Below are 117,415 nucleotides of genomic sequence, written 5' to 3'. Positions count from 1 at the left end.
GAACAATAAACCATCATTTTACTGACTTTACGGATGGACCCCAAAAATCTCTCCCCTTTATTCCCCCTTATAGATGGTCCTGTCTCCACATGACTGTTCTTCTATGTTCATGTCTGTGTTCAAACACCTTCAGCTACAGTGGGGGTCCGTGGTCTCTGGAACCTTTATTTTGGGGGTCTTGGGCTGAAAAGGTTGAGAACCACTGCTCGAGTGAACCAGGAGTTCTGCTGCCTACACAGGGCAGGACTGTTTGAATTACTTTGATTCAAGAGTTTGTTCTTCAATATCAAATAAAGCACTGGTACGTATACTGAAGCTTCGCTTACATCTCACGTCTTCCAGCTGAAAACAGTCAGACTGCAAAAAATCTAAGTTTACATCTGGTTTCCATTGTGCTCGACACATTGATGTGACACTGAGACACTTTCCTAAAGATCTGCTCCTAGAGGGGATTACATTACATCTCCCAAAAATACTGGCTTCCACTTTCTATTCCTTCAATTGTAGAGAAGCTCACTGACAAGCAAACAGCCATGTCACATTTGTTTTATTTTATCTCTGAGTGGAGATGTTACACCAAGGCCGTCATTGGTGTGTGTGTGGCCTCCATTATTATTCACCTAAACGCATCATGAAGTTTGTTTCACACACATACTGTAAACAGATGATCGTAGATCGTCTTTTACACAAAGTGCAATACACAAACCAACTGAAATAGTGACGTATGTGTGAAAGCGTCACTATTTAAAGCTTATGATGGTCTGCACATAATGGACAGCATACTAGACAGAGCAAACAAAACACACAATCGTGGTTATTACAGCAATACTGAAGCTGCTACATTTCAACGTTAAAGGCATGAACATTTTATACTAAACTAATCAATCTATTGTAACACTTATAAATGTCATTCCTGAAAAGAATAATCCAGAAAAGTCTTGAAGGTGGCAGTCGAACGTTTCCTCTTCCGTCTAAAATATATACGTATATATATATATTCTAAGTAAATCTTCACCTTCTTCAGCTTTTTTCCTGTTGGAAACCTGGCTGCTCATTGGCTGCTGGTCATTCAGAGCCAATCAGAGTGTGTGAGCAGGATTATCAAACTCTGAGTAATTGGTTTTTTATCTTACAAGAAGCCAAAAGTGTTTTTTCTGCTTGTGAATGACCACCAGAAGCAGAAGAAACACCAACAAACCTATGGAAATGATTTCATACTAAATAATCCAATTTAATGTAGCTCGTGTATTATTGAACGGCTTCATCTATGAGAAAGTATCAGGAAATTACCAACTTTTCTTTAACAGGCGTAATGTCCACCCAGTTTAAAACAGCTTCCATAACATGATAAATGATAGCAAAATAAAAGAACCGAGTCCCACAAACCAAGCTAAAGCTAATCATGGACATCAAAGACGCAGATCATTGACAAAAGTAAATTAACTAACGCTAACGCCAGCTTTGTTTCAGGTAGACTTCACAGCTGTTTAGGCTATTAGCAGAGTTTGCTACGTCACGGTACAAAAAATAAGCACCCCATATGTGATGGGCTTTCATAAGAACTCAAATCAAAAAATACTTGAAAGTTTATAGAAAATTTGGTCAAGAAAAAAACTTGGTGTCTGTGCACGTTTATCTGTAGCTGTGTTTTCATTATCCTTGGAAATGCACAAAATCTAAACAGCTCAATAAAAACTGGTAATGGAAACAAAAATACTCAAATATTGCTAAAATGTTTTTACTCTTCCTTGAGGAGGTTTTTCAGACGTTTTGATATTGAAATGTATCACAAAAGCGCAATTTAAACAATTTTTCGCTATCACACATTGTGACGTGCCTGGTCACATGACCACTTCTCTCTAAGAAAAATGAGTGCAGTACGTGTAGACAGAAGAGGAGACCTAGACATTTCTTTTGCATTTTACTGAAAACTTATTAGTGCCACACTAGACGTGAAACGACAAAGGAATCCAGAGTGTTCTATGGAGGCTTGGAACATCTGTCTTCCTGCAGAGAAGTCTCACTGGATGAGATTATACAGGAGTTATGAGGCTACAAAACAACCTTCAATGGAAACACATTCAAAGCGCAATTATACTTTGTCCAGACTTTAGAAATATTGCATTTATTTTGCAAAAATCTGTAATGGAAACACAACTACTGTTGGTTAAAGACAAACTGTGGACAGCATTGATGAAACAAAACAGACGTGACATTTTCAATAAGTACAGTATTTACAGGGGTTACAATGATCCCCTGAAGTTAAAATAAGTTACAGATAAATATGAAACGTGTACAGATGTTGTGGTTATATATGGAGGTACTGAGTTATCATACGTCTTAGTTTGCACATGATTTCCTTCGGAGCTTCCCTTTGGTTTCTTGTGATACACACGTGCTTTCCTGGTAATTCTCCCACTCCAATAGTCTATAGCAGTAATCACATGATTTGTTATGAGGTGTATGTAATGGTATTATGGAAGATGTAATGTCCTTCTATAAATGCTGTTAACTCCTATTTTCCCTGAAATAAAATGTATTTATCATTCAAACGTGTCTCCAAAGGTTACTCTTTCTTCCTGGTCTGTGTTAAAACATTATGTGTTGCATCGGTAGAAGGAAGTGATGTCAGGTGCTGCCATGTTGCTACTCTTTAAATGTCTTGGATGCTTGATTTTAACACGTAGGTACATTTGGCTGCTCCAACACAAAACTATCAGACTGTGAGAAATGCTTTTACAGATGAAACAGCACACAGTTCCAGCAAGTTCTTTTTCTCTTCTTTTTGAATATGTTATGGTTTCATTTATTCAGACCAGTGTTTTGCAGGAAATTTACCTTGATCTCCTGACATGTTTCGACTGTCAACTGCCAGTCTTCTTCAGAGGATTCTTCTGATTGCCTTGATGTTTCCTTGACTTCCAGCAAGACATAAACAAAGCATGATGTGGTGAAACTAGTGAGTTGTATACCAATGTGCCCATTATACTAAGTGGAGTTATTTAATTCCCATAAATAAACATTTTAGTTATTAGTTCTAAACAGTTTTAAACATCATATATTGATCTTAGGCCCACATTTTACTTCATTCTTACAGTGGTTTCTCATGTGTGCCTTCAAAGACACTGTGACTTTCTAACACATTTCTGGAGTTTTCACAGAGTAATGACAGTAGATAAGAGATAAGATAATCCTTTATTGATCTCACAATGGAGAAATTCACTTGTTACATTTGGCATTCAGTAAGATCACTCAGGGTGTGCAGAATAGACAAGAAATGTGCAGACAGTTAAATAGTAAAAAGAGGTATCTTATGTACAATGAGGAATGAAGTAAAAACCACTTCCATGTCTGTGACTCCACATTACAGTGGAGATATAAACATTTTTTAACACCTATTACATCTTTTTTTTAAAGCAAATGATGGGCTCTCATGTTAGTGGAGGAAGATGAAAAAGGTGTTATTCTAAAGTGAATTTTACATCAGCTCAGGCTTAAACTCAAAATGTCTTTCCTTTTTAATACTTTAAAGACTTTTTCAGTTTTATACAAACAAACATATCAAGACTCAGGGCTTGTTCAAACTTATTTTACAGAGATTTACACCACAATGCCAACCAGTGGCACATGAACCCCACCACTTCTGCAAAAAAAAAATTAAACACATACAAAAACAAAAAAGAAAAAAACACAATTACAATACAATACAGTAGGCTGTACACCCCACCTCCTCAACAATTGAATTATGCATTGAGCATCCCACTCAAGTAAAAGGCAAACCTTCAATATATGCAATGAAGGGCAACCAAATCCTATGATATTTATTTATTGACCCACCTAAGCTGTACCTTAGATGTTCGATTTGCAAACACATCACCTCTCGTACCCACTGAACAAAGGAAGGACTTTGTTAAAATGAGTCTGAGGGCCAAGAGTGATGACAGGACAACGACACTGGCCTGGTACGAGGTCAATCCATGTCCATTTGGGACAACACCAAACACTGCGGTAATCTGGTTGGGATCAATCGTTCTGCCACACACATGAAAAAGCATCAAATATAAAACCCCAAAACCTACCCAATGCCACACAGGACCAAAACATATGGCTCATGGTGGCAGGTGACTGTTTGCATCATCAGAGGTACCATATAAGCTTGGCCTTAGTGAAATGAATGGTGAAAAACCTTAAACTGTATCAAACAGTGTCGTATGCAGATGGTTGTTGAATGTTTGAGCCCGATACTTAACTCCCAGGTATCATCAGATATTTACATGTTTAGATCTTGTTCCCAAGAGTTCTTCACCTCAGCTAAAGAAGTAGGATCTATGTGATGCAACGCATTGTATATTCTGGAAATAGATTGTTGCTGCAAACAAGACAAGACAAGCATGTGGTTTGTTTGTTAACTCACAATTTCTGTCCCAAGAGATAATGCTCTACTCTGTCACTGAGTTAATGAGTAAAAGACCGCTCTGTAATACAAATGTTTAAGACTAAGACTGCAAAGATTAGTCAATAAACCACCATTAATCTATAACTATTTCATGATGGGCCGTCCTCTATGTCACTGAGCTAATTAGCACACTTGAATGTCACCTGTAGCTTCACTAATTCACTCATCCACTCACCTGTGTGCAAGTCAGCAGCTGTTAACATTTAAAGGCAGATTTCAAACGACTGTAGAAAAGCTCAGTTACTAAGACGAAAAGGAAGGAACAGGAGACTTGAACACATGAGCTCAGAAAGAAGATGGTAAAGGCTCATGATAAGGGGGAAGGCTATACTGCCATTCTCACAGTACACTGTATGTTGCATCATTGCCAAGTACAAGGAGACAAATTCTGTAAGAAACAAACATGGGCGTGGTCTTAAGCGCAAGATTTCAAGAACTCTAAAGAGGAAAATAGTCAGAAATGTCAGCAAGAATCCTTGGAAATCTGCTCAGAAGATTGTTGCCTGTCTGGCCTCTTCTGGATTTGATGTTTCAAGGAACACAGTTGTGAGGGTTCTCCATCGTGGTGGGCTTCAAAGAGCAGCACATCAAAGCCAGACCGAAGCTTCCCTGTAAACATTATAATGGTAAAGATGAGTTTTGAAAGTTTCTGCTTTGGTCAGATGAGACTTAACGGGAACTGTTTGGGTACATGGATGTTGCTTATATTTGGCGAAGAAAGGGAGATGCCTACAACCCTAACAACACAGTTCCCACAGGTGGTGGGAGCATCATGCTGTGGGGCTGTTTTGCAGCTTCAGGTACAGGGAGCCTTGTTCGGGCACATGGAAACATGAAAAAGGAAACTTATGTTGAAATCTTGAGGAATAATATGCAGAAATCTGTGCATAGTTTAGCATTAGGTCATTGCTGAGTCTTCCAACAAGACAATGACCCAAAGCACACATCAAAAGGATACCAAAACCATGATCCTGGAGACTGGAGTGGCCCGCACAGAGCCCAGACATCAATCCTATTGAGAATCTGTGACGAGTGCTCAAAGTGAATGTCCATTGTCAGAAACCACGCAATTTGGAAAATCTGGAACGATTTGCAATAGAAGAATGAGCCAAAATTCCCCAGGAGACCTGTACCAACCGAGTAAAGAACTACTCTAAGATTGTCAGTTGTGGCTCAGAAAGTGTACACTATTGACTGATAATGTTGGATGTCTCATATTTGCCCTTTTTTGTTTTAACTCATTTTATTAATAAAATATCCTGATCAAACTTTTTGTTTTTGTTATTCTGGATACAAATACACGACAAACAGTTGTTGTTAATGGCCATTTCCATGGAGAAATCAAGAGTTTTATCTTGTTTATCTTGTTTCTAATCATTTTGGCCTCAACTGTATATCAATTGAGACATAATTTTCGTTAAAATGCACGTTTATTTTAGCAATACACTGCCTTTGATATAAAACAACAGACTCCAGTAATTTAAAGTGAGGAGATATTATTAATTCATTTGAGGGGTGGAAGTAATGAATGTCAAATACTCACGTTACTGTAACTGAGTAGATTTTGGGGTACTTGTACTTTTATGAGTATTTTTATTTTATTTTTAATACTCTACATAAATAATTTTTCAACAAGGAACATCAGAACTATGGACAGTTTATGGCGCTTCTGTTTTGTAGTGTTTTCAAAGATTTCAAGCTTTAAAATCTATGTATAAAATGTTAAATTATCATACTTTTTTCTCTTTTTTTTACATAGAAATTCCATATCCTTGTCTTTTAAAATGAGTCACGTTACGTCCGCTCCGATCCTCAGCGGCGCTCGATGAGGCGTCTATGACGTAAGCGTCTGTGTTACTTCGTTGGTTACGGAGAGAAACAAGTGGACGTGTTGCCATTAGTTCCCATGTGACCGGATGTCACAAACTGCTCAGTTACGCTTTTATAATCCATGATGCTTCTTTTTAAACCATAGCCGGTTGTGAGTTGAAAAGTCTTAAAACTATTTTGTGTTCGGACGGACGGGCGTGAAGTTCCGTTTACTGTTGACGTACGGGCGGAAACGTGACCCAAAATGTAGGAACGTATGAATGGAAACACAAGTGTCCCAGTGTGAGGAACTAACGCCGTCCTGTGTGTGTTCATCAAACTCATACAGGTATGATATGGATTTGTGTGAATATTCTGCTGCAATGCTAAACTTTTAATGATCAGACCATCTGTCCACGCGGGTTGATAGTGGTTGCTAGGAAACAGGCTGCTGTGCACCGCGCGCTTTCTCTGGCACTTCCGCCTTTCGTAGCTTTACATTAAAATGCTGCTACGTCTCAATCAATGAGCAACAACAAGTACGTAATAACATTAACAGAAGAGAAATATAACCACAATGCACCGCGTGGGACCATCGTTTGCTTTTAAACCAGCATCCGTTCATCTCTGTCCACTTTGTGAGAGACTCTGCTCATATATGTTAAAATAGAAGGCAGCCTAACCAGGGGTTCTCAACCTTGGGGGCAGGGCTTCATTTGGGGTCGCGAGTCACTTCAAGAGACTAAGAATATTTTTTAAACAATTTGAGCCTATTTTTGTTTATTTTTACTTTTTTCCTGCAACTACACCAAACCTTGCTATATTTCAACCTATTTTTGTCACTTTTTCTTGCCATATATTTGTTTATTTTAATGCATTACTCCCATTTCTGCCACTACATCAAAATCCAATGCCTTTTCTGCACATTTTTCCACCTAATGTCACATATGTTAACCCATTATTGTCACTTTCAATCTCTTTTCACCATATTTCATGCTTATTTTTGCCAATTTAACCACATTCACAAGTTATCACGCCCATTATTTGCTAGTTTAAACTAACTGATCCTACTTAAATTACATTACCCCAACCCTCTCTCCCCGATTTGTGCCACTTTTAAGCCAATATTGACACTTTCTGTCCGTTTTTGCTCATTAATTTCTGTAGTTTTTAAAATCCCATTTCACCACCTTTTCTACCATTTTTAGTCACTTTGAACCCATTTTATTCCTGATTAAGACGAGTATTTCCATCTTTAATTTGACTATATACTACGGCCCAAATAATAGTAAACATCCTGGATAACAGTGGATATTATTCAGATCAATAAATAAATGTGGTTATCACAGATTCATAGAACAATGAACCATCATTTTACTGACTTCATGGATGGACCCCAAAATGTTTTCCCCTTTATTCCCCCTTATAGATGGTCCTGTCTCCACATGACTGTTCTTCAACATTCATGTCTGTTGAGAACCACTGGACTAAACTAAATCTGGTTTTGACAGCTACTCCTATATGAAGACTTCTTTCCAAATGAGTTTTGTCCTGTTGCTGAACTCAAGCTTTGCCATTTTGTCTGTTCTAGGGGAGGGCAATATGGGAAAAAAAAATATATCACTATTTTTTTTGTAAAATCACAATCATGTTTTTATCACATTTTTTTTATACATTTAGATTATACAGTTATTTACTAGTAAAACAAACTAATGTACCTATTTGTAATCGTAGCTCTAAACTGAAAAAAGGACAAAATATCATTTAAATGGTACCTGTAGTAATAAAAAAAGAAAGAAAATAATATAAAATTTTGCTGCCTTGTTTTTCAGATGTTTTCTCATTGGCTGATTGTGCGAATGTCAAGGTTATGATGACTCATTGTCTGACGAAGAAAGAGCTCGATGAACAGTTCGAGCAGTTCTTGAAAGAGGTCAGTTATGTAACTCTTTTAAATTCTCTTTTCCATTTCAAAGCTCATTCTAAGTAATTGTCAGAAAACTCACTGAACTAAACTATTATCTAATTTTTCTTTGGCTAAAATCATTGTTGTGAGGAAGTGTCGAGTACTTTAATGAATGATGAAAATAGATTTCATTGTTCCAAGATTTTTTCAACACTTAATTCTCAACATAATACGATTTGGTAAATCTTATGATTCTGAATTTGTGAGTACGTTCCTATGTCATTGACAACATAAAGTGATTGATGAGTAATCTTAGGATTCTAAAGGAACATTTATATTTATCTAATGCTGGGACTGGTTTGATCTCAAAGTGGGCCACAGACTTTTAGCAGAGAAAACAAGTAATTTCAACCATAGTGTGCTCTAGTTTGCCCTTCCACATACAAATGATGCAGAAAATATGTAGAGCACTGACAATATCCAACTATAAGATCTTCACTTTAGGTTTTCTAATCCGTGTACCGTTTGTCCTTTGGTTATTCTGTTTTAAAACCAAATCAAATTAACAAATACACAGTGGTTATTTTGTTTTTCTGACTTAAAACCAAAACAGAAATACAGAAAAATCAAAAACCAGAGAAGCAGTGATTTCTGTTTTAAAATTAAATCTTCTGTTTGTGTGATATTTGGATATTTACGGTGAAACTATGACACCACACATGGGGGACCCACAGACGGGACAAAAAAAGGAGCAATAAGTCATTACTGATGAACTGGTGAATTGAAACGTTATTAATACCCTAATAAATCAAAACAAATAAATGGATGTTACAAAAAGCATGCATATGATATGTGATTAAAGAAACCAGAGGTGGTGTAATGAATCTACTCGTGCTCCTCGTTTCTTGTGATCAACTCGTATGTGTGTATTGACGGCTGCCGTTAGAGGCGGTATTTTAACTTTCAAAATAAATATTTTTACTGCCCTCAAAAAAGCAGTGTAATTGTTTTAACATATTGTTCCTCACGCCAGCCTCACAGTCGATAGTGAGTCACCAGTTTATCTGGATACTATTTAGACCATAACACCATAAAACAAAACATAAACGTGAGCAGCTTTTTATGAGCTAAAACATCCAAAGGCTGAATAAAAACAGGCGTAGGACCAGAAAACTGCTGAAATAAATCCTAAACAGTCCTAATGTTTGAGGCGACCTGGGGCCTCATTTATAAATGCTGTGTACGTGCAAACGAATATATATATATATATTTCAAAGTTTAGGATTTATATATATAAAAAAAAAAAAAACCTGGCGAGATAATGTGGCACCTCCACGGCAGCTCTGATCCTGTCGTACGCACAAAATCATGAGAAACTGGAAACTCCGCCCCCAACAGGTGAAGGATGAAATAAAGACAGTTCTGTGAAATTTATAGAAATTGTGTGAAATAATCGAAGACATTAAACATTTCACAACATATTATTTGAAGGATGCATTTGCAAAAACGGAGGGGAGAGTGACGTGCGCGCGCCTACAAATACAGTTTTATATTATTATTATTATTATTATTAATAATAATAATAATAATAATAATAATAATAATAATAATATAATAATTGTAATCAAAATCACATGATCATTGCGCAAAACTGCTGATCAATTGGCTGCAATACCTGTAGCTGTTATAAACAGGAACACACTCTAATGCGTAAAGACGCACAATGGCTTATTTGGCACTGCTGGAGGGCGAGGTGCACGCAAGACTCTGGAAGGAGGGGGTCTGCAGAGACCAGCAAGAGGCAGGAACCCCACCCACCATGACGACGAGGTGCTGTGGGAGAGAGGAAGGGGCTGCAGTGGGAGGAAGACGAGCTGCTGCGGAGTTTAATTCCATGTTTTTGGCGCATATATATATATATATATAACCTCCGTTACACAGAAGGGATCCCCAATTCCCACTGATCCTCCAGCTTTCTGTCTGTGAGGGTAAGCTCCACCCCTTTCCTTCACCTGTTGAACAGATGTTCTTCCTAAGGAGAGTGATCAACATTTTCTCCTCCGCTTTTATGTGTGATCGTTTATTTTTCACCTGTCACAGTCAGACCTGCCTTTCTGTCATGTTCACTGTGTCACCACATTACGCTCTCCTGCGTGTGTCCACGTGCGTGTGTTTTATTTGCTCGTTTTCCGCTTCGGTCCACCGTGAAATTCGTATTTGTGAATATTCATTTAGGGCGTTCACCTGACCTTTTATGGTCACCAAATGGGCGGAGCAAGGTGTTTCTTCACGTGCACCAACTTTCGAGTTGATTGTGATTTATAAACGCAAACAGGCGTGGGACGCACATGCGCACTTCCTGGTTTTCAGAGTACGCCAGCTGAAGTGCGCTTACCTAGGCACACGTTTATAAAGGTGCCCCTGGGGCCTCATTTATAGACGCTGCGTACGCACAAAAGAAAGCGTACGCCACGGAAACAAAACTGTCTGTGTTACGAGCATGTTCACTCGGGCTACAGTATGTACGGTATATACATACATTGATATTACACATAGCATATATATGTGAAGGCGGGATTTATCAATACATTTGTTCATATGACTGGTGTCTGCTCATTTGATTATACAGATTATTTACTTACACACATTCTAAATTTTAGTCATGAAAAAATTGAGAACCTATTCTACACATGGGTGTTAATTAACCCCTGGAAACTCATTTGTTAATGGTCCAAAAACCTTCATTCTTTAAGCATGTTGCTGATTGCACATGATTTTCTGCCAGTCTGTTTCAGATGAGTCCTTGGATTTTGGTGGCTCACAGCCAGACCCCAAAACCCACCAGAAAACGACCCCCAAAACAGTGCCATGGTGGGAGAATGATGAAGCCAGCAGCTCAACAAATGGAGGTACTGGTATGGATGGGATGGATTGAAGTCTCTAACTCAGAATGTAAGGTTTGGAAAAGTGTTGCTCCCCCTTAATGCAGAGGATGTGAGTTGAAGTCCAACTGATGGCACCGCTGTGTCGCTGTAGTCCTGTAGTAGACTGTAGTAGTCATATAGTAGACTGTAGTAGTCATATAGTAGACTGTAGTAGTCATATAGTTGACTGTAGTAGTCAAATAGTAGACTGTAGACTGTAATAGACTGTAGTCCTGTAGTAGACTATAGACTGTAGTAGTCCTGAAAAAGACTGGTAGACTGTAGTTGACTGTAGTAGACAGATAGAGGACAGATGGAGGACTGTAGTAGACTGTAGTCCTGTAGTAGACTGTAGTAGTCATATAATAGACTGTAGTAGACTGTAGTAGACAGATAGAGGACAGATGGAGGACTGTAGTAGACTGTAGTCCTGTAGTAGACTGTAGTAGTCATATAGTAGACTGTAGACTGTAGTAGACAGATAGAGGACAGATGGAGGACTGTAGTAGACTGTAGTCCTGTAGTAGACCAGGGGTGGAGCTATAGGGAGGCTGGGAGGGCGCACACCCCCGGCACGGGCCTTAGAGGGGCTTGGATAGCAGGTAGGACTTAAGGGAGCCAGGCCACTACCACTGCTCAGGGGAGCTGGAGAAGGCGGGCCATCCATGACTTGTATCCAGAGGAGCCCAAAGTATAGGCAGTCACCTATACAGGTGACTGCCTATAGGACTGTAGTGCTGTAGTAGACTGTAGTAGACTGTAGTACACTGTAGTAGACTGTAGTACACTGTATTAGACTGTAGTAGACCATAGTCTTGTAGTAGACAGTAGTAGACTGTAGTCCTGTAGTAGATTGTAGACTATGCCGCCCATTGATTGGATTCAAGACTCCAGGTTCTTCACTGATGTTTATTAACACCGTAGAACTAAGTTCAAACAAACAAAACCACAGATATTAGCTACTTTACAGAGTTAGCATTTCGTAGCATCATGGCTAACACACATGAAAACACTGAGCAGAAACTGACCACTTTAGCCTGCTCCTCAATCAACGGCAGAATCATCCCCAGCAGCAATCTTCACAGTAGAAATCACCTTTTAACGATGAACTTCTTATTTAACTGCATTCACAAACCTATAAACATTAACTTCCAGCAGCATGGAGTCAGTCATGGCGCTGCAGCTACTCCTCAGTCTCTGTGTCTAGCTTATAGAGTTAGCAGGTGCTAGTTCCTGTTTAGCATTTCAAAATAAAACAACAAAAAAATATAGCTGCATTTACAGTAGTCCTGTAGTAGACTGTAGTCTAGTAGTAGACTGTAGTAGATTGTAGACTGTAGTCCTGTAGTAGACTGTAGTCCTGTAGTAGATTGTAGTCTGTAGTCCTGTAGTAGACTGTAGTCCTGTTGTAGATTGTAGTCCTGTTGTAGATTGTAGTCTGTAGTCCTGTAGTAGACTGTAGTCCTGTAGTAGACTGTAGTCCTGTAGTAGACTGTAGTCCTGTTGTAGATTGTAGTCTGTAGTCCTGTAGTAGATTGTAGTCCTGTAGTAGACTGTAGTCCTGTAGTAGACTGTAGTCCTGTAGTAGATTGTAGTCCTGTAGTACAGGGGTTCTCAACTGGTCTCTTCCTGGGACCCACATTTTTCAATGGTCATTAACTTTTTTTTAGAATTCAACCAACCAATATAGTTTTTCAAAAAAGTTAAAAACACATCTATAATCTTTTTTAAAACATCTATATATTTTCCTATGCAACATGCATTTTACAGCATGCCTGTCAAAAGAAAAGTTTCTCTCAAAATAAAATAAAAGTCCAACACGAGATACATTAAGTATTTATTTATTTTTGATTAGTTGTCCGCGACCCACCCACGACAGGTCCGCGACCCACCAGTTGAGAATCACTGCTGTAGTAGACTGTAGTCCTGTAGTAGACGTAGTACACTCCAGTAGACTAGTAGACCGTAGTCCTGTCGTAGACTGTAGTAGACCGTAGTAGACTAGTAGACTGTAGTAGACTAGTAGACCATAGTAGACCGTAGTCCTGTAGTAGATTGTAGTAGACTGTAGTAGACTAGTAGACTAGTAGACCGTAGTAGACTAGTAGACCGTAGTCCTGTAGTAGACTGTAGTAGACCGTAGTCCTGTAGTAGACTGTAGTAGACCGTAGTCCTGTAGTAGACTGTAGTAGACTGTAGTAGACTGTAGTAGACTAGTAGACTGTAGTCCTGTAGTAGACTGTAGTAGACTAGTAGATCGTAGTAGACTAGTAGACCGTAGTAGACTAGTAGACTGTAGTAGATTGTAGTCTGTAGTCTGTAGTCATGTAGTAGACTGTAGTCATGTAGTAGACTGTAGTCCTGTAGTAGGCTGTAGTCCTGTAGTAGACTGTAGTCTGTAGTCGACTGTAGTCCTGTAGTAGATTGTAGTCCTGTAGTAGACTGTAGTCCTGTTGTAGACTGTAGTCCTGTGGTAGACTGTAGTCCTGTAGTAGACTGTAGTAGTCTGTAGTGCTGTAGTAGACTGTAGTCCTGTAGTAGATTGTAGTCCTTTAGTAGACTGTAGTCCTGTAGCAGATTGTAGTCTGTAGTCCTGTAGTAGAGTGTAGTCTGTAGTCCTGTAGTAGATTGTAGTCCTGTAGTAGAGTGTAGTCTGTAGTCCTGTAGTAGATTGTTGTCCTGAAGTACAGGGGTTCTCAACTGGTCTCTTCCTGGGACCCACATTTTCCAATGGTCATTAAATTGTAATTTTTTTTTAAGAATTCAACCAACCAATGTAGTTTTTCAAAAATAGCTGTTAAAAACACGTCTATAATCTTTTTAAAACATCTATATATTTTCCTATGCAACATGCATTTTACAGCATGCCTGTCAAAAGAAAAGTTTCTCTCAAAATAAAATAAAAGTCCAACACGAGATACATTAAAGGGGACCTATCATGGTTTTAAATCCTTCCTTTTTACATATAAATCATACAGTTATGGTCTATATAAAGCGGAACTGCAATGCTTGGGTCTGAATTCCTCATTATTATAGCTCCACCCCTTTTCTACCCCTTTTCTGATGCGCTTCTGAGAGCAACTCGTTTTGGTGCGGTCTCTTTAAATGCAAATGAGACACTTCATACCCCGCCCCCTCTCGGTTCCACTCCACTCTGCTCGGCCATTTTTGTAGTTTGATAGAAGAGATACGGCTATGTAGCGGCGCATAAACTTTTTATTCAGAGGTTATTTACAAAATGTCAACAACAGAAGACTTCTCCATCCAGCCTTACATGTTCGAGCCAGAGTCGGAACCGGCGGAGCGAGATGAAAATGAAGATGATGAACCTGCAGAACCCTAACAAGTGAGCTAACACAAGCACCGAGCTAACGCTAGCGCCAAGCTAACATCACGAAATGCATTTTAATACAGTCTTTTCAAAGACAAAAACGGCAAAATGAAATGACTAATGAAAACTTTAGACTTAAATTAAATCACGTAGGCCATATCATCAAGGATCTAAAACGAGCACACAGCGCTAACATATGTAGTCTGAAGACGGTGCTACTGCTAATGCTAACAAAACAATGACAGGGACGTCTTATCATCACACTTTTTAGCATTATTTACAGCTTACCGAAGTGCTCTGTTCGTCGTCTCCAAAGATAGAAGGAATTGAACCCTCAATCAGACAAAGTCTTTCGGCAAATCCTTCTTTATATTGGTGGAGGTTGATGAAGCAGTCATCCTTGAAGTGCTTCGCGCACACAAAAATGACCTTACCCACAGATGTGGGTACATTTCCGTGAAAAATAAAACTCAACCAGGCACTTCGAAAAGGTTCTGATGCTGGGAGACGGTGTAATGAAGCGTGTGGGTTACTACATCCAACAACCGAACATTTTGACTTATCGTCTCGTATCTTCGGCATCCTTGAGCTTTGACTACAAAATAAAAGTGAGAAATAAAAATGGCGGATTGCTCAAAGTGTTGGACCTGGAGTTGATGTACTAATTTGGCAGTTTCGCTGCAAATACTGTGATGTAATAGTTCAAAAAACGTAATAGACAATAGAAAAATCAAAACAGATTGAAAAATATGAGCAAAACAGAATATAAAGATATCAACGGAGCACCTGAAGAGACTAATTAGATTTTTTCTGTACTTCTAAGCACTCTAAATATACAACAAAATGCATTTAAGGGCTAAAAAAGTGGATTTAGCATGATATGTCCCCTTTAAGTATTTATTTATTTTTGATTAGTTGTCCGCGACTCACCCACGACAGGTCCGCGACCCACTTTTCTGACCCACCAGTTGAGAATCACTGCTGTAGTAGACTGTAGTCCTGTAGTAGACGTAGTACACTCTAGTAGACTGTAGTCCTGTCGTAGACTGTAGTAGACTAGTAGACCGTAGTCCTGTAGTAGATTGTAGTAGACTGTAGTAGACTAGTAGACCGCAGTCCTGTAGTAGACTGTAGTAGACTAGTAGACCGTAGTCCTGTAGTAGACTGTAGTAGACTGTAGTAGACTGTAGTAGACTGTAATAGACTAGTAGACCGTAGTAGACTGTAGTCGACTGTAGCAGACTGTAGCAGACTGTAGCAAACTGTAGTAGACTGTAGTAGACTAGTAGACTAGTAGACCGTAGTCCTGTAGTAGACTGTAGTAGACTAGTAGACCGTAGTAGACTAGTAGACTAGTAGACTAGTAGACTGTAGTAGACTGTAGTAGACTGTAGTAGACTAGTAGACTAGTAGACTGTAGTAGACTGTAGTAGACTGTAATGGACTAGTAGACCGTAGTAGACTAGTAGACTGTAGTAGACTGTAGTAGACTGTAGTAGACTGTAGCAGACTGTAGCAGACTGTAGTAGACTGTAGTAGACTGTAGTAGACCGTAGTAGACTAGTAGACTGTAGTAGACTGTCGCAGACTGTAGTAGATTGTCGGCCTTTCTTGCTGGGGGTTTACTCGGCCTTGTGCCCAAATGTCAGCAGAGACGAGTATTCAGGAACTCCTAATCCTGTTCAGCAAACATGGGTAACTGTGTGACCCCCAAAGTAAACATACTGTACCAAAGAATACAGAAGAAAACACAAAACAACAGCAAAAATAAACAAACCGAGGACAGAAATGGACAAAAATCATTCCAACAACACAAAATGACAACAAAAACTCACAAAAGCCTTTGATCTTTTCTGTCTCACTGTAACGTTCAGGTTAGTCACTATTTATTCTGAGATGAATGTTGGATCAGTCAATCACATATCTTTGTGATGAAAACTGCCCATTACAACAGGATAAACAACAATGTATCACTGCCTTAGCATCTCTCTTTAATTCACATTTATCCTGCGCTCTTCTTACTATACTCTCCTTTTTTTTTGCTCACAATACATTTTTCATCTCTTTCATAGATTTTTTCCTCCATTGTTGTAAGTTTTTATTATCTAATGTTTGACATTGTATGATTTTGATGAATACAACCATTGTTCTCTAATGCAGTTTTTTTCAAACTTTTTTCAGCCAAAGTACATTTTTTCATTGAAGAAAATCCCAAGACACACCACTAACCAAAAATGTAGAAGAAAAAGAAACATTGTAGCCTGTATTAACAATATACATTATTCTTATCCAAGTGTCTTTAAGAGGAATCATATAAACATCAACAAAATCTGTAAGGATTTTTCACTTTTTTTGTGGTTGTGTTTCACACACAGTCAAACTCGAGCTCCTCATCTATTCCTCCTCAGAGTGAGTAGATCAGTCCTGAAGTGCAGCACAATGCACATGTAGTGCTTTACGGGCTCTATTCTCCCATGCGTGTATGTTAAAAAAGCTGTTTTTGGCTGCTCACTATTCTCCCCCTGTGCTTAAGTCAGTCACTGCGCGCCTTCATCCCAGTTACACTCTGGGTGGAGCGACCCTGAAATGTGGGTGTTCCCATTCAAAGCTGGCTTTATGCATTTTCTCCCATCTGCTTAAGTTCTTTTCCTCTTACGTTCTTCTAACCCTGGAATAAGTGCAGCGCCCTGAGAACGTGAAACATTATATTGCACGAGAAGTTTGGACTTAGTTACAATTTAAGCCACACAGACTTATAATATTGCAGAAGAGACTCACAGAAAGAATCTATCCAAAGTGACACTATTAATGATTCTGATGTGCAGATTGTTTTCGATTCTTGGGCGTGACTCTTTCCCATGACTTGAACTGGAGCTCTAATACCAGTAACATTGCTAAGAAAGCAAGACAGCGTCTCTTCTTTTTACACAAGCTTCGTGACTTCACGCAAAATGCTAAGATTTTTTTAAACTTCTACTATTGTGTAATTGAGAGTGTCTTAACTAATTGTATTACTGCGTGGTTTGATAATCTCACTCTGAAAGAAAAAAATGCTTTGAACAAAGTGGTTGGCTCAGCCACTAGCAACATTTAATTATATTTTACTAAAGCCATCAGTGGAGCTGATCAGCTGTGTGTACCGAAGGTGAATGACGACATGACCCAGTCCGCCTCCTTTGCTTCAGACCACCTTCATTGACACACTACGAGCTTTTGGTTGATTTATGCGCGGTGGGCGTGTCAGGAACCTGGACCAGAGAATACGCGCAGGAGAGAAGCGCGTAACTGCAGGCGCGTAAAAAAGCTCTTAAGTCCAGAGCGGAGAATAGGGCCCATAGTGAGCAAATATCACATGGTATTATACATTGTGTATTTTTACGAGATTTACATGAATATCACAAGTTGCGGTTGTTTTATTTACACACATTTGAAAAAACGATTTTCCAGTCTTGAGAAGTCATGGAATAATTTAACTGTTTTGTAAATATATCATATTTTAATTTAATGTTTAAAATATTTTAAACCCCAAAGATGTACAGCAATTCATGTGAATTCCCTCTCCAGGTAAGTTAGTTACCTCTGTTTCACTAGTACACTGGAAAGGCCCGCTCAATTTTGTACTCATGGTCATGAATAGATCTTAGCGGTTCAGAACAACTAAGTCATGGAAATTTGGTAAAGTATTTTGCAAAAGTTTTGGAATGGTTTTGAAAAAGAAAGTGTCTGGAGGTACGTTAAACGTAGCCTAGTCCCCCAGCTAAGGCGCTGCACTCACCGCTCACGTGGGTTCATTTGAACATATTTAACACGGCTAGTTCCACCTTTCAAAATACATATCCAACAAAAATAAAAATGTTAGGGTTAGGGATAGAGCTAGGGTTAAGGTTAGGAATAGAGTTACAGTTACAGTTAGGGCTAAAATAAAAGGGGTAGCAAAAAATAAATATGAGCTAAAATACAAATGACGGAACTTTAAGTCACATGGTGCACCTATCACGTGACCAAAACTGGCCAATGAAGGGTGCTGCAAATCCATTGAGTGACAGTCTATGGCAGGGGTCTGCAACCTTTACTCTCAAAGGAGCCATTTTGCCTCATCTCGCCTGGATTAAAATCCTTCCGGAGCCGAAAAATTATCTGCTCAATGAAGATAATACAGTGTATAAAATTCTATACAGTTAAAATAGTATCGAATAATTTTACGAGTTAATGATTTGAAGGGAATAACTTGAATTTGATAACATGATCATATGTGACATGCTAATTTCTTGCAACATATCAATGTTTATTAATGTTGGCAATTAAATAAATCTTTTGCCACACAAATAAAATCTTTATTTTCTTCCAGAATAGTCTGTTTGTTTAGTTATCTTACCAGGGATTTAAAACTTAAGGTTCACCGCAGCTGCAAGGAATGTTGAAGGTTTGTAGATGTTGTAGGAGGTGAGAAGGTGGCTGAGTTATTGCACAATGTGATTTATTTTTAGATTAACTAATTTATTATAATTTTATTTGTAGTTATTTTTACTCATCAATCAATACCCTCTGTAAGAAATTATTTATTTATTTTTTTAAAGCTACAGGGAGCCATTGCAAAAGAGTCAAAGAGCCACATGAGGCTCCAGAGCCGCAGGTTGCAGACCCCTGGTCTATGGATAGGTTTAACGTACCTGTAGCCACGGCCTTTGAAAAATCATTGTGAGGTCAGAAGGTGCTGTGAAGCTGACTGTGAGCTTTGGGAGGGGGAGGGGCTCACTGCAGCACGATAGCATGTTTGCAAACATGAAATAATTAGTTTAAAAAATCTATATTTTTAGACCAACAAGGTGAAATTATTTCATTTCCCATGGCACACCTGATGATGTCTCACGCAGCACAGTGGTTGAAAACCCTGCTTTAAGGAGGGGCAGATCAGTGGTTTGGTGGACATTCCACGTCCCCAACTACAGGTTACACCTGCTCCAAATCATACCAGTATAATCAAATAAAGCAGATATGTTAGATATGTAGATTTGATGGATTTATCTGTTCTATTGTGTTTGAGGCGAGGCTTTCATTCCTTCCCTCAGCTCTGCATGTATTGTTCTGGTGATCTAAATCTGCTTTCTCTGTTTCTGTTTCTTTCCTACAGAACTGGCCAAAAAAAGGTTCCTTAAAGCCAAAAAGTCTCAACGTGAGAGTGAACAAGGTCAGAGCAAGTTCATGAGAAAGAAAAAACACATATTTTATATGATTCATTGACGTGATTAGGAAAGTGTGAAAAGACAGTGAGCCGTGGATCACAGCGCCTGATTTTTCAGAGTAATCTTTTCTTCCTGCATGGGCTATTGTGGGCGTGTCCCTAACAATCAGGCATGGTCGTAGCCCAGTGCAATCAGGACGGCATGGTGCACCATGTGCTTCAATAAGGGATAAACAAACATCGTTTTTTACTTTTTTTTTTTTTTCACTTGTCTGCACATGCTGTCAGAGGTCAACACAACCAGAAGTGCAATCATTATGAGACAGCAATGCATGTTTTGTTATTGCAATGAAATAGATTAATTTATTTTATTGCTTAATTGTGACCATCACCAGCATTCCCTAAGGAAGGGTAAGAAACATTTTATTATAGGGAGGATATAAAAATGGAGAGCAGTGTTACGCCTAGGTGGAGGGGGAGGGGGAAGGTAACAGGGAGCAGGGAGGAGAGATTCAAGGAAGGAAATATAAAGGGTGGGGAAGAATAGATTATTTTACAGTGAGAGTGAGATGTGAAGTTGTAGTAGAACATATTGTGCTTATTACTGTATGTTTGGTAAATCAAGCCAGTCTGGTGATTAGTGTGAAGCTTAGCTATAATGGTGGCGGCTGTGGACAGAGGGAAGGAGTGAGTGGTAGTACCTATAGCGAGAGTTACGTATGTAACTACGGTTCTATGAATCCTGGATGACCGCCAGAGGCAGTGCTTAAAGCACTGGATGTTCCATCTCGCGCATGCGCAGGTCGAGTAACTATATCAACAAAGTCACCTGTGACCCCTGGATGACCCGGAGAGTCTATATCTACCGGTGTCATCAGGTGATCTGTTCCTGTCAAAATCTTCTCGCGAGGACACAAGGATCCTGAGTGACAGGATGCTCTGGCGGTCATCCAGGATTCATAGAACCGTAGTTACATACGTAACTCTCATTCTATTTCATCCTTACTGACCGCCAGAGGCGGTGCTTAAAGCACTGGATGACTTATACCAGAAAGGTCACGAAAGAATCCTCACCTACTCAAGGCCTGAAGCTGTGGACAGCACGGCCATTGCCATAGGCTGGACACCAGCAACGTTCACCTTGTAGAAACTTCCAAAGGTGCATGATGAGGACCAGGTAGCTGCAACACAGATGTCCGGCAGGGGAACGCCCCTCAAGGTGGCCCATGACGCGGCCATGCCTCTAGTAGAATGGCACTTTATGCCCTGAGGCACCGGGATGTTCAGTGCACTTTAGGCATACTGAATGACCTCTACTACCTAGTGAGAGAGTCTCTGTTTAGAAAGTGCGGTTCCCTTTCTACAGCCTCCATGGCAGACGAAAAGGCAGTCTGTCGTTCGTAGGCTAGCTGTCGCCTCCATGTAAGCCTTAAGCGCTCGCAAGGGGCACAAAAGTGTCGATGGCTCGCCATTCCCCCAGAGGAGCCCGGAGGACTGAAGGCAGCCAACTCGATAGGCTGGTTCACATGATGAGGGGACAGCCGCTTGGGCAAAAACGAAGGATTTGGCCTGAGACTCACCCCAGAGCCATCAGCCTTCCAGCGGAGACATGCCTGGCTCACTGACGGCGCATGCAGCTCCCCCACACGTTTCGCCGTTGCCACAGCAAGAAGAAAGGCCGTCTTGAGAGACAGCCACTTCAAATCAGTGTGTCCCAGCGGCTCAAAGGGCGGCTGGGAAAGGGACTGAAGGACAACTTGCAAGTCCCATGATGGCGACCCATAGACCCGACGTGGTCTGAGTCTCTGAGTCCCTTTCAAAAACCGCTTGACCATATAATGTGATCCCACCGTCTGGCCATCCACCTTTGTATGATTGGCCGAGATAGCAGCCACATACACCCTGAGGGTGGAAGTAGTCCTGTTTTTGTCAAAAACTGACTGCAGGAAACGCAGTATTGCCACCACTGAACATGCTCCCGGCACCTCGTTGTGAGTGTGCCACCACTCCACAAATAGCCTCCACCTGTTAGCGTAAAGCGCCCTGGTGGATGGTGCTCGACAGTTCAAAATTGTGTGGGCAACCGCCCTATCGCAGGACGCCAAAAGTTGATCCACGACAATAGGGGCCACAAGAACAGCCTCAGACGACCCGGATTCGGGTGCCATATGCGGCCGTTGACCTGAGACAGGAGGTCTTTCCTCTCCGGAAGACGCCACGGTGTCCCCCGCAGGAGTTTGAGCAACAGCGGGAACCATGGTCTTCCTGGCCAGCATGGGGCAACCAGAAGCAGGCGGAGACCACCCTGCTGGGCCCTGTGAAGCGTTGCTGGTATGAGGGGGAGTGGAGGAAATGCATAAAGTAGGCCGTCTGGTCAGGTATGCGCCAGGGCGTCCCGCCCTAGGGGGCTGGTCTCTTCTCTCAGAGAGAACCAGAGAGGGCAGTGAGTCGTCACCTCTGAGACAAAGAGGTCCACTGCTGCTGTGCCAAACGTGGCCCATATCACAGCCACCACCACTGGATGAAGTCTCCACTCCCCGGATGGAGGTTTCTCACGGGAGAGGAGATCCGCGGCAGTGTTCCCGAGACCAGGAACATGCATTGCCCGGAGGCTCAGGAGGTTGGGGTAAGCCCACATGAGAAGCCGGTGTGCCACCCGCAGACACGTCAGAGATCTGGTGCCGCCCTGGTGGTTGATGTGGTACACAGCTGAGGTATTGTCTGACCGGACGAGAACATGCTGATCTTTCAGAACAGTGAGAAAGTGCCTGAGTGCCAGGAATACAGCCTGAAGTTCCAACACATTTATGTGCTGCCGCTTCTACTGGGCACTCCACAGGCCCCTGACAGTCCTGGACTGCCACACAGCACCCCAACCCATAAGGGGTTGGGGTGCTTGACAACCTCCCGGCAGGAGGCTACCCTCCCCATGGGTACACCCGACATTAAGTATTCCCTCCTCCAGGGTCGGAGGGTAAGGAGACACTAGGCAGACACCCTGACCACCTTGTGCCGGTGGCGGCTGGGGTCTAAATGCAGGCTGTTCATCCAAACCTGAAACGGGCGCAGTGCTAGACGCCCCAGTGGTACGACCATGGATGCCAAGGCCAACATCCCCATGAGTCGCAGGACCAGGCCATACTGCAGGAGGGCGCCATGCTGGAAACGCCGTAGAAGGCCTAGGATGGTGGAGACTCGCTCTGGAGAGAGTGAGGCCCGCATTACTGATGAATCCAGCACAAGCCCCAAGTACCTCACCACGTGGCTGGGTACGAGGTTGCTCTTGGCATAATTCACCTTGAGGCCTAGATTGCCTATGTGACTGAAAAGAGCAGCAGTGTCCCTCAACACCTGCTCCCGAGTCGGGGAAATGACGTGCCAGTCGTCCAGATCGGGGAGTATTGAAACTCCGCTGGCCTGTAACGGTGACAGAGCAGCTGCCACACACCGAGTAAATATTCGAGGGGCCAGGGATAGCCCAAACGGCAGAACCCTGAACTGATAAACCTTGTCCATGAACATGAAACGAAGGAACGGTCTGTGATGACGGGCAATGGGAACATGAAAGTAAGCGTCTTTCAGATCCACCGTCACCAGCCAGTGTCCTGCTGAGACAGTCCGAAGGACATCTGCTACACGCAGCATATGGAAGATGAGAGAACTTTGAGAAACCGGTTCAACCCCCTCAAGTCCAGGATCGGGCGAATTCTGCCCTCTTTTTTGGGCACAAGAAAATAAGTGGAGTAAAACCCGCTGAGGCAAGCCTCCGGTTCCACTAGCTCGATGGCACCCTTCCCCAGAAGGGTGACTACCTCGTGACGTAGCACAAGGGATTTTACGGGATCTCTGACCACAGTGCATTTGATCCCGCTGAATGTAGGGGGCCGGCGTCGGAACTGTAATGTGCAACCTCTGGATAGCGTGGACACCACCCAAGGGTCTGTGGTCTGCTCTTCCCAGCAGAGGAGCTGCTCTTGGGAAAAGAGTCCAACGACCGGCCCCTGAGGTTCAGGTTCCGCCCCCCTTGCCCCTTGGGGCTCTGGGGGCGTGGCGACTTGGTGCAGAACCCCTTGGCCCCTGAGCAGATGGACGTGTGGCTGCACGGTGTTGCCGATTTCCTGGCACTGTGATGTGCAGGCCCCTGGGCTGCCCAGACGGACGAGCAGTCGGCCGTAGGTATGGGCGATCTGCACCCATACCTGCCAAATGTCCCTGCCTAGGAGGGCCAAATGTCCCTGCCTAGGAGGGGCAGGGGGAGCCTGGCGCAAACTGGCAAACTGCTGCCTTGCTTGGCCAACCTGCACGCTACGCTCCAAGGCCTGCAATGCCGCTGGGCCAAAGGTCCAGTGTTCTGCGACATGGCTCAGATAGAGGGGACTGTGCGGGGCAGACCTGGCGCCGAGCCAGCGTTATCGTTGACATTAGCCTGCCTAGCACCCTGGTCATAAACGCGACTGTCTGCAATGAGGCATCGCTGAGGGACTGAGCTGCAGGCTCCCCCCCGGAATCCTGCAAGGTACTCGACAAAGCCAGTACCAGGTGTGACAGAGAATTACCTAACCGTCCTATTCGGGCAGCAATGTTATAACTGCGAGTCAGAAGATCGTCAGTCAATCTGCACTGAGGCCGGGGGCAGCGTGCATCCGGTCTCACAGCCTCATCTGGGGAAACTATCAGGGCTGCAATGGCAGGCTCTACTGGAGCTAGCTGTTCCAAGCCATAGCTGCCAGCATCATGCATGGCTGTCAGAGCCCTGCCATCGCTTGTTTGATGGGAGAGAACCCTCGAGTCAGGCCAGCATCTGTGGAGCTCCGCCATGTACGGGTCAGAGGGAGGCACCACAAAGGCCGAGGTGTTGGGGGGCCTGCCTGAAAAAAGCATTTGCCGTTCGGGTAGGGACCGGGGCTTCATCCAACCCAAGGCGTGCCAAGGCCGCGCGCATTGCCAGCTGCACAGTGCCACGGCTGGACTCTGAACCTAGAGAAGAGGTCCTACTAGAACCCTCTGAAAATGCATGAGAAGCCTGTGAGGCAAGCTCCCCATGCCCATCCCCGTCAGCGTCACCAAACAGGGTACATGATGCTGCCGTGGACAGCGCATCCTCCTCCTGAAGGTGGGATGGACCTGCAACAGGGTTAGCCGCGAAGGCTGACGCACCGGGCTCTGCCTGTAGGTTTAGCAAGATGGCCTTAATCTGAGCAAACTCGGTGGTGAGAGCATCCACCTTATTAGCCAGAGCATCAGTCTTCCGAGGAGGATCGGCAGACGCTGTGCCGGCACGCTTAGCAACGCCGGTGGCTCTACCTGAAGAGGGCAGGTCTATTGTGCCCTCAGCCAACCTGGAGAGTCGCAGTGCACGAGGCATAAAACTGCAGTTCATGCACCCCCTCTCTTAGGTGGTCAATGCCCAGGCAAGCAGGACACTGATCGTGACCGTCATCTGCCTGAAGGGAGGCCATGCAGGAGATACAAAAATGGCAGTCCATTCTTCTCCAATTCTTCCCAATATTAATTAATATTTTATTAATAATATTATATAAATAATAATTAAACAAATTATTATTATATGAATAACAACTATTATGAATAATAGTTATTATGATAATTATATTAATTATATACAATAATAATTAAATTAATAATAGTTATATTGATAACCGCCGAGCCGCAGCGGCTTCAATGAAGGAACTTCACTCAGGCCAGCGCGCGCACCGGCCTGGAGTGATCTAACTGTGCTCCCAGTGAATCTAACTGGAGCAACACCACAAACGCAGCGTGCACACTGCGCGGCAATGACACACTCAAACACCGGCCGCCGCTTAGCAGCAACATGCTGGGAGGTCCGCTAACGATGCTAACAGAGCAGCATACAACACAGCAGATTAACCGTAGCCATTTAATCACTGAAAAGAGACAGCGGCGTAGCCGCGGAGCTACCGAGTCTGAACCAGCACACAATCACAAGGCGAAACACCGCCGATGACATCAAAGTGTACAGTACTCACCACCTCAGGCAGCCCCTGGTAAACTGGTCACTAAGTCCCAGCCCCACTTAAGGAAAAACAGCGAGTCGCAGCTTCTAGCGGACGAGAACACTTGAGGCGCCAACCTTACGGTTCCGAAGCTACAAGCGACAAGCTGTGAATAGCAACAACCGACCTGCTATCGTTATCCGCAATCGCGAGAAGATAGAAGGAACAGATCACCTGATGACACCGGTAGATATAGACTCTCCGGGTCATCCAGGGGTCACAGGTGACTTTGTTGATATAATTACTCGACCTGCGCATGCGCGAGATGGAACATCCAGTGCTTTAAGCACTGCCTCTGGCGGTCAGTAAGGATGAAATAGAACAGGTATTTGGGATCAACGTGTCTAAAATTAAGGCAGGTTTTGGTGCAGATCACAGAATAGGACCTAGTCAGTTTATTCAGAAAGTTTCTTTCTTCCTCCTCACAAAGTAAAGCTTCAGCTGATTGGATTGACTGTAGCGGTTTATTCCAGTTTAAAGCAGCGGTGTCAAACTCATTTTAGTTCAGGGGCCAGTTTAATCTGAAGTGGGCCACAGCTTTTATGCAGGAAAAGGGCAATTTCAACATAAATGTGCCTTAGTTTGTACTTCCACATACTGTATAAGTTACATATGATATAGACTATATCCCAGTATTAGGTGACCTTAAACTTATATTCACTTACATTTTCTTGATATTGTGAACAATTGATATTTCATTTAGTAGAATTATAAGTACTTATTTTTAGGATTAGTCTGGTTTTATTCTAAGTAGGTTTGAAGGTAAAGTTTCAGAAGGTTGATGTTTCACCTACAATATGAATTCACTCAGCTCATTATTCTATAACCTATGAAACGGGTAATTAAGAGAACTTGTTTAAATTGTACCTAACGTTTTAAAATAAGTCTACAGACATTTTACAAGATAACCAAAGGAATAATGCATGTGGTTTAAATCTGCCCTCTCCTCCCTCCTGCTGTGTGAAGCTGCTGATAACCCTGTACCCAAAGCTAGCCGTGAGGCTTCAGATCACAGCTCAGGGTCAGACCCAGACCCAGAAGGTTCCTGTGTAGTGAACAGACAGAAAGACTCCTCGATCAGTCTGAGCACAGACAATCAGGGAAACCAGCGCTGTGGCTCAGCAAGAAGGAGAAGTGATGAAACTACTGGTTCTTCATCAGCCAACACAGACAGTGAAGATGGTAATATAGCTAGCTTAGCGCCTTAGCATTCCTGTAGTCCTCCTGATCCCTGTCTTTATGAGCCTGGCTTCACCTTTGGGTTAAAAGTTTAGAATCTAAGCATTCCAGTCATGTGGAGACAGGGCCATCTATAGGGGGGAATAAAAGGGAGATATTAATCCATAAAGTCAGTAAAATGATGGTCCATTGTTTTATGAATCTGTGATAACCACATTTATTTATTGGTCTGAATAATATCCACTGTTATCCAGGAAGTTTAGTATTATTTGTTCCATAATGTATAGTCATCTTAAATATGTAAATACTTGTTTTAATCAGAAATAAAATGGGTTTAAAGTGACCAAAAGTTGTGGAAAATGTTGTGAAATGGTATTTTGAAAACCACAGAAATTGGTTAAAAGATAAAATGACCAAAAACGTACAGAAAAAGTGGTAAAAGGGGTTATAAGTGTCGATATTGCAACAATTAGTTGGAACATCTAGTTTAAATTGGTAAATAATGGGCACAACAAATGAATGTGGTTAAATTGACAAAAATAAGCTTGAAATATGGTAAATTAGGTTAAAATTGACAATAATGGGTCAACATATGTGACATTAGGTGGAAAAGTGGTGGAAAGGGTTTATACATGCCAAAAATGTCTTGAAAATGGAAAACAATTTGCAGAGAAGTCATTGAAATGTGAAGGAGAAGTAGCAGAAATTGGAGTAATTTAGCAAAAATGCATTAAAAGGAGCAAAAATATGGCAAGAAAAAGTGATGAAAATAGGATAAAATTTGGCAAGTTTGTTGTCGTCGCAGAAAAGGAGCAAAAATAGACTGAAATTGTTCCGAAAATATTCTTGTTTTTTGAAGGCATCTGGCGACCCCACCTAGTGTCTTGCGACCCCAAGGTTGAGCACCCCTGAGTTAATTCACCATCTTCAGAAGGATCAAATGTAGACTATCGTAGAAACTAGCTGTGTATAGTAGTGATACTTTTACATTTTAGTTTGTCCTTTATTATGTTTACATAGTTTTAATTCACAGTTTTAGATGTTGGGACACCATAAAAGTATGTTGATGCAATATAAACCTGTAGATGAGCATTTCCATATAGTGTAGTAGATGTATGATTTATAATCTGATTTAATCCATTGTGTATACTGCAGGTAATCTCATTCTCCGCTCAGTGTGATGGTTGTTGGTTCAATGCCGCCACCTTCTTTTTGTAACTCCTTTTTTTATCGTGCCAGAAGTGTCAGGGTCCATGACGTTTAGAAAGTCTCTGGGGACGTCTCAACCCATTCAAGAGGAGGATGAGGGTCCAGGACTGGCTTGTTTGAAGGATGATGGACCAGAATCAGGCTTCCTCTTCAAACACACTCTGGATACTGAAGGTGAGTCCAGGATATCGCCTGTAATAAAACAAATGGAGTGTTACAAATGGAGTGTTACCTGTTCTATTCTATATTCTAGTTTTTCTGTAGAAAGCCACAGTTTTTAGTAGGGGTGAGTATTGGCAAGGATGTTGCAATACGATACGTATCACGATACTTGGGTCACGATACAATATTATCATGATTTATCACGATGTATTGCGATATTCTACACAGTTAACATTAAAAATTAAACGTAGAGATGAAAAATCAGATGTATGTGTTCATCAGTAGATATTGATCATTCAGAGGACAAATTGAGTCAAAACTGTTTGCTTCAAAACATCCTATTTATTATTTGTTATTAGTGTTTTTGCACATTTTCACTGAAAAAAAGAAAATGCAGTGTTACACGCTGTCATAAAATAAAGTGCAACAAGTTTCTTTTCATTTAAACTATTGTGTAGAAGTCTCAAAGTAACCATGACAACATAATGACGGCATTGTAACAACTGTAAGAGAGAACATTAGGGATAAATCACCCTGAGTTACTGACAATGCACAAAAATAAGAAATAATAATTTATCCTATTGTATCAGTTTAAACACTGATCTGAACAGATTATGTGAAAATAAAATGCCTGTGCAAACATAAATATTGCAGGTATTACATGCTGCCATAAAATCACGTGAATCAAATAACCATTGCAACACATTGAAGGCATTGTAACCACCACTGAAATATTGCACAAATATACACAAATATTGATTAAATATATGTGGATGAAATACAGGCAAAGTTTAAAAAGTTAAGGATCGTCCCGGTAGCTGTAAGGTGAAATGTGTGATCACATTTGTTTTCAAAAAGAAAAACACTAAAAAATGCAGCATGTGAACAATGCTGGCTTTAAAGGTTCAGGGCTTTGTTACCAAAAGCACTACTTGTTTAGAAAAATAACTAAGGTACTCCAATATGATAAAGTGCACAAATAATCTAGCCAATAAGTTGAGAAAATGTCAATGTCAGCAGAATAAATATGAACCTTCAAATCAAAATATTGCTCTTTTTCATTCAGCTGCTGAGGCACAGCAGTCTGTCCACATTACTGGAGAAAAGAGCAGCTCTCTAATTACTCTTATTATGGTCCTGTTATTATTCCCAGTTGGAAAGTGTTGTACACATGCTTCTGTATGCACTGTAGAGTCACTCACAGTCAAAGCAAACAGCTGCAGACTCAGTCCACAATGTTAGAGGGGATATATGCACAGATTGTGGGACCTTTAGAAACTTTTATTTTTTTTACCACTGATTTTTGGCTCATCTACAAAGGAAGTGTGTTGTTTTTTAATCCTTGGTGTTTTGTTTTAATGATAGAGTCGCTATCAGGACTAGCTCTGACTTTGACCAATGTGGGTTCAGACACTCGGGAGGAAGAGGAAGAGAAAGCAAAGTTCTTTGCTAAGCTTGAGGCGGAAGCTTCATCAACGATAGATTATTCCAAGCTGAATCGAGAGCTGGATTCAACAAGTTCTACTAACGTCAGGTAAAGATGCAGCTTCATCGCATTAAAGGTGCAGTCTGCAGTTCTTATAAAAGTGACTGTTTATCATATTTGCTAAAGCTGTCACTATATAAGGACAGCCTTACATGAAACCAGTAGTTTGTGTGGAAAAAAACAGGCTCATTGAGCCCCGCCCCCTGCTGCTCCTGCAGCCTTTGGCAGATTGCCAGAATGCACCGCAACCGAGCAAAAAGAACCAATTAGCACCAGGAATGTGTTTAATGGACTGTCTGACAGCTGTTGCTCACAGTCCCCGCCCCTTTCCCGGAACTGGAGCACTGTCTTTTTTACAGTATATGGTCTGGAGGAGTAGAAGATGGAATTAGCAACTTTTCTGCTAAAAAGTTAATTACTGCTGCTTGATTTACATTATGTTTGATGTGTAATTGTTACACTAGAACTCTGTGGTGCATGTGTTATTCATGTGTGCGCAGCAGCCTCTGTCTAGGTTGCTGTAAGTGTGACACTGTGTTGTTGCTGCTGCTGCTGAGGTGTGTGCGCATTGAGAGAGAGAAGCACTGCAGTAATATGCTTTTAACAGAGCATGTTATATTACTGTGATGTTACTGTTGGGCTAACGTTAGCTTGTTAGCTCCTCTGAGGGAGGGACTTTGGAAAGTTTGGAGGCAGGGCAAGAGAGCATGGGAGGGGAAGAGGGGGATCTGAGAGTTGCGGACTGCACCTTTAACCAATAACGATGGGTAGGAAAGTTGTTGATATTAATTCCATCGTTTATCTTTGACACTGACGTATTCATTTTTGCATTATTTTGGTCTGTTATAAAGTACTGACATTTTATAGACCTTTTTAGTGACTGATTAAAAAAATAATAATAATTTTAAATGTTGTACTGATGATGAATTTTGTCTCCAGGGAAGTAGAGGAAGCGGTGGATAATAACGATGCATCCCAAACTAAGGCCAGAGTCTCAGAGAGCAGCAGAGAATCTCCAGGTAAAATGTCTGAATATTGAGATCCTCTTTCCTTCGTCTTCCTTTGTGTCGTCCTAACACTTCAGTGTCTCTGCAGGCTCTCCACACTACAGCGAGGATTTTGATGATGAGGAAGTCAAATTTCCTACAGAGGTTTGTCGTCACATAATCCTTTTTCCTGCTTCTTCAATCTTTTTTTCCATCCAGTCATCTTATTAATTATAGAGGTATTTACAGAAAAAAATCATGTTCTGAAAATGTCATAATCCACCACCCTCCCTTCCCTTATCCCCTACATATCAACAGGAAGAATCAATAATAAAACAAAAAACAAACAAATAAAATAGAGACAGAGATAATATGCATATACATTAAATAAAAAAAATAGTTCAGTTTACCTCATTCTTATGCATAATTCCTCATCAAAAGCTCCCTCAGTTTTCTTTAAGTTTTACAATATTTTCTCTGGTGCATTATAAGACGACAGTTCATTCAATCACATATTATAGCATGGAGATGCAACTCTTTTCCATTTTAGGACAATACACTTAAGTGCAGCTATTAAAGCCATTTTAACACATCTGAAATTATATCTAAAACCTAAAGGTAACATAGATGATTTAAACGGAACACAGAATCAATTACTTTCCCAATCATGTTCTTAAAGGTCCTTTATCATGCTATATTAAGATCTTCCAAAATCAACTACAGCCACATATGGGTAATATTTTACATTTTGCAAAATAAAATACTAATTTCTTAAGAAATATGACTTATTTTCTTTCCACCCGAAAGTTGAGACACACGGTTTCTCAGAGCGCCGCTTCTCCCCGTGTGAGTGCCTCCCATTTCATGACGTAGCCCTAGATCCCCGACAGCATGGGCAACAGACACGCCCACAAAACTTTGTAAACAGTTCCAGAGAATGTATTTCAGATATAAAGACAAAGAAGTGAGTATGGCTAGCATTTCACTAGAGGTTTATTTTACTTATGGCTGTGTCCTCTCCATTAGTGGGTTTTATTGTGGGAATCGTTCTGGTTTGAAGATATAATTAACTGTACAATTCACTTTGGAACTGGCCAAGGTTCATCAAGCAGTCTTCTGTAAAGTGACGGTCACAGACTAACGGATGCTGGATGGTGTGTTGCGTGCTCCCAGAGATAAATTCCAACCACTTCTGGCGAGTAAACTCTTTTTTAGGAAGTTTGAACACATTCCGAGGACTTTCGCAGTCGAACGCGCGTTTTCGGTTACCAGACATTATCTTTTAGTACAAAAACAAAGACCCTGTGCAGAACAATGACCATCCAAACAGATGTTCTTCGGCTGCTTGCATGCTTCAAGCACCAGAGAGAATGGGCGTGTATGTTCACTTCCTGGAGGGGACGGTTCAGAATTCTAGTGACGTCACTAGAATTTGAACCGCTCGTTTCTCAGAAGAGGCAGAGAAGCAGCTCAGAGAGCAGGATTATGGAGGATTTCTCAGAGATGCAAGAAGGAATCCCAATAATACTTTGGGGGTGTTTTTGATAAGGAATTAACATTGTAACAAGGTTAAAAGCTCAAAAAAAGTTGATTTGCATGTAATAGGACCTTGAACAGTTTTTCAAAATTAATTTACTGTAAATGGGAACATGACCAATACATATGAATAAGAGACCCAATCTCATCTAGGACATAGAGCCGAGAATTCAGGATTCATTTTGTTTAGACGCTGTGTTATGTAAGATATTCAATGAATTAAATTAAATGGTTGCAGCCTAATGAAAATGATAATTAAAAGCTATCAACCTGTTCAGGAGTAAGTATATGTTTTTAATGTATTAAAAAAATAGAATCTGCAATGCTTGTGTTTGAGTTTAAAGTGTCGTTAGCCTGTGTTATCATCAACCTGTGAAGCAATGCTCATGTTTTTTCAAAGCTGTGTCATGTTTGAAAGGTGAAATAATAGTAGCTGCCATCCTTCTGCTGCAATAAATGACTACTTCTTTGGTTTTTCAGATGGCTCCAATATCTCCAAATCTTCCCAAAGGTAAGACGGTCACATATTAGAAAGAGCCATGAACGTCTTTGCTCACTGGAGACGTTTATTCACTACAAATATTTTGCAGTTCCTCTGTATGATTCTTTCGACAACACGGTGGGAGAAGGAAAGAGATCAGACACTCCACTGGACAAAGGTCAGGGAAAACAAAAACCAGTACCAGGCAGTATAACAGTATATTATTGTTATTATTAAAAGATAAAGAGTACTGATGTGTCCTACTCAAGTAAATGTACTGTTACTTGATTGAAATGTAGACAAGTACAAGCACAAGTAAGTCACACATAAAATACTCAAGTACAAGTCAAAACATTGCTAATTGCAATGCTTTAATTGCTAACTAACTAGCGCTTAGAAAAATCTTAGAATTCCTGAAATTTTAAGATTTTTTCTTCGAATTTTTCCTTGATAGGATAAAAGTAATTCACAAAGCATCTCAGGTCCTAAGGTGTAAAACTGTTAGGAGGACGTTTAAGAAGCCTAATAGTGTCTTAAACTTAGTTTAAAAATAGTTTATTTATGTTTAACAGTGACTTAAAAAGATGCTACCAGCTCATATTTATTTTCATTATTATTATTATTATTATTATTATTATTATTATTATTATTATTATTATTATTATTATTATTATTATTATTATTATTATCCCCCATCACAAAATGTGGGAGGGAGATATAGGTTTGAGCTCCGTCCATCTGTACGTGTGTCCGTCCGAGTTAAAGGGAACAGCTTTTCTCAGAAACTGTTTAAAATAGAATAACCAAATTTGGTGTGAGGCTTCAGGGTATCAATACCTTGATGGAGTTCAAAAATGAGAAGTGCGCAATTATTTTTTCTGGAGTTATTGCCCTTGTTTCGTTTTTCTTTACTCTGTTCGAGGTATCTTCAAAGGGGACAGCTTCTCTTAGAAATCGTTTAAGATAGTTAGTAATTTTATATTGTGATGCGAAAATATTTTCTTGTGTAAACATCTAAATTCTTAGATTTAGGACATTTAGGAAAAGGTTGTCAGTTATAATGAGAACCAATCTGGTGGGGGATGTTTTCTTCTTCTTATTATTATAGGGTTTCTGGTTTGTTTTTTTGCACCATCCACAGAGTCACATTCCTTGTATTGTTTTAAACTCTAACTGGCAATGAAACTATTCTGATTGTGACTTTTCTCACACAGCGTAACTTAATATCAGCCTTGTATTGCTGCATGATTTGTTCGCTCCCTTGTTTGTGTGCTGTAATCTACGCCCTCACTTTGATATGCCTCGTCCCTTGTGCCGTGATCAGGACCCAGTTTCCCACTTAATACTCTTGTATTTCACTTTTTAAAAGAGCTCCAGCAATCACAGGAATCACTGACAGCTGTGTCTGCTCCACCATTAATATGAAATACATAAAGCGGTAAAATTACCAACGTGTACAGTTAACAGCAATAAGTAAATCAGTATTATGATCAGCATGTGAATGAGGTTCAATCATTTTAAGCTGTGTACAAATGATTTACTGTTGCTGAAATAAATTCATTTCATGATTACACATTTCCTAATGCAGTCCATGTATGATCAGTTGATTTTATTACTAGGAGCACATTTCCTTTTGTTTTTTTCCTTTCTCTAACAACCAATCACAGCTCTTATCAGACTGCATCATACATAACAATGGGGTCAACCACACCTCCTCACTAAGATAAACATTTCTGTCAACTTCTTGCTCAGAGTTGCTCTCAGAAAGTTACTGAATCTCTTTTAAGCTAAGATTCCTTGCTAGGAATGTTTAGGCTACATTAGGAGCTCTCTGAGGGACTCTGAGACGCTTTGTGAATACGATGTAGAAACTTAAAAACAAAGAGATCAAATCTTGCACAATTAGAACTTCATTTATTTCCCACAAAGGCATCTGTATAAAATAAAAGGATTGTCAAAATTTACAATTATTTAAAAAAAATAATAACTCCAATTAATTAAATTAAAAATTTAAAAAAATGATCTGGCTCTAAGTAAAGCTACATTTCTTAACTTTAAAACTGAGAAGATAACCTCCATTCAATGCTGTTTTAATCATTAAAACATTACGTTTAATCAAAATGTTATTAAATGAAAGTAAAATTAATAATTTAGAACAAATACCCATAATAGTAACTCAGTTACAGTAACGTGAGTACTTAATCCCTTACTTTTCATCTCTGCATGAGGACAAGTCGTATGAATGTCATGTGTCTGTATCTGACAGAGAAATGTTAGAATCTTAAAGCCGTCCTCTGTTGTGAGCCTCACTGCTCTTATTTCTGTGTGAAGCCCAGTCCTACGTGCAAAGTGGAGCATCAGAGATGGACGCTCTTCAGGAGGCCTACAGACAGCTTCATGTCGTGGAGTGCTCTGCTGACTCCTATTTGTCTTTGGATGAAGGAGGAGGAGGAGGAGGAGGGCGATCCAGCAGACCTGGGACGCTCTCTTCTTCTCAGCAGGCAGCACACACCCACAAACCTTCTTCCACAAATGATTCAGGTCAGAGAAAGTCAGATAATGCAGATATGTAGGATTGTATGTCGGAGGAATTCACTGCTGCTCCATGCACATGTGTTTTTAGAGCTTCCTACTGCAGAGGAGCTGATGAGGCCCATCAGAGCAGACGACGACAGAATGAGAGGCTTCACTCTGCAGCCTGTTTGGTGAGAATTATTAATGCACTTTAAAGGTGTAGCACAGGGGTTCTCAATCTTGAAGTCAGGACCCCATTTGGGGTCATGAGACACTGTGAGGGGTCGCCAGATGCCTTCAAGTAACTAAGAATATATATATATATTTATTTATTTTTTTTACAATTTTAGCCCATTTTTGCCCTTTTTCTGCACCAAACTTTCCATATTTCAACCTAATTTCATCACCTTTTCTTGCCACATTTTGCTTCTTTTAATGCATTTTTGCTACATTTCTCCCATTTCTGCTTCTTCTCCATCAAATTCCAATGCCTTTTCTGAACTTTTTTTCTTCTTTCAAGATATTTTCAGCATTTATAAACCCTTTCTCCCACTTTTCTCACCTAATGTCACACATGTTGACCCATTATTGTCACTTTTAACCTCTTATCACCATATTTCATGCTTATTTTTGCCAATTTAACCACATTCACGATTTGTCATGCACATTATTTTCCAACTAATTGTTCCTACTTTTTAAGTTACATTACCTCAACCCTCTCCCACATTTCTGCAACATTTAAGCCAATATTGACACTTTGAACCCTTTTTTTTATACCACTTACAGTGTCTGTTTTAACTCTAATTTACAGCTTTTAACCAATTTCTGTGGTTTTTAAAAAAACATTTCACCATCTTTTCCACAGCTTTTGCTCACTTTTAACCCATTATATTTCTTAAAACAAGGACTAAACTTCCTGGATAACAATGGATATTAATCAGATTAATAAATAAATAAATTAATAAATGGTTTTCACAGATTCATAGAACAATGGACCATCATTTTACTGACTTTATGGATGGACCCCAAAAATCTCTCCCCTTTATTCCCCCTTATAGATGGTCCTGTCTCCACATGACTGTTCTTCAATGTTCATGTCTGTGTTCAACCACCTTCAGTTACAGTGGGGGTCAGTGGTCTCTGGAACCTTTTTTTGGGGGTCGTGGGCTGAAAAGGTTGAGAACCACTGACATAGCATGTTTTTTGCTCTCTGACAATAAAAAGCATCAATCTGCTTTTTCAGGCTGTGAGGAAACATTTCAGAACAAAAATAAAGTTTTAGTATTTGCAGATTCAATAGACTTTTCTGTGGTCTATTGAAATGAAAACGACTCTCGGGGCGTTGCAGACATTTGCCCTCATTTATCAACCATTCGTACGCACAACCATATTCACACAGGCTTCGGTATTTATCAGTTTTTCTGACGTGAGCGTACGCTACGATTAGATCTCTCTACGCAAATCTGAGTGAGATGATTTGTGGAAATCTGAAGTCTGAAAATTTTTAGGAAATCCCATGCACTTCAGTCTCAAAAAATTCAGAGTTTTTTTTACCAATTGTTCCTTATTAATTCAATTGACACACTGTGAATATTTTTGAGATATGGATATTTTAGTGAGGGGGGCGTGTCTCGATTTTCGTGCTTTTTTTTTTTTTTATTTTATTTTCATTTTCTATTATCTCAGGAACTACATGACATAGGAAACTGAAATATGGTAGAGTAATACAGCTCCACCTACATCCTATCTGGTGGACATGTCAGCTCATCAGAATTGGAAAGATGTTTGTTGGCGTTTGGGTCTGGAACATGTTTGGGCCTTCAGTAAACTACTTAATATATGCCTCAGCTTCCTGTAATTTAATCAGCATAGAGCTATGTTCATAGACTGTTCACATCACTAATATTTAGTCACATATAAGCATTGGTTCTTAGGTAAAAACTTTTTTCATTGGCCCATAACTGCATGTGGGAATGTCTTTAATCTTTCTTGGGATATAAAACTATTTTTCTTCATGTGACTTTGATTTTTATTTTGGATCCCGACTTTGGGTTATTTCACCACTCGTTGATATTGATAATCCTTTACAGAAGCTTAGCTCTGTGTTTTATAATCATTTATTAATATGTTTTCCACAAGTAGGTGGAGCTGTATTACTTTACCAAATTTCAGTTTCCTATGTCAGTGGTTCTCAAACGTTTTTAGCTCTAGTCCCTCTTTCTCTTATCTCTGCATCCAAGTACCCCCTTTGTCCAATTACAATATTTTGCTTAGAAAACAATTTTAAAACAATTATATAGAATAATGATGGAATGAACGAGTAATAACACACATTTTAAATAATCTCATTTTGTAAATACGTTGAAATAAACAGTATTTAGTGCAGTGGTTCACAAACTTTTCCCATTTTGATATCAACAAGTGGCGAGCCCAAAGATTTTTTTTTTCTAGAATTGGTTTTTGATCATGTTTAAGCTCAGAATTTATTTTATTTTTTTTACTGCATTTTAGTTGAACTAGATTTATATTTCACAAAGTGAAATTATTATATACAGTTGTTTAAGATTGTGTGTTGTTATGTTTAGTAATTTTTTTTTAAAGAATACTAATTAAAAAAATTCCAAAATCTATTTTAACTCCTCAGAAATTTCAGGCGACCCCATTTAAACTCCAGGTGACCCCACATTGGGTCCCGACCCCAAGGTTGAAAAAAACTGATTTAATGGCTCCTGAATAGATTTATTTCTATAATTTTTTACATTTCACACCTGGGGTGGCATCAAAACTGAAACTTTATTTGTTAATTTTCCACTTTCTCTCTCTCAAGTACCCCCTGTAGTGCCCTTGTGTATCCCTAGGGGTACACGTACCCCCATTTAAGAAACACTGTCCTATGTGATGTAGTTCCTGAGATATAAAGCTGACTTTGACTCTGACTATTGGAACGTGAAAATGGAAGAAAAATAAGAATGAGCGAAAATTTAACCTATTGAATAATCACGGAACAATTGGTAAAAATTTCAGAATTCTTTTGAGAGCGAAGTGTACGGTCATTTGTGAAATACATGGAATGACCCAATAGTAACATGTGATTGTAATGCTTGGTTTTAACTCATAGAGGGCAGTCACTGTTACATTTGTCCAACAAAATAAAACAAAATTTAATACTTAAAATGTGAAGAGTTGGACTAGAACCAATTAACAACACTTCATACATTTGTTTTCAGCAGAAAAAAGTGTTTTGTTACTTTTTAATAGTAGCTGATTTCTAATTTCCTACACTATTTAAGCTTCTAAAGTATTTTCTTTCTGTTTTTCTGATCACAGTCCTCTGACAGAAAAGAAACTCCACTCCCCAGAAAGAATAAACCAAGCGGATGATTTAGAATTCCAGTCAAAGTTGCCTGAAAAATTTGGACCCACTCTTGTGAAAAGTGGAGCTTGTGGAACGACAGGTCCTGCATCTACCTTCTCAACTGCTCCTCCAGATTGGGACCTGACGTGGAGCATCAGGGAAGAGGTGGAGAGGCTGATGAAGGAACAGAACAAAACCCCGTCTTATAACAGCAAAGCAAAGAAACAACAGGTAAGGAAAGACTTAAATGAAAACTGCTAATCAACGCTTTGGCTACTGATGGATGTATTTACCAGGGTTGGGGTCAATTATAATTGTAATCACGTAATTGATAATTGATTACAATTTTGACATCTGTTGCTGTTGCAATCATAATTGAATCATAAATGGTTGTAATTATAATTATAATAATGATAATAAGAATAATAGATGGATTTCATGTAGCGCTTTTCATAAACACTCAAAACGCTTTACATTGATGTGCATTATTCTTTCACTCCACACACAGTGGTGGTAAGCTACTATTGTAGCCACAGCTGCCCTGCGGCAGACTGGCAGAAGTGAGGCTGCCATAGCGAACCATCGGTTCCTTTGACCACCACCAACACTCACGCACACACCCCATTCATACAAGGTAATGTGCCTTGCCCGAAGACCTCCAACCCTTTGATTATTGAACGGCCCACTCTACCACTGAGCCTCAATCGCCACTAATTGCAATAATGCTGGTCACCATATTCATAATTGAATTGTAATTGAACATGAATATGGATAATGGAAGATGGAATTGTATTTAAAAAATGTAATTGATTTCCTCCTGGTGTTAACTAACAGTGGACTTCCCCTGCAGGCCCTCCATGGTTCATCCCCCTCCTCCTCAGTGAAAAAACCCAGCGTGTGTTCAGTGAGAGGGAGGGGAGTGGACATCAGACAGACACAGACAGCAGCTTCTACTACACCAGGGACGAACAGAGGCAAAAACAGGTCCACCTTCCCTCCTCCTGGTCCCCCACCACAGCCACAGTCTAAATCTAAAGTCGTCAAGAGCCGAGATAAGGCCAGATCTCCAGGTGCTCACTTCAACACTACCAACAGAACAGAATAGAGGAGATCTAACTCAGAGCCTTTATCACAGGGGCGGGGCCACAAACATGTGACTGTATCTGTATCTGAAGGTTACATGATCAACATTCATGTCAGCATTAGAATAATAATGACTAATCTGAGCATTAATCTGAGCATTGGTTTTTTTGTGGCAAATTTGTGTTTTTGTTGTTTTGTGTATTTTTGATGTTGTTTTGTGTATTTTTTGTATGTCTGGAGTCATTGGCCCTCATTTATCAAACGTTCATACTTTCAGATCTGTGTGTTCGACCATATTCACACAAGCGTCAATATTTATCAATTGTGACGTGATCGTACGCTACGATCAGATTTGACTCGTGTACGATAATCTGTGGATTTGTGGTGCAGCAGCAAAATCTGACTGAGACTGAAAATAACGTATTAAACAAACGTCAGCTGTCATTTAAGCTTAAACAGACACACAACAGATCGCAACAGATTATTAAAACAATTAAAGTTCATTTAAAAAAAAAAAAGCTCACAATATTACTGATGCCACTTTTTTGGTTTTCCTTCCACGGAAAACCATATAACCCCGCTAGTGAACTTCTCTATTGTCTGTGCACAAGCGTGTCGGCCCACCCAGTGCTCACACATGCTTTGTCCTAGAGAATGAGGTCCTCATAAATTATGCTTTTTTATTTTTACAATTTTCAATTTATTGTTATTGTTATTTTTAATGTTTTTATTTCTGTCTATTTAGTGGTGGAGCTCATTTGCATTGTTTTGGTTTTATTGTTTTTATGATGTCATGTTGTTTAAATGTGCTATATAAATAAAGTGGATTAGATTGAATGCATGTAAATAGTCTCTTAAACTTTTACAAATGGGCTGCAGTATTTAATCAGTAATGTGATGAATTATTGGTGAAATTGGCTGAAGGCATAATAAACAATCAACAACATTTAGTAATTTTTAAGGGTTTTGTTAATTTCTTTTAATGTGATATTTTTGCATAAAGCGTGCGGACAACTGATGCTGATATAAACGTCATATCCATGCGTCTCTGGGATCTCTGCTGTGGAGTTGTTCTCAGTGCACACGGGGGGGCAGACTTCACCTGCTCAGTAGCTGATCCTGATCCACAGAGCATTTAAATGAGCTCCTTTAAGTCCAGTTTTCACACAATCAGAAAGTACATTTTTGTTTTGCTTCACCTCTGATATGAGAATGTTGATTTTCAGTGGGCGGGGCCTCTAAAACAGGAGGGAATAACATGTTAATGACGATCAAATTCAGCCGCTGCATTTATCAACACCTGATCAATTGTACACTGAGATTGGCCATAAATCACATGTTGGTTCATGGTTGATTCAAATGTACACCTGTTTTTACGCAAGGTTGATAAATGAGGGCCGCTGTATGTATTTTTTCTGTTATTATGTGTGTTTTCTTTATCGTTTTGTGTACTTTTGTTGGGGGCAGTACAAATTAAACTAAGGGCCACATGTGGTCCACGGGCCTTCATTTGCCGATATCTGATCTAACTATAGCAGACGTTTCCTGGACTTTTCTGATCATATTGTATAACAGTTTCTGTGTGTGTTCAATGATGTGATTACAGACTCCCCTGTGAGGGTGAGCAGTGAGTTGATATCATCGGTGCAGTCCTTGGTGGATGTTCTTTCACAGCAGACACACACGAGCAGAAGTCCCCATGAAGGATGTCCTCCAATCAGCTCCCAGGAACCTTGTCCACATGTCAGTACCATGAGAACACGTTCTAGATACAAGTGTTACATCAGCTGGAGCTAAACTTCCCTCACACAGGTTCAGTTATCATACCTGACATTAATATGGAGCATTTGTACACAAACTAATTGTATTCCTGCATTTCTATTTACACCAGTGGTCCTCAAACTCTTTGGGTCATTCCCCACTTTGATCGAAAAACTTTCCCCCAAATAATCCTGACAACAATATTTCAGAACAAGTAATATCATGTTTTATAATGAATCAAAAATCTAAACCTAAATGTAACCAATTGAAAAACAAATGTGAAGGTGCAGTAGTCAAAAATACAGGAAATGAAGAATCATTGTTTGCATTTTGTGACAAAAAGTTTAAGAAAACAAAAAAGGAAATTCACTGCACGTATGAAGTAAACCAACAGGGAACAAGTTACATCATGTTTCATAATGCCACTAACATATTTCATGAATAAATTAAAACTCCAAAATTAAATTAAACTAATCACAGGCATGAAAACCAAATTTAAAAGTGTTAGTTAATGACTAATGGTTAATAAGTCAAAAATACAGGAAATAAAGGAACATTTTTTTGTACTTTAGTTTCACGCTACATTTTTTGCAGTGTAATAATTTAATGCTCTTTTAATTTCTACTACATTTTTAGGTTCTCATTATTACTTTTTTTGTGTGTCGGCGTTTTGTTTAGTGTTATTGACCCTAGAAAGGCATTTGGTGTGAAATTGAAAAGTTTCTATTGTCATACTTCTATTCCCCACCAGGGGGCGTGTCACACACTTTGAGAAGCACTGATCTACACCCATTTAATTTTTGCTTAAAGCTGCAGTATGTAGAATTGTGAGACTTGTATGGAATCAACTATGCTCCCCCTCCTCTTTTCTGTTTTGTATTCGCCAGTATCCTTGTGAACGTGCACAACTGTGGAGCCCTATTTTCTCAATAGAGACGAGTGACTAATGTAGGGACTTTATCTTGTATTCTTTGAGTTTTCACTCTGTAGTTACAGCGGCCGTGAGCTCCTCCACCTTCCCAAGGCGCTCACATGTGTCTGCAGTGATCCCAGCAGCAGGTCAGAGCGGACCCACACATATGTTTCTCCTAGGTTTACACACGGTTTATCCCGTCTGTTATCACTCTCTCTCTCTGATACCAGTAAGTGGGACGGACAACGCACGGTAACAGACGTCTGCTTTGACTCCGCGCCAACCACCGTGGAGTAGGGGTGTGCATTGCCATGAAAGTGACGATACAACGCGAGTCACGATTTGCATGTCACAATGCGATATATCCTGATACTAAACAATACAATATACATCACAAAATATTGCATATCAATAATTACAAAGTTCACTTTTACAAGTACAAATGGTAGGAAATACAATATATAAATAAAAAAAAATTGAACTTGCGAGAACAAGTAAATGGTAACTGTAATTAAAGTACCAATATCAAAAACAAGTGGTGTGTTTATCAAACTGTCAAATTCCATTTTTCAAAAAAATGCAACTTTTGCTTGTACAACCAATTCTGATTCTGGAAAGTTCTTAAGTTCTTTAAATAAAAAAAAAGTAACTACATACATCTATTAAAGTGCTCAGTAAGTTTTATGAAAATAAAGTGCAATCAACTTCCAAACTAAAATGCATGAGGAGTGAGGTAGTTTAACAAGGTCTGATGTGGTTCACTGACACACAGTGACCGGGAGTTTACGTGCTATGTATATGTTAGCACAATAAAATGCTTTTTACGTAAAAAAAAATGTGATTTAAAAAATCAATTTGGACAATCCTTTAGATTGATGCAATAATCGTCTGGTGAAATATCACGATATATCGCCTAATCAATTTTTTTCTTGCACCCTACTGTGGAGTGCGTTCCATCCAAGTATGTTTGTGCTTTTATTCTGTTGCTTTTCCACGTCTGCCTTCCTTGTTCCGCTTGCTTTGTCGTGTAACCATTGTGCCTAACGCCGCGATGGAGAGACTTCTGCAGCTGGATCGTCCACCATTGTACCTTTACTACCGATAGGACATGGAACGCGCATTGACTTTAGTCGGGCAGCCAATAGTAACGCCTAAAACAGCTCATGGAACACACTCTGTAGGAAGACCTCTAATTTGCTGAAAAAGGACGTCACATTGGACCTGGATTTAAATACAGAGCCAAGTGAAGGAGCAGAGGTCCATTGTCCTCTCAGAACACTTTGTATTACAATATGATCAAAGATTAGGATGGATTTTTGACCATGATCTTACATACTGCAGCTTTAACACTTTAAAGAGTTACTAAACCCTGATTTCTGCTGACCTGCCACTTGGAAGGAGATTCAAAAAATGCCTTGATTATGGGCGTTACTGCTGTAGCAGTAAGACACGCCCACTCAGGCTGCCGTTCAACAGTGAGTTCACAGCTGAAATGTGTCACTACTATCACATGCACGCACAATCACGATGTGAAGCTCATACAGAGCCTTACAGACGCCACTCGGGGGCAAACAGCCCTACCTTCCCACCACCTCACGTACATAGCAATAAGACGTAGCGTACATCTGAGCACACACAGAAACAGATGGGAATACACACAGCTTAATGAATACTCTGATTAAACCAGAATCTGCTCTTTATAGAAGCACAGAGTCACAAACATCACCGCTGCAGCAGGCTGCTTTGTACAGAGCATTAGACTTCCTTGTTGAGGCTGTCAATCAATACTTACTGAGGACTATGATTGGAGGAAACCCTCCTCCCTCCTCTCAGCTTTTATAGGGCCAACATGTTGCTCGATGGTCACGATAATCCAAATAATCTGTCTCAGCAATTAGCAACATTCAATTGTAATAGCTGGCGTTTAACCCTCAGAGTAACTGTGACATTTTACAACTGAAGACATGAAGAGTGGGACTAGGATCAATCAACAGCACTACTTAATACCCAAATATAGATGTATTTAACAGAAAACAGTGGGTTTGGGGTTTAGTTACTCTTTAAGGGTTTGGAGTTTTAGGCAGTGGTAGACTAAGCAGACCTGTAACTGGAGGGTCACTGGTTTGAGTATCGCTGTGGGCCCTTAAGCACTTAACCCTTTATTATTATTATTATTATTATTATTATTATTTTATTCAAATAAATCTGTTAAAGATGTAGTTGACTAAAATATACAGGATAAAAGTTAAAAGTTTATGCATTTGTTTTAAATCTTCAATTATCACTGATCAATCTGAAATGGGATCATATTAAGGCTGGTGCACCTTCCACATAATGAAATAACAAAGCCTAATTTTGATTGGATACCTTCTAAAATTATTATTATTATTATTATTATTGTTATTATTATTATTTTTATTTTTTGTAGTCTGGTTATTGTCACTTAAAATAATATAGTTGGCAAAAACTATGACGAAAATCTTAAGTCAACAAATGAAACGCTGCCCTGGACTGGTTTCCAGTCAGTCTTACGCTAACATAAGAGTAAACCTGACAGGTGTTCTCAGTACTATTTTGATTATGTTGTTTTTCCTGTGAAACCAAATGTGAAGGTAACTCTTGTGTTGAACCTCAGATTAATAATGAGGCAGAGGAGCTGAGGGTTCAACTGGATCAAAAGGAAAAGGAGTTGCAGGACATGAAGGAGGCCATAGAGGAGCTCAGCTCACTCAGGAAAGAGAAGTTTGTGCTGCAAAGCAAGGTGATCAACACATTCCACCATCACACAAACATCCATCATTGATATAGATTTTAAATGATTCGACCACAGTTTGATACTTTCCAGCTGAAGAATGTAGAAGAAGCCATGAATCAGAGGCTGAAGGGTGCTGCAGACCCTGCTGCACAGGAGAAGATCCATCAACTTCAGAAAGACCTCCAGGAGCAGGAGACGCTCATCAAAGGTTACCAGCAGGTAACGCCTCCTCCTATTAGACATACTGTATGTAGAGGGAAAGTTTGGGAACAGAAATAAAGAAAAGCAAATAGATCTATAAAAAACAACCTTCAAAACAGTGACAAATGTATAGGATATAAAAAAGAATCATAGCAATCATTGTAATCCTGTTCAGTTTTCTTCTTAAAGTCTTATTATTATTTACTAATTGTTTTACTATTATTTACTAATATTACTTACTTTTTATTATTTACTTTTATTATTACTAGTACAGTGCCCGTCAGAAGTATGTATTCATATAGTGGGAGGAGCTTAAGTAGAGTTGTCATTTAAGGCCAAATGAGTATGTGTTTGAAGGTTGGATGTACAAAGAGGTGTACATACTCTGTGGGTGTGCGATTTCCCTGCTTTAATTCTATGGGACATGTGCATGACAAATTGATGAATAAAGTTTATAATAAATGTACTGGAGCACCCCCTACCCTTAGACCCTCCTTCGGCAAGGAAAAAAACCCAGTGGGAAAATGAATTACACACAAACATGTTATGCACATCCAACATACTACAATAGAGGAAACTGGTGGGTTTTACACCAAAGGTGCCCCTCTCATCTATCCAGCCTTGGGACTGACACAAAGCAACATACTGAGTGAGTCCCTTTGTGGCTGGAGCAGCAGATTCTTCTCATATTCTGGTTGTGGCGCCAATGGAGCGTGCAATGTAACAGCCTCATGCGCTTCCCCACGTGCTTTTGTTTTGCTTATCCTTAATTACATAAGGGGCACATTAGGTTTATAATATTTCCCTGTACGTTGTAGTAGTAGTAGTAATAGTAGTACAGGGCTCTCAAGTTTTCAGCTCAGTTCAGAGTGAGACTTTGGCTCCAGCGGCGGTTTAGGTAGAATCTGATAAAAGACAAATTAGTACAAATGTGTGTGCGTGCATGCGTGCATCCATTCTAAATTAATGCACACCAGTCACTCCAACACGTACTCTGCGCCTGCAAAGACATCTGCAATCTAACCAAAGTCTGACACTACATCTACATTTTCCATAGACTTAGAATGGGTACATGGGCACAATGCACAAGTCACACCCACAATCCACATGTGCTGTATGTTTGATGTGCCTTAACACGAAGCAGGTGTGGTGTGAGTGAAGCTACAGTGGTCAGGCTCGCTTCACTATCTAGCACCTTCTGCATGACATGTAAACACTGTGATGACCACCCCCCATACTCAACACTCACACAAGCTTACGGACCTGCACTGCCTATTTTTTATTATTTACTTTTTCTTTTTTTTTTGACTAATTAATTAATTATTCGTTAGACAGAAAGCTTTGCAGCCAATCAAAAGGACTAGGATGAGCCACATCATTCTCTGCAGAAACATAAACAGTGAGTAATACAAAGAATTGAGTCACTTCTGATGATGATTTGCTGTTTTCCAGGAGAGTGAGAAGCTGTATCTGCAGACTAAGGCTCAGCAGGTCCAAAGTAAAGCCAATGAAGAAGCCTTTTTCCATGAAAACCAGAGGCTGCTCAATGAGCTGTCCTCCACAAAGTGAGTGCTCCGCTACATCATCCATTATTCTTCGTTCATGGGTTTTTATTTGTCACACTCTGTTGTAACACCAGGGAGCAGCTGAAGAAGTCTTTCAGTGCAGTAGGAAAAGTTTGCACGATGGATCACCCTAAGCGGATCACGGACCTGTTAGCTCAACTCACTACTCATCAGGTTAGAATCATTAAAATACGTTTGTAGTTAAACTTTGTCTGAGCTTGGTTTCTGTTGGCAGAGGAAGGAGGATGAACTGTGTGAGGAAACTCACATCCTGAAGAGGGAAAAGCAGGCTCTGGAAGTCGAGCTGCAGCTCATGAAGAAGGACAGAGATTTGTCCAGAGCTCAGGCGACTTCCTCCTCAGGTACACACATGGCTTTAGAAGAGCTAACGGGGCTTTTTCATTAGGCTTTAGCACAACATGATCATAAAGTCAATCAATCAAATTGATGGATGTGGTCATTCCATGTCATTTCAACCAATTTTGAGGACATCCCATGGACTTGGGTCTCAACAGATTCTTGTGAAAAACTAATAAACAACAAATGATTATAAGACAGAGCTAAGCTACAATGACCTCATGTAAGGTCAGCGAGTGGTGAAATAACCCAAAGTTGGGGTCTAAAATAAAAATGAATAAAAATAAAGTTTTATATCCCAAGAAAGATGAATCTTTATACTATGATTTAACAGAGATCAGATTTTTTTTCTTACATTCCCACATACAGTTATGGGCCAATGAAAGTAGTGGGAAAAAAAGCATGTTTTCAGAATTCAAGAGACTGTCACCCAAAAACCAAAGCATAAATGTGAACAGTCTATGTTCATAGCTCTCTGTGAGGGTTTCAGATCAAAGCTGATAGAATTACAAACTATTTCTGGGCCTTTTATGTGTCAGTATACCCATAGATTATGACAGCAACATATTTTTAGTATTACAGTTGTATTTACGCCATAAATATAATTATTATCAATTACGTGATTACAATTATATTTGACCCCAACCCTGATATCCAGTAAAGGTTTGGTCAGAAAGACGTGGCTTTAATTGTCTTATTTTAAGTTGTCCATCTCTCAGTTATTCTTCAAAATCTACTTCTGTGCTCGATGAACAGATGACGTCAGATTTAGATGATATGAATCAGATACATGAAAACATTATATGAACTGGTTTCAGTGCTGATGCAGCAGGAGAAACCTTTGATGATAACCAACCAACCAGGTGTGTCAGGTGATGAGCTGCATGAGCTGCAGCAGAAGCACCGAGCAGAAGTGGAAGTGTTGGAGAAGAAGCTTCAAATGTTTGCTCCAAACAGAGATGCTGACAGACTGAAGGCGGCCACCGCTGAGATCCAGCAGCTCAAAGAGCAGGTGACACATTGATGACCCACAATGATTACATTTAGGGCAACTTCTATCACAGCGGGGGGCACAAAAATGTGTTTGTCTGATCCCAGGGTTATATTAATAATGACTAATCTGAGCATTAACACAAGCTTAAAACACACATTTTGTCTCTTTTTAAATTCATTTTGTAGATTTTCTCGTCAATATGGCAAATTTTTCTTGTCTTTGAAGTTCTTTTGTATATGTTGTTTTTTTTGTAGTCATTTTATGTGTTTTATGAATTTTTTTTGCATTGTTTTTTCTGTTACTTTTTCTATTTTTCTTGACATTTTGTATATTTTGCTGTCGTTTTCTGTGTTTCTGGGCTTTTGTGTATTATATTGTTCTTCAAATAACTTCCAACTTCATGAATTACATTTTTAATTTAGGGACAGCACAAAATTAGACCGAGAGCCGCATGTGGCCCCCAGGCCACAGGTTGCCTACTGTATGTCTGATTTATGGATTACACAGTAGCTTTAATCTTTAGTCTCCAATGTCCACTTCAGGTGGAGAAGCTGAAACATGAAGTGAGCAGAAGGAGGAACATGGGAGACCAAGCTGTGGGAACAAAGAAGATGCAGGACCTACAGCGACGGGTTTGCCTCCCAGCATCAAAGGCAACACTCACAAGTGTTAGGAATGTTTGTTAAGAGTGTGTCTGTGCTCAACAGGTGAAGGAGTTGGAACACATCCTAAAGAGCAGGAACCCCAACTCTCTCCCAGCTCTGATTTACGCTGCAGCCTCAGCTTCAGACGCTGCTCCCAGCAGTGGGATCACTGAGCTGCTGGAGAGCAGGGTTCAGCGTCTGGAGGCTGAGCTGGAGAGTCACGATGAGGAGGCCAAACGCAGCCTGTCGGCCATGGAGCAGCAGTTCCACAGGATCAAGGTACACGTACTGATAGAAGCATTGTGGTTATACTGGGCTGCACCTGACCAAACGGGGGCCAGGGTCCCAACTCATCCCTAATGTATCATCGGTACAAAATGATCATATAACAACATTGATTTAACTTGACAACCTTTTTTAATAATAAATATTATAATGTTTGTAAGAATAGATACAGTTATGTGGCTCTGTGAAAAAATATCAACCATTTAAAGATAAATAGATAAATATTGAATAGAAATAATTAGAACTCCAAACTGAAATAACAAAAACAAATAGAACTAAACATGCACGTGTGCCTTTTACTGAGTTTTCATTGGTTGGACTGAGCATCCAATCAGAAGCCTGAGTCAGTCCACTTTTACCAATTTATTGGATTTTTTTGTTCCTGTAACTAGTTACTAGTGCTTATTTTCTCTACACTGGTAAGTTAGTACACACTAGTTCATTAGTGCTGCTGCAAATGGCTTCACTAGTAGATATGTTGCTTGTTGGGTCCACTTAGTTTACTAGTAAGGGCCAAAAAAGGCTTAAACTAGTGAGCATGCTTAATAATTCACTAATTTAAGCCTTGTTTTGCTAGTGCTTTTCTACAGAAGCCCTAAAGGGCCATGATTTCATACATTTTCTTTCCTCCGTTTTCCCGTGATAACAACTTAATTTTCTCAAGATCTCGAGATAACGACACTTTGTTTTCCAGTGATAATGAGATAATTATCTTTAGATCTCGAGATAACGAAACAATAGTGTAGTATGATAATGATGAATCATTGCAGGAATCATCATTCAGTGTAACAATGTCATATAGATCACTGCATCAGGACTTCAGTAAAGTTAGAAAGACCCAAATAATGTCTCATTCTAAGCGTTATGAGATAGCCAATGAGCTACAAGCTGCAACGAGCTGATCTTCAATACAATTATTGATCATTTCAGCAGAAAATTTCTTATTGTTTACTATGAGCAGCTGACGCTGAGACGTTGCACGGGGACCGCCAACAAAGTGCAACCATCGACACAATAAATACTGAATATTCAATGTCTGTGATCATACATAGCAGCGTAACCAAATGTACTGATGTTGATGGTCTTTATTTGCTCATACTACAACTCTTATTTAGCTAAAATTCCCTGGTGTAAATGTGAACTAAACCATTTAATTTAGTCCCTGAACAGCAGCTGTGTCCACTACAAGAGAGTTGGAGATGAAGCTGTGGAGGCAAACCACACTGGAACTACGTGAAGCCTCCATCAGCATTAGCATTAGCATTAGTGGAGCAAACACATATCTCCTGACTGTGGCATGGCAAAACCTGCTGTTGCTTATAGTCTGTATATACAGGTGTACAGCGGAGGTGGGGCGCACACACACACACACGCACGTTTCTGTGTCCACCATCACCCTGAAACGGACAGAAGTCTCCAGTATGAAACCGAAAGTAAACGGGAGCGCATTGCTCCGCTCTAGGACATACAAACACACACACACACTAACAGCAGACGCTGCCCCCACTTTCAGAGCCAGTAGACTGGGGTAGAAGTCCACTGCTCAGCTGCTTCACTCCAACTGATCCACATTTTTGCTGTCTGCTCATAGGTTTTCACCTTTGTGCACAAATGTGAGTGAAATACTATAGAGTCGTGTCACGTAGAGCAAACAACTCTTCGGTGTAAAACAATGCAATGGAAGCATCTACAGAAAGTTTGATTACGACAGGGACGTCATTGATTGGATCTGCAAATTAAAACATTACAGCCAATCACATTAATTGCACAAAATGCAAAATATCAACCAATACGATAAAGATGATCAGATCGGTGTCTATAGTTAACATGTCAGAGTTGTTTCAACTCACGAGTGAACTAGTTTGTGTTTTTAACATCCTTGATATCAAGGATACATCTGTTAATAATTACTCACTGATCTTTCCATTCATTCCTGACTCAGGATGTTGATAAACACGCTCTGCAAGCTCTCCTCTGATTGGTCATTGCAGCAGTCACATTACAGCTGTCTTTTACTCATACATCCATTGTGCATGTGCAAAAATGTTAAAGATGAAGCTCTATAAAACAGCGTGTGTTCAGCGTGTAAGGAGGGGCGGTCCTGGGGTTATAGCTGCTTAGTCTCAGTATTCAGACAACTGTCTGATTAAAACATGGTGTGAAAGTATTTCACGCTGAATAGTTTCTGTCATTGTGTATCAGCTCTGTTATGAGCAGCAGATCTCACAGCTGGAGCAGCAGCTGGAGGAAACAGCATCAGGATCAGAGCCGTGGAAGTCTAAGGTCCAGGAGCTGGAGGAGGAGCTGCAGGCTGTGAAGCAGAGTCATCAGGAGAAGGAGATGCACCTTCAGCAGCAGCTCAAACTAAAGGTCAGGAAGAAAGGAGGAACTCTTCAACATCTGTTGAGTCATTCCATTTTCAGGACATCCCACGCACACTTCGGTCTCAGAAAAGTCTGAAATTTGTACCAATTGTTCACTGGGCACAGTGTACATTTTCAGTTTAATTGGATGAATGAGATATGGCCAATTTAGTGAGGGGGGTATGTGTTGATTTTCGTGCGTATTTATTTTTCTTTGATTTTCAGCGTCACTATATATTTCAGAACTACGTCACATAGGGGACTATAATTTGGTATAATAGTACAGCTCTACCTACTCTCTCAGAATATAGAGATATATAGATCTGCTATACATCCTATCTGGTGGACATGACAGCCCCTCATAATTGGGAAAAAGGGAAAAGTTAGTGTGGGTCTGGAACATGTTTGAGTCTTCAGTAAACAACTTTACATATGCCTCAGCTCCCTGTAATTTAATCAGCTATGATATATGTTAGGGCTGGGCAAAAAAAATGATTTAATCGATTTAGATTAAATTGTAGATAAAAAAAACTATTTTTATTTTGCAAATTTGAGTTTTTTTTTTTTTCATTTATTAATTTTTAATTACTTTTTATTTTGAGTTTGTTCTATGCATTTTAACTATTGAGGACAATCACAGCAATAAAGTAGCACTTTAGACAATATGTATGATGTTTGCATTGAAAAAAAAAATTTTTTTTGTAGGCAAAATCGCCCAGCCCTAAGCTATGTACATAGACTGTTGACATCACTAATGATTAGTCACATATATGCATTGGTTCTTGGGTGACAGTCTCTTGAAATCTGAAAAAATGCTATTTTCATTGGACCATAACTGCATGTGGGAATATAACAAAAAAAATCTGATAAATTTATAGTTAAAGTTGACTCTTTGAATATAAAACATTTTTTCTTCATGCAACTTCTTCATTTTTATTTTGGACCACAACTGCGGGTTATTTCACCACTCGCTGATATTGAAAAACCGTTACATGAGGTCATTGTAGTTTAGCTCTGTCTTATAATCATCTGTTGTTTATTAGTTTTTCATGACTGTATTACTGTACCAAATTTCATTTTCCTATGTGATGTAGTTTATTAGAAGCTGAAAATGGAAGAAAAATAAGGAGGAGAGTAAATCGACACATACCCCTCTCACTAAATTGTCCATATCTCAAAAAGTATTCATCCAATCAAAGTAATATATTACAGTGTGCCCATTGAATAATCACGGAACAATTGGTCAAAAATTCAGATTTTTTTGTAGACCGAAGTGCGTGGGTTATTTGTGAAATGACAGAATGACTCAGTAGGAACTCATTGAAGCTGAGAATGTTCTGCTTCCCCTGCAGCAGAATTCTGGTCCAGGTCGATACCAGCGTCAGGCTGAGGAAGCCGTTCATGTTCAGAAGGAACGCCTGAACCAGGAGCTGCTCAGTAAGACCAGGAGCATTCAGGAGCTGAGCCGCACTGTGGAGCGCCTGCAGAGAGAGAGGAGGGACACGCCCCAGGACCCGGGCCGGACCACGGCTCTGCCCCCCGTCACCGTGGAGGGGGAGACGTTCCCATCTGCTCAGTGGGAAAAGGCGTACCACCCTACCATCTTTACAGGTCTGCATGTTTGATCTGTCTTTAACTGTAACTGTAAGTGTGTAGATGTACAATAGATAGATGTGGAACATGTACTGAGGAGGGAGGGTCTGGGTCTCTGAACTCCACAGAATGTTAACAATGATTCGGCCTCAGGAGGTCAAAGGTTTTCCTTCTCCTACTTTTCAAACAGTAAAAATGTAAAGATCAGCATTTTAAATCTTAGCATGTTTCAGCAACGTGTCCCAAAACGTGTTTCTGAATCCACTTACAGATTTTCTGGGTTTGATCCCAGAATAACTTGCTTTTAACATCCTGGGGGGTATTTCATCATCAAAGTGCACTTAAATAATCAGGTTTACAGGAGGATACCTGGCTTAGCCACACCCTTTCTATAACCACGCCCTCTCTCTAACCACGCTGTCTTTTTTCATTTCATCAAACTCTGCTCAGCTTCAAGAGCGGTCACTGCCTAGACTAGTGGTTCCCAAATGTCAGGATGCTCCCCGTCATAACATTATCGTATCGATCCAAATAATGTTCAAATCAATAAATAAATCATGTTTTTTTTAACAACAAAAACATTTAATTGCGCTAACATATACATAGCACGTAAACGCCCAGTCACTAGGTGATCTTGACCTTGTTAAACTGCCTCACTTCTCGATGCATTTTAATTTGAGTTGATTTAAGTTGATTTTCATAAAACATACTGGACACTTTCATAGATGTATGTGGTTATTTTTTTAAGAATTTAAGAACTTAACAGAATCAGAATCTGTTGTAGAAGCAAAAGTTAAACTTTTATGAAAAAAATATATCATATCATGACATGCAAATTGTATCATATCGTCAGATTCATGGCAGTAAATTACCTTGCTGAACCTTGAGATTGAAAAACTGAAAAAAATGTGTTTTCCATTTATTAACAAAGAGCTTTATTACTGTATCTGTGATCGTCTTTCAGTCTTAAAAGAGGGCGGAGCAGAAAAAGTTTGGGAACCACTGGTCTAGGAAAAGTGCACGTCTTCAGAAGACCCATGAGGAAGATCACAGAGTTCATGATCTGAGACGTGAGAACACATGAGCTGCAGCTTTTACTCTGAGTGAACAGCCAATAGAAACCAATGCTGACACCAACAGGACGTGATATGTGATAAATGAGCGTTTACGCGAAATTGAATCCAACTTGGAGAAGTTGAATGCTCTGCTTGCTCGTTAAAAAGGCCTCCTCATTGGATTACTGCTGGGAGAACCGGGACTCAAGGAATTGAGCTAGCCTGAATTGAAAACAAATCTCTTATTTTCTTTGGCTCCCAAAGACAGCCTCGTCTCCCCAAGGCTATCTCATCTATCACCAGAATGTATGCAGAAAGACGCTCCGTCTCCCCCTCCTCCTCTCCCCCACCACCACCTGGAACTTTGTTTTTGAACAGGATCTATTCAAGATTGTCACACGTCATCTGACTGTATTTAGAATGGAGCAAAGGGATTATATTTCAACGCCTTCGTTGGCCGTCTGTCCGCCCTCCCTCCCCCCAAACCTATAGGGAAGGTGGGTGAAGCGCCCCCCAGCGGCTGACAATCCTTTCCTCTTGTCCGCCCTGGACCCCGCTCCTGTCCTCCCATCTTATATGTGATTGTGTTTTAATGTCTCTTGGACGGGATGAAACTGCTCTGTAACATGTGCAATGACAAATGAAGTTGATTCTGATCTGATTCTAGCCGCTAAAGGGAAGATGGAAAAAAGAAAGGATCAGATGAAGTTTCTGTGGTTTGAAAATTTTAAAAGTATTCAATATTTACAGTTGATGTTAATCAGTAAGTGTGTGATAGACTCACAGTATGTTTTTACACCTTAATGGAAACAATAAACCCATTATTAGTTCTGTGAGTGTTTGGATCAATAGCTTGTAAAAACTCAGACTAATCATTAAATTCATGAGCACGGATGGAGCGCGACACGTTCTGCTGGTATTTGTACTAAATTCACTCTGAGAAATCACAGATTGTAAATGTCTGATCATAAATCAGTTTCTGAACCATTACTGAATACAGCATCTTTATAAATCAGCATTGCTTGTTTTTGACAGGAAGTCACATTTCTGAGGTTGTGCAGGAGAACGAGGCTCTGAAGCTGCAGCAGCTGCAGACGGAGCAGGAGACACAGGCTCTGAGGGCTGAGGCTGAGGAAGCAAAGAAGGAGCTGCACAGGTATTTAAACCTTCAGCCCAAAGCTCTCCTCAGCTCCATTCTCATTAGCTTCATCATTTCTCAGGCTGGAAAAGCGTTTTGCAGAGCAGCTTTCGTCACTGAAGGCAGACCACGTCAGGACGTTGGACGGTCTACGTGCTGCTCATGCCCTGGAACACTCGTCATCAAAGGTGGCAGAACTGAGCTGTAAAGTCAGCTCACAGGAGGTAAACATGTCTCAGATCAGACTGGCTGAGTCCAGGATGTTCTAACTCTGCTTGTTTGGTTCTGTAGGTGGTGATCAAACATCTGCAAGAACAGCTGAGAGACCTCCAGGGCTCTGAAGACGCCCTGGTTGTATCCAGGAACAGAGAGGAGGCTCTGCAGAAGCAGGTGATTACAGGATCAAAGGACAAATCATTCCTATTATCTGTCATTTTTTTTACTATGTGGAGAAATCAGACAATGTCTAAAATCAATGTGTTTTTTCTGCACATTAATCTATATGTACATCCTAAATGTAAATAATAACATGCAGTTGAACTTAGTCCTGAACTACCATGCTGGGTTTTCTGTTCTACGTCACTGCTTCACTTTTTAGCAGGCTAAATCACCATGGTAACCAAACAGCTAAGCTGGTCCAATCAGTTCTCTTAGAATCAGACCTGCCCACTTTTTTTTTTTTTTTTTTTTTTTTTTCTTTTTTTTTTTGCATAATTGTGACCATCACCAGCTCTCCCTAGGGAAGGGTAAGAAATACTTTATTAAAGGGAGGATGTAAAAATAGAGAGGGCAGTGTTACACCAAGGTGAGGGGTTGGAGAGGGGTGGGGAAGTTAACAGGGAAGAGGGATACAAGATAGGAAATGGAATGGGTGGGGAATAGTCGATAGATTTCAAGTGATGCGATGTGAAATTGTGGTTGTGTATATTGTGCTTATTGTTGAGTTATCAAGCCAGTTTGGTGACCAGTGTGCGGCTTAGGAATAATGGTGGTGGCTGTGAACAGAGGAAGAGGTGAGTGGAAATTCCATAAAACAGGTATTTGGGAACAACGTGTCTGTGGTTGAGCCCAGTATGAGTGTTATCCCACAGCCCAAGGCCAGTGCATCCATGACAAATGTATTTCCAAGAACCGCCACTGCAAAACCCACGAGCCGCCCCCGGGCCCCGGAAGCAGCCAGGCCAGCAGCAAGAGCGGGCAATCTGGGGGCCCCCGGCGACCACCACACGGCCAAGCAGCCCCCCGAACGCCCCCAAGATCCCAAACCGAGAGGCAACCATCGCCCCCCCCCATACACACCCGAGAAAGCCCCAAGGAGCCAAGGACCCAGCGCACCACGCCACCAATCCAACCCCCAACCCCCAGACCCCCCACCCCATCCCCCCCCACACCCCCGCGCCCAACCCCCCGAGGGGAGGGCCCAGAGAGCTCCCCGCCCGAGACCCCAGCGGAGGAGCCGAAGCCCACGCCCAGCAGACGACCAGAGCCACGCCGAACGGGCAGCCGGCGGGCACCCGCCGCCGGGCCCAGAGCCAGCAGGGACCCGACCCCAGGCCAGAGGGACCCGGAATGGACGCAGCACCAGGAGCAGCCCGCCCAGGGAGGACGACCACACCCCAAGCCGCATAAGGCACCAGGGGGCCGCCGGGAGTCTCCCCGTCGGCCCCCAGGCACCCCAACCTAGCCCCCCATGGCGCCCCAAATCACCTATTGTTGATGTCGCCCGCGCCACGGGCTTTAGTTTTTTTATTTATTTTTTTTTTTTTTAAAAGCCAGGGCCCCCTCCAAGGGCCAAGCCAGACCGCCTTGCCGGGATGTGGCTCCCTGTGCATCCCCAGCACCCTGCCCACTTTTTGAAGATCCTGATTGTTGCAGATCTGACAGTTGTGTTTAAGAGAGAAAGATTATTTATGGGTGGATTGAATATGTTCACTTTCCAATAACATCCTATGGGACAGGAGTTCTCAACCCTGGGGTCAGGACCCCATTTGGGGTCTTGAGACACTTGGAGGGGTTTGTGTTCCTGTGCTGTGAACTGTCTCACAGTCTAAACATCCTGCTCTACTCTGTGCTTAGCTAACCCGACTGCTTCAGGACCTGAAGAAAGCCAAAGACGCACAGAGCCCACAGGGGAAGCAGTTGAACATTTTGGAGGAGAAAATCCTCAACATGGAGCTGAGACACCAGCACAGAGAGACAGAGCTGCAGCAGGTAGCGTTAAAGCATTGATTTACACCAGACATCGCTAATCTGAGCAATATCACAGGAAACAACAAGAGCACTCAGAGAACCTTTCTACGTTGTCCGTCAGCTCAAATGTTAATAAAATCCATTCAGAACATGGTGAGATATCCTGTGAACAAACATTAACAGACATTAGCTCCTCCTTGGTGGAGGTAACAAAGGGTTTTGGTGTTTTCATCATTGTTATTGTTTTGTGTGTTTCTACCTTCGCTAAGGAGCTCACATTTACACCATTAGCAGGATTACATCACAGATTCTTACTAAACTTGACCCAAAGATAGAACTGACACAATGGAAGATTCATTTAAACTTTGGAGGGGCCCTGGTTCAATATAGCGTCATTTCATGTCATTTCAACTCATTTCCAGGACATCCCACACACTTGGGGCTAAAGAATTCAGACATTTTTACCAATTGTTCCTTAAAGGTATTGTAGAGGATGTTATTTTTGCTTCAAATTCCACGTGGATCTTCAAGATTATTGGTCCTCCTAACTGTCAATCATTCTGGTGATATGTTTACGTAAGGCCGTCGTACGTGCTCGTCACTAGCTAGTTTTCACTTACCAGTGGTGAGTCTGACATAGTGGGAAAAGTAATGAGCGATACCGACACTGGGCTCGTGCACGCTCTCTTGCACACGTTTAATAGGCGTTCCCTCTTGGCAACACGCAGAGTGTAGCGCATGTGCATTTTGTCTTTTCTAAACTATGGGAAAATCCTCCACTATACCTTTAATAATTCAATAGGCATAATGTCGTTTTCTAGTCTGATCAGATGAATACTAAAGATATGGACACTTGAGGTATGTGTCCAAAGTAAAAAGAGTATTTTTTATATTTACCTGTTAGTTCTTTGTAAATGTAAGTAGTTACTAGGAAAAATAATTTTACGTTTCTTTTTTTGAAAAACTTTCAAACATGAAAAAGATTTCAGATTTTTTAGCGTGTTTCAAGGGCCAGCTGTATAAAGTAGAACATCATAGAGACTTTAGTTACTTTATTTATTGAAACTCAAACCACAATTGGTAAACATACTGTACATTGAAATTCAAATTATTATCAAAACAAAACTGAGCAGTTAGTTAACAATTAGTGTTTGAAATACAATGAACACTGTAACACACAGTTGCTAATGGGAGGATGTTTTCACTGATATACCTGCCTATCAGAGCGGAGTGACTCCATCATCTCCATGTCCTTCTCTGATGTCACCTGACCTGCTACTAGCTGCGCTAGCAGCCCTAATAGCGTTATTTGTTTTGGCCACTACTGTAGCTTAGTAGCAGCGTGTGCCACTGAGAAATGTTTCATTACATTAGAATAATTTACATATGAAGAGGTTTTTCTTCTTTTACAGTAAAGGGTTTGATTGATTTTTCTGTCATTTTGTGTTTTGTTTGTCATTCTGTGTATTTTTTGTTGCATTTTTCTATATTTCTGTTACTTTTGCATATTTTAAAGTCATCTTTTGAGTTTTTGAAGTAAATTTGTGTATTTTTGTAGTTGTTCTGTGTGTTTTTGGAGTCACTTTTTGCATTTTTGTTGCAATTTTATGTGTTTTTGTTGTCATTTTGTACATTTTTATGATTTATTTTATTTGATTATAGCATCTTAAACACTGTAGGTTAATAATATTTTGTTATCTTCTAATAATCTACAGTCTACATTATTGTGGCCCCTAGTGGTGAAATAACTGATGCATCCTTACATTTATTTATTTATGTCTAATAATTACGGTCTGGAATGATGTCATCAGGATCATTTGATCAAAACTGAATCAATAAACCTGATCAGATTCAGTAAACTATTGATCCCTGAGGGGACATTGTTTGACGTTAATGCTGCTTTCATACATCTTAATATGACATATAAATAATTTGAATAGAGCAGTCAGAATAATCCATATCAGTACAGCTTATGTCTACCTTTTAATTGTATTTTTGTTTAATTAAAGTTTGAGTTTTCTCACAGGAGTTAAAAACTAAGATTTTCTGAAAAAGTTGTTAAAAAAGCAGAATTAAAAAAAAAAATGATGTGGAAAACACCTGAATTTGGAAATGTCTTCCAAGCCTTTTAAGTGTGATGATCATGGAACCATGATTTGGGTCATCGATCCAGAAAACTGGAAAAGAGCAGATTTGTTACTTTTGTTTTTCTGTCATTTGTGCTTTTTTGGTGCGTTTATTTTTGAGGGCCACACTAAAATAGATCAAGGCTCCCCATTTCATGTTAACCCTGACATGTACAGACACCACGTGTATGGACTGTTACTATCATGTCTATGTCTGAACCCTTACCTCTGGTCTCCGTGCAGGTGGTTCAGAGCATGTGGCAGGAGTCGGGAGCCAATCAGCAGCTTGTGTTGGAGCACTGGAAGCGTGTTGCTCAGGACAAGAGTCGTGAGGTGGAGGCGTTTCGTCTGGAGCTGGACTCCATCCTGGACATCATCAGACACCTCCAGAGACAAGGCGTGGTCCTTCCTGCATCCAGCTGACTGCGACACCCCCACACACACACACACCCTCCCCCTGCTAAAGCACTTATAAAAACTTCTATTTTTCCCCATTTTTATTCTAATCTCCAGAAGACTGATACGTTTCTATTAAAGTCAATGTGTCAATTTCCACTACATGCGTATGTGGTCCGTCACTGCTGTGTAGCGACTCCATCAGTCTGGACTCCTCAGCAACAGATACACAGACCTTCTATTTCTGCCGGACACATACATTCAGCAAAGATAAGCTTGTGTTGGACAGGAAGTAGTGCACGACCACAGAATAAAACATCTGCTTTATGTTTTAAATAAAATACTCTGTGTTCAAGGTGGATTGTATTTTCATCCATTTTCCGACCTGCTTGCTCCTTTTCAGGGTGGTGGGGGTCTGTTGATGCCCAACTCCAGCTTTCTTCAGGCACTAGGCGGAACTACACCCTGGACAGGGTGGCAGTGGATCGTATTTCACATATAAATCGTGACCTTGTCTATTGTTGAATCACAATAATCTCCATGAAAGCACAAGATGTACAGGACAGGACCAAGTGGATTTTCTTTCTGCTCCCAGGCGTGTCTCACAGGATGCAGGGATACGACACCCTTTCATAGAAAACTACACTCATCCCCCTCACTTTTTACAGAGGGATTCATTGTTGAAAATGTATTGGTCCAGTTTGATTGATTGAATAATGATCAAGCCAATCACAGCCAGCCATTGGACAAAGCTGCCGATCCGAGAAGGTAAACAAAGAGTTAACAGCGATGAGTAATGTGTAAGTAAAGTGACAAAAAATGGTCCAAAAGTGACAGAAAGGTGGCAAGAAAAGAGTGAAAAGTGACTAAAATGGCCAAAAGCAGTCAAGAGTGTCAACAAAATTGTCAACAAAGAGGCAAAAGGTAGATTTTTTTTTTTTTTTTATTCGTTTATTTGATATGGACATAACAACTGCATTAGACAAACCAGATACATCGTTTTCAGTGTTATAGCAAAACTGCTAATTTGCAACACCTGTCCATAGGAGGCAACACATTTCACAATACACAATGCAATACAATACACATTACACTATTTAAAAGGTAAACAATACACATCAGGATACATTTCATAAAGCGTTACAAATAAATAAAATAAGCAAAATGTGTCAAACAATAGTGAAAAAAGTGGAACAAAAAGTGTTATTTATTGGGCCAAAGGTAGCTTATTTGGATGAAAATGACAAAAAAAATGGTTCAAGAATAGACAAAAATTTGATAAAAATTAGGAAACATTGATATTTATTGGCAAAAGGAAGCTAAAATCTGAAAAAACAAGTGTCAATTCTTTTGAAAACGGGGAAAAAGTTGCAAAATAGCCAAAGAAAAATGAAGGCATAAAGCCACATGTTGATGATCACTGACTTAATAACAGCTTTATTATGTCTTAGTAAATTCATTGGTAGTGGACGGTTCCCCTACCTTTAGAAAACACTCACTTTAGAAATATCTGCTAATCTGTAAGGACACAGCGGTGATGAAGCGGAATCCAGAGAACAAAGAGTGGGAAAAACATCGACTCGTGAAATATCATGGTTTGGTTTTTTTGTGTCACGATATTAAACGTCAATATTTCTCCCCAATCTTTTTTTTTTTTTTTTAAAAACAACTAATACATTTTTTAATGTATTTATTTGTTATATATACCATAGTGTCATGGTCCGGTGTGGGTGTGGACCCAAATGCAGAGAGAGAAGGAGGCAGGATGGATGCATAGCGTTCCTGGAACCAGTCCATCTTTATTTACCAAAACTTAAATCCAAAAGACAGGAGGTACAGGCAGCAAGGACCAGACACAGCAGGACACGATCCCACAGTCATACTGTGTCCAAGCACTCAGCGTAATAGTGGAGGAGGCCTGATTGAGAATGGGCCACACCTGGGTGGAAACATGAGGGAGCTAATCAGTCTAGTTTCATTCTTCAAAGGGGGGGTGCAAAACAAAGAATGGGAACCTTTGCCTTTCGGTCAAAGGTTAATATTTCTACAATCTAGTTGAAATCAATGACAGCAACTGACTTGTGTTTTATGGAAATATGACTTGTGTTTTCTCAAAGTTGATGATTCATCACTTGTTTCTGGATGAGGAAATTAATATTGCAATTATCATTACTATCCAATCGCAAAGCTTGTAGAATCGCAAAAAATATCAATATGCAAACTCCACACAGTGGTGTGGGCTTGAACGCAGAATCTTCTTGCTGTGAGGCAGACATGCTAACCACTAATCCACTGTGCACCCATGAGGTAATGTGAAGAAGTGAAATACCCAACAGTCAACGAGACATGGACAGGTTTTGAAAAAAAATAAAAAATTGAAATCGATACTTAGCGCGAGCATATCGATGATCGATTGTTCGAAAAAATATCGCCGTATGGAGACATCGTCACACTCCTACTGATTAGATACTGTAACTAGAGGATGGACACGGACAGATACTTAGAACTGGTGGTCATGTTCGGTCACACAGTGTCGTCTGCACGCAGCGTTCTTCTTTTCCTGCTGCAGCTGCTGTAGACTGCAGCTTTAACTGAAGCAGTGAGAACAGGATCCCAGTGGAGGGAGAACAGAGCAGAGGACAAATATAAAGGAATACACCATTCAAACATTCATTTTTTCCACCCAATAACATGGATTATCCTCATCTTTGATACATGGAGTATGTAAATAAATCGTATGGGTCTCTTGCGTGCACTGTGCCTCTGTTTGTGATTCACTTTCGCTTTGTTTCCCGTGCGCTGATCTGATGTTAACATTATCAGTTGTTTATTAATAAAATCAGTACTCACCACTAAAACAAATATAAATATGTAATTTTTTGAAAAAAAAAAAAAAGGAGGTTTTCACTGTTGGGTCAGACTTGGACTAGAAAATGTGTCCTGATCTACACTCCAACTGTGACACGGTTATTTATTTCACCAGAATCAGAATTCCTTTCTTTATCCCATGCAGGGGAAAATTACAAGCATTACAGCCGCTCAAGAAATATTACAAATAAAAAGAATAAACGTTAAACAAAAAAGTACATAATTACGTAAAAGACTGTTAAAAAATAAGGATTAGATACACACACATTACAGTAGTAAAATAATAAAATAAGATAAGTAATAATAATAATACAAACATGATACAGATATTTACAAAAATCAAGCTGTAAAGTTACAATGATGAGTGCTGGTGCTGAAGGGGCTTCTGTGACTGACCAGCACATCATGGAGTGGGTGGGACTCACCTTGGACAGGCTCCTCCTCTCTATCACCACTGTCAGAGAGTCCAATTTATCCCACACAACGTCACTGGACCTGTGGATGAGTCTGTAGGTGTCTGCAACCCTCAGTCTGCTCACCCAGCAAACAACAGCATAGAGAATCGCACTCGCAACCACTGACTCATAAAACATCCTCAGCATTTTCCTGCAGATGTTGAAGGACCTCAGTCGTCTCAGAAAACAGAGGCGGCTTTGGTCCTTCCTGTAGAGGGAGTCAGTGTTCCTCCCCCAGTCCAGTTTATTGTCAATCACCACCATCAGGTATTTGTTCTCCTCCGTAATGTCCACACTGACCTCCTGGATGGAGACAGGGCTGATTGGCCTCTTGGTTCTCCTCAGGTCCACAATCAGCTCCTTGGTCTTTGTCACATTGAGTTGTAGATGGTTCCGCTCACTCCATGTGACAAAGCTGTCCACAGCAGCCCTGTACTCCACCTCGTCCCGCTCCCTGATACATCCAACCACTGCAGAGTCATCAGAGAACTTCTGGAGATGACAGGTGTCAGTGGAGTAGCTGAAGTCTATGGTGTAGGTGGTGAAGAGGAAGGGAGAGAGTACGGTCCCTTGAGGGGCCTCGGTGTTGCTGACCACTTTGTCAGACACACAGTATCGCAGGTGTACATACTGTGGTCTGCCAGTTAAGTAGTCCACAACCCAGGACACAATGGAGGAGTCAACCTGCATCTCTGTCAGCTTCTCACCCAGTAGAGCCAGATGGATGATGTTAAAACCACTAAAAAAGTCAAAGAATGTGACTCTCACAGCGATCGTAGGCTTGTCCAGGTGAGAGTAGACACGGTTTGTGTGACTGTTTACTGCAAGATCTGTGCACATGCCTCTGCGTACATCTGTGAAACCAAGCAGTAGTTTAGTCCACCAAGCCATCTTCTTCTTCTTCCTTTTTATTTACGCCTCTCCAAGCCGTCGAGAATGTGCACCAGCGTTATTTGTACCCGTAACAGCAGTACAAAATGTATCACACAATCTGTTCAAGGCAATAGGTAGAAATGTGTGTGCAGGGCCGGCCTTCCCAAAAGGCAACACAGGCGGCTCCCTAGGGTGCCATCTGCTGAAGGGGTGCCAAATTGCACCCCCTATTTTTTGTAAATTAATTTAAAAAGGTATTATAAACGTGAAACACACCTTTTACAATCGCTGTAATTTTTTCTCTTAATTGAACACTGAATGACCTAAAGCCGGCCCCTGTTGTTGAGATGTTCCAGTTAAGCATTTATTACTTGAAAACCTTTGTTCTTGAAATGTTTTTTTTTTTGTATTATTCTGTTTTTATGTTCCAGATAAGTATTTATTACTTGAAAACTATGGGTATTTTTGCCTAGGGCACCAAAAAGGTTAAGGTCTGTGTGTGTGGACTCATTCTCTTTGGTTTGGAGCGATTCATCAATTATTAGCATTAAAATACTTCAAGTGAATGTTTATTTTTTACAAATCCTGTCCTGCGCTCCTTTAACTGTACAGCTCTAAACAAACTGTGTGCTAACTTCTGACTGACAGTGAAATCCTCTTAACAGATTAACAGCTTGACAACAACATGAACATTAGATGTTCTCTATGTTCCACTGAACAACCTGCTGCTCAGTTCTCTGCAGAGCCATGGTTAGAACATGTCCAACAGAAACTGCAGGGATGAGGATGATGATGAGGATGATGACAGTGAATGGAATGGAGGATCTAATGGTTCCATATTTACCACCTTATTCAGTGCTTTAATCACAGGTAGGCTTGTGATGTGGCTTCAGATATGGCTTACCTTCACCATTGTTACTGTTGTGTCAATTCACTGCATTTTTAAGGTTAGAGCAGCTCAGGGTCTACAGACACCATAGCCCTCTGTCTACTTTTGTGTGACCCCTTAAAGTAATGTTACCCTCTATCAAAAATTAGAATCAAGTGAAGGTGTTTGTGATTAACAGAATAAATACATTTTTAGTTAGTCGCTAATAAAATAAAGGAAAAAATGAAGATGTAATTCTAATTTTGGCTGCAAAAAAATCATTCACAAGAACAGATATTTGAAGACTAAGCCATAGCTTCCACATTTTATAAATTAGCTAAAATATTTCTGATTATTAAAGCAATGTTGTGACTTCTGAATTATTTTGATTTTCGTCTTTGTTCATATTCCGTTTAGTCTTTGTCAATGTGACCTGTGTATTTTTGATTAAACATATTTTATGTTTTCATATTGTGGTTGTCATTGTTGTGGCTGTGGAGACTTTATTTTTTAATAACATGTATTTATTTATTTTTTTAAATTGAACTTTGTTTCAGTACAAACAATATTGACAAAATCCGTTATCACATTACAACAAAATACAGACCAGGTTGAGCAATTAAAAAAAAGAAACAAAAGGGGAATTTTAACCATAAATAACAACAGAGGACAGGAAAACAAACAACTGTCAATCATAAATAATTCATAACCTATGAGTGCTATCTTACAATATGTCAAAATAAAGCTACATAGTAAAGCGTATATGAATTTCGGGCTTTTATGTCTTTGACAAGATTCAGAGTTTTAACTCATTTTTCAACAGCTTACTGTACAGGTTTCGTTTTAAAGTACTTACACTTGTGAATACAGAATTTTCACAGCAAAATCAAAGTTTTAATGACAACTTCCAAGTTTTCATCACGAACAAAAATACCAAACTTAATCAGTGAAAATGACTGTGCAGACCACAAAAATAAATAATACAGCCTTTATTATATGATATATATGGTGGAAACCGTTATGTTTGTATTGTTCGCAGTGTTTTGTTCAGGCAGTACGCTGGGCAACCTGCTTTAATCATAACGGGGTCCGTCGTAGGCTGATGACGCATTTTGTTGAGAATGTCGTCACATTATGCGTCAAATATTGTAGTTTTAAACCGTGTTATAGCAGTCAAATTGGTCAATATTTACATTCTAGATTATATAGGAGCCACAAAAGTGAAGAGTAAAATTCCAGGTGAACACTTGTGATATTGTGGTTAACACGGGCTCCTATTAGTGATGTGTTAGCCTAGCTGTGAGTTAGCACTGTTGCTCAACCGGTCTGAAGTCATGTTGGAGGAAGAAAGCTGAGCTGTGGAATCATGTCACCGCCCTGACTCTTCTCTGTTTTCTCTGCGTTTTCCTGACGTCTGTCGCCTGGTTGAGAGGCTGTTCGCGGACCGTGGGTTTCCTCCGACGTGCTGACAACATGCTGAACGTTCCGACCCAGTCCTTCCCCGCACCGAGCTCCCAGCAGCGGGTCGCTCCGTCCGGGCAGTCCGGTCGGAACAAGGTAAGGTTACAGCGGCTGATACAAGCCTACAGACATCCATCCATTCAACACTAGGGTGACCATATTTTTATTTCCAAAGTAACTAGTTCTCTCAAAGTACTTGACGTTTCCTTGAATCTCCCTTGTGACAACAAAATACAATATAGTTGTTATTTTCCATATGGTTTAAAAATAAATTTCCCTCTTTATCACAAAGACTTTTTAAAACAATAACAATCTGAAATTAGTGGTGACTCACGTCAATCACCTTCATTATACATTACAATTATAACAAGGTGTCAAACTCACACCCCGGGGGCCAAATCCGGCCCTTCAAAGCATCTAATCCGGCCCGAAGTAGAAAATGATAGAGAAAACATGACTCATTGTGTAAATTACTAAATAATTCAGTTGTAAATTGTTGTTGACAGAAATATAAATTTTTCCAAAAATCCTGCAATTTTTCCTCAAATTATTCCACAAAATCTCCCCAAGTGTAATAAAAATTGTTCAAAAAATAAATGACTCAAAGGACATTTAAGTACATGTCACTTATTGCTGAGATATTGTTGATTCCTTCCATACTTTGTCTAATTTATAACTGGAAGTGCAAACATGGCCACATTAATGTTGAAATTGTTGGTTTTCCTGCCTAAAACCTGCAGCCCATTTGTGATCCAACTGGTCCTTATTTGGCCCCTGAACAAAAAAAAAAAATGAGTTTGTATTATCAACAACATTGTATTGTATTGTATTGGTTTATTTGAAATTGGACAGTGCAATTTCATATAACCTATGAACAAACATGGTTAAAAAAAGCCAGAATTAGCCAGGAGGCTATTTTTCATCTGTAGTCCCCTGGCCAAGATGTAAAAAGGCATTAAAATACAAGCATGACAATACATGTACAAGTCAATAACAACAATGACAGTACCTGTTACAATATTAAAACACACAAAAAGCACGTGTTCAAAAGGCTACGTTATCTAATACAATACAATGCAGTGCAACATGCTCGACTTTTAATGTTGGCAGACGTACATGTTAATAAGACAAATTTTCAATTTTTTTATAAAGGCCTTGTAAGTGGTTAGCTGTTTAACCTCCTCAGGTATTGAGGAGGTTAAACATGTCCTTCAAAAATGTCATACAAACCCTATTAAAATCTCTCAATCATTGAAACATCTCCTGGAAATTAAAACTATTACAAATAAATCAAGGCTTACAGAACATTACATATATAAAGCTTGCGTCACATGGTCCCATGTTGACTGTGTTGTCTGTGGAGATGGGAGGTGATGAGGTCTAGACCATATGATTAGAAACTGTGGAGGACAGCTCATGGTTTACATGTCCAGGGAGGTGTATCCACCATCCATGAACTCTCCATAGAATAAATAAAGGAAGAGTTAGATATTGTCATTACACTGGACATCTTCATCAAAAGGAAAACTGAAAGTGATGGAGAGAAATATGCAGATGTGATGTGATGTTTTTCATTTAAATCCACCGGTATTTGGTCTCTTTTAATACTCTGGGAACGTTTCTGTTAAAACAAAGCAGCATCTTTACTGATTCTATTACATGTGAGTACAATAAATAACATCATATTAATTGCGTTAAAGAGCAACTTTTGAGCTTTGAGAAACTGAGAGAATTTCTCCAATAGAACAAATATTGGCAGAGTTGCAGTCATTTAAATTAACGTGATCCCGAGATGCGTTCAGGGTCCCTGTTATTTTCATGTATTTGTAAAACCTGGACGGACGTGAAGAGAGGACATGCCTGGGTCAAACCAGATGTATGGTCTTCCTATTCAACAAAGCAGGGTCAGGCTCTGTTTGAAAGCATATCAACAGGCTTTTGTCCTGCTTGTGAATGCATCAACTCAGAGGAGAAATATTGCCAAATGTGCAACATCTGCGGTGTCCATGCTTTACTTTCAGGACATCCCATGCACTTCGGTCTAAAACATTTCTGAAATGTTTTTTTCCAATTCTTCCATGATTATTAAATAAGCACACCGTATATTTTTAGTTTGATCAGATAAATACTTTTTGAGATATGGACAATTTGATCAGGGGGGTATGTGTTTATTTTAGCACGTTTCTTATTTTTCGTCCATTTCCAGCTCCTAATATCTCAGGAACTACATCACATAGGAAACTATTCAACAACAAATGATTATAAGACGTCACATAGAGGCAAGCTACAATGATGACCTCATGTAAAGGATTTTCAATGTCAACATATGGTGAAATAACCCAAAGTTGGGGTAGAAAATAAAAATGTAGAAATTAGATGAAGAAAAATAGTTTTATATCCCAAAAAAGAGTAACCTTTATATTATGAATCAAAACAGATTTGTTCTTACATTCTCACATGTAGTTATGGGCCAATTCAATTAGTAAAAAAAAAAAGTATATATATATATTTTTATTTTTTTTATTTTTATTACAAGTGACTATTACCCATAAACCAATGCATACATGTGACTAATCATTAGTGATGTGAACAGTCTATGTACATACAGTAGATCAAAGCTGATTAAATTACAGGGAACTGAGACATATGTAAAGTAGTTTACTGAAGACCCAGACATGTTCCAGCCACAACCCCCGATATTTCTTTTCAAATTTGAGGGCCTGTCATGTCCACCATATAAGAAGTATAGCAGATCTTTTTATATATTCTGAGAGAGTAGGTGGAGCTGTATTATTATACCACATTTCAGTTTCCTATGTGATGTAGTTCCTGAGATATTGGAAGCTGAAAATGGAAGAAAATCGACACATACCCCCCTCACTAAATTGGAGAGGAATATCTCAAAAAGTATTAATCTGATGAAACTAAAAATGTACAATTGAATAACCACAGAACAATTGGTAAAAAAAAAATTTCCTCATTTTTTGAGACCAAAGTGCATGGTTTATTTGTGAAATGACATGGAATGACCCTAATATAAAAGGTTGTTGAAAGGCAGTAAGACATAGCTTTGAGCTGTAATTGGCTAGTGTCCAAATGTCCCGAAAGATCAGAAATCATGTCTGCAAGTGTGTTTTTTGTGAGGATGATATTTACATAAGCCACAATCTCTACAGCCTTTATTTAGCACCAGTTTTTTCACAAATTCACCCTCTCACTAATGGTTTTAAAGCTGGTTCATGTTCCTCAGTAATATGGTAACTGGCTTTCACTGCACAGCATGATTCTTCTACATATGTTTGACACCCCTGGTCCAAGCAGGTTTTGTGTGTTTTTTTTATTTTATTTTTTTTGCCATTCTTGTTTCATGGTGGTTTCATTAGAACTGACTCAACTACATTACAACACACTTGCATAACTGAAGTTCTTTGTAAAAGTGCTTTGAGTACCACAGTCTTTCCTACATAAGGTAAGGATTATTATTGCAACAACATATCATCAGTTGGGAAACACAAATATGTCTAATACATGCTCACGTTTCCTAATAGTGGGTGAGGCAAAACAAATGTATTTGTATAGCATTTCATACACAAGGCAACTCAATGTGCTTTACATTAGTAAAAGTATGAAACAGTTTAAAATCAATAAAAACATTAAATCAACACAAAAATGATTAAAAATCTCCCTCTGTCATACACAGCAGAGAAAAAGATTGAAACATGTTCACATTAGATGCTGACTTCAGCTCTGCTGCAGTTTGTTCCACTTCTTTGCAGCATAACAACTAACATAACAACTAAACGCAGCATCACCATGTTTACTGTGAGCTCCACCATCTGACCTGTGTCCATAGATCTGAGAGACCTGCTGGGTTCATACCTGACTAACAACTCTCTGATGTATTCTGGATCAAACCTATTCACAGATTTATACACCTATTCTGAGGCTGACTGGAATAGGTGATAGCCAAACTGGACTAATGACCTCTTTGTTCTGGACCAGCTGTAGATGTTTGATGAAGACCATTATAATAGTCAAAAAGCATGGAGCAGTTAAAGAGTCCTTAAACCTTTCACTCTGCTCTGAAGATGTTCTTTAGGTTGTAGAAGCTGGTTTTGTGATAGATTTGTTCTGACTGGAGATTACATGTCCATATGTCCTTGGGCAAGACATTGAACCCTAAGTTGCTCCCAATGGTTGACTGGCACCTTCAATGACAGCTCTGTCCTATTGGTGTGTGAGAATGGGTGAATGCGCTGAAATTGTAAAGAGCTGTCCAAGTCCATTTACAATAATTTCAGAAAAGTGTTGCTGCTTCACTTTGAACAAGCCATCCTTGAATTTACGCAGACTCATTTTATACAGTTCTGGATGAATTTGGAGTTTTGTTTTTCTCCATTTATGCTCAGCTCTTCCACAATTAGATTTCAACATCAGCACTATCTCAGTCTTCCGCCAAGGTTTTTTATGTGTGTTTGGTTGTCATTTATGTACATTTTCTTCAGACATAGAAGTAGGGAGCAGATGTTGCAGTTTCTAAGAGCTACCGTAAGTCTTTCAAATCAACAGCAGAGATACTGTATCAACACCTTTGGAGATAGTCAAATCCAAAGTGTGACCTTGAGTGTGTGTTGGACCAGTCACATGTTGTATAAGACCAAAAGTGTCCATTAAAGCAGTGGTTCTCAAACCTTTTTTGCTCTAGTCCCCCTTTCTCTTATTTCTGAATCCAAGTCCCCCCTTTGTCCGACTACAACATTTTGCTCAGAAAACTATTTCAAAACAACTATAGATCATAATGATGGAAGGAACAAGTGATTACATACATTTGAAAGAATCTTGTTTTCTAAATAAGTGGAAAGAAACAGTATTTAGTGCAGTGGTTCTCAACCTTTTTTGGATCATTTTGATATCAAGAATTTCTAGCGACCCCAAAGGCACTTTTTTCTAGAATCAGTTTTTGATCATGTTATGCTTGAGCTCTGTTTTTTTTTTTTAACTGCATTTTAGTTGAACTAGATTTATATATAAATATATAAGTGAAAATATAAAAATAGAGTTGTTTAAGATTGTGTGTTGTTTTCATTTAAAAACAATAATTAAATAATGATTTAAAACTTCAAAAATCTATTCTAATTTTTCAGAAATTTCAGGCGACCCCACAACATGTTGAAAAACACTGATTTAGTGGCTCCTGAATAGATTTATTTCTATGCTTTTTATCATTTCTGGTCATCTCATTCCCTCATTTGAGAAACACTGCAGTAAAGTTTTTTAGCAGTATTGTCTAGTTTATTATCTATATGAATATTAAATCAGCTTCATTCTAAACCTCAACTATAACTGGAAGCTGACGACTAACTGGTTTATTTTCTCCTGTGTCTGGTGAAGGTGGCGTTAAAGCCTGGCCACAGTCTCATGGACTGGATCCGCTACTCTAAGAGTGGCAAAGATCTGACTGGGCTCAAAGGGCGTCTGATAGAAGTTACTCAGGAGGAACTGGAGAAGCACAACACACGAGGGGATTGCTGGACCTGCATACGAGGTGAGCATCAAGAGTAGGCAGCTCCGTGGGGATGAGACCTGACACCAGCAGTGTGTTCGAGGGGTGTCCCAATCCGATATCCGATATTGGTCTGATATCAGCCTGAAAACGAATATCGGATTCAAATTTCTGATTATTTTTTTTTTTTCCCCAATTGATTTTTTATTGATCTTTTTCAATTGTAGAATACTGTAGATATTATGTTGAAGGTTAAAATGTATGTAACCAATTGGTTAATAATAAATGGGTCAGTTTTTCTAATACCTACTGTTGCTGACTATTGTTCTCTGTTTGAGTGACATCACTTGATCAAGTCTTTTCTATCATTAAACACTACAAAATAAATAATAATTTTTTATTAAAGAAAAAAAAATGTATGTATGATTCTTACTGATATTGGATCAATATCGATATCGGCTGATATCAGCAGAACCAGAGCATGAGCTTGACTCAAACTCACAGTCAGTCTACAAACTGACTGAGTTTGAAAAGTTTTCCCAAGACTGCTCGCACTCCCCAGCCTGAATCAACCACCTTTTTTTACCTAAATGTAAATAATTTACATTAATTAGCACTGCAGCCATACACTTTTAGGCTGTGGATGAGTAAAGTTTATTTTAAACCATCATTAGGAATTGGTTAAGTTAGTTATTGATAATTTAATACTCAGATGAGTCTGTTCCTGTCCACTCACGCTGTTCACTGTCTACGTTATTTTCTTCCACAGAACGTTTTAATGAGCTTTAAGTCCAGTTTTCACACAGTCAGGAAGCACATCTTTGTTTTGCTCCACCTCAGATGCGACGATAACAATTTTCATCTCTTAAAAGTTTCTTTTCTTGCCAGTGTTTGTTTGACCTTAGTGGGTGGGACTTCCAAACAGGAACATATTTAAAGTGCGCAACATGTTAATGATGATCAATTTCAGCCGCTGTATTCATCAACACCCGATCATTTGTACGCTGGGTTTGGTCAGATATGAATGTTTCATAAATCAAACGTGAGTCATGTCGTACGATCACATGTAAACTCAAATCTGAACCTTTTTTCACACAAGGTTGATAAATAAGGGTCATAATCCCTTTCCAAACAGTGAAACGCGGCGAGTTTCATGACGTGAATAAAACCCTCGATCCACAATACGTAGTGCCGAGCCGCAACTACTTTGATAAGATAGAAACTGTATAGGCCTCTCACATAGAAAGTTGAAAAAGACCTACATAAATTAAAGTCTATGGTAACTATATGGACTTGCTGCCTCACCATCCCTTTACTAACCCATGAGTTCACTCAGTACTGTCCAGCGTCTGCTCACACACTTCATATTTCCTGATGAGTGTACGGGTGAAGCCATAGCAGACGGATTAAAGGATGAGATCTTGTGAACAATTGTAGTTCAGTTCAATTCAACTCAGCTTTATTTGTATAGCGCAATTTACAACAAAGTCATCTCAATGCGCTTATCAAAATATAAAATTTATAATAAGAAAGAAAAAACCCAACAAGATCCACATGAACAAGCATTTAGCGACAGTGGGAAGAAACAACTCCCTTTTAACAGGAAGAAATCTTCGTTAGAACCAGATTCAGAGGTGGCAGCCATCTGCGTCGACTGGTTGGGGTTAATGGACAGAAGGACCAACAGAACATGATAGAGAGATAGAACATCAGAGTGTCTCCGGCTAGTTGAGCCGTGAACCACAGATCAGGAACTGCCATCATCAGCTTCACGACACCTGAAACAGAGCAGAGAGAGAAGAGCGAGGAGAAGACACTGACTGCAAAAAAACATGATGCAGTATTATCAAGTCAGCCTGTCTTTGCCCTGGGCATCACTCCCAGTGGCTGAGTCAGCATTTATTATAAAAGTGACGAATCTCTGTCCGTTTATTGGTAATCTAAAAGCGACTCCAAGGTCTGTAAATGTGACAGTTCACAGACGAGCCCATGTTCGCTCTAGTGGTTAGATTATGTTATGATTCAGTCCTGTTTACGCAGACTGTAAATCATAACCAGCTACATCAGAAAACATTGAAAACATTTTCATTATTTTGCATTATAGAAAAAAGCCTTTTGTTTTTATTTCAAATATCAGCGATGATATTTGGGTTAGTGTGTACTTATTTATTTAGCACCATAGAAAGCTGAGTTGTAATTCTGAGTTTTATGATCTGCACAATAAATGTTCTTAAAATGACAAAAGACCTTTTGTTTTTTACTTATTTAAATTAATGTAGCTTTGCTAAGGGCCTATATCACCCATTCAAAAACACTTTGCATTATAATTCTTACTCTTCAAGTTTATATCGTAAACTCATCCGTTACTTCCATTCAAACTGTGATATGAGTTTTAGGTCATATTGCCCAGCCCTAGGTCCTTAAGCCATAGGTTGAGTGTGATCAGAAAAAGAAAATCCATAACATTAAAGTTTATCAAAGGCATTATTGCCATGAGGATCATGAGAGGTCCTTAATGTATGAGATCTTCTTTAAAATGTCTTTAAGTCCAAATTGTTTGGCACCCCTCTACCAACGGAGCTGTGACAGGAGTGGAGGATACTTGATGTCAACGTGATGATGCTTGATTCCACTCTTGCTTAAAGGGGACTTATCATGCTAAATCCACTTTTTTAGCTCTTAAATGCATTTTGTTGTATATTTAGAGTGTTTAGAAGTACAGAAACGTTCAAATTAGTCTCTTCAGGTGCTCCGTTGATATCTCTATATTCTGTTTTGGTCATATCTTTCAATCTGTTTTGATTTTTCTATTCTCTGTTACGTTTTTTGAACAATGACGTCACAGTATTTGCAGCGGAACTGCCAAATTAGGACAGGATTGATTGATTGATTGATTGATAATGAGGAATTCAGACCCAAGCATTGCAGTTCCGCTTTATATAGACCACAACTGTATGATTTATATGTTAAATGGGAGGATTTAAAAGCATGTTATGTCTCCTTTAAGTGCCTTAAAAATCAGAAAGGCGTGTTCAACGTAGGACGACTCATTTTTAAATCAAACTGCTCTGATTGAACTACTATAGATTAAGCGTGTGCCAAAATATTGATACGACGATATATTGCACGGTTTTGTCTAGTGATACGTTATTGATTCCTTGGCACCAAAATTTGATATTTATTTATTTAAAACATTTTTTTTGTGTTTCCCTTATTACACATGTTAGGTATAAGGCCCAATTAAATCCACATTAACTGAATCGCTGACGGAATGAAATGGACAGAATCCACATTAAATGCGTCACCGTGAGGAAATGTTTCTGGGGAACGCTCATTAGGTGCACCGCCCTCCCTCTGCCATCTTGGCTGCATTAAACACCGTCTAAACCACCACAAACCCTGTCTAAACTGCCAAACATTTACGCAAATCATCACTGATTCCTAAATACAGAGCTGACCAGTGCCTGCTTAACTTTACTGTGCCTGTAAAACTCCGTCCGTTTCTCGTCAAGTGCTGAGGCTCTCTGAGCAGCTTGAAATGTTTATTTTTCATATGCAGAAATTTTCCAGTTTTCATAAAACAAGTTCATTCTGCACTGATGTGTCCTTGTTTACAGTGAAGTTGATTATACTAGCACTAAAATGACTATTTTCTGCATTCATTTTTTTTTTTAGTTTTTTAAAGTTTATTTGCACAATTACCAATATTTTGGTCAATTTTTTATCAGTCTTCCCTTAAAGACTTAAACATAACACAAGGACATGTGACTAGTTGTGGTCAGTGTGTGTTAAAGGGGACATATCATGCTAAATCTACTTTTTTAGCCCTTAAATGCATTTTGCTGTATATTTAGAGTGTTTAGAAGTACAGAAAAAATCAAATTAGTCTCTTCAGGTGCTCCGTTGATATCTTTATATTCTGTTTTGGTCATATTTTTCAATCTGTTTTGATTTTTCTATTCTCTATTACATTTTTTGAACAATGACGTCACAGTATTTGCGGAGGAACTGCCAAATTAAGACATCGACTCCAGGTCCAACACTTCGAGCAATCCGCCATTTTTATTCCTCGCTTTTATTTTGTAGTCCAAGCTCAAGGATGTTGAAGTTACGAGAGGATAAGTCAAATTTTTGGTTGTTGGATGTAGTAACCCACACGCTTCATTACACCGTCTCCCAGCATCAGAACCTTTTCAAAGTGCCTGGTTGAGTTTTATTTTTCACAGAAATGTACCCACATCTGTGGGTAAGGTCATTTTTGTGTGTGTGAAGCACTTCAATGATGACTGCTTCTTCAACCTCCGCCAGTATAAAGAAGGATTTGCCGAAAGACTTTGTCTGATTGAGGGTTCAATTCCTTCTATCTTTGGAGACGACGAACAGAGCACTTCGGTAAACTGTAAATAACGCTAAAAAGTGTGATGATAAGACGTCCCTGTCATTGTTTTGTTTGCATTAGCAGTTGCACCGTCTTCAGACTTCATATGTTAGCGCTGTGTGCTCGTTTTAGATCCTTGATGATACGGCCTACGTGATTTATTTTAAGTTTAAAGTTTTCATTAGTCATTTCATTTTGCCGTTTTTGTCTTTGAAAAGACTGTATTAAAATGCATTTCATGACGTTAGCTTGGCGCTAGCGTTTGCTCGGTGCTTGTGTTAGCTCACTTGTTAGGGTTCTGCAGGTTCATCAGCTTCATTTTCATCTTGCTCCGCCGGGTCCGACTCTGGCTCAAACATGTAAGGCTGGATGGACAAGTCTTCTGTTGTTGACATTTTGTAAATAACCTCCGAATAAAAAGTTTATGCGCCGCTACATAGCCGTATCTCTTCTATCAAACTACAAAAATGGCCGAGCAGGGTGGAGTTGAACCGAGAGGGGCGGGGTATGAAGTGTCTCATTTGTATTTAAAGAGGCCTCACCAAAACGAGTTGCTCTCAGAAGCGCATCAGAAAATGGTAGAAAAGGGGTGGAGCTATAATAATGAGGAATTCAGACCCAAGCATTGCAGTTCCACTTTATATAGACCACAACTGTATGATTTATATGTAAAAAGGAAGGATTTAAAACCATGATATGTCTCCTTTAAGAGGAGTCACTGTACAGTATACACATGGCTGTTATTCTTGTGAAATTGATTGACAATGTTTTGTAATTCCTGTGAAATGGTTTCAGTGCAGTAGATAAATTCTGAATTTCTTCAGTGACAGATATTGTATCGCCACATCGTGATAATATCGTTACCGTGGGCAAAAAAAAATCGCAATATATCCTATTGGGAGGTACCTGGCAATACCCAGCCCTACTATAGATGGTTGCCAACTTGCCCTTTGCCAACTAATTTGGATTTAACATATGGCTCTGTATCTCCAGGTATGGTCTACAATGTGACGGCATACATGGAGTACCACCCTGGTGGGGAGGAGGAGCTAATGAAGGCAGCAGGGGCTGATGGCACTGAGCTCTTTGACCAGGTTGGGTTTGAACACTTTTTATTCACTCTGAGCCGATATGAAGTGCTTTACCAAATATAATCATTCCAACGAAAGAGAAATGGTACATGTTGATGTTTCCAAGGACAAGGACATTCAATTGTACAGGTCGACTGATGTGGGATTTTCAAAGGCCGATGCAGATACCGATTAAAAAAAATAAATACATTTAGCCGATGGCCAATATCTAAAGCCGATTTTGGAAGCCGATATTTGAGGCCGATATACTTTTTTTTTTAAAGCACATTGATTATTAGAGACAACTGAAACACTAATATTACATAAATGTATATATTAGAAATTAAATTAAACTCGTACAGTGCCCATCGGAAGTATGTATTCATATAGTGGGGGCTTAAGTAGAGTAGTCCATTATGGCCAAATCTGGTGGGTGGGTGGGTGGGTGGGTGTGTGATGAACAATCAACAGCATTTCTACACCAACCATGTTAGATGTTTGTGGACTATTAAAGGAATAGATTCAGTACTAATCTCTAAACCGATTGAAGGTTTTCTTTAATCAGTCTCTGATCATTGGTGTTGATCTGAAGACAGAGGCTATATTTTTGGGGTTAAGGGAACCTCTCGGAGTCGGTGTTTCTGTAGTTTCCTTTAATATCCATTTGACACTGACTTTGCACTCCTTTCCTTTTCTAGTCATCATAAAACCTCATGTTGCAAAGGCAGATGAGCGTTCCTCTGTACCTCAGAAAGGAAGAATTAGAAAAAAACACCCCAAAATAAGAGAACGTTTTTTTAAAATATTTTTTTATATTACTAATGAAAAACTAGAACCAAGCTACAATAGCCTCATGTAAAGGATTTTTTATATCTGTGAGTGGTGAAATAACCCAAAGTTGGGGTCCAAAATGAAACCGTCGACGCATAAAGAAAAATAGTTTTATACCCCAAAAAAGTGTAACCTTTATACTGTAAATTAAAACAGAGATCAGATTTTTTTTTTACACTCCCACATGCAATTATGGACCAATGAATATAGTAAAAAAGAAAAAAAAGATTTTTTTTTTCGGATTTCAAGAGCACCTAAGAACCGATGCATATATGTGACTAATCATTAGTGATGTGAACAGTCTATGTTCATAGCTCTATGCTGATTAAATTACAGGGAGGTGAGGCATATGCTAAGTTGTTTACTGAAGACCCAAACATGATCCCTAAACCCACACTAACTTTTTTCCAATTTTGAGGAGCTGTCATGTCCACCAGATAGAATGTATAGCAGATATTTTTATATATTTTGAGAGAGCAGATTATTATACCATATTACAGTTTCCTATATGATGTAGTTACTGAGATATTGGAAACTGAAAATAGAAGAAAAATAAGGACATGCAAAAATCGACTCATACACACCTCGCTAAATTGGCCAAATCTCAAAAAATAGTCATCCCATCAAACAAAAAATGTACAGTATGACTATTGAATAATCACGGAACAATTAGTAAAAATTCAGAATCTTTTGAGACCGAAGTACTTTGGATGTCGTGAATGTTTTTTTAAAGTGACATGGGATGACCCCTATGAAATATTATAGTTCTTGGTTTGTTGTGATTGTTTGATTTTACTGTATTTTACTGTACCATACCCAGGAAGAATAGTCATTACTGCGGTAACAACTAATAGGGATCTGATGTAAATGGATAAATATGTAAACTTCAAAATAAATTTAGTGAAAAGTTCAAGGCAGCGGTGAAACAAATAATAAGATCAGTTTGGTCACATCTGTGCCAGGCGTGCGTGGTGTAAATCTCATTAAAAAAGACTTGGATGTAAAAATGTTTCTGCCAATAACTTCCAGTGAGTCACCATTGAGTTCCTTATGGGAACAAATACATATATGAATAAATAAATGGGGGAGCATTAAGGAATACAATAACCAAAGACTTTGACTTCCTGTTTGGTTTGATCCTCCTATTATCCTCAAATATTGCTCAATGTGACACCAGGGATATTTGCCTCCAGAAAATGATTTTTGTTGACCAAGTTTGTGTGTCAGGCACTTTGTTTATTTGTTGAACACATAAATAAGCTCTTGATAATGAAACCTTGACCTGTTCTCTAGCGCCACCATCAGGACAAACTTTTAAAATAGAATTCAAATTCAAAGAATTCAAATAAGAATTAATTTTTCTTTCATCCATTTTTCTTGCATCCAAATCTTCTCACATTTACTGACAACATTAATGGCCAGAGAGAGAGAGAGAGAGAGAGAGTGCTTTGGCTTAACAATCTACAGAGATAGTTTAAATGCAACTTCCAAAGTGAGGTATTTACAGAAGTTAAGTGAAAAGTTATTATTTTAAGAATGCAATAAAATTGTCTTTTATTTTCCCCTGGCTTCGCTCTGTTTGAGCAACACATGTATGCGACATGACACATGGCTAAAATGGTGTAAAATGGGTAACTCGGGTTACCTGTAAAGGTTACAGTGACACAAGATGGCGACGCGTGCAGGGAAAATAAACGTTTTGAAACGCTATCACCAAATAAAGAACAGTAAAAAAGTATGTTTCCTCAATTTCCTACCTTGAGTCTCTCCTCCCTGTTCCCTTCCCCTTTGCCTAGGTGTAACACTGCCCTCTCTTTTTATATCCTTCCTATAGTAAAGTGTTACTTTCCCTTCCTTAGGGAGGGCTGGTGATGGTAAACATTTTTTTTCTTTGGCTGATCTTTAAAAAAATGACATATGTCGGTCGACCTCTATTCAGTTGCTTTCTTTCATCACCTCACACAGATGATGAGATTCATCAATCAATAAAGCTGATACATATAAAGCAAATTTTGGTTTACTTTTAAGTCATAGACTTTTGGTCAAAATGTGGTTTTAGTCAACTGATGAAATTAGGGTCATTATGTCATTTCACAAATGGCCCACGCACTCAGGTCAAAGAAAATTCTGAGGTTTTTACCAATTGTGCCATGATTATTCTATTGGCACACTGTACATTTTTAGTTAGAGATATAGGCAACATAGTGAGGGGGTATGTGTTGATTTTCGCGCATCCTTATTTTTCTTCCATTTTCAGCTTCCAATGCCTCAGGACCACATAGGAAACTGAAATTTGCTATAGTAATACAGCTCCACCTATGCTCTCAGAATATACTAAAATATCTGCTATACATTCTATCTGTTGGACATACCAGCCCCTGAAAATTGGATAAAAGTTTGTTGGGGTTTCATTAAACTACTTAGCATATGCCTCAGCTCCCTGTAATTTGATCTTCTTTGAGCTATGTACATAGACTGTTCACATCACTAATGATTAGTCACATATATGCTTTGGTTCTTAGGTGACGGTCTCTTGAAATCCATAAAGAACAATTGTTCTTTATGGAAGTTTTTCTTTTTTATTTTGGACCCCAACTTTGGGTTATTTCACCCCTCACAGATATTGGAAAAACCTTTACATGAGGTCATCTGTTTTCTCATCTTTTCCTGGCTTTAAGGATTGTTGTTATCTCTGATGTCCTCACGTTGACTCGTTTCGTAAAGCTCTGACTGTGTGTTTTTCTCTAAATGAAATGATCCATTCATAGCAAGCTGATTACATACAGTTACTTAACCTAAGCTCATACAATCAGTGTCAGTATTAATACTAAATATTGTTTGTAGGACCTCCAAAAACCGCATGGGGCTAGTAGAACTCCTGTTAAAGGATTTTGTAGCACACATTAAGGACATGTTGCTGTCTGATGCTGCTGGTTTGTGTTGTTGTTTACTTGTTTGTGAGCAGGTCCATCGCTGGGTGAACTATGAGTCCATGTTGAAAGAGTGTCTGGTGGGCAGAATGGCCACAAAGATTACCACAGCTATGAAAGGTACACAATCAGAGGATGTAGTTGTGTTTCATACATTGTGCTTCTTTTAGTTCTTGAAAATCTTTTAACTGTTCAAGTGAAATCATGTCCATGTAAACCAAACCTTTTTCTAACACCTTTATAGTAATAGTTCTCTAAAAGCGTTTCATTGAAAATTTCAACTCTCAACATGAGAAATATGAGCTCCTTGGACCTTTTAACTCTGGACAGTGACCATGTGTTTTTGTCTTTTCCTTGGAGTTCTTATGTTGTTAGGTTACACTAACGTTTCATTACAGTTTTTTTACAAAATTAAAGCGATAGTTCTAAAATTTCAGCAAAGTATAATTGCACTTTGAACGTGTTTCCATTTAAGGTTGTTTTGAAGCCTCGTAACACCCAAAAAATCTCATCCCGTGAGACTTTGCTTCTGGCTAATAAGGCAGTAATATTTTTTATGTCTCGGTCTCCTCTTCTGTCCACACATTTTATGTATCATGTTATCTCGGAGAGAAGTGGTCATGTGACCAGGTACGTCACGTCTTGTGTCGTGTAATTGTAGAAAAAGTGTTTCCATAGCGCTTTTGTAGTACATTTTAATATGGAAACATCTGAAAAACCTCAATAAAGTATAAAAGAAAATTCGCGATATTTTAGTGTTTTTACCAAATTCCATGACCAGTTTTTATTGAGCTATTTAGATTTTGTGCATTTCCAAGAGTAATGGAACATCAGCTACTGTTAAAATGTTGGATAAAAACACTTTTGCGATCACTGTGTAAAACTGAATCAAATACATGTTGTATGTTGTATATTTGTCCTAAATTATTTATTTTTCGTCGTCTTCTGAATTCTTTGTTACTGCAATATATGATATGGATTTTAAGTTATAATAATTAGACATTGTAATATTTTCAAACCTCAGCCATCATCTCTCCATCACCTGCTGGCCTAGCCACTCCTGCTTCACTTGCTCCTCCCCAAGACAAAGACTCAAGGCCAAGGTACACACACTCATTGACTTCCACCTTAGTGTACCTTACTTTAAAAAGCATTCACATGATGTTTATTATCGTTTCTTTCTTGGTGTTCTAGATATGATTGGTTCCAAACTGAAGGCAGCGTTCATTTGGTCATTTATGCCAAAAGAAAGGTAATCTCCTCCCTGCACATGTTTTCACATCAAATACTCTGGAAAACATCCCACAAATAATGTCACCTTTGTACCAAACTGTCTGACTTTTGTTCCCCTAATTCAGTTAAATAATGTTATTTATATGGCAAGGACAACATAGTCATCATTGACACTTGTGAGGATTAAAGACATGTTTTTAATTAAAAAAAAAAAGTAAATATGAGTTGGTATCAGTGACTCAGATTCAACAATAATAAATTTGAAGAGCTATTTGGTGAATTTTGGTCTGAAGACACTAAAGCTATGGATGAATTAATCTAAAGTGAACTTAACAGTGAGAAAGATTCATGGTTGAGGATCCAATTAAAGCTGCAGTATGTAGAATCATGACACTCATAGCGAAACAACATCCCGGTTTTGAAACCTATCGTCGGGATGTAAACCCAGAAGAGAGGTTTCCGCGCAATTCATGGCGCAGCTCGGTGAAAACAAAGAAACAAGCGCACGTGCACACACACACACACACACACACACACACGCTTCTGTGATCTATCAAAACTTGTCTGATGCTTTAAAACAGCGAGTTGCGCAACGCTACAGGACTTTACTGTTGACCTTCGCAATCGTAGATTGATAACAATGTATCAATATTCTGAAGGTTTGTTTTCACTGAGTTGTCACCAACATCACCCGGTAGTGACGTCACGCCGACCATCCCCATCCTCATGAACGCTCTAACTGTGGAGCTTTTAACAATTTTTTTCTCAATAAAGGCTAGTGACAAATGTCGGGACTTAATCTTGTGTTATTGGAGAGTTTTCTGATGTTTTAGAGACTTTAACAGGAATGCGCGTATCACTCCCAAGTTGCTGCCCTGAACAGTGGCTGTGAGCTCACACACACGCACGCACGCACGCACGCGCACACACACACACACACACACACACACACACACACACACACACACACACACACACACACACACACACACACACACACACACACACACACACACACACACAGCTCACAGGCGTCTGCAGTGATCCCAGCTGTCGGTCAGACCCACACTACTCCGCATCCAGACTGTAAATAAATTGTGTCTGTTCTGTCCATCTTGGATATGGTTCTTAGGTTTACACGCAATTTATCTTGTCTGTTTTCGCTCTCCCTCTGAAACCAGTATGTGGTGCGGAGTCGGACGCTGCGCAGCCACGGAGGTCCACGTGGACTCAAAGCGGACCTCCGTGAGTCCGTTCTACACAAGTATGTTTGTGCCTTTAGACTGTTGCTTCTCCACATCAGTCTTCCTTTTTCCTCTTGCTTTGTGGTGTAACTTGTGCCTAACTTCGCGGTTGGGACTTTTCCTGCAGAAATGTCCGCCATTGTACTTTACTACAGGAAACGTGAACGCACATCAACTTTTGTCAAGTAGCCGATAGTAACACAACAAAACAGTTCATGGAACTCTCTGTTTGTAAAATTATCCGTGATTGGCTGAAAAGTTGTCATGCTCCTGGATTTCTAAAGCTCAGATACAGAGCCAGGAGAAGCTGCAAAAGCTCCGTTTCCACAAAAAAAATCTACATACTGCAGCTTTAACGGTAAGGGTAGCTAAACCTAGTGTAGCTGAATGAGAAAAAGGTACAGGATTACCTGAGCCATGCCTGACTAGATGCGTTCTACAGTAAATTGGTCTTAAGTTTAATCTCAAAGGGAAATCATGGCATATATGATCAAAAAACATATTAAATTCTAAAAACATATCTTAATTTGTATGTATTTTTTAAAATGTTTTTTTAATTGTAATCATCCGTTATTTACGTTGCAATGCTGCCTAGGTAGGTCTCAGTTGGTGTTTTTAGATGAGTTCTGATCATTTTACCAAGTGAAAAGTATGGTTCTTTAAACAGAACCTTGTGTAACTTCATGATTAAACCTGAGAAATACTGTAGTGTTAGTAGAGTTTGGAAGAGATGTAAAAACCCTTGATTATTATGTGAATAAAAACAAGGTGAATCCGTGGTGATAAACGCTGATTATCTTGGACAGATTCCAAGCTCAGGCTGCACCACTGCTGACCTTCAGGCTGGTGTTTTACGACTAGAAGTCCTGCTGGGGAAAATGTCCTACCTTTTACACTTATGTGAGTCGACTTACCTTTTCATGGAATTCATCTGATGTCTGTGTCTCCAAAGAATGGAAGAAAACTAAAGACATGTTGTGTTTTTAAATGGATTTTGTTTGTTTTTCCAGGTCTTGCTGGTGAAATTGATGGAAATGTATCAGGTGAGACCACATGCTGAAGAATGACATCAGTGATGGTCAACTTCTTGTTCTTATAATAACATTATTATTCTCCACAGTCCATTCTGCTCACACTGTGGGAAAGATACAGGTCAGCATACGTAAGCAAAGTAAAGGAAGCTGGGCCCGCCTTGGTCAGCCACTCGAGTCCCACAACACATTTGTACGTAAAAAAGACAGAGGTTGGTTATTTTGTCTTCACATTGTTCCAAGTCCAGTCTACACAGCAATCCTTGAGATGTTTGTGAAATCCTCTGTGGTTTGTGTCTGCAGCTCTGTTTTACAGAGAATGTGTGTTGGTGTCAAAGACTGAAGTGAACTATAACACCAACGTGTTCAGATTCAAATTCCCACGAGGGAGTGTGATGCATGTGCCTGTCGGACAACACGTCTACCTCAAAGCCAACATCCAAGGTGTGTGAGGGGGCAGAAGGGAAACATGTTCCTGCTACACTTACTAGAGTTATTCTTTCCATTTATTTACAATGTGCAATTCAGTTTTAACACACACACACTCTCTCCAGACCCTAACACTAATGGTACGTTCACACCAAACGCGTTTCGGACGTCAAAATCGTGCTTCACACGCGTAGTTGGACGCTTGTGCTCATTGACTATGTCACCAAGACGCACATCCAGCGTGTCGAGGGGAGGGGCTTCTCTATTGCCGGTGGTGTTCGTACAATAGATGATATTGTGGCGATCAGTTACGTTCATAATTCACCCAGTGACTGTGAAGTGGTGGGGAACATTGTGTTGAGAGAAGTGTGGGTCAACGGAGAATAAAGTTTGGAGTTCCGCGCTGAACACACCGCCTCCGACTCCTGTTCATCGGCTCTACATTATCCAGAGAGTGGCTTGGCTTTATTTGCACCTCGGCGTCGTTTCTGGAATCACCAAAGCTGCGCTCAGACAAGAGTCGCTTTCAGCATCTTCTACCAGGAAACCAACTACAGGAGCTCTACTCCAGCAGAAGAGCACCTGTCCATCTACCTCCGCCTCCGGTTAGGGGTTTTTTCTCTTCCTCTCATTGTTCTGATAGGTCACGTTTGGGGAACGCTCCTGATTGGTCGACGCACCGCGATGTGCCCCAAAAGTTCAACAATCCCATCTCGCGCAAAAAGCTTCAAAACGCGCCGCAGAGGAGGCGCGGGACGCACATCGGGACCTCCGATGCTCCATAGAAGCGCGTCCACCATATATTGTGAATGTAAACCTGCCGCTTTCAATGCATTCGACACGTTTGGTGTGAACGCGCCTTAAATCATCTCACTTTAATACTTGTATGGATGGATAAAAGCTGAACATGTCACACATTGTGTGAAATGTTAGCATAAATAATAATAGCGCAATCAAAAAACATGCACTTCCCTTTTTTTTGAGGCAGTGTGCTGGATCAAAAGGTCCAAAGATGCTAAGAAAAAAGGTCCGCACAACTGCGTGGTTAGCTCCCAATTTCAGTTACTGAAATTGGGAGCTAACCACGCAGTTGTACGGACCTTTTTTCTTAGCATAAATAATACTGTCACTATTCATCAGTCCCAACAATTTTTTTAAATTATATTTCACGTGTTCACAGACAAAGCTGGTCCCATTAGACGAATGTAACTATTGATATTATTACACATAAATATCCTGAATGATTAAATCATCAACTTGATCTGGTTTAATTATAGGAAATCAGAGATGTTTATCAGCCTTAACTTTATGTAACTCATTATCAAATATGAAATAAACAAGATTCATCAGCAGTAAAAACACTATTGGAGTTATTTGTGCTTTTCATGTGCTTTTTTTTTTTTTAAATAATTTTATTATATAAATGAATTACATACAATAACACTAATAGTAATCCACATGCACTAATATATTCCATAAAATATCAGCTCATGAGCTCTTTGAGTCAGCAGATATTGTAGCCTTTTTAATGTGTCTAGTGTTGATGTATTCACATTTATTTGTGTTTGTAAGGAACCTGTTTACACTAAGTTGTGATTTTTTTTAATTGATAGTTTTTATTTATCGTGATTTTTATTGTTATTGTGATAATACCAGAAATTATCAAGATAATTTTTTTAGTCAATATCGCCCTACCCTACTACGGATGCACCGAAATGAAAGTTCTTGGGCGAAAATGAGAAAACCGAAACACCGAAAGAGATCGGTATGCAAATTTTTAGTCCCATTGCATTAATGGCTATAAATGTGTAGTAACCTCACAAAAATGAAAACATTGCAACTGTATAAATTAATATTAATGCTTCAAAGAATAAATCAATTGAAATTATGAAAATATTTAAAACTGACATTCAAACTGTGCAATATAAAATCAAATTAAAAATAAATAAAATGTTTAACTTGTCCTCACTTATATAACAGACTGAGCTGCTGAAACAGTCATAATAAATATGTTGTTGTTAAGTCAGAGAGTGTGCGTCTGTGTGTTTAGATTGTGGCGTGCATCATTTCTTGTGCGTACTGGTTTAATAATGATCTTTACTAAGTACTGTTGTGATTAGGGGTAGGAACCTCTGGTTACCTCACGATACGATACACGATACAAAGCTCACGATAACGATTATCTCACGATATGACGATACAGCGATTATCAATATATTGGTCAGAAATCAATCTACAATAATCTATGACATAACAAGGAAAAAAAAAGATTGAGTGAAAAAATGGAATTTATATTTTCTATCTCTGAAATACAATAAATTGAGAACGTGTCCTATGAACAGTGACACTATTTTAGTGCAACATTTCTGTAAATAAGTGTCAACATACCAATGTAAATGAATAAGTATCTCCAATAGTGCTTTCTGTAAACAATAAATAGTCTTTCTTACCAGTGACACCATTATAGTGCAATACTTCCAGTAAACAATATATTGGTTCCTTCAACAAACAGTGGCAACATTTCTGTGAAGACGTACCTGCACATTTTAGTGAAAAAGCAGAAAAGGTTCAATTGTTAAGGCACAAAATACATTTTCAGTTGCACTTTTAAAAAGAAAAACAACTATTATGCAGTTTTGCATTGTTTACTATAGAACCAGAATTTAAATTAATAGGCTTCTTCTGTATTTGTATTATTCCTTTATTTATTTTATTCAAGATTTATTTTTAGTTAAATTGCATTGTTTTTAATAGTTCATCAAGGGATTCTTTTGACAATGAAAAATAAAAGGAAAATAGTACAGTATCGTGAATCGAATCGTATCAGGAGTTGAGTGAATCGTTCCATCCCTACCTAGTTGTGATGTAGTAAAGAGAATCTCAGTGAAACGTTCACTGACAGACTCTGAAACCAGATTCTATACTGATGCACAGCTGTTCGTCAGACTGCTGTGTGGTCCGTGTTGACGGAGGGCTACACGTACCTACAGTGTCTAAGTGACACAGAAACAAAAACACACTTATGTACCCCGGCAACTCTGCTCACATGTGTTAAAATACAGACACTCTGTGAGTCTGAGGACAAGTGTGTGTGTGTGTGTGTGCGTGTGTTTCCAGACACTGAAGTTGTGAGAGCGTACACTGCTGTGGATCAGCACCTGATCTCAGCCTCTGGAAACTCCTCCCAGGAATCAGATCTCTACCTGATGATCAAAATCTACCCTGATGGGATATTCACCCCTTATCTGCACAGTCTACAGATAGGTAGGTTCTGTGTGTGTGTGTGTGTGTTTTCTCTGTTATCAGACATGTCGTTATAATCATTGGATAAAGAACTGATGATATTTTTACTGCAGCACCCTTAAAAGGACACTTTAGTCTGGAGTTACTTTGTTAGAAGCAGGAAAAAAGGTGAAATGTGGAGGTTTGAGCAACTTTGAACAGATCATCTTTGAACAGAGATCAATTTATAAAGTCAGGGATCTGTTTTATTGAGTTTTCAGTATGTGCATCTGAACACTTTGAATTAATGAATGAAATGTATTTTGAACATGTATGAAAATGTAAAAGGAAAAAGTAAAAAATCTTAAGAAGTATCAACAAATAATACACAAGTTTGAAAAGGGAGTTGGGCGAAGTATTCACTTTTTTATCCCTACCTCTTTTTAACTCTTCAGTTTATTGCTAATATTATATATACCCAAAGTTTACATCCATATGAATATATATTGCACCTTTATTACATACGTGTCCTTATTAACATGATATTGTATATATAAACACAATACTTAATAAATATATATAGTACATATGTACACCACCTTATGAATATACATATATCTACATTATATAAGGGTCAGTGATGTATCTGGATTTTGTCGCACAACATTTCATAAAATGAGCATCATCAGGCAAGATTTGCATGAATCTACCTGAGATCATAAATTAATTACAAGCAGTAGAGGTTTTCACAACAGCACCACAGCAAGATTGTGTGTGTGCGTGTGCATGTGCGTGTGCGCGTTTTGCAGATCAACACAAGCTGTAAACACTGTTATCTGTATGGGTCTCTAGTCCATGTATTGGTATCTGTCCATATTAAATAAACATTAATAAAGTTTGATTTGCTGCCGTTTTACAATTAAAACATTTAAATATTCTGTTGGGCCTGAACATTGGATTAATCAGGAACATTGATTGCTTTATTTTATTATTCCACTACTATAGACGCACAGCACCTTCCAAACCCAAGCGTTGTTCTAGACAATGAGTAATGAGCATCCTCCTCTCATGGAAAACATCATGTTGAAATAAAAGCTTTGCACTGTGTAAAAACCCTTGTTTTCTTCCCAAAGGTGATCACATGTCTGTCAGTGGTCCAGATGGAACCTTCAGTCTCCGCCGCCTCCTTGATGGCACTAATCTCTACCTATTGGCAGCAGGGACGGGATTCACTCCAATGGTTCGGCTCATCCGATTGGTCCTAGAGGACACTGAAACCGTCAGGTTCAAACTGTCACATGATTCACTCTTACCGTTCCTCACTGTGTCAGATTGTGCATTCTCCATCATTTATCTGCTTGTATTTTATGACATTATTTCCCAATTCAGTTTAAAACCTTCATTTTCCCCTCTCCTCTCCTCCTGTTGTTCTCCCACTTTTCATCTAAATACGGGGCGCCGCTCCTGTGGCGTCCCACAGTTCTCCCGCTCCTGTCCTCCCATGTTATAAGTGATTGTCTTTTGATGTTTTCTTGGACGGGATGAACCTGAAACATGTGCAATGACAAATAAAGTGGATTCTGATTCTGACATTATTTGGCTTTTGTTTGGCCATATAATAGAATAGAATAGAATGTTTTTATTGTCATTGCACATAGTACAACGAGATTGCACATGCCCCTCCCAACAACACTGAAGTACAAACAGACATAGTTATCATAAAAACAACATAAGGTATGGTAAAAGTCTAATTTAGACACAAAAATGAGCATAGATGTGAAAAACACCATACTGAGGAGCGAAGAGCCACGAAATAATGAATAATGTTTGTAAGGTTCAAAGCCACTCTGTTCTTTCAGCTGTTTTTTAAAGACATGAGACCAAAACAGATGAAATTGTGATTTTAAAGACATTTGATTCCAACTTTTTCCACAAACAATAAATGTTTAAAGTAAAAAATATTTGGATTGTTCCCAGTTTTCCTCCGCTGGCTTTTAATTAAGCAAACACGCACGCACACACACACACACACACACACACACACACACATACACGCACGCACACACGCACGCACGCACGCACACACGGCTCATGAGAAGAGGTGAGGTTGCATTTACCTGATTTTCTGTCTCTTTAGGGAAGCAAAGCTGCTGTTCTTTAATCGTCGAGAGGAGGACATCCTCCTGCATCATGAGCTCCATCAACTAGCTGCTAATAATCCAAGGTACCTTTGTGTGTGTGTGTGTGTGTGTGTGTGTGTGTGTGTGTGTGTGTGTGTGTGTGTGTGTGTGTGTGTGTGTGTGTGTGTGTGTGTGTGTGTGTGTGTGTGTGTGTGTGTGTGTGTGTGTGTGTGTGTGTGTGTGTGTGTGTGTGTGTGTGTGTGTCCTTATTTATAACCACGGCGCGCACACACAAAACAGGGCCTGAAAGATGTGCACAACACTTTATATGCAAACTTTATGTGGTGTCCAAGCAGAAAAACACATATTTTAGAAGTCTAAAAACAATAGGTGATAATTCCAGTTGGAAGGTTTGTAGATGAGCTGATGATAGAGAAACATCTGAAGTAGATTTGGAGTGAACAACAAGAGACAACTAGTCACTACAGTGGACATTTTAGGACATCCTCAGGTCTCAGAGTAAGGTATCACTAAAACCTCTGTCATTTATCAGACCAAATGGACTCATGACTCAGCAAAACCTCTAGCTGTGTGCTATTGTCCCCCTGCACTGAAGTCAGTCACTGCACGCCTCCATCTCAGTTACACACTCTGGGTGAAGCGGCCCTGAAATGTGGGCGTTCCCATTCAAATCTGGCTTTGCGTGTATACTCCCGTCTGCTTTAGTTCTTTTTCTCTTACGTTCTTCTGAATCTGGAATAGGTGCAACGCCTCGATAAGGTGAGACATTATATTGCACTAGAAATATGGACTTAGTTACAAGAGACTCTCAGAAAGAATCATTGTCACACTGTCATGGGGTGGTGGGGGGAGTAACACAAGTATGCCAAAAGATTAATCATCAGCATTTCTAATATGTTCATATTTCACAGTTCTAGATGGGACAAAATGTGTTACATTTCATTATATTTTATCCACGCCATCCACTTCTTTTCCTGGAACAGATGTCTGCCCTCTGTTGAGCTGGTCCAACTCCTTTCATACTATGTCCAACGTAAAGCCACAGTTTGAGCCAAGCTGTCATATACAGAGGTTGGTGAAATGCACATGAGATGATGAATACCAGGAACTTCAGCTTCAGTTCAGACTCGCTCACATCAGCTCAATAAGGCATTAAATCATTTATATTTAAAAGCGTATTATGTAGGAAGCCAATGGTTCTGTTTCACTGCAAACATCTCTGTCTCCTCTGGATTAAAACAGGAAGCTCTGCAGGATTATTTCCTCAAACCTCCAGGGCGTCACACTCAGTCATGCTTTAGATCAGGTACCGTATTGATAACAGATGATGATACGCTGATCATTTCTGAATGCAGGAATGGAAAAAGTTAATAAAATCAGGCTTTCCACACAAACAAACGTTAATCTGGCGTTAATAGGAGGGGCCGGCGCGGTCTGGGGGGTGCCGTGGGGGGGGGTCTCCGGCTGTGCTGCTCCGGGACCCGCAGTGCCACTTGCCCGTCTGCGCCATCTACCCTCTCGCGTGGCCCGCCATGCGGATGGGCCCGGCTCACACCGGACAGGCCTCCTACATGTTCACTTCACCCCACTCCCAGCTGGTCTGGCTCACTCACAAAATGCACCATGCACCACACACCCATACCCAACCCTTGGGGGGCTGGATGGTGGGGCTGGGGGTGGAGGGGGCCGCCACCTGTGTTACTACGTAGTGGCGTGGGGGCGGCCCTCCCACCTCTAGTTGCCCTACTAATCCCTCCAATTTTAATCGCATCTCAACATGCCACCCCCCGGAGGGTGTATCATCATTTACACCCTCCGGCCTATTACACCACATACACATAAATCCACAGAGGCTGGATGGGGAGCACCGCTCCCCTCCATCCCCCTTCTTTTAATTACACCCCATACATTCACCAAACACACACATTCACACAGGGGATCGGGAAGTGCCTCTCCATTGGGGAATGGAGAGGCACCATAACAGGGTGGTGGGTTGGTACACATATTTGGGCCTCTCCGGTGGGGGCCTGGCCCCTCTGTTGGTGGCTGGGCCACCGCATAGAGTAAAAGTACATCAGGATGGTGCGGTCGGGCGTGGCAGTGGGTCTCGGGGGGGCTTTGCCGGGGTCTCTCCTTGCGGGGTCTTTCCGGGCGGTGTTGGCCTGGTGGGGCGCGGGGGTGCCTCTCCCCCTTGGGTGTGGCTTGGTGCTTGTTTCGTCTCCTGGTGGCCTTGGGGGCGGGCCCCGCGGTGTGCGGGCCCGGGGCGGCCTGCCTCGCCGGTTTGGGGGGTGGGTGTGCTGGGGGGGTGCTGGTGTCCTCACCGGGGTTGGGGCAGGGTTGTTTGGCGCCTCGGGATGATGCTGGGGGTTGGGGGCTGGGATTGGTGGCGTGGTGCGCTGGGTCCTTGGCTCCTTGGGGCCTTCTCGGGTGTGTATGGGGGGGCAATGGCTGCCTCTCGGCTTGGGATCTTGGGGGCGTTCGGGGGGCTGCTTGGCCGTGGGGTGGTCGCCGGGGGCCCCTAGATTTCCCGCTCTTTCTGCTGGCCCGACTGCTTCTTCGGGCCCGGGGGCGGCTCATGGGTTTTGCAGTAGCGGTTCTTGGAATCACATTTGTCATGGACGCACTGGCCTCGGGCACAAAAAAAAAAAAAAAAAAAAAAAAAAGGAAAAAGAGAGATTTTAACTGTGACTCAGACAGAAAATTTTGTCCGATCCTCAACTGCAATAATTTAATCAATAATCTGATCAAATCAACCTGTTACATTGTTTATCAACGAAGGCCTTTCAAATTAAAAGTGTTTCTAGACAGCCCCAAAATAATGACATCATGGCCCAGTCCGCCTCCTTGGCTTCAGCCCGCCTTCATTCACACACACACACGCTTTTTTGTTGATTTACACGTGGCGGCTCTAGCTGTTCCGGGGGTTGAGGCCGGTATTGGCCGCTTGGTAGGTCTGTCCTGCTATCTGCGGGCTGGCGGGCGGGTGGGTTCTGCGCCTTTGGCTGGGGGCTGCTGCTCCGCATTGGTTGTGTGCCATTGGGGTCCCTCTCTCCTGTGGTGGCGGCCGCCGGTCGCTCTTGCGCCGGCAGGGGCATTGCCCCGTGGCTTGCGCTGTCCGGTGGGGGGCAGGACCTGGGCAGCTGTCTTTGTGCCGTCTGGGGCTGCGCGGTCTTGCTGGGTTGTGGCCTGTTCGTGGGCTGGGGGGTGGGGGGGTGCCCCCCGCGGAGGTCTGGCCCGGGGGCTCGCCCTTGCGGGTTCCCTGTCCTGCGGTGGTGCCCTTTGGGTCCGGCGGGTCTGGCCGGCTGGCTGGGCCGGTCATGGCGGGGGTCTTCCGGGGCGGGTGGTACGGGCCTCTCCCTGCCATACCTGCAGGTGCGGCCCCGGGTGGCCCCGGCTTGGGCGGCGCCCTTTGAGCCGGGCTCTGCAGTGTGGCTGGGCCCTTTGGTGGGGGGGGGCTGTTTGGGGGGCATCGCGTGGGCGGCATCAAGGAAAGGGGATCTGGCGCGCTCTGGGGTGCTTGGTCGGTGCGCCTGGGGGCCGGCGGGGCAGCTTGCAGCATCCCCTTGGTGCCCTCGGCGACTATGGGCGTGGTTGTCATCCCAGGGGGCGCTGCTCTCGGTGCTGCTTCCGTTCCGGGTCCTTCTGGCCTGGGGTCCGGACCCTGCTGGCTCTGGGCCCACCGGCGGGCGCCCGCCGGCTGCCCGTTCCGCGCGGCTCTGGCCGTCTGCTGGGCGGGGGCCTTGGCTCCTCTGCTGGGGTCTCGGGCGGGGGGCTCTCTGGGCCCTTCCCTCGGGGGGTTGGGTGCTTGGGTGTGGGTGGGTGGGGGGGCTGGATGCTGGCGGGGGGCCTTGGGGTTGGGGGTTGGGGTCGGTGGGGGGATGCGCTGGTTGCTCGGCTGCTTGGGGCTTCCTCGGATTTGTGTGTGGGGGGCGGTGGCTGCCTCTCGGCCTGGGATCTTGGGGGCATTTGGGGGGTTTGCTCGGCCGCGGGGGGTTGCCTGGGGCTCCCTGGCCCCCGCTCTTTCTGCTGGCCTGGCTGCATCTGCGGGCCCAGGGCAGTTCCTGGGTTTGCAGTAGCTGTTTTTTTTTGCACATATACTGGTATACGATGCACTGGCACGCCTTGGGATGTGGGATAAAACTCATACTGGGCTTAACCTTAGACACGTTAATCCCAAATACCTGCTTTACTACCATTCACTCATTCCCCCTGTTCACAGCCACCACAATTATAGCTAAGCTTCACACTTGTCACTATACTGGCTGGATTACACAACATAATAAGCACAATATATTCTACAACCTCACATCTCACCCTCACTGCAAAACAATCTATTCTTCCCCACCTTTTCTAATTCCGACCTTGAGTCTCTCCTCCCTGCTCCCCTTCCCCTCCCCTTCCCCCTCCCACTCCACTTAGGTGTAACACTGCTCTCCCTTTTTATATCCTCCCTATAATAAAAGATTTCTTACCCTTCCTTAGGGAGGGCTGGTGATGGTCACAATTAAGCAATAAAATAAATCAATGTATTTTATTGCAATAACAAAATATGCATTGCTGTCTCATAATGATTGCACTTCCTGTGGTGTTGACCATTGACAGCATGTGCAGACAAGTAAAAAAAAAAAAAGATTTACACGTGGTGGGCGTGTCAGGAACCTGGATCGGAGAAAATTCACGCAAGAGAGAAGCACGTATCTGCAGGTGCATAAAAAAGTGCTTAAGTCCAGACCGGAGAATAGGGCCTGTTGTGACTAGTGATGAGGATAGTACACTAAAATGCTGTTAAAGTGTCTTTCTGTTCTTTCATTAAATCAATGTTGCTTTGCTGTGTTTCAGGTTCCAGGTGGAGCACGTCCTGTCAGAGCCCTGTGGAAGCTGGAGTGGAAGGAGAGGCCGGGTGGACGAGTCCATGCTGAAGGACTTCATCACACCAGAAGATTCCAAACGCTACGTTTGTGTGTGTGGACCCAAAGCCTTCACTGAGCTTACAATGGGGTACGTCAATCCTCCTCAAACAACAGGGGCTTTATAGAAGCTAGGAGATGGGATTACTGTGGAAGACCTTTACCTCTAGTGCAGCCCATCTCAAATAGTGGGGCACGCCCCCTGGGGGGGCCTTGCCCGAGGTGGAGCGTGTGACCCTGTGCTTTTTTTTTGCTGTACTAGAGTGGTGCTCTCGTGTGTGAGTGTACACTCTATTAGAGACTATAGAGCAGGGGTTCACAAACTTTTCAGTTCGCGACACCGAACATATATTCTATATATTTATACATTGATCCCGGCACTCTGCTGGGTACCTGTGGGCCGCATTGGACGGGGTGACGGCCAGAGCAAGATTGCCGCACCCACCAACACAAAGTGGGGTTTTGTTCTCGTGCGACTGACGGCAAACCGAGCTGCAGCCCCAGGGATGCCGCCGCATCCCCCACGAGCCAGTCACTTGACGGAGGAGGCCGAGGGGCGCAGAGCAGCCCCGTGGCCGGGGCAGAAGCCATCTGCGGGAGGAAAGGGTGAGACCCGGACCCCACTGGAGGAAGCCGGGTGTCAATTAAAGACATACACCCCAATCACGCTGATAACCGCTTGAGTTTTTTAGCGAAAACGTGCCAAATATTGCCAACAATCATCCCGCTTTGTGAATGCTGCTTCAGTAAACCAGTGAGCACTGTTAGCATCATATGATTTAAGGTAGCGTACCAGAATGCTCAGTGTAAAAAACCCACACCATAGTAGAGGAGCTGATACTGACTGCAGCATTAAACATGGTCTCTGTCATACTGGAGGAAGCAATAAGATGAAGCAACTGACAGCAACACAGACTATTTATTTATTGCCTATGTCAGCATCTGACCAATCACAAACATGTAGAAACCCTGTAGACCAGCCTACGTTTGCCTGGAGAAACAATTATTGTTACCAAAGAAAAATAATTAAAATCATGATCCAGGCCTAAAGTAACAGACATTAGGACAACCTCTTCAACCCCAACGGACCCGCCAGCGGGGGCAGCGCCTGCTTCCGTGACTCTCACGGGTCTAAGTGTTGTAATGAATTAGTGAAATCACACGTTCTATACCTCTTTCTAATCCTAAGAAACTCAGCTAAAACTGTAGCTAACCCACATCCAGAAAAAAGACCACAGCACACACACACCAGGCCATTATGTTCAAAAGACAAAGTTGACAACTCTGCAAACTCAGCATTTTTCCACTGCTGTGAGTCACAAAATAAAAACAGAGCTCTACAACAAGAGCCTACTTGAAACTACAGGCCGAGGTGAATCTGCTGATATACAGGTTGGGTATGTTACGTATCAAAACACCGCCACAAACTCAGAAAATACACGTCGTAAAAAGTCTGCAAGGTGTAGTAAGACAGATACCACCATTACACATATCTGAGCACTTCTCAGCTGAGAAATCCATCCAATGAGCGCTTAGTGCTCGTGCGTAAAATGGCTGGTCCCTCCTTTACCCAGCTCTGATTGGCCAGGGCTAAAGCCCACCCCCAAAGTGTTTGATATCAGCAATTTCTACAGGTTCTGAGCTTTCCAACGCTTTGTCAAGCATTCTGACTGGTCAAAGCATTGCTAATTAAGAGCCATGGGTAACGCCACCAAAGAGTGGAACCAAAACATGGCATTACACATGGCACCGCAGAAACCGGAATAAAAATGGATGTGTGTTTATTTCAAGCCACATTGCACCATCTAGTGGTCAAACATGAGACTAACAATGGTTGGTGTCAATTTGACTCTCATATTACAGTTATATACTTGTTTCTAAACTTGTGGAAAACTTTGGCACAGTTGTGGCACAGTGGGCTTCCACCTGAACTTCTTTGTACAAAAACGCATGTATTTTTGGCCTAATGTTAATTATTATCACCAAACTTGCTGTAGTTGATGTCCGTATATTAGTTCAATTAATTCTGCTTTTACAGCCTTTGATAATGATAATTGGCTTCATATTTGATGTACATTTTTAGGTTTATTTGGGCGGACTACAGATTTCTGTATTTGAAACATGATTTATTGTCACTCAGTATCATATATTTTCAAAATTTCACATCATCTGTAACCACTAAGGGTCCTACTTAATCTTAGAAAAATTAGCCATGTAGGTCATGTGGCCGTTGAGAAAAACATTATTTGTTGTGGGTATGTGATTTTCGGCGAAAAGTCGCTCGGGCTCAAGAGGTTAAGCTCCTCCTCCTTCTTCATCCTTCAGGTTGCTGAAGCAGCTGGGCTACGGTGAGGAGGAGCTCCACGCCTTTCAGGGATGATGATGATGATTCCTCAGCGTAACAATGAACACGAAGGAGGAGGAAGAGGAGCGATGCAAAGGAGCAGCTGATGGATGCTGAGTCAGCACAAGGTGCAGCCACAGTCAAACATGCAAACCTGAGGACTTTCAGTGTTTAAAAACAATAGAATAAATTCTTCCACACTGTTAAGCTGCTTTTGTTCCTGATACTGGTGTGAACTCATGCAAGTGAAACATAATGGAAACACTGGAGCGCCTCCAAAGGTAGAAATCTGTGCAAAAACAAGATGGCAGTTTAAATGTTGAGTTTTTAATGTGATTTAGCTCCAATGTGTCTATTGTTTGAACTCCTTGTTAAATGCCGTTAAAACAGGGAAATTATCTGCCAGTCGTTTGAATGCAATGTAATTTAAAGTTTAGATTAATAGGAATTCTACATTTTAAAAAGCCTAATTAATATTTCCAACAAAGCTCTGAGCTTTTAAGACGGTTCTGTTTTATAGATGGAAGCAGATTTATGAATATGCAGAGATTTGTCTCATCAACGTTCATTGAAGCCACTGAGAAATACTGTCCAATATCAATATTCCATTGTGTGACTGTGAAACAATGTATTTATTGTTGCGTTGTGACTGATGAACATATTGAATACGTGGTTCTCTCATATTTAATCTTTTTTCATAGTGTGTTTTTAGTTCAATAAGATTCAAATGTTTCCAGTGAGTGACTTTTGCAATGTGTAGCTCACTGCATCAACCATGTGAATCAAACAATAAATCTATACTATCATTTCTGTGTCTGTGTGGAGTAATTTGGTCATTTCCAAATGTTTATTTTAATTTTATTTCGACTTGACGGCACATTCATGTTCACCCAGAAGTGAAACCTATTCAGCGTTTGACCTCAGTGTGAGGAGGCGCTAGCGCACCATTTATATCTATTTCATTGCACAGCTCCTCACAGAGACGAGCTAGAGTCATGTGTGCAGCCAGAGCCAATCGCTGCGCACACAGCCAAGCAGACACAGACTGTAAACACACGAGTGAGAGAAGAAGATAGTTTAGACCGGAGAGGGGGAGGGGTGGCTGAGCAGCCACGCTCACACTGATTAACTAGAAAAGCTCTCAAGTCTCACTGATTGGGTCTGATGTGTGTGGGTCGCGGAGTCGCGAGTCACACACCAAACGACAACAAAAATATCAAAATTACTCAAAATACAAAAAATGGAATATTTATACAAAAAATATACAAAATGACAACAGAAATGCATAAAACTACACTAAAAAAGATACAAAAATACACAAAATGACTCCAGAATCACACTCCAATGGCAACAAAAAACAATATTTTTTCAAAAAAGGCACAAAAAGACAACTGATACAAAAATACACATAATGATGTAAATCAAAAAAACTAAATATTTATACAAAAAGTACACAAAATGACAACAGAAATGCACAAAAATGCTCCAAAAACCTAGTGGTTAAGGACACTGGGCTTGTAATCGGAGGGTTGGCGGTTCAAGCCTCACCTGAGCATCACTGTGGGATGTTGAGCAAGTCCCTTAACCCCAAACTGCTCCCCGGGCGCCACAAAAATGGCTGCCCACTGCTCCTCGGGGATGGGTTCAAAGCAGAGGACAAATTCCATGTATGTAACAACATTACATGGCCAATTAAAGGTGAAAGCCCAGATTTAATCTTTTTAATCTTTAAATACACCAAATGACAACAAAAATATGAAAATAACTCAAAATACACAAAACTAAATATTTAGACAAAAAATACACAAAATGACAACGGAAATGCACAAAGCTACACAAAAAAATATACTAAAATACACAAAATGATTCCAGAATCACACTACTTTACTTTGCACCCACAAATAAACCCCTTTATAACACTACAGAGTACAGAGTATGTACACCTCTTTGTACATCCAACCTTCAAACATATTCTCATTTGGCCATAATTGACAACTGTACTTATGCTTCCACATGAATGCATACTTCCAACGGGCACTGTAGTAGTAATAATAAATAATAATGATGGAACTTTCAATAGTTGCTCTTTGCTGTGTTTAGTTTGTGTGTACAATAGGTTTAATGAACGTGTGTGACATATTTAGTCTTTCTGGTGGGCTGCGTCTTCTATAAATGCACAGTAAAAAAGTAGAGTGTGAGGGAGACGGGACCGTGACTCACAGACGAGCAGTGATCAGCACTACGGTGACCAGCAGTGAGCAGCAGGAGTGGAGTCAATTACATTTTTCAGTTAATATTATGTTTTCATGGGTTTTCAATTACCCATTTTCAATTACGATTACAGTGACCAGCATTTTTTCCAGTTACAATTTAATTACAATAATTATTTTCCCCCTAAAAGTCAATTACAATTACGTTCTCAATTACTAAAGTTCAATGACCATTTTGGTATGAACCCAGCAGGTCTCTCAGATGTATGGACACAGGTCAGATAGTGGAGCCCAGAGCTCTCAACAAACATGGTGATGCTGCTTTCAGTTGTTATGCTGCAAAGAAGTGGAACAAACTGCAGCATCACATGGGAATATTTTTAAATCCAAGTTAAAGGCACTTTCTCTCTACTGCGTATGACAGAGGGAGATTTTTAAGCCCGAGCGCCACGAGCTGGCGAGGGGCCTCTTGCTCTCATTGTGGCCACACTACGAGGGAAGGGGCGGAGCCTATGTGAGTGCCCGTCAGTGTCTTTCTTTCTTACTTTTTTGTTTCCCGTTGTCAGAAATAACTCATCTACTTTTCACCCACTGAACCATTGAGTCTTAAAAATTCAAACAAAATTCAATTACGTGCTTCTCTAATTTCTGCCTATTTCACCCCCAAGTTCGCCAAAAATGCGTTACGAGATAAGAATTGCCAAAGAAATTAATTCATTGTAGAATCATGAAAATTTACACATGACAAAACAAGTAAAAAATATTATTCATACCATGTCAAAAAAAATACACAAGAAGTCCAGAATCTTGAATTGAAAATTGAAAATAGCAAAATTGCTATTTTTGCTCACGTTGTATTTTAACGCATTTCTCCTAGGGCGTTTTATTGATGGGGTTCAAAATCGCTGGAAATCATCTAGAGAAGTGGAACACCAAAAATTATGAAGATGATGAATAATTTTTACAGTGTTTTTACAGGGCGGAGCCGTGAATTTTGGGAAAAAATGACAAAGTTTATATCTCTTTTTTTTTCTCTCTCTTTTTTTCTCAAAGTTTATGTCTCAATAGTACATTTCTGTCCAAACAAATCAATAACAATGCATTGATAGTATAAAATTCACTGTTTTATTATGTCTTTGTATGAACTTGAGGCTGTGCATCGAAGGCGGCACTGCAAAGGCACCGCAGATTGCCATAGGCGGTGCAATTTAGTGAAAGCAGCGCGGCAAAGGCGGCGGGCGAAGGCGAGGGTCTTTCATCACCACTTGTGACTATATATATTTAATGTTATTGTTGATTTAAAGGCAGTATTATGAAAAAATCACTTTATAATGGTTTTGCTACAATGATAAACACCCCTTTACCCTCATTCAGAGGGTTAGTGTTGAAAAAGTTGTTTCCTCCCTACCCTTGTTATTACACATTTTGTAAAAAATCATCTCCAAACAGCTCCTTTACGTTCAGTGTACAGATAATCCAGTATATTGATAATCTTAAGCACGCTCACAATCAGTTTCAATTTTAGTAGCTGTTATACCGCCTTTATAGGATGATCTGACGTGTCTGTGACCCAATGCGACGCAGCAGGAGGACAAAACAATGGACTATTGTCTTATGTCTGTGGTCAGTAGAGGTGAGGAGGAGAAGGAAGACTGTTAATGATTTACTGCTGCTGCTGTGATAAACACACACGCTGAAGCATTGTGTGTTTACGCCCACTCATGCATATGTATGAAGGCCCAAACAACGGCCTGTTTTTAGGAGCGCTCCAAAAGTGAATTTTCAGAGGCCAAAACTCCAGAAAACAGGTGAGTTTGTGAAAATAAACCTTGAATACTAAGTTGTTGGGGTTCTTAGAACAAATAAAGATGGGTGAAAAATAACATAATACTGGACCTTTAAAGTTTTTACTGCAGATTTGAACATTCCTATTGATTTTTAAGCTGTTGAATGTTTCCTCTTGCTATTTTTTAACCATGTTAAACTCGTTGAATTACCTTGTGTATGAAATTTACTATACAAATACATTTATCATGCCTTGCTTTACAACTGCTCACTTTAACCAACAACTTCTACCATTGGACAGATTAGTTTACAGACGCTCTCTATACTTCTATATTTATATTATATTTACATGCAGATGTTGCACTTGTATTTAATCCTTATTCTTGTGTGTCTTGAGTGAATTAGTTAATGAGTTAATCAGTGAACATTGATTAAAAAAAACAACTGAAATCAAACCATAGTGATATTTGAGGCCAAAATACTTCTTTTTTAAAGCACATTGATTATGAAAGAGAGAGAGTGTGTGTGTGTGTGTGTGTGTGCGTGTGTGTGTGTGTGTGTGTGTGTGTGTGTGTGTGTGTGTGTGTGTGTGTGTGTGTGTGTGTGTTTGTACCAGCAGGTGGCGCCATAGTTCTATATCTGTGACCCATAAACGTTGGGGTTCCCTTTCCTCCTGATCAGTGGAACAATGCTCACTGATTTATAATAATAATAATAATAATAATAATAATAATAATACATTATTTTTATAGTGCTTTTTTGGGAACTCAAAGTTGCTTTACAGAACTAAGGGATTATTCTTTCATTCCACACTTTGTGGTGGTAAGCTATTATTGTAGCCACAGCTGCCCTGGGGAAGACTTTCTAAAAGAGTTTGCATGTTCTCCTCTTGGTTAATTGGGTTTTCTCCAAAAATCCTAAAACTAGTTTTCAGGGTTTGATGGACTTTCTGTATGAGTGTGTGAAAAGCTTTATAAATAGATAAATAATTATATACATATAATATACAGAAACTAATAAAGTGTCAGCACTGGAGGAAGAAAAGAGCTTCTTGCTTGTGTTTGGATGAAGCAGAAATGTTAAACAATGTTTATTAATGTTCATTATGTGGACTAGTTCTAGATGTCCTCACTTTAGGTGAAATATACATTAATCTAAAGAATAGAAGTTAATGAAAGACTGTATTTATGGTTTTTTAATACATGTTTGCATAAAGATGCAGATTGGCTTTAAGTGTCATAACCAGGGTTAGGGTCAATTATAATTGTAATCGTACTTGCAGTGGTAATTGAAATGTAATTGAGTTCAGATAATTTACTTTGTAATGTGGAAATTCTATAAAAACTGTCATTTACAATTTAACTAAATGCAAACATGTTACAGTTCTATGTCTTACACATACTTAAACAATTATTAAAATATGTTTCTTATAAATTTTACTCGTTAGTTCTCATTAAAAATAAATAATTAAATAAAATCAAGGTTTATTTCCAATATTGTCATTGATTAGGAAGCCTAATAATGAAACCAAGAGATCAAAAACAAATTACATGATGGATAATATTGTTAGTGTATTTTACAACTGATGTAAGCCATTTAAGAGATGCTAACACAATTACGTTCTCAGAGTAATTCAGAACGTAATTGTAATTGACTTTCAGGGGGAAAATAATAATTTAATTTAATTTAATTTTGATTGTAATTTGATAAAATGTCAGTCAACGCAATCGTAATTGAAAAATGTAATTGACCCCAACCCTGGTCATAATATACAAAATGCTACGTTAGCTTCATTGATGTTTGGATGAGTTCATATCTTGGTTGGTTTAGTGGAGCTATTGGTACAGTGACCTTATCACAGATTACTGCCTAAAGTCATAAACATACTAAATTAAGTTTATTGTGTGTGTAGTTTATTTTCTACAGGCCAGAGACAAGATTGTTAAGGTGGAAAAAGAGGAAGGTTACCTCGTTTTGGCTGTATGACACCCTCTGCGTTGGGAAGTGATGAAAACCAGACTGAAGAGTTGGTGAATTAATAAAAATGATTTTATTCTAAACTAAATAAAAGAATACAAAGTGGAAACAAAAATGGTGACCCCCTGGCCAGGCGATCCAAAGACAGAGTGACGAGACACAATATTAAAGCCACGTATATCTCCCCTTAGTTCCCCCCTCCCTCCTCCCCCCCGAGAGATAGGGATAAAGACAGGGAGAAAGAGGGAGGGCAGGAGATGGAAAGAAAGACAGTTTTACTCTTTGAGTCAAAACAGTTCGCTCCTCGTTATCTGGTTGCTATGGAAACGGAGGTGTGTGCGAACTATGTGTTTGTGTGTATGAATGAATGTGTATGGGGTGTGCTATGTGAGTGTGTGTGTCTGTCCTTGTGGTTGTTTTGAAACTTCGGACAGGCTGTCCTGACCCAGAGTGAAGACAAGTTAAAGTTGAAGACATGAGAAATCACACAATGAAAAGTTACACCCCTAGGCTTAAGGATTAAAATATAAGTAATTATATTATTAAGCATAACTAATTATTCTGCCCCAACAAGATCCATTCCAAACAAAACATATTAACAATCTATTGTTACATAAACTAACAAGAACTGAACTGAAACCACAAAGTAAGAAATGGAACCAACACATGGTTAACAGAAAACAGAACTCACTCAACTGAAGTCCTTTCACATATAAAGGTTTTTGGACCGGAGGTGTAGCTCAGTGCCATTAAAACTCCCCCAATCTGTCAATTTCTGTAAATATAATATACAGAAAATAATAAAGTTTCAGCAAAAGAGGAACGGAGGAGCTTCTTGCTTGTGATTGGTTGAAAGGTTTACATGGCAGAAACAATGGCTGCTAATTAATTGGAATAGTTCTTAAAAGTGTAAGAAAAAATCATTTCTGCAATATATTGCAATATTTCACCGCGCGATTATTGTATCAATCCAAAAAATGTTGGAATCGATTTTTTAATCATGTTTATTTTTACGAAAAAAATACCTTTAATTGCGCTAACGTCACTCCTCAATGCTTTTTTGCTTGGAAGTTGATTGTGCAAAACAGTTTGATGAACATACCACTTGTTTTAGATTTTTGTATTTGAATTACTCTTAGTTACCATTTACTTGTTCTCACAAGTGTAAAAAAATGAAAACAATTGTAATCCATACCATTTTTTTTTACAGAACTAACCTGTATTTGCAGTGTTTTAATGCATGTTTCCATAAAGAAGCAAATTAACTTTAATGCTTCGTTCACAGAGAATGCGTCTTCTGCCATACGGAACGTTCCGCAGGGTCTGCAGGATCAAAAAATGTCCCCATTTGCTTCATACGCACTAAAGTTTCACTGCCTGCTGAAGCGAGGAGCTGCGCTCCTTTTTCTCCTCTCATAAACATAAACCACCAGTGAAAAAGCCAGTGTAGTATAGTTGCACGATACCCACGATAACCCGCGGTGCCAACGGTTCCTACTATACTAGAATTTCTACACGACGGTACTACCGTGTATTACGATTCTACTGGTGCCAGTTTCTGCTACATAGCGGTTGCCTCTACTCTCCTCCCGGCTTCTCACTGCACGCTACTTACTTGAAAACATACCAACATGGCAACCGAATTCCACAGCTGCTGAATGATTGGCTGTTTGCCTGTTAATGGTGACGTACAGGGAAATAATAGGCTGTTTCCTCACGCTGGGTCCGCCCATCTGTTTGCTGATTGGCTGTTTGTGTGTTTCTGCCAGCATGAAAGAACTGAAGACAATTACGCTTCAGAAACTCGCTTCAAAACAAACAACAAGCTAAAGTTCTGTCTCGCCTGGACACGTGCACGGCGTACAGTCACAAACACGAGACAACACATGGCAGAAGCACTGGGCCCGAGCGGCGAGTCTGCTGCGATGGTGTCGTCATCAGTGGCATCACTAATTTTTCTAAAAAAACAAACTCCAAAAGTCCCATTTGGAACTATTTTGGCTATAAACGAGGCAGAGACGGTAAAGCAATAGGAGATCTACTGTGCAGGCGCTGTCACCAGCTGTAGGAGCCACAGGAGGGAACACTTTTTTTTCTTTTTTTGACACGGACTCAGAGCGATATTTTTTAAAATTTCTTATTTACAGAGATATTAAAAATGTACAAACAATATTTACTAATTATATACATTCAAAGGAGGGATTACATCCTATCTCATAAAACACCAGTGACGTCACCCAGAAAATGCATAAAAATATAGTTTTCTCAGGGAATCAGTTCCTGTTTTTTGTATTTTATCCTCTATCTATCCTCTCCAAGAGTTCAATATGTTCAACTCTAGTGAATGTGCGAATATGCGTAAAATTGGAAGCGCGCTTGCACGGCCAACGCTCTTGACGTGCAGATCGGACCACACTGCCACATAGGAAAGATTTCGCATCTGGGACGCATCTATCCATTGACTTTGTATGTAATCTGGACGTACGGACATTTTGTGATGCATCTGGTGTGAATGCAGCATAAGTGTAATAAGATACCAAACGCTACGTTGGTTACATTACGGCTTGGAGGAGTTCAGATCTTGGTTTAGTGGAGCTACTGCACGTATGATCTGAACGTGAAAAAGTTCATTTTCATATTCTGCTGTTTTCTCAACAGACCTCAGTTTGAAGGAGAAACGATGCGTTGTATATAAGGAGAAATCTTCTTATCTCTTCTCTTGACCGTGAGGACATGAGTTTGAAGCCAAAATGACGAACAATCGTTTCTGATGACCGTGAGTTTGTTCCCAAACATTTCCACTCCACTGTTTGCTGTTGTTGACGTTTCCACTCTGAGTGTTACATGCAGTAGAGGCTTAGGCTGGTTTGTACAGGAACAAGAGAAGCTGTCACCAGGGGAAATATTTGGCAGTCATTGTGTTCAATGTGTCGTTGTCAATCAAGCGTTGTGTGCCAAGAAGTAGGATTTAATGTAATGTGTGTAAATGTGTGAATTCATTTGACACATTCGAGCTTGAGAAACGTCTCCATCGACACTCGATCACTGCATCATTTCAGTCGTTTAGATAAAACAATCAATGCTGTGTATCTCCATCCTGCACAACTTAGTGGACCCCAACTATTATTATTATTTATATATAGTACAATATACAGTGAAAACCAGACATTTACGTACACTATGAAAAAAGTAACCCTACAACAAAAACCAGATTTATTGCCACAGAACCCATAAACAATCGAGAATAAATGTAGTTCATACAATGGAGAGAGTGAGTGTGTATCTGGGTTATTATACTTTTTGAAATGCAATTAGTTTTTATTTTAATTTATTTTTTTGTTTTTAATTTAGTTTGAATTAGTTTAACAAGTAATTACATTTTACAAAATATGGACATATTCACAATTTGAAATCATCAAATTAATGTTTCTTTGCCTTTTCTGAAAACATATGCTATATATATATATATATATATATATATATATGCACCGTGGCTCGACCGTGGCTCAGGTGGTAGAGGGTCGTCTTCTGATCGAGAGGTTGGGGATTCGATCCCAGTACCTGACTATGTGTCGAAGTGTCCTTGGGCAAGACACTGAACCCTAAGTTGCTCCCAGTGGTCGACTAGCGCCTTGCATGGCAGTCCTGTCCCACTGGTGTGTGAATGTGTGAGTGATTGGGTGAATGAGCTGATATGTAAAGCGCTTTGAGACTGTTTAGTGTGGTGATAAAGTGCTATATAAAATCAAGTCCCTTTATCATTTACCATATATATATATACTAAATATACAGTAAATATTGTGTCATTTGGATGTAATATTAAAGGTTGTTCTGATGTTCATCCTGAATGTGTTAAGATTAATTTTTCTCTTTCACAAATAATCTACGCTGTTGGTGTCTTTAGCCTTAGAGCAGACAACGCTCAGCCCAGGGGCCACATGTGGCCCTCAGCCTAATGTTTTGCTGCCCCAAAGTAAATGCACAAAACGACTCCAAAAACACACAAAATGACCAAAAAATATACACAAAAATACACAAAGAAATCTCCCAAAAACATACAGACAGAATGATTCCAAAAACCCAAAGACCAGCACAGTGTATGGTAGGGATGGTGTGCTGCTGACCTCGACTCAGGACGTTCTGGATCAGTGGAAGGAATAGTTGGAAGACCTCCTCAATCCCACTGACACGTTCTGCTGAGGAAGCAGGGCATGGGGACCAGGAGTGGACTCTCCTCTCTCTGAACATGAGGTTGCTGAGGTGGTTAAAATGCTTGTGCCCCTGGCGGTGGATGAGATCTACATGGAGTTCCTCAAGGCCCTGGATGTTGTGGTTGACACAACATCGGGGGCAGTGCCTCTAAACATTGGCAGACTGAGGTGGTGGTCCCTCTTTTTAAGGGGGATCTGAGGGTGTGTTCTGGGATCCCACTCCTCAGCCTCCCTGGTAAGGTGTTTTCAGGGTCCAACCTCTGAGGATTGTGGTTTTTGTTCTGGACATGGAACTGTGGACCAGCTCTATACCAACAGCAGGTCCTTGAGACTTCATGAGTTTTTCCAACCAGTTGACATGTGCTGTGTGGACCTGGAGAAGGCATTTGACTGTGTCTCTCTGTGATTCCTGGGGGGTTCTCAGGGAGTACAGGATACCGGACCCCCGATACAGGCCCTCCGTTACCGCTACAACAAGTCTCAGAGCTTGGTCCGCATTGCCAGCAGAAAGATGGACTGGTTTCCAGTGAATGTTGGACTCATTCAGGACTGCCCTTTGCCACCGATTCTGTTCATAATTCCATTCACAGAATTTGTAGGCGGAGTCAGGACGTTGAGGAGGATTGCATCACTGCTTTTTGCAGATGTTGTGGTCCTGTTGGATCCATCAGGTCGTGACCTTCGACTCTGGATTGATTCACAGCCGAGTGTGAAGCGGCCAGGATGAGAATCAGCACCTCCAAAGTCCATGTTTGTTTATTCCACTTCACATGTCGACGTAAATCATTATTTTTGCACTTTAGTTCCCGGTCACATATTTAATGCAGTTTAATAATTTAATGCTCTTTTAATTTTTATTACTTTCTGTCTGTAGGAATTGTGTTTTAGTGTTAATGATCTTTATCGTCAATGAAGAAAAGTTTTAAAGAACGTTGGCAGGAAATTGAAAATGTCCTCCTGTTTGTCACGCCCCACCTGTCATACCTGCATGCCCGACCAGGGGGGCGCGCCACACACTTTGAGAAGCACTGCTCTAATTATTAACATAAATGTTGATCATGTGACCCTTGCATCAAACAATCATATTTTTGTGGCTTTGTTGTGATTAAAGGAGACCCACTCTTTTAAAACCTGGCCTGGTGGGGTCAGTGCTGCCTAGGTATCCTACTGAGTGCCTGGTTCCCCCCTCCACCCACCCCTCCACCCACCCACCCCCATAGCTTAACTCTCAGCAGGACTAAACCAACAGAGTCCATTCCATGTGGGGGAGGGGGAGGGGCAGGCTGTGGGAACAAGCTACTGTTTCAGACGTCTGTATCTCTACTCCTTTTACTGCTCCAGATTGATTTTAAATACCTTACATATTCTAATTTAATGTATATAAACTGTATTTACATCAAGGAATGCATTATCTATGATGATGCAATTGTTTATTCATTTTAAGTCAAAGCATAATAAATCTGCTCTTATTGAATATATTGTAACAGAGTTTAAGTGGTAAATCATTTTGATTATAGCTTATTATTATTATTATTATTATTATTATTATTATTATTATTATCATTATTATCATTATTATTATTATTATTATTATTATTAATAATAATAATAATAATATTATTATTATTATTATTATTATTATTATTATTATTAATAATAATAATAATAATAATAATAATAATAATATTATTATTATTATTATTATTATTATTATTATTATTATTATTATAGGCTCCAATAATCAATGCGTACATGCCTGATCATTACAAATCTGAACGAGTATTAAAAGTAAAAGGAGAATGTGCAAAAACAACAAGTTTTGATGTTGTTTTCTGTTTGTAGAGTCACCTTTGTGTATATTTGTTGTTGTTTTGCATGTCTTTGTTGCCATTTTGTATATATTTCTCTAATTTTCAGAGTTTTGTGTCTTTGGAGTCCTTTAGTGCAGGTGTTCTCAACCTTGGGGTCAGGAAGACCCCATTTGGGGTTGTGAGACACTGTGAGGGGGTCACCAGATGCCACAAAAAATATTTTCTAAACAATTTTAGCCCATTTTTGCTTATTTTTTTACCCTTTTCTGCAACTCCACTAAACGTGGCATATTTTTACCTATTTTTCATCACTTTTCATAATATTTTGGTTCCTTTTTAATGCATTTTTGCTACATTACTCCTATTTACTTCTCCATTAAATGTATTCACATTTGTTCCACTTTCAAGACATTTTCAGCGCTTATAAACCCTTTCCACCACTTTCACACCTAATGTTGCATCTATTGATTCATTATTGTCACTTTTAACTTCTTTTCACCATATTTCATGCTTATTTTTTCCAATTTAACCACATTCACAATTTGTCATGCCCGTTATTTGCTGTTAAAACTAATTGTTGACACTTTTTTAAAATTGCATTACGACAACCCCCCTCCCCTATTTCTGCCACTTTTAGGCCAATATTGATACTTTGAACCATTTTTACTACTTTTTCTGTCCATTTTTGGCCAGTCTACTTTTAACCAATTTCATCATCTTTTCCACCATTTTTCGTCACTTTTAACCCATTTTATTTCTGAATAAAACAAGGATTTACATCTTTAGGATGACCATATACTATGGCCCATAATAATAAACTTTTTGGACAACAGTGAATATTATTTGTATTAATGAATAAATAAATGTGGTTATGACAGATTCATAGAACAATGGACCATCATTTTACTGACTTTATGGATGGACCCCAAAAATCTCTCCCCTTTATTCCCCCTTATAGATGGTCCTGTCTCCTCATGACTGTTCTTCAATGTTCATGTCTGTGTTCAACCACCTTCAGCTACAGTGGGGGTCTCCGCTCTCTGGAACCTTTATTTTGGGGGTTAAAATTCAGAACCACTGCTTTAGTGTATTTTTGTTCTCTCGTGTATTTTTCTGGTATGTTTTATGAAGTCATTGTGTGCGTTAAATTCGGGGGCCGTGCAGAATAAGAGCAAGGGCCACATGTCCACCCCCACCCCAGACAACAGACAAACCCTGTTGGACGTGTCAGCAGATGATCATGTTCCTTTATTACTCCACGTTGTTCAGACTTAGTTTAAAAAGTCTAATATTGCAGAACAATAACTCAGTGTGATACAGACTGATAACGTGTGTATTTACTAACAAATGTCTTGTCTTTAGAAGTAAATATTTACTCTCTCACACTTTGTTATCTGAAGCACAGATAAAGAGAAGCAAGAAGTGAAAAAGTGAAGGTGTGAGAGAGTGAGGGAAGCTTTGGGGCGTAAACAGTGACAGTGCAGGAACAGGAGGACGATGTGAGCACAGCTGATAGTGTTTAAATCCTTCCATAGGTGCTGCATTGTTCTCTGCTGCCTCCGGCTGGGTTTGATAGCATCATTAGAGCTCATTTCTCTTGAACTCACCCACGTGCTGTACGTTCCCTCTGTACTGCTGCACTTTTCTAGAGCTGGAAAAATGAGATCCAGAGAAATAATCATTTCATTCTATTTATTTTCAGCTTTCAGTTTGAGCCATTTTATTTGGTGGATTTTCCTGCTTGTTCAAATACTAACACACACACACACACGCACGCACGCACGCACGCACGCACGCACGCACACACACACACACACACACACACACACACACACACACACGCACACACGCACTCACGCACGCGCACACACACACACACACACACACACACACACACACGTTTGATATTTTAGTTTTTATTTCAACTTTCTAAAATGACATTTTTCATGACTTTAACTCCATGTAGGATACGTTGTTTCAACGTGTGTGTGTGTTGTCCATGTGTTGGACTTGGGATAATCCAAACCCTGTAATGCAAATCTGGATTAACATATCCTGGATAACTCTAAGTGACGCAGTTTCCTCACCTGCTGCACGGAATTCCCTAAAATTGCAGCAACGATTAGTGCACATGCAGAACTGGTGCAAACCACCCTTATTTAAATGAGCGTTTTGTACATGTGTTGAACATGGAGGGTGAACATGAGTGTGCGGAAGTGAAAATAAAAATGTGAAGTGGCAGAATTGGATGAATTACAGCAGACAGATAGATAGGGAGATAGATAGATATTCTTTAATCACCCCGCAGTGTAGAAATGTGCGTGGATGTGACTGTGAATGTTGGATGGCTGCATGCGCGCGGCTGATTGCGTGAGCAGCTGTGAGACAGTGATCTGCGGAGGAGAGATGTGTGTGTGTGTGCATGCAACAAAAACCATCAAGGGCATTTTCTTATCAGTTAAATTGTCCGACGTCAGATCACCACAATGACAACACCAGAATATCCACAGTTCAACCCTTCCTGTCACACTGATCAATGAATGCTGCTGAGAGAGAACCTAAGTGTTCCTATTAAAAATCCATTGAAGTCTTAGCAACACAATGGCCACGAGCCCGGCCTCAGAGGTCAGCAAATGGGATGATGTGGAAGGCAGCCTGTCATCATGGAAGTGGATCAAGTGGATGGGTAAGACTATCATCCTCTAGTCAAAGTGTGTCCTAAAAACACCCCATGTCCTCACATCTCCATCTCCTCAAAGAACCACCAAAATGGAAACAGTCAATATTTACATTTTTGCCTTTTTTTTTGTCCAGATTTCTTTCTGATGCTGAACGGCTCAGAAAGAGTTGCTCTCTGCTCATCTTGTCGTGCACAAGAATGGTGGCTTTATTCCTCACATTTATGACTTTATTTCAATAAAAACGCTCTAACATAGAAGAAAAAAACAAGCTAAGTTTTTCTAAACACTCCAACTTGATTTCCTTGTAATAATACCTGAGAGGAGGTTTAGACATTTCAGTTCCCAAATACTCCTAAATCCAAATCATGAAAACAACTTTTGATATTAAAGTGAATAGTAAGATTCACCCTTTAATGAAAATGTAAGGTGAATTATTTCTGTTGCTAACGTGTTTGTTTTGTTTTATGCTGTTACTTTTGATAAAGATAATATATGTTTAGTAAATAAGGAAACATGTGCAAAGGAGAAATAAATATGGTTTACAGGAATCTTAATTATCACACTATTCATCAATTAATTACTTTTTAATCAAGCTTGTATTTGATTGATCTTAAAGACACTTTTTGCAACAGCACTCCCTAAACGGAGCATTGGCCTCTGAAGGAGTAGAAATTCTACGCATCACTGGCCCAGTGTTTTTCTATGGGCATACGTCAGGTCACATGACCACCATGTCATCTAATTTGAGAAAGGGAAAACATGGTGGAAAAAGAAATGAAATAAATCTTGTTTTAGTGCCTGTCTAATGACTTTTATTTACATTATTAATTTAAAAATAATCATTGTTTGAACAAAAGTGAAGGCAGGTTAAGTTCATGACGAACGCCATGTTTTATTTACATGGTTACGTCAACACAAGTTTTCAAACAGTCTTAAACTATACGTTAGCCTTGATGTTTGCAAATATATTCAAATGTAAATGAATATAAATATTAACAATAATGATAATCGTAAATAAATAATCACGTAATCAGTTTGGTTTTAAATAGTAAACATGGTCCGTGATTCACTTCCGGTACGTTCTAAGTGTCCTTAGTAACACCATAGCAACAGGATAAAGCAGGAAGAGTGTAGTCAAAATGAACCAAATACGAATCATAAACATAAACCAAATGAAAAGTTAAAGTGTAACCAAACCCACAGGTTTTTGCTGGCCTGCCACGAGGGGAAATTTAAAAAAATGCCTTGATTATGGGCGTGGCTCCTAGAGTAGTTAAGACACGCCTAGTCACAGCAGCCCCGCCCCTACAGCGCTGCACAGTTCAGCATGGAGCTGTTAAAGTGTAAATCCCGCCCCCCACTCTGATAATCCCTCCCACTCTCCTCCTCTCACGGAAGCGCACAAAATTGCGCACGAGAGCTGAACGTGCACTACCGGTAAAACACGTCGCCACGCAAAAGGATGCAAACAAAATATAGGAAAATGGAACATTAGAAGGAAAACAGCCACTTTCGCATCCAAAGTTTGCACCGTGCTTTATATCACGGCAGCCAATGAGGAGGCTCCTTTGTGGGCTCTGCTCACCCCTCCTTTCTTTAAATCCTGTGATTGGAGCTGGAGGGGGTGACCGCCGGAGTTTTATTAACTACAATAATTAATTATAAGGCACAGACAGCACGCAGACGTGCAATTTTTTCAAAAATTATTATTTTTACATTATACTATATGATGCTAATAAGAATATTTTTTAATTAAAGAAAAAAAATTGAGTATCCCAGCTTTAATCAACATTGAAGGCTGTGAGAGGAGGTAACTAGTCCCTCCTCCCATCTTTTATATGAGGGGCGGGGCCAACAGTGACAGTTAGTGACTTCACACTAAATTTAAATACTAAAATGTGAAGAGTGGGACTAGAATCAATAAACTACATGACTTCATACCTAATTTTAGTGGTTTTAGGGTTCTCTTAATATTTAGCAATTTTCAGGGAAAATTTAACGAATGTCCGCCATGTTTTCCCATTCTCAAACGGGATGACGAGGTGGTCATGTGACCTGACGTATGCCCCATAGAGAACACTGGGCCACTGATGCGTAGTATTTCTTTGCCTTCAGAGGGATTTGCGTAGAATGTCTACGCAATGTGCAGTGGACAAGCGTATTCATTCTACGTTGTGGAGGCAGACTGGGTTGTAAATGTTGCATCTACAAAATATTTCACATAATTATGTCCATCTTAACATAAAATCTTGCATTTTAATGTTGCTGATCTGCTTTTTTGAGGATTTACATCATTATCAGGGTTCTCACCAGGAATTTTTCACCGCATTGGGGGATCGCGTGGTGCACGAGCGAGCGCCACCAGTGTGGAAAATGTTGAAATTTAGTGAAGTAAAGCTAAAGTTGGGGTTCTTTGTTGTTTTTTGTAATCTTTGCTCCAGCCTTACTTTAAAGCTAAAAGTGATTTAGTCATGATGGTTTAGATCCTCCACTAATGAATAATCAGACAGTGTATTGACAAGAAATAACATTTCATTCAAAAGACTGGTTCCAAGATGCGCTTTTCAAAGTAAAATGAGGTATTATGTGGGACCTGCAGTTAAATTAGAACACACACATATGCACACGAAGGATACACACACACACACACACACGCACACACACACACACACACACACACACACACACACACACACACACACACACACACACACACACACATGCACACAGTAGAGCTTTATTCTGGCCGAAAAAGAAGACCTGACCTGACTGAACACGGCCGAACATATTTCACCCAGATGGTATTCACATTCGTGCGTGCGCATGTGCAGTATAATGATCCGTTGTGAGATCTAAACATGAAGAGCAGCTTCATGTGTCGCTACACACTACGTCCGGTTGAAGCTCGGTTTCTATTGGACGGTGATTACGGTTACCAAGCAGAGGATGCAGACAGGCAGCAACGGGGGCGACAGGGGTCCTCAGGTAAAGACTGGAGCATGCGAGCAAATCGCCTGTATTAAATAGACGGTGCGGCTGACGAATGTGTTTCTCGGTTATTCAGATTAAAAAGAGAGTTAAAACAACCCATGCACATCTGGAAGTCCCTTTTGTGTCCAAGTGTGTAACAATTATTACAACAGAACCAATTAAAAAAGGAAAAAAGGACAGAAAATGCTGATCATTAATATCACTACACGAACTCACTGTAGAAAACTTCAGTCTGTGGAGTTTATTTATTTACGTTTACCTCGCGACTCCAAACTTAATCAGGAATGGGCGCTGAAAGTTCAGTGAACTCAGAAAACACACAGACATGTAACTGCTACTTAAAGAGAATACACACACTCTGCTCTTATACTTCTAACTTCATTAGATTTTCTCACACACACACTGATCCGTTCACAGAGTGAGGCATAATGAACCAAGAGATCAGCTTGATCTCATCCTTGTTCAGAATCAAAGTCAGAACATTTCAAATGTGTAAACCTTTCATCTGACATCATTATTTATTCCTGCCTATTCCTTTCGGCTCTCTAAATTGGGCAGAGAGCCAACGAGATAAATAAGCCATCTGCCTTTTTTCAGAGACAGAGTTAAAGAGTTCACCTCCATCATCCAACAGTAGAAAGACTTCAGCATCTGCTTTAAGGTTAGAGCAGGAAAATGTCAATAAGAAGAGAATCAGACACACACACACACACACACACACAGTTTTATTCAATAGCTAACAAGCATTGGTCCAAACTGAAGTCACATGATCTAAACTCTAACACATCTCCATCATTATCTCAGCTCAGCAAAAGTGTTTCTCACCAACAAAACACTTCATACACGTCTCAGAAGAAGCTCATTCAACCACAACACTAGCACACAGACTCACTGTGGAAACACACACTGAACTCCACAATACTATCAACAACATTTTTTATTTTTTTAGATAAGATATTTGCACTTTAATGGTTCTAAATTATTGTATATGCTGTAATATATTACAAGAAGACTTTATTTACAGTATCCAAGAACATTTATGCTTTTGCACTAGTAGTTCACGACCTTACAAAAATATAAAGATTACTGTAAACAAAAAATGCAGAGTCTCATCAGTCAAAATGGCCATGTTTGCATGGGAGCTTTAATTCCTCTTTAAAGCAGAATAAAAGTTAATTCCTCTTTAACCTGACCTTGTAAACACTTAATTCCTAATGCTAATTTAATTCCAAATTAAACCTATTTCCGAATTAGGTGGCTAGTTTATTCCGTTTTTAATTCTGAATTAAATAATTCCTCTTTCTTGTAAACAGTTAACGACACTTAATTCCGCTTTAAGTTAATTTCAGTCGATAATGCGCTAGGTGGCGACATAATTCAATATGGCGGCACGGAATAGAGCCAACACTATTTAATAAGAGCTTTAAAAGACATGAATATAATGAAAAAAGGGGATGGACAGAGGCATAAACACGCTGACATTAACACGGACACACAGACTTATCACACACATGGAAATCAGCAAAAAGAACGGCTTCATCGGGCGGTGATATTAAGACCTGTAGACAGAGTAAATGCGTCCCCATACTGTATGTACAGGCTGTAATATCACACGTTTATCATTGTAACGGTTGTTAGAGCTTCTATCTTTACCAGGGAGCAAATATTTGTTCCTGGTTATTGTTTTCTGGAGTTTTACTGGGCTTTATTTACCAGTGTTTAGATCGCTTCCGCTCCGTGGACCAAAGTGTGTTATTATCGAGCTTCTGCTTCAAAACTACAATCAAAATAAAGGTGAAAACAGTTCTCAAAAGTGGTGTTCTCTGTTACAGCCGACAATAAAAGGTTTGTGTGTTTTTCCCAATAGAAGTGATCGACGTGATACGTCATGTTCTCCCCCTGTCCAATCCGAGCCTTCCCAACCCCCAGACCTAAAGCAGAATTAACTGAAATCCTATTACCATGTAAACATGAAGCAGAACACTTTGATTCCA

At 40.1% G+C, this 117,415-nt stretch overlaps 2 protein-coding genes across 6 annotated transcripts; both read left to right on the top strand.

Moving 5' to 3' along the window:
* Positions 1 to 6,331: 6,331 nt before the first annotated feature.
* On the top strand, positions 6,332 to 60,322 carry cep162 (centrosomal protein 162). Of its 5 annotated transcripts, none has more exons than XM_028471668.1 (30): positions 6,332 to 6,614; positions 8,098 to 8,198; positions 10,957 to 11,080; positions 19,558 to 19,614; positions 28,062 to 28,202; positions 29,556 to 29,724; positions 30,616 to 30,695; positions 30,772 to 30,827; positions 32,679 to 32,709; positions 32,789 to 32,857; positions 35,011 to 35,220; positions 35,303 to 35,384; positions 38,521 to 38,779; positions 39,399 to 39,618; positions 41,238 to 41,374; positions 44,941 to 45,066; positions 45,136 to 45,279; positions 46,714 to 46,826; positions 46,901 to 47,000; positions 47,062 to 47,188; positions 48,002 to 48,195; positions 48,720 to 48,809; positions 48,885 to 49,100; positions 51,309 to 51,476; positions 52,822 to 53,080; positions 55,153 to 55,273; positions 55,338 to 55,479; positions 55,547 to 55,645; positions 57,332 to 57,466; positions 59,815 to 60,322. In XM_028471668.1, exons 2-30 carry the CDS (start codon positions 8,136 to 8,138, stop codon positions 59,992 to 59,994), a joined length of 3,912 nt encoding a protein of 1,303 aa, XP_028327469.1. In that variant the 5' UTR covers positions 6,332 to 6,614; positions 8,098 to 8,135; the 3' UTR covers positions 59,995 to 60,322. The 5 variants fall into 5 exon arrangements, with proteins under 5 accessions (XP_028327469.1, XP_028327470.1, XP_028327468.1 ...); XM_028471669.1 differs by having other exon boundaries at positions 28,059 to 28,202; positions 45,151 to 45,279; XM_028471667.1 differs by having other exon boundaries at positions 28,059 to 28,202; positions 52,825 to 53,080.
* Positions 60,323 to 66,128: 5,806 nt separating this feature from the next.
* On the top strand, positions 66,129 to 98,453 carry cyb5r4 (cytochrome b5 reductase 4). The gene is made up of 15 exons (XM_028471538.1): positions 66,129 to 66,588; positions 71,884 to 72,037; positions 77,367 to 77,467; positions 81,240 to 81,324; positions 82,229 to 82,307; positions 82,399 to 82,456; positions 84,488 to 84,581; positions 84,692 to 84,724; positions 84,802 to 84,924; positions 85,016 to 85,156; positions 88,259 to 88,405; positions 89,497 to 89,647; positions 90,501 to 90,587; positions 95,344 to 95,502; positions 97,737 to 98,453. The coding sequence occupies exons 1-15, from the start codon at positions 66,505 to 66,507 to the stop codon at positions 97,789 to 97,791; spliced, it is 1,551 nt and encodes a 516-aa protein (XP_028327339.1). The 5' UTR covers positions 66,129 to 66,504; the 3' UTR covers positions 97,792 to 98,453.
* Positions 98,454 to 117,415: the final 18,962 nt, after the last annotated feature.

The sequence above is a fragment of the Gouania willdenowi genome, chromosome 16, assembly GCF_900634775.1.
Source record: "Gouania willdenowi chromosome 16, fGouWil2.1, whole genome shotgun sequence".
Classification (NCBI taxonomy): Eukaryota; Metazoa; Chordata; class Actinopteri; order Blenniiformes; family Gobiesocidae; genus Gouania; species Gouania willdenowi.
Note: the sequence above shows the minus strand (reverse complement) of the source record. Positions and strands in the feature narration are given on the sequence as shown.

Bases quoted from the DNA above. Each gene is read 5' to 3' on its own strand.
- cep162 (XM_028471666.1), top strand. From the start codon at position 8,136: ATGATGACTCATTGTCTGACGAAGAAAGAGCTCGATGAACAGTTCGAG. The intron at 19,615-28,058 runs GTCAGAGCAAGT...TTATCGTGCCAG, and splicing joins TCAACGTGAGAGTGAACAAG to AAGTGTCAGGGTCCATGACG. The intron at 57,467-59,814 runs GTAGCGTTAAAG...GTCTCCGTGCAG, and splicing joins GAGAGACAGAGCTGCAGCAG to GTGGTTCAGAGCATGTGGCA.
- cyb5r4 (XM_028471538.1), top strand. From the start codon at position 66,505: ATGCTGAACGTTCCGACCCAGTCCTTCCCCGCACCGAGCTCCCAGCAG. The intron at 77,468-81,239 runs GTTGGGTTTGAA...GTTTGTGAGCAG, and splicing joins GCACTGAGCTCTTTGACCAG to GTCCATCGCTGGGTGAACTA. The intron at 84,925-85,015 runs GTTGGTTATTTT...TTGTGTCTGCAG, and splicing joins TGTACGTAAAAAAGACAGAG to CTCTGTTTTACAGAGAATGT.